The 125,240-nt window shown below is 43.7% G+C and overlaps 3 protein-coding genes across 13 annotated transcripts; 2 read left to right on the forward strand and 1 right to left on the reverse strand.

Annotated features, from left to right (window-relative positions):
* The first annotated feature begins 9,591 nt into the window (after positions 1 to 9,591).
* On the forward strand, positions 9,592 to 33,395 carry SLC25A15 (solute carrier family 25 member 15). Of its 7 annotated transcripts, none has more exons than XM_084617731.1 (8): positions 9,609 to 9,681; positions 10,883 to 11,032; positions 13,307 to 13,435; positions 17,332 to 17,590; positions 23,408 to 23,545; positions 24,456 to 24,625; positions 26,287 to 26,445; positions 27,385 to 33,395. In XM_084617731.1, exons 3-8 carry the CDS (start codon positions 13,381 to 13,383, stop codon positions 27,507 to 27,509), a joined length of 906 nt encoding a protein of 301 aa, XP_084473857.1. In that variant the 5' UTR covers positions 9,609 to 9,681; positions 10,883 to 11,032; positions 13,307 to 13,380; the 3' UTR covers positions 27,510 to 33,395. The 7 variants fall into 7 exon arrangements, with proteins under 7 accessions (XP_084473859.1, XP_084473857.1, XP_084473856.1 ...); XM_084617730.1 differs by lacking the exon at positions 9,609 to 9,681 and adding an exon at positions 9,688 to 9,791; XM_084617729.1 differs by lacking the exon at positions 9,609 to 9,681 and adding an exon at positions 9,798 to 10,162.
* Positions 33,396 to 35,928: 2,533 nt separating this feature from the next.
* LOC311514969 (phosphatidylinositol 3,4,5-trisphosphate 3-phosphatase TPTE2-like) lies at positions 35,929 to 78,940 on the reverse strand. Of its 5 annotated transcripts, none has more exons than XM_084617722.1 (20): positions 78,709 to 78,792; positions 74,978 to 75,067; positions 59,344 to 59,421; positions 57,812 to 57,859; positions 56,615 to 56,776; positions 55,530 to 55,649; positions 52,757 to 52,852; positions 50,106 to 50,205; positions 48,032 to 48,095; positions 46,968 to 47,032; positions 46,234 to 46,294; positions 45,216 to 45,297; positions 45,035 to 45,123; positions 43,270 to 43,331; positions 41,944 to 42,024; positions 40,887 to 40,992; positions 39,878 to 39,975; positions 39,307 to 39,402; positions 38,597 to 38,667; positions 35,933 to 36,233 (listed from the first exon to the last, which is right to left on the reverse strand). In XM_084617722.1, the coding sequence occupies exons 2-20, from the start codon at positions 75,025 to 75,027 to the stop codon at positions 36,131 to 36,133; spliced, it is 1,632 nt and encodes a 543-aa protein (XP_084473848.1). In that variant the 5' UTR covers positions 75,028 to 75,067; positions 78,709 to 78,792; the 3' UTR covers positions 35,933 to 36,130. The 5 variants fall into 5 exon arrangements, with proteins under 5 accessions (XP_084473850.1, XP_084473848.1, XP_084473849.1 ...); XM_084617723.1 differs by lacking the exon at positions 78,709 to 78,792 and adding an exon at positions 78,800 to 78,940 and having other exon boundaries at positions 35,936 to 36,233; positions 52,757 to 52,849; XM_084617721.1 differs by lacking the exon at positions 78,709 to 78,792 and adding an exon at positions 78,800 to 78,940 and having other exon boundaries at positions 35,936 to 36,233.
* A 3,119-nt stretch (positions 78,941 to 82,059) lies between these two features.
* On the forward strand, positions 82,060 to 114,140 carry LOC311514971 (fibrinogen-like protein 1). The gene is made up of 8 exons (XM_084617728.1): positions 82,060 to 82,188; positions 99,695 to 99,779; positions 103,558 to 103,768; positions 104,697 to 104,856; positions 107,916 to 108,013; positions 108,110 to 108,198; positions 112,241 to 112,431; positions 113,023 to 114,140. The coding sequence occupies exons 1-8, from the start codon at positions 82,163 to 82,165 to the stop codon at positions 113,201 to 113,203; spliced, it is 1,041 nt and encodes a 346-aa protein (XP_084473854.1). The 5' UTR covers positions 82,060 to 82,162; the 3' UTR covers positions 113,204 to 114,140.
* Positions 114,141 to 125,240: the final 11,100 nt, after the last annotated feature.

Raw genomic sequence — 125,240 nt, forward strand, 5'->3', positions numbered from 1 at the left:
ATGTTCAGTGAGTTTATGGTTCCAGTTTATATGGTCCAACGGACAGTCGGTCCCTTTCTTGTAGTTGATGCACGATGTCGCTCCGGCTCACGCCTCCAGGTACTGTCGGTGGCCGGTGTACTACCTTATATAGCACCACTTTTGGTGCCACTAGCTGTGGGAAGTAGGAACAGGCTCCAGGGCTTCCACTTCACCATGTCCTTCTCTCTCTCTCTTCCCTTTTCTCTTCTCTCTTTCTTTCCCTGTCTTTCACACACAGGCATATACCATGAAATCAGGGCCATCCCTAGCCATTTTGGTGCCTTACGCAGCCCCCACACACCCTGCAAGGGGGGGCCCAGGCCTCCGTGGGGGGGCAGGAACAGGCTTGGGGGGCAGGGGGGAATCACCCCCCAGCACGAGCCGGTGGAGCGGAGCAGGTTGGAGCTGAGTCGCTCCACTTCCTGTCGCCCAGTGAGTGCAGGGCAGGCCTGACCCCGCACTCATGGGGCAGCGGGAAGTGGAGCAACCCGGCCCCAGCCCACTCTGCTCTGCTCCCTGGGCTCCCTGCCTTGCTCCCTGGGCTGCCCCGCTGCCGGAGCCTCAGGGTAGCAGTGGCAGGGCTCCGGCGGTGATTTAAAGGACCTGGAGCTCCGCTGTGGTAGTGGCGGACGGAACCTGGGGCCCTTTAAATCACCCCTGAGCCCTGGGGCTCCCAGTTGCCTCTGCAGCTGGTAGCTCTGGGGGTGATTTAAAGGCCCCGGCCATGCATCTTCCGGTCAAGGCCATGCCTCTTCCAGTCGAGGCCATGCCCCCTGCTCAGGACTCTGGAGTACCAATAAGTCTTTTAAGTTACTTTTCATCCCTGCACGTAGGTGGGGAAGCGTCAACATAGAAAAAAGAAAAATCATGCCTTACCAATCTATTAGAATTCTTCAAGGGGGACAAAAAGCATGTGGACAAGGGTGATCCAGTTTATAAAGTGAATTTGGATTTTCAGAAAGACTAGGACTGTAAGGGGGAGATACGATAGAAATCTATAAAATCATGAATGGCGTGGAAAAAGTCAATAGGGAAGTGTTATTTACTCCTTTACATAACAATAGAACCTCGGGTTACCTGATGAAATTAATAGGCAGCAGGTTTAAAACAAATATAAAGAAGTACTTCTTCAGCCAATGCATAGTCAACCTCTGGAACTCATTGCCAAGGAATGTTTTGAAGGCCATAACTGGGTTAAAAAAAAATTAAGTAAGTTCATGGAGGATAGGTCCATCAATGGCTATTAGCCAAGCTGGTCAGGGATGCAACCCCATGCCCTGGGCTGCCCCATGTCCCTAAACCTGTATCTGTCAGAAGCTGAGCCTGGACGAAAGGGAATGGATCACTCAGTAATTGCCTTGTTCTGTTCGTTCCCTCTGAAGTATCTGGCACTGGCCACTGTCAGAAGACAGGATATGGGGCTAGGTAGACTATTGGTCTGACCCGATCTGGCCATTCTTATGTTTGTATACAAGTGTATGGACTGAGCAAAGCATTATGCACAATAGTGCAGCTGTTTCTCAAACTTCTCTGCATTGCATATTTTTCTGATCTTTGGTCTAAATCAAGTCTTAATCAAAAACTGTAAAAAAGTTATATTACATGTAAAGAAGCCTTTACTTTCTGAATTTTCATGTGGTTTCATCATGCCTGCTGGAATTATAGACATATGGATCCAATCCCATGATGTGCCAATTGGCTCCTGTAAGGTGTTTAAGGGCTCTCAATTTCCAAAGCTTTTAATGGAAGTTGAGGGTACTCAACACTCTGAAGGGTAAACTCCTTTTCTGGTTTGGCCATATGGCACATACCCCTGAAGAATGTTATTTTAAATATGTATTAATTAAACTAATGTGTCCAGTCAGATGTTTCTCATTATTTCTGTCATCCAATGGCGCCATTAAAATGAGTCAGTTTTAGAGATATTTCCTGTCACAAGGAGAGGAGGACACACCAGGGCTGATTTGGTAATAGTTAAATGGACATTAGTAGCCAACAGTGCCAACTGACGTCTTTGTCAATTTGAATTTCCAAAACATCGTTTCTGTAGACATTCGTAAATATGGGGGCAAAGTGAAAAGCTATAAACATCTGGGATTATATGACTGTATACTTTAAAAACCAGCTGGTAGATACTGGCATGTACCCAATAGTTATATTTTTGGAGGAACAATGCAAAAATAAAGAATATTAAAATAAAAAATAATTGTGAGACGCCTGAGAAAGATTGTCATTGTAGACCGTGCCCATTAAGGTACAGACTGATCTGAATTAAACCTAAACAAGTTTACTCTCATTCTCATCCCAATTTTAGACAGGTACTGGAAAAGCAGGACACAGCACCATCCCTGGTTTCATTTTACTGTAATTGAAATAGCAAGACGTTTTTTAGTTGGAGCATTGACTCTGTTATTTCCACAATAAAAAAAAAAAAGAGAAACAAAAATCTGAAAGGGATATAAGCCCTCATGCTGCAGGGCATAAACCAATCTAATAAAGAGAGTTAAAAGAAACTTCCACTATGGACAGATTATTCCATATATACCCACTTCAGATTTCTTGCACCTTCCTCCAGAGCACGTGGTACTCTTGGGACAGGATACTGGGTTAGATGGAGCACTGTCACTTTCTATGGGATGTAGAATTGCAGTAAAACCTATCTGCAGTCATGCACTATGGAAACACTGTAATTCTTTTGAAGCATAAATCTTACATCCGAGTTTAAATGTTATTTGGGTTGAGGTTCTGTGCTGCACCTCCTAGAGGGGCAACTCAGAAGGTGCAGGCCAGAATAGAGAGCAAAAAGGTAGCTTCTGGTTCACCATTGTGCCTTCAGGATGGGTGGCTCCCATATATTAGAGTAGTCCATAGCTATTCTAATTTACACCAGTGGCCACACTGTCTCCCAGAGCAGCCCAGAATCCTAAGAGCATAAAGGTGGATTAATGCACCTTCTCTCCTCTTCCTAGACTGCATATGGAGTGTGTCACAGCGCAGAAATGCCACAGTGTCCTCTGCCACAGAGTCACCACTAACTCCTGCCTCTTGTGCCAGGTCTTGCAATGAGGCAGTATACTACATCTCTTGTGAGGGATTTCTCCCCCTACTCCCTACAGCACAATTCTGGCTACTGTTACTGTGGCAGAACACAGAATCTGTCCTTTGATCTTTTCTCAGAAACTGCATTTCTCATTTTCACTCACTTCATCCTTTGAGGTTTTGTTAACTCACTCTTTAAAATAGCATTCTAAATAGATACTTCACTGGCTCTGAGCAAACCATATATACTTATTTTAAAGGGTTCCTGAAAATCTATTCAGGTTATATATATATAAAGGATTTAAAGAAACCGGAAAGGATCCAGAGGCAGTGGTGCTGGAACAGTTTTTGGAATGGGGGTGCAGCCCTCTTACCCCTGTCTGCACCCCTAGAGCTGGGGCTGGGAGCAGGGCTGTGGCTCTGTGATGGAAGGACGCGGACTGGGGTAAGATGGTGGAGGCTGGGGTCACAGTTAGGGGCAGGTGCGGAACCCTGGGCATGGGGCTGTGTCCAGGACCCCAGACCCGGTGGCTGGGCAGGACCTGGTGGCCAGCAGCAAAACCACTGGGGCTGGTGGCCAAGTGGGACCCCAGGCTGGCAGCAGAGCCCTCAGATGCAGGGCTAGCAGCCAATCGGGACCCAGGGCCAGTAGCTGAGCGGGACCCAGGGCCAGCAGCAGAGTCCCTGGGCAGCAGAGGGGCAGGTGGCCGGGACTGTGGGTGGCAGGGGCGCAAGGCCAGCAGCCAGAATACCGGGTGTAAAACCTGGGGGTGCCGCAGAACCCCCTGCATACTGACTTCCAGTGCCTATGACCAAAGGGATGGAATGCAAGCCATATGAGCAATGGCTGAAGGAACTGGATATATTAGTTTGTTTGGAAAAGAGGAGATAAGGGGGGACACGTTAGTAGTCTTCAAATGAATGGTTGTCATTAGAAAGATGGAGAAAAAATGTTCACTTTTCTCACAGAGGGCAGGACAAGATGCAATCATATCAGATTTAGATCAAATCTCAGGAAAACCTTCCTAACTGTAAGACCAGTAGGACAATGGAACAGACTGCCTAGGGAAGTTGTGGAATCTCCTTCACTGAAGGTTTCAAAAAGAGGCTGGATAGCCATCTGTCTTGGATGGTTTAGACACAATAAATCCTGCATTAGGGGGTTAGACTAGATGACCTGTGTGGTCTCTTCTAACCCTGTGGTTCTATGATTCTATTACCCTTTTAAGGGACAGGCTGGATGGAGTCTAAAGCCTGCAGCCTGAGGAAAATCGAGGAGGCCCGGCCCTACCAGGAGTCTGTGTTATACCAATAAAATAAAAATCAGCAGGATCTTATTAAAGGGGAAAAGGCAAAATGCCACATTTATTGTGAATACAGAAAGAATCATAGTAAGCAGTTAGTTATAGCTATAACATTCTATTCAATTTCATATTTATTCACACATTCATTCATACACACACATACACAGAGGTTCTGCTAGGCTGTTATCATAGTTACCAGCCTTAGAGTTGCTCATGCCAAGCCACTGGCCAGGTGGCCTGGACATGAGGAGGGAGCAGGGCCTTGTCAGATACTCATCTGATGCTTCTGGAAGTTGGTTAGCAGAATCAGACCCCAACGTTCTCAGCTTCTAGAGTCCATTTTTATAGGAATTTCTTCCTATGCCAATCTATGGGAATTGCTTCATCATGCTGTTGCTGAATCAATCAGCAGATGGCACATTCCTGACGGCTCCGTGTTGCCAGATGTTATCTTGTTCTTTGGTTCTCCCATCCTTGAAGCTGTTGGGTGGATTCCAGTCTGCCCTCCGGGGGTCCTCTGGTTGTTTCCATTTGATGCCTTCTTCTGCCGATGGACACTGGATTCTTAGACTGGCACCTCCCTGATCATTCAGTTATTATCCACACCAAGCATCCATCCACATACATCCTCTATCTCTATTTTAATCACAATTGTTAACAAAGCGAGATAAATACAACAAAAGGGCGGGGTGCTGTTTCTGTTGTTACAGAGTATTGCTCTGAGTCTCTTTTGTTGTGAGTAGTTGTTGTTACAAAGTATTGCTTTGAGAACAGACTCTGTCTTAGGATGTACTAACACAATTAGCAGCTTGCAAGTTTCACACTGAGAGGGAGAGAAACAGTAAAAATAAGAGACCTCTTAATTAGTAAAAAGAAAAGGAGTACTTGTGGCACCTTAGGGACTAACCAATTTATTTGAGCATAAGCTTTTGTGAGCTACAGCTCACTTCATCGGATGCTGTAGCTCACAAAAGCTTATGCTCAAATAAATTGGTTAGTCTCTAAGGTGCCACAAGTACTCCTTTTCTTTTTGTGAATACAGACTAACACGGCTGTTACTCTCAAACCTCTTAATTAGTAATACCCTGGAATTTAAACTATGGAGAATCAAACTCATTTGTGATTTTAATACAGAACTTCTTTAACATGATCCAACATAACGTCTGGGCCATATAAACAGGAACAGAAAATGGAGCAGAGAGAGAGAGAGCTCCTTGTTGTAAGGATTCCTGAACTGAAGACTGATTAAAAGGAGATGGTATTTTTGTTAATGTGTGTCAGCTTCTCCTTGCCTCAGGACAGGTAAGTCTGAAATCTATTGTTGTTCCACTTGGGGAAATTAAGATGGGGTATAGCTCCAGTGTCCAAGAGGGGCATGCAGAGACTGTTCACCCATTCACAGGCTGACTACCCTGTTTTTCCTGGAAGACTCTGTGGACAACTAAAGACCTACCAGGTTTACATCATAGGTACCAAAGAAGTGAAAACTGACTGAGAGGGGAAGCATATTTTTATTCAAAATTGTTGGAAAAAAGCTGTCTTTGTTAATGATTTATCATTTTCGATTAAGGACTAAGGCTTTCCCTCCACTTCTCTGGACCCTTCCAGGGAGACTTCCACTGAAGACAGAGTTGATATTTTTCAGGTTTAAAAAAAATACAGTCCCACTCCTTTTTAATTGTCTAAACCTTTCAGGCATTCATACATTATAAAAAAAACAAAAAAAGGGCATAAGCTCCATGGTTTTTAAAGTTTCCAGGTCACCTTTAATATGCATTTTTTTTTGCATCTCAGAGAGGAGAATGCAAATAATGTCATTAGCTGCACAGTGGCAGCACTGACGTTACAGTATTGCACTACACAAATACATTAACTAACAGCAAACAATTTACTATTCTGTTTCAAGGACAGTATATTTGATTTCTAAATCTTTTGTACATGGTCCAAGCATCTGCAGAGCACACCTTACGGGCTACACAGGGAATGTGACCTCTATGCATTAACATATAATGTATATCCTGCAGTAATCAAGGCATGGTGTTAACATTTGACACAAGACACACGGTGACTGCAGACAGCCTCTAGTTTAATTCTAAGTCACAAGCTTCATTAGCAGCAGAGGCTAGATAATTTTCAATCAACGAATTTTTCTAACAGCACCACCACCCTACAGCAACTCAGAGGGAAACAATCCAAAATAGTTTCTGACTGAATAATAACTCCTACTTTGGAACAATAATTAGCTCATTGGACCTACACTTTAACATTGTCTCAGCAAAATATTCTCAGTTTAAGGACTAAAAATCACTTCATAATTAACAAAGTGTTTAATGGAATTGTTTATATTCTGTTCTGTTTTTCATTAATAGTTTTGATATTTAGAGGAATACTCACATTATTTTAAAGGAATGTTAAGGTAACAATCAATCATCCATAACTATGTTATCAAAGGCATACAATAGATTAACAATGAAGGACAAATAAATGTCTACTTCTCTTTCTGGCATTTATGATGCTAATTTATTACACTTCACTCAACTTGGGCAACGAAATTAGCATTGGTCAGTTTTACTTTTTGGACAAGACTATGGCCTTAAGCCAGCACATGTGGAAGTGCGTGTGCATGCCTGAATGCAAGCACACACCTGGACAGCTTAGGAGGGCTGCAGGCACGTGGCATCTCCCAGGAGCATTAGCCTGTTTAGGTACAATGGCTCATGATGTATTTTGAAGTTCAAACCAGTGCAGCTGCTGCTCTTCCATCTTTCTGTGAGGTATAGGATACCAACGTGAGGTGTTCATTCTGAAGCCTAATGATGTCAGCATAGACATCAATCTTGTTAATTATTTCACTTTTAATTAAAAAGAAAGATAATCACATTATGAATTTTTGCACAGTCTACTGGGAGTGACATCTGAGTGTGATATCTCATAGTGATGTCAAGAGTTGGTGCAGGGTAGGTTATAGATCAGAGGTGGGCAAACTATGGCCTGTGGCCACATCCGGCCCACGGGACCGTCCTACCTGGCCCCTGAGCTCCCGACCAGGGGGGCTAGTCCTAGGCCCCTCCCCCCCAGCCTCAGTGCGCTGCGCTGTCAGCGCTCTGGCCCGCCGCTCATGGGGTACATGGCATTGGCCACTGTTGGAAGACAGGATACTGGGCTAGATGGACCTTTGGTCTGACCCAGTATGACCGTTCTTATGATTTTAAACTCCATCTTGCAACTGGATCTGCACAGGTGGCTCTCTGCACAGAGCCCCACTGACTTCAAAGGGTCTCCCTATAGGTATAATTGAAGGATCAGGCCATTAAAGTTCTGTTTTGATCCATTTGTAAGTACATATTGTAATTTATAATCAAAGGGTATGTAATTTTCTGACTAAATGCCTCCACGAAGTAAAACCACATTTCACTGATGGCAGGGGTCCCAGGCTGTGCCCCGCCACCCCCACCCCCCCACAGCACCAGCAGGGGGCCCAGGCCGCGCACCAACACATCTCCTCAGAGCACCCGCAGCACTCCCCGGCCGCCCTCTGCCCTAGACCTCCCAAGATTTTAGTCAGGGGCATAAAATATAAGTCAGGGACAGGTCACAGGCTGTGAATTTTTGTTTATTGCCCATAATTAGATTCCTTAGCAAGAAAGTGGACTCTGTGCAGAGTGCAGGGAACATTTTTCAGATTAGGTAAAACAGGTGCGGCTTCTTGCGATATGGCAGCAGGGAGATGCTGGCTGCTGCGATGTTCAGACTGCTTATTTGGTCTACCTTTGTCACCAGTCACTGCTCTGAGAAAAAGACCATTGTTCCAGTCCTGCTGTTGGATCAATGCAGGCAGACCCTTGCCCCCATGCAGAGCTCCACTGACTTTTGGCTCTGGGGATCCAGTCTGTTCGTGACGGCACCTTTGATATTCTCCCATTATTTCCATGACACTTGAGTGCTCATAAAAGTGAGCTGGCTATAGCAAGGCCTTTGCCCTTTTAACAAGCAAAGAAACATCCCACTAGCCCACTCTCTTTCCTCCTATATCCATCACACACACTCCATTCCCCCCACTATACCTCCCCATTGCTTCCCTGCAATGCTCTCAACCCTCATGATACATTCATCCCACTTTCCCCATCACATATCCACCTGGCCTCCATCCCACTGCTCCCCCACTATCCCCCCAGAAATCCCCTACCATCCCCCAACAGCCCCATGTTCCCCATCCATCCCAATAACCCACCGCTCACTCCAATGCCCCATCTATCTCCGGAAAAGTCTCTATTCCCCACCAGTGCTACATCCATTCCCCCAACACCTCCCACTCCCCCTACAATGCCCCACCCAACCCTCGCTCTCCCCAAGGCCTAACCTGTCCCCTGCAACAATCCTCCACTCCCTCTGCTATACCCCACTCTCCTCCCCAATAGCCCCCACTCTCTGCAACACCACACCCGACCCTCTGACAGCCCCTGCTCTCCCCGTAACACCCCACCCACCTGCCCTGATAGCTCCCTGCTCTCTCCAACGCCACCCATCCCCCCAACAGCCCCTGCTCTCCCAGCAACACCCTACACATCCTCCTGACAGCCCCCCACTCACCCCAACCCCCACCCGCTCCCAGACAGCCCCCCGCTGCCCCACCCATCCCCCCAAAAACCCCTGCTCTCCTCAACCCCCACAGCCCCCCACTCTCCCTAATCCTCACCCGTCCCCCCGAAAACCCCTGCTCTCCTCAACCCCCACCCGTCCCCCTACGGCCCCCCACTCTCCCTAACCCCCACCCGTCCCCCCGAAACCCCCCGGTCTCCTCAACCCCCACCCGTCCCCCCACAGCCCCCCACTCTCCTCAACCCCCACCCGTCCCCCCGAAACCCCCCGGTCTCCTCAACCACCACCAGTCCCCCCACAGCCCCCCACTCTCCTCAACCCCCACCCGTCCCCCGGAAAACCCCTGCTCTCCTCAACCCCCACCCGTCCCCCCACAGCCCCCCACTCTCCCCATCCCCCACCCGTCCCCCGGACAACCCCCTCCCGTCCCCCCGACAACCGTGCCCCACCCCCGGGAGTCACCCCGTCTCTCTCTCTCTCACGCACACTCCGCGCCTCCGCTTTCTCCCTCCCAGGCCGCGCCGCCGGGGGGGGCCGGGGGGGGCGCAAGGGGGCGCTGCCGCGGCCGCTCGGCAGGGTCCCTGCGGGGGGGGCTCTGACTAGTTCCGCTTCCCTGGTCTGGGGGCGGGGCGCTCCGAGCCGGGCTGGGCCCCGCCTCCCGCGGCCCGGCTATATATTGGCGGCGGGGCCAGGCGGCGCGGCGGGTCTCGGGCGTTGGGTGAGTGGAGGGGGCTGAGCCGGCCGGGGGAGGCGCTGGCAGCCGGCTCCTCCTTTGCGCACGTGTCTGCCGCGGGGCCTCCGGAACCACCAACAACCCCCACTCCCCAGGTGCCGCTGCCGGGGCCCGCAGGGGCGGGCGCGATCCGCCGGTGCGGCTGCAGCGCGGAGCCGCTCGAGCAGCTGCCCGTCACGCGGCGCGAGAGGCGCGGGGAGTCCTCGCTGCGGCGCTCGCTCCCAGGCGCTGTTGTTTCCAGTGCGGGCCATCGCCTCTGGGGCAGTGAGCTGCGCCCGTGAAGTTCATTCAATGGACTTGCCACCGCTCGACCCCGTTAGAGCCGGCCGCTGACTGCCTGGACACGTTTGGCCCTTTCTGTTTGTGACCTGTCGGCAAACCGGCTTGCTTCCCAAAGCCCTTCCTTGTTCCCAGCGGCCTGGCTTCTGCCGGCAGTGCCTGGTCTGGCGCTTACAAGCAGATCGTTGTGTGTATTAGAAATTGGGGGTGTCTGAGTGTCGAAGTCTGAGGGTTTTCAGAGTAGCAGCTGTGTTAGTCTGTATTCGCAAAAAGAAGAGGAGGACTTGTGGCACCTTAGAGACTAACCGGTTTATTTGAGCCTAAGCTTTCGTGAGCTTCATGCATCCGATGAAGTGAGCTGTAGCTCACGAAAGCTTACGCTCAAATAAATTGGTTAGTCTCTAAGGTGCCACAAGTCCTCCTTTTCTTTTTAATTTGAGAGTGTCCCTTAGCATTGTCCTTCTGATGTAAATAGTGGTGATTACAAATGCCCAGTTTGCTTTCAATGTATATTCTACAACATTTGCTTAGAAATGTGTACTGGCTAGAATATTCATGGAAGATAGAGATGTGCCCATAACTAGTAAAAGCTTGTTTTAAAAAAAAAAAAGTAAGCTGACCAAAGTCCCCAGGTAGGCAGTGCTAGGTTGATGGAAGAATTCTTCTGTTGATTTAGCTACCGCCTTTTGGGGAGGTGGATTAACAAGGCTGTTGGGAGAACCTCTCCCCTCACTAAGTGTCAATCCTGAAGTTCTACAGTGGCACAGCTGATCTGGGGTAGCATTTTCAACGCAGACGTAGCCTAACACTCTCCCACCTTCCCTTAGATCACAAGCTCTGAAGGAAGTTTCCTTCCTCTGTTCTATTCATGTAATGTGCATGACTTTAATTTTTTTTAAATTAACAGGTAGTGCAGGAAAGAGCTTGCAGAGACATGGATACAAACTTCTCCTACCTAAATTGAAACAGTAGGACAGCCTCAGGCTTATGCTTCTACTCTTCTCAAAGCTTGCATTTGGACAATGAAAAAACAAGTCCATTCTTATTAGGGTGAAGGGTAAGAGCTCCAGCCAAGAAATGGCACTTTTATGGCCCTTGTATTCAAATTCTACTTTGGTCATTGGCCTGCTGTGTCCTTAAGCAAGTCAAAAGTCATGCCCTGTCTTTCTGGTCTCCGAAGTGGGGCATTAGTCCTTATTTTGCAGGAGGGTCTTGTGGCTTAATCATTCAGTATTTGGAGAGTCCTTTGAGGTCCTTGGCTGGAAGACACTGTTTTAGGTAACAGAATTGTTAAATGTAAATTTCCTGAAAATCTCTTACATGACTCCTGGATTTCTTTGGATTTGTAGTATGAATGAGTGATTGCTATTTTAACAATCATTTGACTTTTAGTCACTTATTTATTACTGTAAATTCAGAGAAATCTACAGGATTATAAATGGTGGTCAATTATTTTTTGTCACGGTCCAAATTTCTCAGTCAAGGTATAGTGAAGGTCCAGAATCCAAAGAAATTTAAAAAAATAAAAAGATTTCAGGGTCTGCTCAAAAGCATCTGGCAGTTTGGATTTGGCCCGCAGTCTGCCTATTGACTACCCGTGCAATAAATGATGGCTTAGATTTAATTATGTAATCTTAAATCTAGTGCTGTGGCTGGGTACTTGTGTGGGTCAGAGTACTTTCTTTGAAAAACTCTTCCCTGTTTTGCCTTCACTTTCCCAGTGTGCGATAAATCTCATCGGCAGGATGGAATAGAAATGAGCATATATTCCGTTTGTGGCTTGGTATGGTTTCCTTTACATTTAGTGCAGTGTAGCAATAATGCAAGTTCCACTGCAATGAGACTCACTACTTCATAGTGATTCCCTTCATTCACAGACTCTTTAGTCTCTTTGATTTTTTTTTTCTTTTGCTCTTCTGTGAGATCAAAGGGGCTAAATCACAAAGTGCTTTGAGGACAGTAATGATATTAATTTCAGGATAATTAAGTATAACAATTTTGGAGCCTTTTTATCTTGAAATAACAGTAGCTAGTTAACTATGCTATTGGGAATAATACCTTTCAAATCTTTAAATATAATTCAGAAATACAGTATGTACTAGTAATGGCTGATTTTTTTTATCCCATTATATTCAGTCTAGTACAAGCCAGACCTTTCTAGAATGGAAAGAGTCAGCACTTTCATAAGTGTAAATAACGATTTGGCACAAAATTTTTCTGCTGTCAAAGTGATAAACAAGCATGTAGGAACAGACCTTTCAAAATGTTTCTTATAAACCCATGTCTGTCCATCACAGAACTTTAGAAAGGATGCAGTACAACTGTTCTTACAACTTCCTTGTCAGAATGTATCCTTCCCTGCATACTGTGAGTTGCTTTCCCTCTCATTTCTTTATCCGTTATCCCCCAAAACACTTTGGATGAAATATTTATACAATACATATTAGGAGTGTTTTAATTCTTCTGTGGATTTCCCCTTTACTTGAAAAAATTAAAAATTAATGTAAGAAAGGGGATACTCTGCTAGTACAACTGCTCACTCTCCTTATCTCATTTTTAAAAAGTACCATGCTGAATATATGGCTGGCATTATCTACCCATACATGTAGATCTTTGAATTTCAAACTAGTTTAAGTCTTTAATATTAGTTTTCTAACTTGGTTCTGTTGCCCAAAACAAAACCTTTCCCCTAATGAAATAGCCTTTGCACTGATCTGCGGATTTATTTTAATGAGTGGTGCTTTATTTGAAAACATTGCCCTTGTAGGGTATTTATTATGCCAACCACCTTCCTGAGAGACAAAACCAAATAAAATCCACACTGGGCGGCATTCTGTAAATTGAACCTGGGGCTTCCATTAAAAAGACTTATATTGGGAATACAAGGCAACCAAACCCCTTTCCAGATATTTCTTACATATTCCTGTCATCCTTTGTGATACTGATATCTGTCTTAGGTATTTGTATGGCTTCCACTCTAGTACCTTAGTTCCTCATGATCTTTAGTGCAGTTATCTTAATGCATCCCTCTGAAGTAGAAAGGTACTATTCTTCCCATTTGTAAAATGGGGAAGTGAGGCACAGAGGGACTAGGTAATGTGCCCAGGGTCACACAGGAAATCTTTGGTAGAGCAGGGAATTGAACCTGGGTTTCCAAGTACAAGTCTAGGGCTCTAACCATTGGACCATCTTTTCTCTGCCATAGAACTCTTGATTTAAGAGAAGATAAATAGAAGTGGATATATGGGCATAATGGGTGGTCTGTAGAAAGTAGTTTAGCTGAAATATGCAGGTTAACAATAGTTTTAACGTTTTTCCTTTTCCACCTTAGGTATACATGTCACAACATCTTACCTGTCATTGGAGATTTCGTATTCCATAGTAAGCAATAAGCAAGTGTGAAACATGAGGACAAATCCCGCCATTCAAGCTGCCATTGACCTCACAGCAGGTGCAGCAGGTAATACTGGAGAAAACTCTGTTTTCAAAGGTTTCAGAGTAGCAGCCGTGTTAATTTGTATTCGCAAAAAGAAAAGGAGTACTTGTGGCACCTTAGAGACTAACAAATTTATTTGAGCATAAGCTTTGGTGAGCTACAGCTCACTTCATTGGATGCTCAAATAAATTTGTTCGTCTCTAAGGTGCCACAAGTACTCCTTTTTTCTGTTTTCAAAGTTTCTGAGACTCTGATGCAAAAAAGCTTGTGCTCTTAAAGTAAGTCTCCTCACAAGTGTAAAGACAGTAATCTGATTGCTAAATGATGATTTGTCATATTGGCACTGTTAATAATTGAAAATCTTTACAAGAGGCACATCTTCCACATTTGAAGTAAGATGTTGAGATGAAGGAGGGAACTAACTGACCTAGCCCAGTGTTGCAAACATCTGATAGGTTAATATAACTCCACTGAAACCAATGCCAACAAGTAAATATGTAACCTCTTTTAGACTAATGATTTTCTAAGAGTAGGTTTGAGTACATCTAATGTGTATTTTCATGCTCACATGAGTTTCAGAATGTCAGTCACAAGTAAAGTTTTGCAATGAAGGCAAACACCATGTGCAAGCAAAGTAGTCGAGATAATGCTTCAGTCCTAAAAACTCTCCCTAATTGAAAGGGGCAGAAAGCTATCTGAAGGGTTATCTCTTTAACCAACATTCAGAAAGCCTCTTTGGAAGATGAGGAAACATTATGGTATTCAGAATAATGTAACATAAGGTCAGCAGTTCACTTAAGTTGTTCCTCCACTTAGCTACAAATGAAAATACCAATTTCTCATATCGCCTAAAATATGGTTGGTAAGGATGAAACATCAGGAGAAATAAATTAACTTTAAGTTGAGTTCTACAAAGAGCATGGAAAATACACATCTATGTACAGTGCCTAACACTGCTGCTGGTGCTCTACTACTAACAAATTCAACACATTAGCCATCTAATCACATCTCTTGCATATTCTAATACTGCTAATTCAGGGTATGTCTACACAGCAAAGAAAAACCCCTACCTAGCCTTGACCTCCAGCCTGAGCCCAGAAGTTTATATAGTAATGAAACAGCCCCACAGTCCAAGTCGGCTGACATGGGCCAACCGTGGGTGTCAAGTTGCTGTGCAGATATACACAGAGTTAGTGTTCTAGGAATGTTCCCTGTATTTGTGCTATGGATCCAAGAATATTAGCCATGACTCAAATGTTACAAGACACCTATGATCCAAGCTCTAAATCCAGAGGTCAGTGTGAAATATGATGGCATGTGGAGGGAAAAGAGGGTGCAGCTACCATTATCCAGGGGTAACACCTATAAGAAGGTTGCCAGAGTTTCTACCAGGCTGCTGTCCCTTGACTCTGCCCAGGTATACTTGTTTTATATTGGCCTGTGGCTATTCAGTATGTGACAGACTTGAAGATTTCCACACAAAGGCCCATTCTGGCTGATGGAAAGGAGAGGGAGCCTTCTATTTATTTCCCCTGTTACCTCATCACCATCCCAGAGCAGCCTATTTCTGCTATTTCTTCTACTTTGCTTTTGGGTCCTTATTGTAGTAATTCACAAGCAAGATCTGCTGCTGTTCCAAACAATAGTACAGTGAAATCACTGGTTTTTTTGGTTTTTTGGTCCGCTTCACCGATGCTCACAGGGTTGAAATAGCAGCAGCAAAAACTAACCTCTAGTCAGTATCACAGCAGTCAATCCTCACAAAGATAACTTTGTCAGTGAAGGCTAGGAAACCTAGTTTTCATTTAAAGAGATGTGCCAAAGCTGATGGCATTTCTCCCCCCCATCTCCCCTCCCACCCCCATTACATCCACTATTCAGGGAAATCTGCCTATTTTCTGTCAGTAAACAGGTTTAAAGGTAGATTATAGTTCTTTGCTCTATTTCCTCTTTTGGTTGCAACTCAAATATTAACTTCAAACAGCATGAAGAAGCGAAAGCCTTTAAACGTCTCTCTCACTTTGATACTTGAAATCCTTTATAAAGAGATTGTTCTTGCTTTGCTTACTCGATTAGCTGTAAAATCCTCCTCCTTTGTTTTAATAGGCTGCTGTTAATCTTCCTTTCTATCCTCATCTTCTAGCATTTTTAAAGGTCTCCTTTATGTTTTCTGTCTCTTGCTGCAAGCTCACTATGTGTGCCTTGCTCTTGTTTTATGTTGGTTCCTACTGCTGTGCTGCATCTGGATCTTTGCCATTCAACAGAAGCTGACTTTACAGCATCCTAGGCTAGCAAACCAATTAACAGAAGATGTTGTAGGGATCCAATTAGCCAGTCCCTTGTTTAGTGTGTGGCCATGCTTCAGATTTCTCTCTGGAGATGTCTTGCCTGGCTGCTGGAGTAACTTGGCCCTCTGGCCAAAACAAGTCATCCTCTTCTGGGGTAAATACATTCTAAACGAAAGTAAACAAGTACTTTTACCTTCAGTAGGCTACAGTCCTGTGTAGGAGGTGTGTGACACACAAGTCCTTCTCCTTGGTTGAATAGGACTTCTTCCCTTATACCAGTGCCTGAGCTATCCATGGCCTCGGCATCTAAGTCTTCCCTGTTGGTAAGTAGGGTTTTCCTAGTTGCCATTAGTTGGCAAGGGTTTCCTAAAGTCTTTCAGCCCTTGGTCAAGAGGGAATTAACTTGGACCTCTGCCCCTTATCTGAGGGCTCACAAATTCATTGCCCCTTGGTCACAGGAGTTCCTACACCACCTCCAACTCTGGGCTCTGGCCCTGGGACCCTGTATCAGCCATCCACCCTCAACTCACAGTTCCTCAGCTTCAGATTCCCAATACCATTTCCTACTTTCACTTCTCTCCAAAGAAGCCTTCTCCCTGGCCTCTTCCAGCAGTCATCAGCCAACCTACTTCCAGACAACATTCCTGGCTCTCTTTCAGTGAGGAGCCACCCCCAGTTTCTCTCCAGACTCTTGGCTGCTCTTTCCCCACCCTCACCCTAGACTGCCTTGCAGGGACTTCAGCAGAGCCCATCACAGGCACCTGCCCCAGCTCTCACAACAGGGAGCCACATCTGCCCCTGCCAGCTTTTGCTGTCCTTAGTTAATCCCTCCCCTAGTGAGTACAGGAAGTGTCATATCCTGCTTCCAAGCCTGGTTAGCTGTGTAGCCTGCAATCACCTGATCTGGGAGGAAAATGAAACAGTGTGGGAGCTCAGATTGGAGTTCCTCTGGCTCACCCCATGACACAAGAGCAGCAGCAGTTTAATACAAAGTGGCTCCACTCAGAGTGTGGGTACTAATGAGAATCACCCCTTCAAAACAAAATGTACCTTCTCCCTGCTTCAGAAACAACTAAAGGTGCTGGATTCACATAGGGTGACCAGATAGCAAGTGTAAAAAATTGGGATGGGGTAGGGCATAATAGGAGCCTATATAAGAAAAAGCCCCCAAAACCGTGACTGTCCATATAAAATTGGGACATCTGGTCACCCTAGATTCACACATTCAGCTTCTTTAGTTTCTTGCATAATCTTTTCACATCATTCGTTCAAATCTACTCATCCTTCATCTGATGAGGTGACGGCCTAATATACAGAGAATGTTAATTCCACTGATAACTCTTATTTCACCATCTAGTCAATGTATGAATTGATTGCCTTGTGTTATGAACGAATGTCTAACTGTTGTAAATCAAGCATTGATCTTTTTCATTTGGTACTTCTGTAACTTAAAAATGTTGCAAGAGCCAGTGTCGTCATTGGTGTCACCAAAGTTGATTGAGGTAGGCCTAATTATGCCAGTGGTGAATTTGTCCCTTTCTCCATATTGCTTGTTTTTTCTTCATTATGTTGAGTTTTTTTTTCACATGATCAGTAAGGGTTTGTTGAATACTGATATTCTTATTTCCTCAGGTGGGACTGCATGTGTGCTAACTGGCCAGCCCTTTGATACCGCTAAGGTGAAGATGCAGACATTTCCCAGCATGTATAAAGGACTCATTGAATGTATTGTGAAGACATATAAACAAGTTGGATTGCGAGGCTTCTACAAAGGGACCACCCCGGCACTTGTAGCCAACATAGCAGAAAACTCAGTCCTATTCATGTGCTATGGGTTTTGCCAGCAGATTGTGAGGGGCATTGTTGGATTAGACAGGAAAGCAAAACTGAGGTTAGTAACAGAAATTGTAATCTCCAGAATATTGTACAACTAGCAGTCAAGAGTAAATACTAATGTGCTGTATTTTAAAATGAAGTGCAGTCTCTTTGCCCTTATCCGGGGTGCTATTTTGTCACTGTGCAAGTGCTAACTTTATTACACAAGACCTTGTCTCGGCAATTATGGTACATTTTTCATAAGAACAGATGGCTGGTCTGTATGGGGTGTGCCCATTGCCAAAAAACCCAGATGTGAAATGTGTTGGTTCTTCCAAACACCATGATTTGTTTTGGGAAGGAGAAGAGAATTCTGTAAGCATCTTTCTTAAATCCCATGCTGTAGTATTTGTGAAGGAAAGGGTATGAAACTACTGGAACATTGGCGGCTGTAACTCGTGCATCATTAAGAGAGGCTGCATCTTCATTGTCTGCACTGCTCCATGGATGGATATCAGTGATGGCTCAGGTGGTTTATGCGGTGACTCAGCACTGTCCCAACTATCGTTCCCTCCAGAGCAATGATGATGCCGAATAACATTCACTTACTTATTATAACTGTGTTCCGGCTTCACTAATTTGCCATCAAAAAGGGGGAAGCTCTTGGTTGTGATTCTGCAAACTAGGTGTTCCCTCTAATACTTACAAGTTATTGAAAGTAAAACGTGAAAAAATCAGTGTTGTGTGTGGGTAAATGGTACCTTTCTTTCCTGTCAGGTTTCAGGAAATGAACCCAGACACTTGTGGATCAAACTTTGGTTTAAGGATATGAGAATGTGCTTAGCTTCAGGCCGTTTAAAAACCAATTTTATTAGCTGCATTCCATCTGTATATACTTATAATTACCAGAATGAGAAGGTGGAGGAAATTTACACTATATCACTAGAGGCTAAAGTATTTTAGAGGTGATCACAATGTTTAAATATTCTAGTCTTACCCCATATCTCATCTCCTCTGAACACCAGGTCAGTTTGCTCTAGGTGATAGTCTGTTTAGTATATAACTAGTCAGAATGGATTTTGAAATAACTAAAGAGAAAACACTAACTATGAAGAAATTATGGGTTAATTGGAGAGCAGATGAATATGTAATGGAACAGGTGACTAGAGCACATAGTGATACCAAAGCCAAGTGCCTCCAACAACAAAGTGCATTTATCAATCTGCTTTTATTCCCTGGGGTGTTGTACTAAATACAGAATGAAAAGGAGGACTTGTGGCACCTTAGAGACTAACCAGTTTATCTGAGCATAAGCTTTCGTGAGCTACAGCTCACTTCATCAGATGCATCTGTGGAAAGTATAGAAGATCTTTAGTTTTATTGCCTTAATTATTGCATGCTACTCAAACTCTGTTCTAAAGACAGAAGGTTATCACAAACATTTCTATTATCTTCTCCCCAAAGTGTTATTGAAGCACTCGCATACTATTTTTAATTAATCTTCACAACACCTCAATGTTGCAAGAGGGTAGTAGTATCCTCATGGCACTGGTGGGGAGCTGAGGCACAGAAGTATGTTCAAAAGTATCTGCTAGTTTTGGGGCCCAATTTGAATCATCTAGGATGTGATTGTTTCCTCAAAGTACCTAGCATTATAATATCCAGAGCTCAGCTCCCCTTGACCTCTGTGCAGCTGTGAACGCTCAGCACTTGTGGAAATCAGACCCCAGGGTCTCAGGTCAGGTACCCGGAAAATGAGAACACAACTAGTGGCCGCTTGAGAGACGCAGCATCACACACACAAACTCTGTGACAAAGCCAAGGATCGAAGCCAGTTCTCCAGAGTTCTGTAGGTTTCAGAGTAGCAGCTGTGTTAGTCTGTATCCGCAAAAACAAAAGGAGGATTTGTGGCACCGTAGAGACTAACAAATTTATTTGAGCATAAACTTTTGTGAGCTACAGCTCACTTCAGCGGATGCATTCTGTAGAACTTCCTTAACGATGAGACAATCAAGTCTCTTCTTGCAATCTCCTGGCTCATTAACCAAACACCTTCCTACATCTGCAACAAATGAAGTAGGGTCCTACATCAAACAGCCTCCTTCACTTGACAGCCCTGAGTCATCTCCAGAACAGGTTGATCCTGTGCATTGAATGAGGCAGGAAACCTCTGGGGCAAAAATAGCACATAATTAGAGACTCTTATAATGCAGAGGTACCAGGGGCACAACACATGCACAAGGAAAGCTAAAACTTTAAAATTCCTTGATAAAATTGTAAGCCTCTCATTCTATAGACTGACTGTGGTATCCTAATCAAGATACTAGGGATTAAGTCACTGTACTCCAAAGCCAGAAAAATCTCCATTTAACTGAATTTAAATAAAAAACAGAGTTTTGGCTCAACTTTGGCAGTGAACTTGCTTCCTTAAATAATTCTCAACTCCGCCATATACTCTCAGCTTAACAGTAAATGAAAAATGATGAATACTACTTAAATACACTTGAATCTAGCATTGTTGGTTTTAAAGACTTTTTTTGTAGCATGTTAAAAATGCTCAGTATTCACCCTAAGTGAAGCCTAGTTTCTTAAACAGATGCCAAAATTAAATGGAAGTAAGACTCCTCAGTATATTTAAAAATCTCATGGTCCATTTAATTTCCCAGTAAGGCACTTCTGCTCTTTTCATAGATTCAGAAAAAACTGCATCAATGCATATTTAGAAAACCGAAAACATTCTGCTTAGACAGCACTCTGGCACTTACTACATAATTTAAGGTACACTAGTTTAAAACATTAATATAGTCAAATTTATACTCTCTCTCTCTCTCTCTCTTCCCCCCCCCCACCACCACTTTCCTAGGATCAAATGTTTTTCCATTCCTGGTTAGGGTGCTGAGTAACCAACACTCGGGTTGCATTCGGTCAACAGGCTCATGGAGTGTCTAATAAAAGCCATAGATGAGCTAAATTATGAAGACTCTGGCTTTCACAGTGTTTAAAAGTATTTGTGAAGATCTTAGATATACCGAACAGAGGTTCCAGCCTTTTAAATAGCTTCAAATGTACAATTTGTCGTCATGAGACAGATGGATTGGGTGGCAGGGAAAACATGGAACTTTCAGATTTCTAAAGAATGTGTGAGGATTTTGCTATTTTTAAAGATCAAAATAAAATCCTTGCAGTAATACACAAAAAATGGGAGATGGTAAACCCCTACTCCAGGACCTTCACACCCAGTAAAAGGACCAGAGCAGCATGATAGGGCCCCAGAACCAAAGGTTGCAATGACAGGAGGATTTCTCCCACTGAAGGCATTGTGGAAGACAGTTGTAAGATTGCCTTCAGAGGACCCCATTGCAAGCCTTGCTGTGGGGGCTGCTGTAAATTACAGAGGGCTGGGAATCTGGGATTGTGTTACTCCAGGGGATTCTCCAGTTCTGGGAGCATCCCAAGATTGGGGACACACAAAGGTGGCTGAAAGCCATCATAAGTCTATCCCCCATGTCCACACCCTGTCCCTGAGTTCTGTACTGCACCCCATTAGAGGCTCGGCAGAGCAGCTCAGCCATGGTCTACATTGTACCTAATTTCTCTGCCATGTTACTCATCCAAACTCTGGAAGGAGGGAAGAGTATCTTGATCATCCTGACAGGTTTCAGAGTAGCAGCCGTGTTAGTCTGTATTCGCAAAAAGAAAAGGAGTACTTGTGGCACCTTAGAGACTAACAAATTTATTTGAGCATAAGCTTTCGTGAGCTACAGCTGATGAAGTGAGCTGTAGCTCACAAAAGCTTATGCTCAAATAAATTTGTTAGTCTCTAAGGTGCCACAAGTACTCCTTTTCTTTTTTTAGATCATCCTACTCATTTTGCTTCACCACAGAACTCCCACTTGAAGACGCCAAAGTCTGAGGCTCTGTAGTGACCTAATTTTAAACAAACAAAAAAACCAAAACAGTTACTAACCTTTCCGTGACTACTGTTCTTTGAGGTGTGTTGCACAGGTCCACTCCACTGCATGCGCTACAATTGTTAGAGTAGGAGCTGTTCTCTGAGTGCATGATCCTTTGTTGATCACAGGGACATGTTGGTATGGTGCCAGCTATCTTTATAGAGGCACTGGCAAAAAAACTGGTAAAGAAGCTGTGGCCTTGTGATACCATGGGTTAGTGAAGCCATACAGTCTTGAATGTCAGGTTTCAGAGTAGCAGCCATGTTAGTCTGTATTCGCAAAAAGAAAAGGAGGACTTGTGGCACCTTAGAGACTAACCAATTTATTTGAGCATAAGCTTTCGTGAGCTACAGCTCACTTCATCGGATGCATGCAGTGGACAATACAGTGGGGAGATTTATATACACAGAGAACATGAAACAATGGGTGTTACCATACACACTGTAACAAGATTGATCAGGTAAGGTGAGCTATTACCAGCAGAAGAGTGTGGGGGGGAAACCTTTTGTAGTGATAATCAAGGTGGGCCATTTCTAGCAGTTGACAAGAACGTCTGAGGAACAGTGGGAGGTGAGGGGGGGTAATAAACATGGGGAAATAGTTTTACTTTGTGTAATGCCCCATCCACTCCCAGTCTCTATTCAAGCCTAAGTTAATTGTATCCAGTTTGCAAATTAATTCCAATTCAGCAGTCTCTCATTGGAGTCTGGTTTTTGAAGGATTTTTGTTGAAGAATTGCAACTTTTAGGTCTGTAATCGAGTGACCAAAGAGATTGAAGTGTTCTCCGACTGGTTTTTGAATGTTATAATTCTTGACGTCTGATTTGTGTCCATTTATTCTTTTACGTAGAGACTGTCCAGTTTGACCAATGTACATGTAATGGGGGGGAGGACTAGACAATTGGTCTGCTAAACCCAGGGTTGTGAGTTCAATCCTTGAGGGGGCCATTTAGAGATCTGTGGCAAAAATTGGGGATTGGCCCTGCATTGAGCAGGGGGTTGGACTAGATGACCTCCTGAGGTCCCTTCCAACCCTGATATTCTATTATTCTATACATGGCAGAGGGGCATTGCTGGTACATGATGGCATATATCACATTGGTAGATGTGCAGGTGAACGAGCCTCTGATAGTGTGGCTGGTGTGATTAGGCCCTATGATGATGTCCCCAGAATAGATATGTGGACACCATTGGCAACGGGCTTTGTTGCAAGGATAGGTTCCTGGGTTAGTGGTTCTGGTGTGTGGTTGCTGGTGAGTATTTGCTTCAGGTTGGGGGGCTGTCTGTAAGCAAGGACTGGCCTGTCTCCCAAGATCTGTGAGAGTGATGGGTTGTCTTTCAGGATAGTTTGTAGATCCTTGATAATGCATTGGAGAGGTTTTAGTTGGGGGCTGAAGGTGATTGCATTCTGTTATTTTCTTTGTTGGGCCTGTCCTGTAGTAGATGACTTCTGGGTACTCTTCTGGCTCTGTCAGTCTGTTTCTTCACTTCAGCAGGTGGGTACTGTAGTTGTAAGAATGCTTGATAGAGATCTTGTAGGTGTTTGTCTCTGTCTGAGGGGTTGAAGCAAATGCGGTTGTATTGTAGAGCTTGGCTGTAGACAATGGATTGTGTGGTGTGGTCTGAATGAAATTCATTTCAGGTCTTATTTGATTCATCGAATTGGTTGTGCTTTTTCATCAGAGAAATGGGAAAGATTATAATATACTTACATTTATGTAGCTGTTGAAGAAGAAGAACTTATTTGAGTTGTATATGAAGATGGCTGGAGCTAGGTGTTAAGTTGGTCACCTCTTTTAAATGATTGCTTTTTCTTTTTTGCACTCTTGTTCAGTTTTTCTTTATTTGATAAAGCTTTTAGGAAATAGCCTACTGCAAGAGTACCCATCTTGTGACTGTAGAGCAGTGCCCAAGTATCAATTGTAGTTTCTTTGTTGCAGTGATCTGCAGAATGCAGCTTCAGGCTCTTTTGCTTCTGCATTTGCTGCCCTGGTCCTATGTCCCACAGAGCTGGTGAAGTGTCGGTTGCAGACCATGCATGAAATGCAGTTATCTGGAAAGATAGCACAAGGACACAAGTAAGTATGTAATTTGCTCAATACCACTGAAATCCGTTGATGTTATACCTATTTTAAAAGTCCATCCTAGCACACTTAAGGTCTAGCTTGTACTGTGCTATTAATTGCACAAAGGGTGTGCTACTGATTGTCAGAATACATTCCTGGGGAATGCTAACTTAGGGTATGTCTTCACTGCAGAGTTAACTCAGGCTGTTACTAAAGTGTTTCCCTTAACTCCCCTACCTCCTTCTCTCCCCGTCCACAGAAACAGCCCTCTGACCTGAGTTTAGTGGTGCTTTCAACCTGGGTTAGCTGGTTCATCTGTGGCTGTAGGCTAAAAGCCAAGCGAGGCTTTCACTCAGGCTAGTAACCTGCTCACTTTGCAGTGACGATATGTGCTAAGTCACTTGAGTGGCAGTAGTCCTCCACGGCATTCTCACAGTTTCTTGTGTGGCACTCAGAAGGACAGACACGTTCTCCCACAATTCACTGGAAAGAATCAGAGCAGTTCAGTTTACTGCAGCACAAAGAACCATGGGATATGCCTCCAGAGGTACTAGCCCCACACAGAGTGCAGCTCCACTGAGGATGCTGTAACCAGAGTAGGGCTTTGTAGTGTGGCTGCTCACACTTGAGCTAAACTAACCCAGGTGCTCATTTCTGGGTGCCAATCACCTGGGTTAACCCTGTAGCGAAGACATACCCTTAATTGCTACCCCTGCTCCTGTCTCAGGTCTGCAGCAAAACCAAATGATTAGAGCCAGAAATTCCTCAATTCTAATTCTTGCCTTGCAATTGATTCATTATTTGGCCTCTATTTCCCCATCTGTAAAATGGGGGTAATGTTTAAGGTATTTACTCATAGGATGTTGCAGATCAATATGTGTTAAGTGCTTCGTATTGTTAATTGTTTCAACCCCTCTATCAGTACAGTTTGGTCAGTAATGAAAAGTGTTATTCAAAAGGATGGCCCACTCGGGTTCTACCATGGTCTGTCAAGCACTTTACTTCGGGAAGTCCCAGGTTATTTCTTCTTCTTTGGAGGCTATGAACTGAGTCGGACATTTTTTGCAGCGGAGAGACCAAAAGATCAACTAGGTATGTGCCAGCTTGTGGGTATGTGGGAAAGGTAGTCTCTCACTACAGAAAGTAGCATACTGCTCCTCTCAAAATCTCTCCGGCAATGCTAATTATACCTTATGCACTTACTGTATCTCTGCACCAAAAAAATGTGGCCCTGTAGAATAGCGATGTGGGAGCAAAACCAACACTATTCCTGTTTATGACTGTAAAGAACTGCTCAGACCAACCATTTTCCGATTTGACATGCATCATCTTGTTTTTGTACACTTATTTAGCTGATGTATGAGTTACCTGATCAGGAGAGGATAATTGTGCAAAAACTGTTTAATGTTCAACACTACATGGTGCACCACCAAACTGTTTATTGCAGCAAAGTTGTTCATAGTTTGGCAAATTATAAGCAACTGAAAACAGAGTCTTATCATGGGAAATGTCGGGCAACCTCATTAATAGGCTGTTTTGTCAGTCCTATTTATAGTACGTAAGGGCTATCTGGTTGTTTAGGATTCAGATGTTAGTACTGCAGAATGTGAAATGTAATTTTCTGTATCATTCCAGTATGAACACACACTCTTGGAACTCTTGCATTCCTTATTTTGGACAATGCTCCTTCCATGCTCTGAAGTGTCAGCCTCTGTTTGCCAGAAGCTGGTAATGGGCGACAGGGGATGGATCACTTGATAATTGCCTGTTCATTCCCTCTGAAGCACCTGGCACTGGCCACTGTCAGAAGACAGGATACTGGGCTAGATGGACCTTTGGTCTGACCCAGTATGGCTGTTTTTATGTTCTAACTTCATATGCACTTTCAGAGGGATATTGAAGATAGGAAACCATTGGGTCTATCCGGCTATTAAAATGCAAGATACCAGCGTTTGAAGGGACTTGCTTTTTGCTTTTAATAGTTTGTTTTTTAGTAGTTAAAGGTTCTTGCTTTTTTTGGCCACTATTGTTACAGAATTTGCATAAAATCTGATCATAAGAGCAAAATGTGGTTGCATTTTGAAAATTGACTGGGTTTGTAACACTGCGGTCTCACTCAATAGACGCTCCCCTGTGTATGTTCAGAGTCATAACTGCTGGCTTTACTCAAGAAGTTTTTACAACCTTCTTACTTGTGCTAGCGCTGCAGAGCCAATCCAGTAATGGCAGCAGGAGTGAGATATTTTGTCTTAAGTATTAATTAAATTCTGACACCCCTCCCCTTTTTTTTCTTTCTTGTCATGACCTGAACCATACATTCCAGGGTGAACTTAAAGGCCTGGCAGGCGAGTTGCACTTCTGAACTAAGAATATGTAAATTTAGAAGGAATTGAGAGAGCATAATGGTATATCTCTCCCTATGTTACAAAATCTTTTAAAGAAACGTGCTTTCGTAAACTTTAGACTTTGTGTTGAAGGTTTGTCTACATAGTAAAACTTTGAAACTCTTATTCTAAATATGCTTGTGGCATTAGGAGGCTGGACTCTTTAGAAATCCACAACCACTTTGTTTAATCTTATACCTATGATACAGTGCACGCTTATCACACAGAAAGATGGCCACTTCTTCATAAACTCTGTGCATTCCTTGTTTTCACATTTGTTCTAAAATAATTTCACATTATTCTAAAATAGAACCATCAGATTTGGGGGGTAGTTTGCACAGTGTATAAAAGCTTATTTCATGTTTTTAGGCCCTATTCCTTTGATGGTGAGTGGTGGTTTTGGAGGCATCTGCTTGTGGATTGCTGTTTATCCTGTGGACTGTGTCAAATCTAGAATTCAGGTTCTTTCCATGTCTGGAAAACAGGCGGGCTTCATGGGAACATTTGCAAATATTTTGCGAAATGAAGGTAAGCATATCCAATACAAACTGAACCTGCAGGCTCATCTGTGAAAACTTTTCACTCCAGTATGAAAAATCTATTCTGAAACCTAGTTTAAGAAGTTAAGGGGAATTAATTACACTATTCCCTTTTCTGTAGACCACAAATTACTATTCTTGTGAAATTCTCCCATCACCACCTTTAGAGACCAGGGAAATGATGCTACTAAAAAAATATTTATGCTAACATAACTAGTTTCACAGATTCAGACTTAATGCATCTACTACACTCAGTTGTACTTTAGAGGGCAATCACTTAGTACTTACTGTAGTATCTTACCTGTTAAAGACAGATGAGTAAATGCACCCTACTGTCCTGCAATGGCTAACTTGTCATTTAAACATTGAAACTCCAAGCAGGTACTAGAAATAGATCAAATTTGTGGTGAATCTATCTATTTTTGAAGAATTTATAAGAAACGGTAATTTGTACATCTATAAAAGATGCTCAGTTGACTAGGAAAGTAGAAATTGCCATACTGGATCAGATCCAAGGTCCATCAGGTCCAGGATGGTGTATAGCACCAGATGCTTCAGAGGAAAGTATGAGAACCCTGAAGCAGGAAGATGTGGAGCTAGCTGCCCCCCCTATTGTGTCTTTTCCGAATCCCTAATAGTTAGATGGTCTGAAGCCCAAGGTTTAATATCCCTTCCAAAATGTTATTAAGATGACTCTGGATATTTATCCATATAGATGTCCAGTCTCTTCTTGAATCTTGAGTTGTTGGCCTCAACAACTTCCTGTCTCAATGAGTTCTACTCTCTGCTTCCTGATTCTTCTAATTAACATAATTGTTTTAAGTTCCTCTGCATGACTTCTAGAGAGTAGAGCATCAGAACTATTGCTGATCAGTCTTTTAAGAGTTTAACATGCATATTTCTAATCTGTTCATGTTTCATTTTGCAGGAGTATTTGCTTTGTATTCTGGACTAAAGCCTACTTTAATTCGTGCATTCCCAGCCAATGGTGCACTATTCCTTGCCTATGAGTACAGCCGCAAGATGATGATGGAACAGGTTGACACATACTGAAATCTTCCAGCAGCAGGTTTAGGTTAACCTTTTTAAAAAGAACTGTAGGGCTTGAATGGATACAAAACCAATAGGGTGACATCATGATTTGAGAAACTCAGTCAATTTAGGATTTTAAAAAATCTTTTTAAAGCAAATGGATTTTGTAGACCTTGTATTTGTGTTTACAGGTTTTTTGTGTTTTTTTTTAAGGGAGGATGGAGACATGTTAATGTTCTTTCCACCTATTGTGCTGCTCAAGAGATATAATTATGTTGCCCTGATGGAAGCGGTACTCAGTGTAAAGGGCAGTGATCTTTCAGTTAAGTGAGTTAATCTCAAATTTTAAAAATCTAGTTCTGTAACATCCATGGTACAAGAAGCCTGAATTTCCCTTTTTCATTGTTAGCAAACACAACTGATTCAAGGCCACACGGCACTGGTGCATTAGTAAAAGTAGTGCTACTCTTTTCATTATCAATTTTAGGGCTTGTCTACTCAGGGAGTTACTCTTGAATAGTTTCATCTGTGGATACTCTTATTCTGGAATAAATCTCATTCCAAATTATTTTAATCCACTTTAGACAGCCTATCAGGAATAGTTAGTCTGCTCTAAATTCACACCGTACGTTATTCTGGATTCACTTTCATGTGTAGGTGAGCCCTTAGTAAGAGTATTCAATGGAAACAGTAAGCTGCTTACATTTTACAGCCATTTCACCTCTTTGTAAGAGACTGTTAGACTACTGTTTCTTCAAGTACTTTAATACACAAGGAAAGGTAGAAGAGGGAGGTTTAGTTTCCTGAAGTGTTTCGTTTAAGCAATGCATGGCTAATACTTACACTATTTTAATAGTGTTAAAATTGTACAAATTCATTAACTCTGCCTTCAGTAGTTTCACCAGTAATGTGAAAACATTAAAGTAACTGGAGCAGAATGGGTCTTGCAAGCCTAATACCTCATTTCTCTCTTTACCACCCCCCTTCCTTTTCTGTTTTAACTGATGTCTCTAGGTAGCCTCCTTCTGTAGGTTTGCAAGCAGGGTATGTCCAGTACTAGCTACCATCTTTGACGCTTTTAGGAAAGGGTCTACTTGTAGATGTCTAATACAGTGGTTCTCAACCAGGGGTACATGTACGCCCTGGAAGACCTCTGCGTATCCCCAGGGGTAATCAGTTCATTTAGATATTTGCCTAGTTTTACAACAGGCTACATAAAAAGCACTAGTGAAGTCAGTACAAACTAAAATCTCATACAATGACTTGTTTATACTACTCTATATACTATACACTGAAATGGAAGTGCAATATTTATATTACAATTGGTTTTTTTATATTGTATGGTAAAAAGGAGAAAGTCAGCAATTTTTCAGTAATAGAGTGACACTGACATTTTTGTATTTTTATGTCTGATTTTGTAAGCAAGTAGTTTTAAGTGAGGTGAAACTTGCGGTACACAAGACAAATCAGACTCCTGCAAGGGGCACAGTAGTCTGGAAAGGTTGAGAGCCACTGGTCTAATATACACATCACAGTATGTAGGCCCAACAGGTTGCCAGCAGGGTGGTGTCTAGTTTACTACTACTCATCTTAGGCAAGGGAACGTCCAGAGATCCAAATGCCTACAGTAATACCACCTACCCCTCGATCCCTTCCATATGTCCGTGGGGCCTGGGTTGCACCCTGTCACCTCAATACCAATTGTTGCTACTACTCATATTGCTTGAACCAAGTAAGAAGAAAGTTCAGGTATTGTGCAATGACCAAGAATAGTCAGTGCAATCTCTACCCATTGGCCTCTTTCTTGGTCATCTTACAAAATAATCTAGGTTAAAGGCTGCCTTCAGTGGTCCCATCCCTGTGTTGAAAAAGCAGGAAGCCAGAAAAGAGTAGAAGGCCAGCATAAATTTTAATTGGTAGATGGATTTAAAAAACACCAAAAAAAACCCCCACCCTTGACCGTCAGGGTGTAGAAACTAGTAGGAAGAGGACCAAAACCGTGGGAGGATATAGTTTGGGACAGGGGTGGGCAAACTTTTTGGCCTGAGGGCAACATCTGGGTGGGGAAATTGTATGCAGGGCCATGAATGTAGGGCTGGGGCTGGGGTGCGGGAAGGAATGTGGGGTGTGGGAGAGGGTGTGGTGTGCAGGAAGGGGCTCAAGGCAGGGGGTTAGGGTGCAGGAAGGGTTTCAGGGCAGGGAGTTGGGGGTTCAGGAGGGGTTTGGTCTCCGGCTCCACTTACCTCAAGTGGCTCCAGGGTGGCAGTGGTGCGCAGCAGGGCTAAGGCAGGCTCCCTGCCTGCCCTGGCCCTGTGCCACTGCCAGAAGGGGCCAGCATGTCTGGCAGTGGCTCTTGGTTGGGGGGCAGGTGGCCCTGCCATGCATTGCTCTTGCCTGTGGGTACCACCCCTGAAGCTCCCATTGGCTGCGGTTCCCAGCCAATAGGATCTGTGGGGGGTGGTACCTGCAGGTGAGGGCAGCGCCCTGAGCCGTCTTCCCCTGCCCCCACCCCCGGGCGCCTCAGTGGAGGACACGTACCAGTCTGGAGCCTGCTCCATACTTTGATCTCAATGATGGTTGGAGGAATGGTAATACTTCAGCCATCATAATCCAAAAGGAACAAGATTTGGGGCCAGATGCAGTGGGTTAGGAAAGGATGTAGATACCCTTAAATATTTGCTACCATTGTGGAAGTCCGAGGTTCTTTGAGGCTATGGCCTTAAAATAGCTGCCAGTCAGCTTTTGTGTTTACCAAAGGGGAATGCTTTCGCCACCTTGTCATTGGAGCCTTTTACAAATGCTCATGGACACTCACGTTTTGGCTAGAATGAGGGTAGCTATAGCCCAGGGGTGGGCAAACTATGTCCCATGGGCCAGATCCAGCCCACAAACCATTTTAAGCTGGGCCTGCGAGCTGCACCATGTGGCTCGGCCCTGCTCTGGAGCTCTGCCTGAGGCGCTGCGTTGGGGGGCCGCACCAGTAGCTTGGCCCCACTCCAGCCGGGGTGCTGGTTGGGGGGGCTGGACTATGCAGCTCAGCCCTGCTCTGGGTCAGGGGGGTCACACCACGCAGCTTGGCCCCGCTCCAGCTGGGGTGCTGGGTTGGAGGGGGCCATACCATGTGGCTCCTGGAAGCTGTGGCATGGCCCTGCTCCAGCTTCTATGCACTCCAATAAGAGCTGCAGGGGAGTCGCTTGAGGTAAGTGCCGCTCGGAGCCTACACCCCCTGAGAGTCTCCCCTTGCCCCAGCCCTGATTCTCCTCCCACTCTCCAAACCCCTTGAGCCAAGCCCGGAGGGCCCTCCTCCACCTCAAACCTCTCAGCCCCACCCCATAGCCTGCTGTAGCCTATCTTGGTGATAGTGCTGCTTCTTAGGGGAGGGGATGAGTGTTTGTTTACCAGTGCAAGGCATTCCTTCCTCTTCTCTGGCCCCAGTCACATTCTGGCCAAGTCTTCCCTTTGCACCCTCACAGGAAAGAGCACCATGGGAAGTAAACTGAAGCTGCCTTTTTTTGTTTTTTAATACTGTTCTGCTCTGCTGTAATGTAAGATAGTTCAGTGCTAGTTGGAGTCACTTTTGTTAAGCTCTTGCATAGTGTATATAGGAATAATGTCAAACCATAAAAATGGTATGCAAGTTACAAGGTAATTGTTAAATCTTGTACATTTTCATTTGAAAAAAATAGTAATAGTACTGAAAGTCAGGTGCTGAAAGCTGGGTTGGTAGCATCTAGGTTAATTGTATAGCAGGTGGAAGAGTGAAAATAGGATTTAATTCAGTCAGTAATAATTGTCCTGTATGGTGTAGTATTGCCCTTTTTAAAAATAACTTCAGCTGTATTTGCAATAGTTGATGTAAATCAAGCCATAGGTGTAGCAGAAGCAGGATTTTCAAAGACTTTTTACTACAGTCAAGTTACTGAAGCTGACACTAAGCTATTTCAAAGCATGTTTTCAGTTGGACTAATACAAAATCAGTGTGTGAACTATGTACTACCACTTCCATCTAGCAGTATGAATACTGCAGCTGTTTCAACTCTGTACCTGTATTTAGTCATAATTCCTTTGGTCTTCATCTTCCTGAATATTCTAGCAGTAGTGTTGCCAACTATTCATGGAAATAAAATGTTGGATTTAATTTACAAATGCTCATACTGGAGCCCCAATTAAATTATTTATGCAGTCAGTGAAACTAAAATATACTCAGAGCCCTGTGTCTAATGCTTACAGCTCAAATTAAAAACTTAAATGACAGATCCTTTAATCTAACTGAGCTGTGGGTTTCTAGTTAATAATTGAGAAATGTTTTCTAGGATAAATTTAAGTAGAGGCAAAGACTTGTAAATTTTCCCAGCTCTTCTACAATTCAGTTAAACTAATAAGGCAGAAAAACCTTAAACATTGGTGCAGTGCTCATGCTTAGTCTAATTTGGGTGAACATGATACAAGAGAATGTACACTGGCTGGTAAGGAAAGAGTCCTTTATACCTGGAAGTTAGTTGTCCCCTTATTACAAGTAGGCCTTGTGCCCCTAGCACTAGGGACAAGGTTGATTTCACTTTAAAAGTGAATTACAAGTTTGTCAAAATAGTCAGGCAGTTTGAGTTAAAGTAGATTTTAAAATATTAAGAGCTGAGATTAGTAAAATATACTGCAGCTAGGTTAAATTTTAGTTATATATCAGGCAGTTTTACTTTCAAAGTGGCCAACAGGTGTTTTAGTTCTATTTAATGTTAATGTTTTCAGGAGAAGAACCTGTTCCAAAAAAGTTGGTCTCTTCTGGGCAGGAAAGATTCAGAATCCATTGGGCATTCTACAAGGCATTTTGAGCTGTGAATGAAACCAGATTCTGAAGCTTTGGTAAAGTGAAAAAGACTGTCAGTAGTACAAGCCAAGAGGAGACTGCTGCTCTTCCCTTCCTTTCTCCCCCACTTCACACATTCCTCTTAAAAGCACCTCTAACACTGACAATTATTTGCACATTTTGGGTCTCAGGCATGGATGCGGGGTACTTAAGTGTGTCTTCCAGGTGGTGGTAGTGTTTGACAATTCTACTTGCTACTTCCATCTTCAGTAAGTATTAAAATCTGCTTTTCCAATTGAAAAAATATGATCTACTGTTTTGGTCAAACAGTAGTTGCCTACCCTAAGTGTGGCTTACCTGGCCTCTAGACAAGCTGTAGCCTTACCTGTAGCAAATTAAGTCAAGTAATTTAAATAGCCATTATACTACATAGCTTCCTGTAGCACCCATCGCTGCAGCCTGATTTGAGAGAGCTCATTTAATCCTCAACTTTAAGTACTAGAAATGGCATCACTGAACACTGTGTGCATCTGACTGCCAGGTCAAGTTTGCTTTGTAAGTAAAGATGGCTTACTGCAATAGCCAGCGTGGGAAAGTCAGTTGAGATTAGAAGTCAGGTGGGTTTGGCTCCTGCACCACTGAGGAGATTCTGCAGGCTAACTTGTCTACTCACCCCTCTGGGAGCCTTCAGTGTACTTGTACAGGAAAAAGGGCTATACCCTTCCTCAAATAAATAGAGCTCAACTCACTTTCCAATCACACTAGGGGTTCTGCAGTTATGACAGCAAGTATTAAGCTACTGTAATCACTGTTCAAAAGTGAACTACCCTTCAAGGGGAACAGTGGAGTTAACAGACCTACATCCTTAGTACAGATGTAGCTCCCAATAACTAGATCTAGTACTACATTTTCTATATTAAGGCTTTATATTTGGGTGTCTGCAGCTAACTTCTGAAAGTGTTTGATATTTCCCTTTCTCAAAAAAAAACCTGTCACCATTTAACATGTAGAAGCTACAGCTACCTCATTGCCTACAAGGTCCAATCAGTGGCTGAATGTGACTTTTGGGAATTATAAATTTGAATAAAGTTTTTTGAAGTTAATTGCACTGTCATGAGTTATTACTTAAGGGTACAGGAAAGTACTGGAGAACACAAATGATTCCTTTTACTCCTACATATAGAAAGGACCAAGTTTAGCATAAACTGTGATCACAAGTCAGAATAGAAGATAATCCATTTAGCTGGCTAAGTGTCAGACTACTAAGAATCTGAACTATATTAGTTCTAGAGTTTTACTATTATGAAAGCAGATTTATCCCCTAGATTGCTGTAATGTCTAGTGTTCTCACACTAAATATCCCAGTGAAGGCTCCTGCCTTGAATTTGTAGGAATTCAGCTGCTGTAGGCCTTCCATAAACCTTGTCTTTCAACACTTACCAAATAGTTCACATCTCATCTTCTGGGCACTTCAGGGGTTAGGCTGAGAGAAGTGGCCCTTGCTGAGTCTACCTTCACACCTGTCTTTCTAAAACTTCTGTAGCTGTGTCCAGCCCTGCTGCTTGAGTCATGGTATCAAAGACTTCTGCCATGCAAAAGGATCAGTACTAACATTAAGTCTCTTAAACTTCCATTTCTGTACCATATACAGAAATTTAAAAGCCAGATTAACTGATGTCCAGGAAATATGAGGCTGCCATAGCCTTACTTCCACTTAGAAAAATGCAAGAAAGGGCTGCTTGCTGTCTAGAGACAACCTAAACTTTTTCTCTTAGTGGTCATTTCTTTACATGAGTGTGTCCTTCACCTCCACCAGCCCCTATACTTTAAAGCATCACTGGTGGAAAGCACACCACAAGATTAGGTTCCAGGGCTAGCCTTAAGGAAAGGTGCCCTGGATGAACTTGTATTTTGGTGCTGCCCCTCCCATTGCCCCAGGCCCCTTTGGGCTCCCCAGGTTCCACCTTCACCCCTAACTCCAGCACTGTACCCCTTTGTCCCTAACTCCTTCACCCCATCCTGCCCTCCTACACCCCCATGGGGAAACTGACCTGGATGCAGACACTGCTGCTCACTCCTTCCCCCTGGAACTGATCCTCCCTATCCCCCTTGAATGGGGGAGCAAGGAGCAACATCAGTGCTCTCTGCAGCCAGGTCACTTTCCCCACCTGGGTTGAATAAGGGCAGGGCAGTAGCTCCTAGTGCTTGTTTCATAGCACAGCCCACGTGGGGAAAGTGATCTGGTTACAGAGCCCTTGCTGTTGCTCTTTGTTCCATCCCCCAGAACACAGAGAATTGTTGGGGTGGTGGTGTCCCATGTTCCTGCAGTAGGAGGAAGCAGGGAAAAATCTGGGTGCTTCCCTGCCAGCCAGGAGCAGTTTTGACTCTATACCAGCATCGTATGCACCTCTGTGCTGCCACATGGTACCCCCTTGACCATGTCACCCACCCTACGGCAGACCCTGTCAGGTTCTAATCCTGACTGACAGCAGTAGCCTTTGACAGCTTACTCAACCTCTGCTTCAGTTTTCCCATCAAAAGGGATATTTGCATCACACTGTTAGTACCTATGGGCACTTTAAATCTCAAACTGAGGATACTATCAAAAGCTTTCCTCAGATTTCAGCTCCAATGGCATGTTTAAAAAAAAAAAACGCTTCACCTACAGGGCCCATATTGCCATGGCACTAACCCTAACCCTAGATACAATCAGCATAAAGGCTTATGTGATGCTTAAGACTGGTTTTCATGAGCTCAGAGAGCATAAAGCTGACACTCAAATGAAGTGAGGACTGATGCAGCAAGCTTTGTAGAGGCACATTCTCCTGTTCAAGAGCTGCTTCTGAGAATGTGTTTAGTTAAAGAATTAGCTAAAAATGAAAGCAGGGAGTGTCTCAAACTTGAAAAGGATGGAAGCTTTTTGAACACTTCAAACTCCAAAACCATCAGAAACATGTAAGTTACTATCCAAGACAGTAGGACATACCTCCCTGTCAGAGAGGGGAAGTGAGGTGTTTGTAAGAGCTTGGTCTCTAGTTACATCTGGCCAGCACAGCCAGAGTTGACATATCTAGCCTGTCTTTGCCCTACCAGCTCCTTGGGGCCTGTGCCAGATAGACCACCTTGCTCTGGGTATTGAGTTGGCCTGAGAAAATTCAGATTTAGTTTTTCTATCAGCACATAGTGCACTAGTTGCTAGCTCATTTGGTGGGAAAGAATGTATTTGAGATCCAATGTCACCCTCGCCCCCTTAAGTTGTGAGGGCCCTTGTTTATTTTGTCATGTGTTTAGTTAAAACCCTGCAGAGATCAGTTCAAGAGCTTTGGGTTTTCCTTTATTACAAAGGCTGTTTTCCAGACATTTGTAGGGGATAAATGTCATGTTTTTGCAGGGTTCCTCAGCTATCAGGATAACACTGATATTTTATATCTATTTTGTGTAAGACTGATTGTAAAGCAGTATGCATGCTTAGGGTAGTGTAGAGTTTGAACTCTGGATTTTGTTTTTAATTCATAAATGTGGATACTGTAAAAAAAATTGAGCATTGGAATGTGCTCAGATCAAGAAATTCAGTTTTGGCATTATGCATAGTACAAATGTGTTGAACACGTTAAATTCTTCAGAGAATGCCACTCTAAGAAACTATACATGACAGTGCATACAAGAGGTATTTTTCCTTGTTTCAACATTTAATTTTGAGATACTGTATCTCCATACAAATACACCAAGAATTACATGAAGGAGACTCAGAAAATGCCTCTATATTGGTGAAGACCAACCATGATTCTTTGAGGGAAAGAACATCAATTCTTTTTAAACAAATGCTGACAACTTCTCATTATGGTTCTACAAAGTTCAACTCCACAGCAAACTTCTCCCTGTAGATTTTCCACATTTTTGATTTATGGGGATTATCCAACTCATTTCTAGGAAGGTAAAGCCTGGAAAATAGAATGGTCATCTGTTTAGTTATTCTACAGTTCAAACATGCTGCCCTCTTATGTATGGTATGAAAGTAGGCTTGAAAAGGAAGTGAAACATGAGAGCTAAGAATTTGTTTCAAGTTTTGAATATTTTTGGTTTACTTCCACACACTAAAGAGTTGGCTAACCAAATGCATTACACCATTTAGACAAACATTCCATGGTTAAGACAGGCGAGAGAAAACCAAGTTCAGCCATAAAATGAACTATACAAACAATCCTATTAGCAAGGTGACTATTAGCTTTATGGCTGGTGCTTTATGACAAGCACCAGCCATATTTGGGAATAAATGGGTATCAGTTGCAAGTTCAGGGTCAAAATTTTTGCCCAAGTATCATTTTGCTTTTTGGTGATCACTAAAAAATTAATACAATAAAATTTAACTCCTCCAATGTCACAAGAAAAAAAGCAGCTGCAGATATGTGATTTATCCCAAATTTGGAAGAGCTCTGTGGGACAGTGACTTAGATATTTGAGGATTTGAACCTCATTTGAAAGAGCATGAGTGCTTCTCTTACCTCATCCCTGTGGTGATAAATCCAAATTAAGTTTTCAGCTCTGTTTCTGCAGCCATGATCATTTTTAGCTTTTCATTTAAATCGAACCATGAAAGGGTTTAAAAATATCCTTTTAACCAGGATCACCTATCCTTATATCAACTCTCTTCATGGCTGATAATCCCTCAAGGACGCATCTTAGGCTTCCTTCCCACTGTTGTGTTTTATTAGACATTTTACTGAAGAGTGCCAAACAAGCATTTGTTTAGCTGGACAGTAGACATTACACTGTAGTGCAAGTGCAATCTTTACTGCCAGAAATCCCTGATTAGTGACAGCACTAAGATTTAAGCACACACAAGCATTTCACACCAGAGTGCCAGAGGGACAGGTGGGTCTTCCCCCAGCCAAGAGAAAGGTGTTCTGGTAGGTGTCTAAATCATCTCAAGTAGTTCAGGTAGCTCAAGACATAACCAACTCCTCAGTGGGTTTTATGGTGTCTAATGTAGAGACAATACAAAGGACAGATTTACCCTTACCCTGCCATTGTCCATGAAATATTTAGGTTGTGTAATGGTAAGGAAAGGACATTTCAGTTCACCTCACTTCACAAAAGGAAGAGCACCATTATTAAATACTTCTAAAAATCTGTTAACAGTAATTATTGCCTATTGAGGGTAATAAGCCTTAGTGCAGCTATTGTTTAAATCATATCTGTCAGGTTTAAGAATCACTAGTGTATATACGGCCCAGATGACCACCAGCTTCCACATGCAGGGAATGGTGACAAGAGAGTTTTCCCCACAGCCTTCACTCCCAAGTTTGCCACCATGGTGGCAAATTGTAAGTTACCTTAAGCCTCTGATAGTGCTCACTAGAGACCTTGCTTAAGTTAGAAGCATTTGCCAAGAGCATGCTAAGGCTCCAATATTTGTGTGGAAAGCACCCAAATACTGATGCTATACAAGTATGAAGACAAGGTTCCCACTATCACATTTGAGATAATTAAGGAAAGCAGCACACAAAAGGAGTTAGTTTATTTTAAACTAAACATTCAGTTTCAATACTTAGTCATGTGGAATGCTACAAAGATCAGTTTCCTGGATTTGCATGAGACTTAGACGATGCTATTTAAGGTAAGGATCTCTTCAGATCTGTCTAGTACACCTTGCTTTATGCCAACAAAATGCTGAGAGTTTGTTCCCAAATCATGGCTTAAGGCCAAAACACTGCATGTTTCCAACTTATTGCACTGTTATTACCTATCAAAGGGTTAAACTCCAAGGCAGCGGTCCCCAAACTTTTGAAGATTGCACCCCCCCTTACCCATCTGTGGGCCCCTGGGGGCTGGGAGCAGGGCCACAGCTCAGATTTGGAGGGGGGGGTGCAGCTAAGGGTAAGGGAGCTGGGCCGTGGCCAGGGACCAAGGCTGGCAGTGGGGCCAACAGCCAGGCCTGTGACCAGGTGTGGCTCCACTCCCAGCCTTGCCCCTGGGCTGGGAATGGAGCCACAGCTGAGGCTAGGGGCTGGCACGGAGCCGGGGACAGGACCAGAGCAGGGCTGGGGGATGCGCCTTCCTTGCCTTCTGTGCGGGCTGGCCCAGGCCCTGCCACATTCTCCTCCCCCCGCTGGATGTTCCTCCACACACCCCTGGGGGGGCACACCCCACAGTTTGGGGACCTCTTCTTGAAGGTTTTGAAGTAGACGTTTTATTCTTCTGGATGTTTAAGATTCTCCATAAATCTATTAAGATTTGTTCACACACTGAAAATAGTAGCATTATGGACTTGCCACTCTGATTGTCCTGGTGTATTACATCTTACCTGTTATTTTCTATAAAAGAGGTGTTGAACCAGAAGAAGAATGGGCAGTCGTCATAGCCTTTTGGAAGATCCTAAAGATAAGCAAAATTGTGTTTAGGATATTTTATATATTTGCTTTTAAAACAAAGTTTAAGAATCAATCTGTGCTGTACTAAACTATGCTTGTTCCTTGGCAGAACAGACAGGAACACACAACCCTGAAAACTTGATGAGGGGCTGTTGCTGATCATCCACATCAAAACAGTCTCACATAATTAACTTTAGCTGGAATTTTACAGTCAGGTCAATGAAAGAGGATGCAGGTCTGTGTGTTGCCTTCATTACACTGTGAAGAAGAAAGCAACAAATGAGATCGCCAAAGCAAGTTACAACAAGAGCAGGAATTGCCTGTGTGCCTCCTGGTCTTGAGAGTAGACTTAGGAGCTACAGTACATAGTCTGAAGTTACTAGATGTGTCACAGCACAAGGTCATGGAGAGAGAAGCAGTCACATAAGTGCTGAACACTTGTACTCGCACATTTGCGATTACTTGCTATGAAGGGTCTACCTTCATCAGAAGAAATACTTTTGAATCAAGGCGAGACTTGTCCTACACAGGGAGTTTTCACATGGATGCCAATTATGTATGTATCTGTTGGTATTGTAAATATCTTACATCTCAAAGTTGGAAGTGTACCAGAAATATGCAGTTTTTATTCCACTATACTTACAGTTTGTGATTCAAATCTGACTTTCACATCACCGCTTATTACAGGACAGTCTTCCAAGCCAACTACTGCAAGGTCATTTTCAGCATCAAAAAATAACTGAAGAAAAAACAGAACTGTTTGGAGTAACTGTTTTCAAACTGAAAATAAAATGCACACAAATCTAGCAGGGCCAATTAACAGTGTTCCACTACTAAGTTACAGTGGCTTATATGACAATACCCAATTACTTATGGTTAAAGGCTCTACAGTGAAGATAAGGAAAATGATTGACTGTTGCCAAGGAACTCAGTTTTACAAACTGATCTAATCATCCCATTAGTTTCCTGGGAAATCCACATTCCTTTTGTCCTGTGAAAAACTTGTGAGCTCCAAGTCACAGGAAGACGTGCAGGAAATAAAACCGAGTGTTCTATTGCTAGGATTGGTAAATTTCCTTATCAGAAAGTGAGAGAAATTTCTTACATCCAATATTTTCCCACGAAAACCAACAGATGTAATGGATTTAGTAAAGTGTGCTCAAGTTCAGTATTGTGAAGAAATTTTAGTCAGACACCTGCATTAGAGTTCTTACCCTACAGTTTTCTTGAGTGGCACAAACACAATGGAATACAACTTTCCTTTTCATAATTATCTGTACTTTAAGATCACTTCCATTGCCTTTTCCAACTCCTAGAAGGAATCAAAGTTGTATTATGCTAGGCTTTGATCTTTAAATTATAGAGCTGGAACAATAAGTAGTTAAATAGAACAGGATACAATCAACCCCATGAACTGTCCTATAACGATAATAAATTCGCTGTCTTCAGTGTTAAAGTAGTTTTTATGTGGAACTTTCTGGAAGACAGTAGAAAAAAGGCAACCAAAATAAGTCTTCCTTAGTAGGCATAAGAGAATCATGCTTTGAAAAGTATCTATAGGAATTTGTTGAACAAACCACCCTGGAAATCAATTCTTCTAGCCACAGAATACACATGGAGCAACAGCAGTATAAGGTTCCTCAGGGGTGAGCACCTGAACTTCAGTTCTTGGCTTCTCTGCAAAGGCTGTTCAGATATCAGACTCAGAAGCACACTTGAAAGCATTTGATCCATGCCAGATATATCATGGTCACTTATCGGCTGAAGAATTCTAGTCCCTAAATGCATGCATCTCACAGTCCCCCTCCCCGTTCTAATGCCAGTTGGAGGGAATAAACCATCACTGAAAACAAACAGCCAGGCAGAAAGAATCCACTTTAAAAGGGCACGGTCACAGAAGGTGTTCATTTTGCTTGCAACTGAGTTACAAAGAACTTGAGTTTACATTTATATAGAATTTCATTACGTTTTATCTGGCTTCATGAAACAGCAAGGCACATCTCACCACTCAAGGGTTTTGTGTTTTTGGTTTTTTTTTAACCACACACTTATTCTAGTAATTCTGACCCCAGTAAGGTGTCTGTAGTGCACTCAATATATAGATGTAGGAATACAGAATTGAAGTAAAAGTGACCTGGAAAATATGCCAAAACCAGGGCAGCAAAAAAAAAAAAAAAAAAAAAAGAATACTGAAGTGTCTATATAATTTGTATTAATTCTTACCATTAATAGAGTAGATTTTGATGTTCTTTATTTTGAGTCGTCTCTCCGGTGGGAGTTTCAAGTTATACTTGTTCTTCAGGATTTCATAATACCCAACATACCTACTCTGCAATGCAAAATAAAGCTGCCTATGTTAAATATGGTCCTTGCCACATCTGGCACAGAGACCCTGTTGCTTTCAGTGACCGATAAGGGAGAAGTGGCAAAGTAAGCTAACAGACAGAAATTTCCACAATTTCAATCCCATTTTTGCCATAGTTTGCTCTGCATGGCCTTGGAGAAGTAACAATCTGTGCCAGTTTCCCCCACTCCCATCTGTAAAATAGTATTAACACTTGTCCAACAAAAGCCTTAAGTGTGTGTTGAGTAGTTGGTCAGCAGTCTTCTGATGGACAGTGCCCTCTTCTCAGAACAGCAGCTTACTGTCTGGCCTTCTAGAAGGCCCTTGTCAACTTCATTTACTTTGAGTCAGGCAAAAAGTGAATGAAATTGATAAGGGCCTTACTTCCAGGTGGGAAGCTGGAAGGCAAAAAAACCTTTCATTTCCATTCTTCCAAAATGGTATTTTTCCCTTAAATCCCTTCCCACTTTTTTTTTTTAAAATGCTGTTTTGACTTTGTCCTGTTGAGCACAAAAAATTAGAAACAAATTTTTTTTGCAGAAAAAGTGATTTCTGTTTTCCAGCTAGCTCTAGTTCTGAGCATCATTTGTTCAACAAATGGTTAACATTAAGTGCTAGGTATTGAACTTCTATTTAAGTCTCTGTGCCTCTTTTCTCCTCCCCCCACCCCCGCCAAGCACATTTGTTAGAGCTACAGGAGAAGGCCCTCTTCTTTGGGGAACTTCCCAACTAGTCGAGGGAAGTCATTAAGTTCCTAAAAAGCACATTACGCAGACATACGGCACAGAAGTTTGGAAGTTCTCAACTGAACTGTGGAAAGTACTTCCATTCTGGTTCTTCCATCCATTACATTTAAACAATTACACAGTGGATTTTTAATGTGCTTTTTGATCTAACTCACCCTCCACAATCCTCTCACTTTGTTTAGGCTCTTACCTGGGATGGTGTTTCAACTCCTTGAAATTTGGAACTTGTACTTTTATCAGTTCGCCTCTCCCCAAAATAGTCCAAGCTCTCCTACATATAAGAGTCAGTTTCAAATGAAGCAACAGGACAAATTTTGCAGCTGGCTCACAATGAAGTTTGTGCTATTATACAGTTATAACTGAAGACTAAAACCCAAAAGTATCAGATGTGAACAGTGGTAAAAGGCTTGAAAGAGTCCAAACCAATGTTGGAGAACAGCTGCTTTGGAAGCTAGAGTGAGTTGGTACTAGAAACACAAGGACTAGTCAATCCCTATTGTGACAGAACATTTCAAGGTGGACAAGAATTTGCTAGTCAGAAAATGACAGTATTTAAGTGGTTTTACTAAAGCAAACATCAGAAATTTAGAGAACCCAGACCTTGTTAAAAACCCTCCTTTTTACTCCCAATCTGTCTCAATCACCCTCAAATAAAAACCTCACACTCCAGAAAAATACCACAGATGGGTTCCAGGGACCAAGCTCAATCAGCACACAGTTTTTGAAGGGGGGGGGGGGGGGAAGAGACAACAACAAAAAACCCCCACAATTTGCAGACATTCAAACTAATATTGGAGAGAAGTCTGTAAAACTACCTTGTACAAGAGAAGCTTATCCCAGTACATCAATTTTGATGATCCTCATACAGATGCAGGTGATTCATACACATGGCATATTTTTGCCATCCATGCACTAGGGCCACAAATCCAGCGATGCTGCATTACAGCAGCAGAGGACCTGCTTTTAATTATGAACTATACCTCTAAGTGGCAAGTCTCCTCTTCAAGAATAGGAAGTTCTAAAGGGAGGCGCGCTTCCACCCTCCACACAGGTGCATGATAAATATGCTGGGATATTTATAGGGATAAATAGTATCAAATCTTAAAATGACCCAAACTTTGAGCAGGCCTTGCTTTAGAGTAAGATATTAAACTTAAATTCCTAGTTATCAATGGTTTTAAAGTGGAGTTGTTTTTTTTTAAAAAAGTCATTTTGACAGCCCAATCAAATGCTTCCATGGCTGGTATCATCTCAACATAATCCAGTCAGTCTCTTCCCATTCTTCCTCACTGCCATTTTCCATTCCCTCAAACCATGAACATTTAACCATATGAACCATCATCACATTTGGCAACGCCTTTTAAAAGTGGCTTACGCTCTCCATGGAGAATGAGGCATGTGTTTTGTAAAGGGCCTCTCCCTAGTCAATACACATGGTCAGAAGAGGACTCATCTTTCCGGAGCCTAACATAAGAGCAAATCTAAGAAACTGCTAATATCGATTTTTCCCTCATACCTTTGCACTCTCAAACTGGTCACTGTCAATGAGCCAAGTACAAACCATTGTTCCAGTCCTGCCTGTATTAGAAAGGAGAAAAAACAAACACTACTAGTATATCACAGTATTTTGGGACATACATGATAGTCAACATGTAAGATTTAAATTTAAACTCTCGACAAAAGCCACATACATATATAGAGTAGAAACTAGAGTACGATCTTAGACAGGATTCAACACGGAGTTAAAATAAGATGTGCTTTTGCAAAGTAGTTTCTACAGATTTGTATTTTCCTAGTTCTGCTAATTCCTCCTTTAAGAATGTCCCCCAGTAATTCCTCTCTGCAGCTTTACTATGAACTACAGCAAGATGGCCAGTACTTTTCAGATCTCTGTTTAATTTGAGATGCCAAATATACCTCAAAACCCCAGGATCATGCTACCAGCCATTCTACAGTGTTACTGAGGGTTACTTCTCCACAGGGATGTCCTGACAAGGGGAGAACTGCCACATGAAGGCACACAGGTCAAAATATTGAAGCCAGCATTTTCAAAAGCAGATGTCTGATTTTCAGAGTGCCAAGCACCCCGCAGCTCACTGATTTCAATGAGAGCTGTTAGGTGCTCAGTTATTTTGACAAGTTTATCCTCTTAGATGCCTAATTTTAGGCACATGCTTTTGAACGAGTTTTAGCCTAAAGTTGTACAAGAGAAATTCAAATACAAGATGCCAGTAAACCTTCAATATGCAAACTTATTAAAGCAAACAATTGGATATAGGAAGCATGTGGCTAGCAGCAGACTGGGAACTGGTACAGGGGGAAGATCTGGGTTCTATACCCAGTGACTCTAGACTGCAGCAAGCCTCTCTGCGCCACTCTTCCCTTCTGAAGAAAATTGATGGTCTTAGTGTTGTGAGCCATACGATAAAGTTTTCAAAGTGCCTTAACTGCTTAGGTCACTTCTGAAAATAGGACTTATGTGCTGGAACTAGGGGTGCTGCCAATCTCCTGGCTTGAAGTGGATTTCATTACATACAGGGTTTACAGTTTGGTTCAATAGCTCTCAGCACCCCCACTATACAAATTGTTCCCGCATCCCTGACTGGGAGCAAAGGCATATTTAGGTCTCACAGAAGCCTGCTGTGGATTTTAAGAGCCTGGCCTAACATTTAACAGCATAAGCAGAACTTCTTATGTTTAAGGAATTGCAGAATCATATCTGTGAAAAGAAAAGAGTAACCCTAAAGCTTGGGAGGGTGGGGGGAGAGACTGGTTTGAACTACTGATTGGGGAGGAGAGGTAACACGGAAGTGGGAGACTAACACAGGTATAGGATAACTATGTTATTTATAAGTTTGTGTTACAAAGGCAGGTTGAAGCTGTATTGTCCAGCACTAAAGGTGACAGATGAGATTGTCCTAATGAGCTTTCCACTTGTAGGTAATCACTCACTTGCTGAGCGTTTTGCCTTAATAAATATTTGTTAGACCCATCTGTTGAGTAAATAAATCTCAATCCCACATTAGGTGTTTTTGAAAATTATCCTTTGTAAAGGGTTTTTGAGAGTCTCTGATGAAAGGTATATGAAGTGCAGAGTAGTTATTAACATGCCTGTTATTTGACTGGATGGAAATCTAAGCTATCCCATGATCAAATACTTGCAGTGGAAATTTAGGCAAGAAAGAAATGAATGCGTTTTAAACTTTAAGCTTCACACCATTTTAATTAGGATACTCCTATGTTTTCCAATCCCTTCTTTGCTACAGTACTTGTTCTCTTACCCTTGCCTCCTTTACAGTGAATTGCTATGATGTTCTTTTCATCCTGTTTCATCCACGCACGCACATTGGCAGTAAATTTCAGCATGTCCCTAGATAAAAGCAGCATATGAATTTCAGCGTAGTCAGAACTTGTTTTATGCCTAGTATTGTTGGGCTGCAGAAACACTAGCATATGACTTACTCTAGGCTGGGGACATTGTGGTCATCAATAAAGACTCTCTCCACCCTGTAATGGAAGTACACAGGGTCATAACCTTTTTCACCTACAAAAAAAAAAAATCAAACACTCCAGATTAAAACTAGTTTAGAGTTCTGGTAAGTTACCTCTACAATTTTAGTTATTTAAAGTCAAGCTATTTTCTCTGCCTGTGTTTTAAAGATGGTGGAATAGCAGCTGAGACTATCTACTGGAGTCTTTTTCGGACAGTGCTACTGAATGAATAGATTCACAATTCAATTTAAGTAGATCTGGATCAGGCCTAACTTCGAAGGCCAGCTTCCTATTTTGCATCTGCAATTTTGCACCCTCAGTTCATGGAGGGCCCAAAGGACTCCCACCAACTGCTATCAGTTGCAACAGTGATTTGTGGTGGTAAAAAGTGAGAGGCCAGTTTTCAAAGTCATGACCCTTTTAGCTTGATCTTCTCTATTCTAACTGGTTGGCTGAACTGATGTTGGTTCTCATGATCTGATTGTCTGTAACCCCCCTTTGGCCAAGTGGCTAGCCAATTTCCATTTCTTTTGGATGCAATCCTTGGATGCAATTTCTTTTGGATGCAAAAAATGTACAAAGTCCTGTTTCCCTGAACACAGGAGGATCCAACAATGGGAGGCAGTTGCCTCTCACAAGTCCAAGCATGCCCTTCTAGCCAGCACTCTACCCAAAAATGCTCTCACAGCCACCCTACCCATGCTTTTTGATACTGTCTCCTAGTTTCATGCTTTTTGGCTGCTTCTGACTTAGTGCTGTAAACTGAGACAAGCCCTCAGATACATAGCTGCAGCAGTTAATCCCCAGCTGCCACTTTGTCAGTCCATAGTGTTTTCCACTGCTTTGGCTATCACTAATGAAGGAGCATTTAATTGTTCCTTCATTTAGCCTGAAGAAGGCTATTACACCAATCAGCTTCAGTGACATCTATGAAGCACTTTGTGGGAACCACCCAACCTCCAGCATGCCAGGAGCTACATATACTTACTGCAAAGGTTATAGATTGTATAGTGGTCTTTATGTTTTGTATCCAAGAATCTTGCAACTTCCTTAAGAAAATAAGATAAGAAATAGATATTTAACTCCAAACATCTGCTTTTTTTTTTAAACTATACACACACTAGTCAGTCTTCATTTCCACTGCCACTTAAACAGTATACCGCCTTACTGGAGAAGCTGGCTATATTCACAATAGACCATGAGACCAGAAGAAATGAGTAGTTCAGGTTCTCATCTAGCTACTAAGCCAGTCTACCACCAGTTTTTATACATAGTTCCTAAAATGATTAATTCAGTAAAGTTTAAGTGATCATTTAGTCTTATTCTGTATTTGAGAGAGAAAACGGCCTCTTCTATAAATCACCATTTAACATAGCCTGGATAGCAAAGAGTGACCTTCTCAGGAAGGCTTTAAATGGATAATAGAAAATTAGGGTAACCTCAAGACACTTATGTAGCAAATCATGCAGCTAGAGTACAACCCCTAAGGACAAGATGGGCAGACTGCACCCTTAATTTTTATGCTCGTGATTCAGGACAGAAGCCCACTAAGTACTGGCCTCAGACTACAAGTTGGTTTCCTGGAGACCATCAGAGGCTAGTTTAGTCATTCCCAATCTGATCCATATTCAACCTAGTGAAAAGGGATTGGAAGTGGAACACAAATTTAGTGCTGTTAAGTTTTGAAGTCACGTGCAGGAGGGATTTTAGGAGATATTTTACCTTTATAGGATTCCTATAGAAAGACTGCTTCCCAGATGATGGAAATGACATTGCAATAATACGATCTATGGAGGAAAAATGTATATGTTAAGTCCACAAGAATTGGAAATAGGCAGTGGAGGATGAATCTGAAAGAACTACTATGCACTATTAAAAGACAAAAAGCTATCCAAAAAAAAAAGTGTGGCTTTGAGAGTGGAAGTACCATTAGTGTTATGAATTAGTTACACAGTATGACTACTTGTTTGTGGTGTGGCCTGTATCACCAGCAGTAGCCCAGATTTTAAAATTTGAATTTTTAATTACAAAGAAGTACATTTTCTGCCAGTGTACTGTCTGTATTTATTATAGGATATTTATCAAATTAACAGCCCTGCAATAATGAATATTCCACCTAGAGGAAATCCTAGTTATCAATCACTATTCTCTACACAACAAGAGCTGCTTAAGACAATGGATTAGTTTTGCACCTTCCCCTCACCCCCAAACTGGCACTTATAGGATGTCTGCAAATAAGTTATTGAAAAAAAAAAGTTTTTTTTTTAATTTTGGTTCAAGTCAACCAAGTGAGGACATTTCAGCAAATCAAAGAAATTGGAAAGAATTGTTTGAGCTGAAACAAAATGGTTTGGGCATTTTTAAAACGAAAGCAACAAGTTAAGGGATAGATTCACAAGAACTGCGGTGGGGGCAGGGTGACAACTACGGCTTGTGGTCAGGGCACTTTCCTGGGATGTGGGTGACCCAGGTTCAAGTCCTTGCTCCACAGCAGGTCTCCCACATCCCAGGAAAGCGCCCTAACTAACTATACAATAGGTGTAAGGGAGGGGCAACACAACAACCTCCTCTTCAGTCTTTTTATAAGACCAGCACCCAAATCTGTTGTGCCTTTACCCGTAACACCTGAAATTTCCATTTTCTTCCTTTCAACCAAAACAATTTGCCAACAGACAAACTTATGAACTGTGTTGACCCAAATATGCATTTTGGTGAAAAGTCTCAGCTGAAAAATTTCAGCCAGCTCTAACTTTGGAGTAACCAATAGTTCCCTAAATTGTACAAACCAGTAACATAGGTAAGGTCCAGGTCAAAGCCATCTTTTGTATAGCGCCTTTTGTTTTCCGAGACCTGTCAGTCAAAAAGACAAATGAAGGAGTTAGAAAGGAGAGTCAAGGGAACCATAAAGATTAGGGAGTGTCTAGAAGGGTGAATAGTGAAGTAGTCCAGATGGTTACTGTTTCTCCTTGTAACCAAGCACGAGTGGCAGAGCCTCAATCTTTCCCTATCCACTCCAGGTGGAAGTGTACATAGTTAGGCCACGTACACACACTGTAGAACTTATGTCGACATAGCCAGCATAACTCCCTCTTGTAGAAGCAGCATACATCAACAGGAGGAGTTTTTCTGCTGGTGCATCTGATGAAGTGGGTTCTAGCCTATGAAAGCTTATGCCCAAATAAATCTGTTAGTCCTTAAGGTGCCATCAGCCTCCTTGTTTCTGCTGGTGTAGGAACACACACCCCCAAAAGGCCATTAGCTATGCCACCACACATTTCTGTTGGCATAGTTGTGTCTACACTGGGGGCTTTGTCAGCCTATTTATGTCACAAGGGTGTCCCCCCACCCCCAGCCCCTGACCAACAACTACACTAGTATAAGTTTTAAGTGTAGATCAAGCTTAAGACTAGCAAGTGGCTCACATTAATAACTCAGCGGCAGCATTCACACAAATTCAGAAAAGAAACTGCATTTTAGTCAGGCTTTGTGCTCAGGAATTATTTCAATCCAGTAATCAGTAGCCAGCAATAGCTGTACTGGGGCTGCTGACCTTATCAAGGCCTTATTCTAGTTAGTGGGACAATGCACGATGAGACTGTCTACATGGATCACACTGTTGTATGCTGCATCATATTACTGATTTGTTAAAAAAAGTAGCATTTAACCCATGATTCAATTCTCTACTGGGAGGGGGGAACAGGGGGGATGAAGATCAGCTTTGTTGCATCTTCACCAATTGCTTAATCAGGGCTACACTCCCATGTGCAAGTGAGGCCTTAGAGGGAGAAGCACTAGGCAGATCACAAGGGTTACTCTTATTTTATGAAAGGATGCCAGGGAATCCTTTGAACTCCTAGTAGGATGCAATACCTCACTTAAGATGTTAAAGTGAAGTTGAGCTGTAAGGGACAGCATCTCTCTCACACACACACAAAAAAGTCTTGGAGATTTTTTTTCCAGAAAAAGTTTTGATGCCTCAGGGTAAACTCTAGCTATCTAAATATCTTGGAAATTTCTCAGTCTACATTTGACAAGCAAGATGCTGATGGAGTATTGATTTTGTTCCCTGAAAAATGCACATGGAAGTTGGGTTAAAATTGACACTACATTAAGAGTCCTGCGGGAGGGGAGAAGAGAAGAAAAGGAATACTTTTTATTCAAAGCTATGTCTAAACATTTTGAAATGGAGTTTTAATATCAGATGCTACCAGGAAGCTAAAACTTAAGGTACAGTTTCTATTCTGTTTATACCTGCAGAAGATGCACTATAATAAAAGTTTTTGCCTCTGATTTTAATTGTAACCACTCATTCCTATATTCATGGGATACAGCAGATTTTCTTCTCTCTGCCCTGCCATGCAAGTGTGTTCAATATAAAAAAGTCAAGACAGAATTGGCTATTTGCATCAGGTAAGTCATGGCATCACATCAGTGCCACCACACTGCTGTAGTGGGACAATGGTGTTTTGAAGGTGTGACCCTATATTGAGAGTGGAAACACTGCTGGAGTGCAAAAATGGTTCTCAACTACCTAATGCTGTAATTCAATACCTGCTCCTATCACTAGAACAAATTGCTTTAGTGGATGAGGCAGAATCCTGTTACTAGTCTGCTGGCCTGCAATTCTGACTGTTTTAGAATGAGAACTGTGTAGTGTTAGGTATGAGGGGAGGGAAATCAGAGTGCAGAATAAGACAGAAATAAATGGAGGGGAGGGAAGCAGGCAGAGATGGGAACAAAAATTAAAGTTCTTATTACTACCCTTCACTGCTGAAGAACTCTGTTATTGCTTTAAGAATATGAGGAGAGTTTGAAAACCATAATAGCACATTCAGACAAACAGTTATGAAGCTAACTTACCATCCTCCTGGTCACCTTTTCTAGTTGTTTCTTTTGCGAGGCCAGGCGAAATATTCTTATCAGAATGATAATTCTCAAAGCTCGAAGGATGATAACCATTCTAGCAAAGAGGAAAAAGTTAGCTTTGCAATGGAATAGAGCTGGGCAGAAGATGTAAATTATGTTTTGCCAGAAAGATTGAAATTTGTTTTGTTCCAAATGAGGATAAAAAGCCAACGTAACTGTTTTTGAAAAAACAAAGTTAAAATTGTTTTGGGTCAACACATTTTGATTTCATAACTTCAAGGTATTTTATTTTGATTTCAACCTTCCATTTAGAGTTGTTTTTTAATTCAAACAAAAAGTTGGAATTTTCTATTCCAGAAAGTGTCAAAACAGGATTTTTAAATAGTCAAAATGCTTTTCTATGCCCCCACCCAGTGAAATTGTGTCGAAGTACAAAATGTTGCAAAATCATGTGGTTACAACAAAATTGCATTTTTCTGATGGCAAACTGTTTAGCTGCAAGTTTTCTAACTGGCCCTTACAATGAAAGCAGCCAGGAATTCACCTACAGAGATAAAGAGTTTTCATTGCTTCACCGCTGTGCATAATGATGCCAGCAAGTAGTCTCACCCTACCTATCCCCCTTAGCAATAGTAAGAGCTCCACAATATTAGCCAAGCCATAACACTGTGGATCTTCCAGTTTCCCAGTTTAGATCCATGGTATACAAGGTCACTGTACTCATTTGAGTATGTTAATGGCTCTTGGTATTGAGAAGACATCAAGATAATCAAATGTGCACCTTTGGCTCCTTACTCCATGGACATGTAGCGTTTTATGCAAGAGGTTCAGGAAAACTGAGCAGTCCCAGAGTCCCAAACGTAATCACTCATCCATTTCAGTTAGAGAGATAATGGACATTCTTAGAAGTTAAAAGTTTTGAAGTGGAAAGAGAATTTTCTGCTGACTTAAGTGGTTTAGAGAAGCATATTACTGTTTAGAAGGCTTCCCAAAACTTGGTTCGCAGCTTGTTCAGGGTAAGCTCCTGGCAGCCCATGAGACACTTCGTTTACCTGAGCGTCCGCAGGTACAACCGCTTGCAGCTCCCACTGGCCACGGTTTGCTGTTCCCAGCCACTGGGAGTTGTGGGGAAGTGGTGTGGGCCAGGCTACCTCTTCCCGCAGCTCCCATTGGCCAGGAACGGCGAACCACGGCCAGTGGGAGTTGCGAGTGGCCGTACCTGCGGACGCTCAGGTAAACGAAGTGTCTCATGGGCTGCCAGGAGCTTACCCTGAACAAGCTGCAAACCAAGTTTTGGGAACCCCTGCCTTAAGGTATGCCTATTCTCCAATCATTCTAGCCCATGTAGCTGTACCCAAGCTAGCCTTCCTTGAGCTAGCTTGCTAAAAACAGCAGTGTAGCCAAGGTAGCATAGGCTAGCTGCCTGGGTATGTACCTGGGGTCCCAGACAGGATTGTAGCCAGACCCTTAGCACAGGCAGTGGCATGGGCTACACTGCCATTTTTAGTGAGCGAGTTCAGTCAAGGCTAACTCAGGTATGCCCACATGTGCTGCACTCACACCTCCCGAGTGCTGGGTAGACATACCTGAAACGCCATCCCAGAAAATGCCTTGTCCTATACGGGATGAGATTACCTAGAGCATAACCAAAGTACTCAGTTGTGTGAAGGACATGGGACTGCTCTGTATTAATTTATCATTGTCCAGTTACAGTAAGGGATGTTCTCTATTTGACCATGTGCAGTTAAGTCAAGAGGCGCTGTTAGGAAAAACAAGCAGGAAATAAAACAGTGACTAGAGATAAGGCACCTGGAGGAGTGGGAAAGGAGACAGAACATTGCAGGGTAATTAAGAGAAGGACTATCAACTGGAAGAGTCTACCTCCCTTGGCTCCAGCATAGTCATAAGACTTTTTGGCCAGGGATGGGAGCCTAAAAATCAGAAGGACATCCTGAGGCCTTGTCTACAGGAGAAAAGTTTTGCTGGGATAGCTATGTCAGCAAACCCTCTAGTGTAGATGCAGTTTATATCAGTATACAACTGGTTTTGCTGGAATAGCTTATACTACTATTTCCCCAAGAGACATAAGCTATACCAGCAAAAGGTCTTTATGCCACTATAAGCCCTAGTGTAGATATAGCTTATGTTGACACAGTTATGTCCATTTAAAAAAAAAAACAAAACAAACAAACCCATACTCTTAACTGACAGATATGTCAGAGACACAAGGTGGGTGAGGTAATATCTTTTATTGGACCACCTTCTGGTGGTGAGAAGCTTTTGAGCCACACAGAGCTCTCACCACCAGAGCTCTCACCACCAGAAGGTGGTCCAATAAAAGATATTACCTCACCCACCTTGTCTTGCTCAGATCCTGGGACCAACACAGCTATAGCTAACTGACATAGCTATATGTAGTGTAAGTTTTAGGTAAAGAGTCTTTCTGGAAGTGGGAGGGTCAGTTGTCCAGGACTGATGGGAAAAACAGGTTGACAGAAAGGTTCCGCAAAGAGACTGAAGATGGGCCTACCTGGCTAACATGTTGGGTTGGGGGAGAGAAATAGTAGCTGTCTCCCTAGAGCTTATAGATTGTTTTAAAATCCTTATTCTTACACTATGCAGTGTTCCTACTGTTAAAACAATACCTGGTTTTAGAAAAGGCTGCATGGTCATTCTGTATATACCACTGGTCACAGCTCCCGAAGGTCAGAACTGCAGATAATGAACTTATGTTGGGCCTGCTGAAGTAATCACTGTTAGTACATAGGGGTCTACAACCCAAGATCCTGGTCTTGGGTTGTCTACAGCACAGAGCCCATGTTGGCATAACTATGCTGGTATAGCCCCCAGGGGACAGGGTAAAAACTTCACATAGGCTATGTCTACACTACAGAGCCTACGCTAGCCAATAGCCCAATAGTTAGGGCACTCATCTGAGATGTGTGGGATCCATGTTCAAGTCCCTGCTCTGCCTGAGGTGAACAAGACTCGAACCTGAATTTCCCACATCAGAGGCAAATCCTTAAACTACCAGGCTACCAAGTCAATTTCTCTGGCCCAGTGAGTATTTATTGTATACAAAGTAGAACAGCTCCAACAGGAGAGTAACAATCATTTTCTTCCCCTTTCCCACTGAACTTGAGAAACCTTCTCAACAAATGGTTCATTGAAACAGACCCCTTTCCCACAAATTTGATTTCTACAAATTGTTTGACAATTGTTCAACAAAATTCCCCTGCCAGCTGTAGCTGGCAGTGCTCCGTTTTTTGATGCTGAAGTTTTCAAATCTGCCAAGTATGATATCACACACACATTATTCTAACACTTTTAACTTGCTTTAGTTTTTAAAGAAGCAGGAGTTAATCCTTCCTCCAATCAGTTGTAAGTAAGGTTTCTAGTTTACTACTAGCTCTGATTTCTGTTTACTTTTAAGACAAGTTTTGCCGAGTAAGGCTATGTCTACACTTACAGTGTGTCAAGTACAGGCACTGTACGTGTAGCCACATGCCATGGTGAAAGGCTCCACTGCCTTGCCACTACCAGAGCCTTTCACCACTACTGAGCATTTCAAAAAAAAAACAAACAAAAAACACAGCAATGTAGACCTGGAAGGCACTGCTTGGTTGTGTAGAGCAGTGGTCTCCAAACTTTTTGGATCGCGTACCCCCAGGGCCAGCTCTAGGGAAGCAAAAATGAAGAATAGCTGCCGCCGAAGACAGAGCAAGGAGAGCCGAGCTGCTGCCGAAGATGGAGCAGGGAGAGCCTTCAGCGGCACTCCTCCTGCTGTGCACCCCCAGGGAGGGTCTTGCATACCCCCTGGGGTGTGTGACCCCCACTTTGGAGACCACTGGTGTAGAGAGCCATGAAGGTGTGATGGGTTGGGTCACAGAAACTCCTTTGGGAATGCCACCTGATGTGCCTAGACTACCTCTGAGCCAGTTTTCCCTGTCAGCTTGGGACTTCAGTATCTTGCCTTGTTTGAGCCAGACACTTGCCTGCTGCAAACACAGATCCAAGTCTAAACCATCACAAGCTGCAGGCTTAAGTGGGGGAAAAAAAGCTTAAGAAGTGTTCCTGTCTCCAGCACTCAGACACCCAGCTCCCAAAAGGGTCTAAACCCCAAATAAAATCTGTTTTACACTGTATAAAGCTTATATAGGGTAAACTCAAATTGTTTGCCCTCTCTAACATGGATAGAGATATGCACAGCTGTTTGCTGCCCCAAGGCATTATTAATTAACTCAGAGTAAGTAAAAAGTGCTTTTAAATACAAAAAGTAGGATTTAAGTGATTCTAAGTAATGACAGACAGAACAAATTACCAAGCCAAAAAACCCACATGCAAATGTAAGCCTAATACAGTGAGGAGCTGAATACAGATAAAATCTCACTCTCAGATGTTTCAATAAGCTTCTTTCACCGACTAGACACCTCCCTAGTCTGGGCTCAATCCTTTCCCCTGGTACAGTCCTTGCTCCAGCTCAGGTGGTAGCTAGGGGATTTCTCATGACTGCAGCCCCCTTTGTTCTGTTCCACCCCCTTATATATGTCTTCTGCACAGGGCAGGAATCCTTTGTCCCTCTCTGGGTTCCCACCCCTCCTTCTCAATGGAAAAGGACCAGGTTAAAGATGGATTCCAGTTCAGACTACATGATCACATGTCACTGTAAGACTTCATTACCCACTTGCCAGCACACACTTATACAGGAAGACTTACAAGTGTCCTGGTTAATGGGAACCATCAAGATTCCAAGCCACCATTAATGGCTCACACTTTGCATAAATTACAATAGGACCTCAGAGTTATATTTCATATTTCCAGTTTCAGATACATTTATACAAATAGGATGAACACACTCCGTAGATTATAAGCTTTGTAATGATACAAGAGACCTTTTGCATGAAGCATTTTCCAGATACATTACATTCACACTCATTAGCATATTTTCATAAAAGCATATAGAGTGCACCATCATAGGGTATATACCCTGAGGGTTCAGGTATACACGGCACTCTACCTCATCTCTAACAGGTTTTTTGCAGTGTTGGAAAACTCTGTGAGTGGACCCCGTAAAGCTTTCTTTGCTGGGAGCCAGAGTGCTTTGGAGATCACAGGTGTTGCATAACACCAGAGAGAAGTCATTTTTAACACACACTACTTTCATTTACAGTGGCATGTGGAGTACATACTACTCCACATGCCGCTGCTAGCATGTGTGTACAGCAGTGTAGACAGACACAGCTTAGGTGGGTAATTTGGGTATAACATTTTATAAACAAACATTCAGGTGTTCGGGGTTCTTCCCTATACTCCCTTCAAAAACCAGACGTGCCAGACACTAGCAAGTTTTAGAAGGATTTATAAAGAGATGATAATAAGAGATAACATTTCTAAGCAATTAGATCACACACTTCTTACCTTGGGATTTTGTCTGCACCACTGAAGTCGGAGAAAGAATACACCATATTAATCAACAGGGTGCCCACGACAATCACCGCATCTAAAACATTCAGTTTGGACTTGAAATAATTGTTGAAGCTGAAATACAAAAGAAGGGAAGCAGAGACAAAGTTAGGGGGGAGGAATATCTAAAAGTACTATGAGAAGTGTATTAGAGTGTATATTCCATATTGCTACAAAACATTGCTCATGGATGAATTGGTCCTCAATAGCCTGTTTGTTACTTCAATAGGAGTAAAACAGGGTTTTTTTATCAATCCTTTACAAACCGCTGACTACTTAACACCAAGTCACATATACCAGTTTAAGTTGGGATTTGAATGAAGAGGGTAGGAGGGAATTCTTTTCAATTTTCCTTTTAAACACTCTTCCTATGAAGCCTACCAAAACTAGCCAACCCACATACCATGCTGCTGTACCACTCGGTATGCTACAATTGCAATGCTTTAAATCTCTTCTGGACAGCCAGGGCAGTTTGTATTTGTACTATTTCTGACCATTTAGGACTATCTTCCGTTATCCTCGTGCAGAGGAGTACCAGAGTAATGCCTTTAGAATTAATGGGCCTATATAAGAACTCTGGTACTACCGCATTTTGCTCTCTACACAGACTGCATTTATTATTTTACCGCAGTAGCACCTAGAAGCCCTAGTCATTGTGCTATGCTCCACTGTGCTACTAACTGTTCAAACGGAACAAAGACAGTCCCAGCCCCAGAGAGCTTAAAGTCATGCTAAGAGTATTCATGAACCGTGCTTCCCAGTTACCTGAACAAACCAATGAATAAGAGTGCTAGTCACTGCACATAATGAATGACTTGCCAGTGTTAGGGACCAGCACTGGGAACTTCACAGGACTGATTCTGGCCTCACACTGGTGAGTCAGGAGTAACTGCACTGGTGGTTACCCCAGCGTAAGTGAATTCAGAATCAGCCACCACGTATCCACTGTGCAGATTCTTTAGAAGTCAGTGTACATTTTTAAGGTGTCCCTATACAAAGATGTCTTGCTGAATTTTCAGGCCCTTGGGCATTAACCTTACCCCTCAACAAACACTCGCAGGAGAACATCCACGAGAAAGAAGAGCGCTATTGCCAAGGAAACGCCTTCCAGGGTCTCTCTTATGCTCTTTTCCTTGTCACTAATAGCTAGGTCCACAATCACAAGAGCAATGTCCACAAAGATGAGTACAACACCAAATACTCTACAAAACAAAAAAACAAAAAAGGCATCTCTCAAGAGGGAAAGTACGAAAGGATTACACTTCTCATTGCTTGATGTGCACAGTCAGTTGCTCACAATTTTCAAAATGAAAGCCACTTTTGTAAAGAAGTCTAGTATTCCCTTATTTTATGCCTGTTCTGAATTCTTCATGTTCCCCAGATATATGTTTTAGTAACTACTTTTCCTCGTAAAAAGAGAGGGAGACATATTTGCTAAGCCTGTTGGGAAATGCAGCACCCTCTGAAGGCTGCACAAGCCTTCATTCACACTGTAGCTGCCAAGAGAGCATGGCCAACCACGCTGTGGCAATTTAACCCATGCCAGGATGCAAGGATAACCTGTGGGACCATACTAGCGGGTGGTGTTAGGCTAAGAGCCAAGAGAAACACAAGTTCTGTGTCCAGCAACCTCAAAGCTGCTTCATATTCCTGTCAATATGCCAGCTTTAAACATGTATTCTGTAAAGACTGCTTAAACTGTCACAGCATGCACCACCTTCCCTCTCAATCAGGCCGAGTAATGTCCTTGTAGTAACTACAGCAGTTGCTCTAACATAGTATATTTTGCTATATCAATACAGTTTAGCTGTTAGAAACAAGCAGAGCCACTACCATGTGACCAGCTAGCTCTCCAAGGACCACCTCTAGTCCAGGTGATGAATTAGGAGCCTCTGCACCATACCAATAACAAAGCAATAGAACGTTATATTTTGCTTACATTTCAGTCATCTACAATGATACCTAGAATTGTCTCTATAAATCCTAAAGAGATCTGAAGTTGCTGTGCATTAGATTTCCCTTCACAATGCAAAGGGAGTTTGCTTTATAAAAGCTCCTCAATGTATTCTGTAGAGCCAAATGATTTTCAAAGGAACAAAACCAAAAAAAGATAGTTTGGAAGTTACTACTTTGTAGCAAACTGACTAGAACATATTTAACTAAAAACTTTCTACTTTATTTATATCTCCTATCAAAATCCGTGGCTGCATACAGGTTATGTATATATCCACACATACCTGAATCCAAATGACATCACAAATGGAGAAATCTTTTTCTTAATAGTACTGTTAAAAGAGGAATAGAGTCTAAAGTCAGTGACTACCAGATGCAATGGTAGACTTAAGCATTGATTAAAAATTACATTTAAGATTTGTTATTGCAAACTTGCCTGCACCTTTGCTGAATTTTAAGAGATACTTACAGATTCACTTGGAGAATGGGTATGAAAATATGATAGCATAGAGTCCTAGATAAACATGTAATCTTTGCATCTGAAGTGGGTTTTTTTTAAATGCACAAAAGCTTATGCCCAAAATACATCTGTTAGTCTTTAAGGCGCCACCAGACTCCTTGTTTTTATGTAATCTTTCTGTCAACTGGTGACAAGTAACAAAGGTGTCAAAGAGGATGACACCTCTTGGACCATAAAACCTAAGTGTGTGAACACACTCAGAAATGCAGCTTTATCCCCTTCTATTTTGCTTGAATGTTCTATACACTTTCCTTTCATGCTAGGTTTTGAAAGATGTATACACACACTAGTGATTGAGATTAACAGTTGGTACAAAAATTGTTAGAAGCCTTTAATTGCAGATTGTAAAGTTATTACAGATAGTAAATTGTAATTGAGCTGAAGATGCTACTAAGGCCATCCCATGTACACATTGAGCCAAAGTGACAGCAACTGATATTTGAATCTAGCCAAACCTCAGCCTGAAAGAAGGGCCTTCTACCTTTAGTGCCATTGTACAAAGATATCAACATTGCATTCAGCTCAACTTGTTCCTCTCCAAACAAAAGTTCATGTATTCAAATGGTACAAGTAATTTTTAATCTTTGACTAAAAGTGGAAAAATTAGTAAGCAAATTTTAGTTTTCCTTCCCCCATAACTCACTACAACTGTAAGGTCCCGATTCTGTTGCATTACTCTGGTGTTATGAATGGAGTTACATTGGAAGCATCAGACTTGCAATGCATACTTCTGCTATTAAAAGCCATTAAAGTGATCAAGGAGTTTAAATGAATTCAGGATCCACTGTCATACTTAATAGATTTTTCACTTTTCTGAATTGCCACATTGGACAAAGCTCTAGCTGAATAAGCTTTGCTTTGTTCTTTCTACTGTACATTCTCCAAGACTGAATGCAGAATCTGTCCAGATCAGAGTATTTTATGTTCACAATGCACATTTTTGAAACTCTAGAGTCGTTGATAATATTGTAAATCTCAGACATGGTTTGTCAGTAGGTATTTGTACTTTATATATTTCAGACCAATTAGCTTGCCAGAAGGAATATTTTTGATTTCTCTCTATCAAGTGGACTCTGAGCCAGACAAGCTACATGCTTTATAAAAACAAATAAGATTGAAAGCAAATACATAGCAAAGTCTTCTGAATCTATGACATTAGGTTTCCTTACTAAGCAATGACCTACTGAGCTCCTTTTTGACATTTCAGCAAGCCATGCTTCCTTCTCAATTTTGGCTTGGGAAACTGCACTAGACAGTTTATTTTGCCCAGCAAAGATTAGAACAACTTTAACTTACCGGGAGCAAGTGTCTGGTTCATTATCCTCAATGCAGCCATCATCAATCTTTATGCTTGGCTCCCCGGTCTTTTGAAAGCTGCCAAAAAATGACAAATCAGACTAGGTCATAGATGGCTGCCCTGCACGTTCAGCTCCTGTGCACTAAAAGGGATGCTCCACTCAGGTCAAGTAAGAGCTGGGACACCACCAGGGGCTAGAGCAGGGGTTCTTAAACTGGAGGTTGTGACCCCTCAGGGGGTTATGAGGTTATTACGGGGAGGAGAGGGTCTATGAGCTGTCAGCCTCTACCCCAAGCCCTGCTTTGCTGCCAGCATTTATAATAGCGTAAAATATATTTTAAAAATGTGTTTAGGAGGGGGTTTCACACAGGAAGTTTGAGTGTAAGAGGTCACCAATACAAAAGTTTAAGAATCACTGGGTTAGAGTGTGCACAAAACTCAGTAAGGAAGGGGCAATGCTCCAGAAGCAGGAGATTTCCTGGGAAAGGCAGCCCTGAAAAGTAGTGCTCAGAGCACAAAAGAATCCTGCCATAAGTCCTGAAGCAGGAACAACTGAGAAAGGCAAAGGGGAAATCTCCTGGGATCTGTAGGCCAGGGTGGTCTTTAAAATGGTCTTTTTTTTTTTTTTTAAGGGTAGTCTTAAGTGTGGCAGTCAGTCTTGTGTGCTGGAACCAGCACCACCTCACACACACTTTTCCCCCCAAACAAGGATATTAGGACTACACCTGCTTGAGTGCTGCTCACAGCAAGAGACAAAATGAGAGGGGCTGGCACTGGCATTTGGTGAGATCTTACCTCTTCACTGAGCATCACTTCAGCCAAAGGGACTTTACTAGGCTAAGTTAGCAGTTAAGCACATGTGGCTAAGACAACATTAGAGGCAGAGTTGTTCCATAGGATCCTTCACTATTTCAGAATTGAAAAATAGAGAAGGATCCTATAAAACATGCATTAAGAGATCAAAATAGTCTCCCTCCTCCCCACTGAATACTTCAATTTTATTTTAATCTAGTTTGATGATACAGAGTCTCAGGGAAGGTCACTAAAGACTGAGATAATGCTGCTAGATGGTGATCACTTGCTAGTATTTCAAGTGAGCAGCTTTCAAAATCTATTCCCTAGAACAGGGGTCGGCAACCTTTCAGAAGTGTGCGCTGAGTCTTCATTTATTCACTTTAATTTAAGGTTTTGTGTGCCAGTAATACATGTTAACATTTTTAGACGGTCTCTCTCTATAAGTCTATTATTATATAACTAAACTATTGTTGTATGTAAACAAGGTTTTCAAAATGTTTAAGAAGCTTCATTTAAAAATTAAATTAAAATGCTGATCTTACGCCCCGGCCCGCTCAGCCCGCTGCCAGCCTGGGGTTCTGTTCACCTAGGCTGGCAGCAGGCTGAGCAGGGCCTGTGCCTGGGACCCCAGCTGGCAAGGGGCTAGCAGCCAGAACCTCAGACCAGCAGCAGGCTGAGTGGGGCTGGTGGCCAGGACCCCAGACCAGCAGTGGGCTGAGCGGCTCAGCCCGCTGCTGGTCTGGGGTTCTGTCCGCTGGCTCCTGCCAGCCAGGGTCCCGGCTGCTGGCTCTGCTCAGCCTGCTGCCGGTCTGGGATCCTGGCCCTGCCCACATAGAGTGGGTACCTACCTTCTCCCTGGTTCTAACCCATTCTCTTCCTCTGTCTGCACTTAGCTAAGAGTGGGAATGCATGGAGCACAGTGCTGGGGGTGAAGGAGCAGGCTGGGGGCTGGGGTGTAGGGTGTGGCCAGGAGCTAAAATGAGGGAGGGGGCTCAGGGTTAGGGCACGAGGTTTGGGTGTGGAGTACTGTCATAAATATAAAGGGAAGGGTAAACCCCTTTAAAATCCCTCCTGGCCAGAGGAAAGCTCCTCTCACCTGTAAAGGGTTAAGAAGCTAAAAGTAACCTCGCTGGCACCTGACCAAAATGACCAATGAGGAGACAAGATACTTTCAAAAGCTGGGAGGAGAGAGAGAGAGAAACAAAGGGTCTGTATGTCTGTCTATATGCTGCTGTTGCTGGGGATAGACCAGGAATGGAGTCTTAGAACTTTTAGTAAGTAATCTAGCTAGGTATGTGTTAGATTATGATTTCTTTAAATGGCTGAGAAAAGAATTGTGCTGAATAGAATAACTATTTCTGTCTGTGTATCTTTTTGTAACTTAAGGTTATGCCTAAAGGGATTTTCTATGTTTTGAATCTAATTACCCTGTAAGGTATCTACCATCCTGATTTTACAGAGGGGATTTCTTTACTTCTATTTCTATTAAAAGTCTTCTTGTAAGAAAACAATGCTTTTTCATTGTTCTTAGATCCAAGGGTTTGGGTCTGTAGTCACCTAGGCAAATTGGTGAGGCTTTTTACCAAACCCTGTCCAGGAAGTGGGGTACAAGGTTTTGGGAAGTATTTTGGGGGGAAAGACGTTTCCAAACAGCTCTTCCCCAGTAACCAGTATTTGTTTGGTGGTGGTAGCGGCCAATTCAAGGAAAAAGGGTGGAATATTTTGTACCTTGGGGGAGTTTTTGACCGAAGCTGGTAAAGATAAACTTAAGAGGTTTTCATGCAGGTCCCCACATCTGTACCCTAGCATTCAGAGTGGGGAAGGAACCTTGACAAGTACTTACCTGAGCAGCTCCCATTTGGTGTGAGGGGTGCAGGTAGGAATGTGGGGGGGTGCAGGAGTTCCCATTTGGTGCTCAGGGTGGGGGTGAGAGGTATATGTGGAGGTGCAGGAGTCAAGGCAGGGGGGCTGGGTACGTGTGGGGGTGCTGGCGTCAAGGCTGGGGATGGTGTGAGGGGGGTGCCAGAGACAGGGCAGAGGGCTGTGGTTGTGGGCATGCTCCCAGCTTCCTGCCCTGAGCAGCTCATGGCAGGGGGCTGGAGGGAATATGCCCTGATTCCACCTGCCCTTGCCCACCTCTTCTCCGCCTCCTCCCCAGAGCAGCGAGCATGCTGCCCCTCTGCTTCTCCCCATCCTGCTCAAGGGCCATCAGCTGATCAGTGGCAGGGAGGGAGAGGAGGAGGGGCAGGAACCCAGCATGCTGGGGGAAGAGGCAGGGGAGGGGGAAGCTTGCCTGTCCTGCAGCAGCAGCAGGCAGGACCAAGCTTCTTCTCTCCCCACTGCTGCCGCAGGGGCAGGGTGAAGAGTGGGCGAGGGCAGGAACGATTTTTAATGGCATGCTGCTGCCTGCTGGGATCCTGGCCTGGGTTTGGCAGTGGGCTGAGCAGGGCTGGTGGCTGGGACCCAGCAGGCAGCAGCATGCCATTAAAATCAGCTCGCATGCCATCTTTGGCACGTGTGCCATAAGTTGCTGACCCCTGCCCTAGCATATATGTATCACAGGGAACAAGTACTAAATGGCTGTGCAGACCAAGCTAACTTCTGAACCCTAGAAGTGAGGTCTACTGCTTCTGTTTTGATATCTGAGGAATCTTGCACTATTGTATAATTTGACCCCACATCTCTGTAATATTAAGTCAACTACTGTAAAAGCAGCTTCAGCTAAAGAGTGCAGGAAATTACTCCATCCAAACTCATTCAGCTATGCCTACATATTAATAGGACAAGCCTACATATCTCTACAAGTCACATGCATAGCATAGCAGACTCTGGCCTTGTTTGCAGGAGAAACTTACTGGTTTAATATAACCAAACCAATTTAAGAACTGATGTTAAACCAGTGAGACTCAGGTAGGCAAAGCCTTAACCCTGAATTTCCAAGTTCCTGCCAGTTTAAGGTTGGCCCTTATGTACAATTTGAGTTGCTTTTTATTTTATGTGCACAAAGCAGGTTAGATCCTCAGCCCAGGAGTATTACAGAAGCAATCTACTCAACCTGTAGAGGTACGCGTTCATACGTTCACTGAGAAGTACCCTAAAAGGAGCAGTACTAAGATGATTTCCCTACATCAGCAGAAAATGGTGACCATGATGCTAAGTCTCAAGAGAGTGTATGGATGTCAAGGTTCCTCCCCCACTCTGAACTCTAGGGTACAGATGTGGGGACCTGCATGAAAAACCTCCTAAGCTTATCTTTACCAGCTTAGGTCAAAACTTCCCCAAGGTACAAAATATTCCACCCGTTGTCCTTGGACTGGCCGCTACCACCACCAAACTAATACTGGTCACTGGGGAAGAGCTGTTTGGACGCGTCCTTCCCCCCAAAATATTTCCCAAAACCTTGCACCCCACTTCCTGGACAAGGTTTGGGGAAAAGCCTCACCAATTTGCCTAGGTGACTACAGACCCAAACCCTTGGATCTAAGAACAATGAAAAAGCATTCAGTTTCTTACAAGAAGACTTTTAATAAAAATAGAAGTAAATAGAAATGAAGAAATCCCCTCTGTAAAATCAGGATGGTAGATACCTTACAGGGTAATTAGATTCAAAACATAGAGAACCCCTCTAGGCAAAACCTTAAGTTACAAAAAAGATACAGACAAATAATTATTCTATTCAGCACAATTCTTTTCTCAGCCATTTAAAGAAATCATAATCTAACACATACCTAGCTAGATTACTTACTAAAAGTTCTAAGACTCCATTCCTGGTCTATCCCCGGTAAAGACCAGCATGTAGACAGACACACAGACCCTTTGTTTCTCTCCCTCCTCCCAGCTTTTGAAAGTATCTTGTCTCCTCATTGGTCATTTTGGTCAGGTGCCAGCGAGGTTACCTTTAGCTTCTTAACCCTTTACAGGTGAGAGGAGCTTTCCCCTGGCCAGGAGGGATTTCAAAGGGGTTTACCCTTCCCTTTATATTTATGACAATGGAGTTACTTAAGGATGACAGAGAATTCTAGGGTACAATCCATGAACATAGTTAGGCACCTAAGTCCATTTGTCCAGGTGCCATTGCAATCCCTAGGCACCTAAATTCAATTAGTGCCTAAATTTTTTACAGTTGAAGTTCCCTAGGCATCTATGTTCCTGCTGCTGGGTGGCTGAACTGCTGCCTCCTGCTAGGCGCCTGCATGCCGAAGGGCAAATAATGAACTAGGGAAAGTAGGTGTTTGACTGTTTGCATGCGGAACCCAATTCAGTAGCTGTGCTCAGAGGCTGCCTGCTGGATCAGTCCCCTCAGGAAAGTTCACACAAAACAGCTGGGGGTGAGATGAGACGCCTAGGAGATAAGGTACTTGGGTGGGAGTCCCCCAGTTCAAGCTGTCCTCCTGCCACCTGAAGGGGAGAAGGGATCAGAACAGGATCTGCCACCTTGCAGGTGAGTGCCGTAACCACTAAGTCAGAGTAATTCTAGCTTTTGTGGCCCAATTAATATTTAAAGTAGAACAGCTTCAACAGGAGAGATTGAGACCCACATCAGAATAGTCTATAGCTTATTAGGTAGGGCACTCACCTGAGAGGTGGCTGGTCCCTGTTCCAATCCCTCCCTCTTCTTAGGGGGCTGGGACTTGAACTAGGGTCTCCCAGATTCTGGTGAGTACCCTAACCACTGCACTACAGGTTAAAAGGGCTGATTCCTCCTTCCCTTCCCCACTCTGCCCCAGCCTGGCTGTTTTACATGAATTCACCTGAGGTGCCTGATCCATTAGGTGGTCTCTGAATACACCGCCTACACACAGCTTAGGTATCCCAACACCTATATACCCTGGGTTTGTGAATCACAAGCAGAGACAAGTCTGAGCTGCAGGGAGGCCCCTGTGTGAGAGGGGCAGGACTTAGGACACAACCTGTCACAATACCACCATGAGATCAAATGTCATGAGTCAGACCCCTCCCCAGAATCAGGAGATCTAAAAAACCACACTAATCTTTTTTAGATCAGTCTTGATTTTTTAACTTCCTCAGCCCATCCCCAGGGTGTGGGCATGTGACAATTAGTGGTACCCACTCTCCAACATGTATTGGATAAGGTGATTTTGGACCCTGCTGCAGGAGCTCTCACCCAGATCCCCCTCAATTCAGCCCCTGCCAGTTCAGTCCCCCAGCCCTATCTTCCCCTACTGCACTCAGTTTACCCTCCCAGCATTCACCCCATCTGCTCAGAATCCACCATCAATACAGCCCCTCCACCCCATCAACCCTCCCCATCCTCACTTCAGCCCCCCAGCAGCCTCCAGGCCAGAGTACAGCCCTCCCAGCCTCACCTCGGCTGCTCTTAGGGCTCTGGCTGTCAGCCTGACACTGGACGGACAGTGAGTACTATGTAAAATTAAGCCTCACTCATGATCTCAGGATAGAGCTCTCAAACACCATGGCTAGGGGAAAAAATCCTGATGCTTGAGAGTTCTATTGCAAGGTCATGAGTGAGGCTTAATTTTACTTAGTAAGTGTCTCTCCTGATAGGCCAACTCATGGAAAATTGTCTCATCTCCCACTGGATAGCTTAGGTGGCTCCCCATCCAGCATGCTGGCTTTGTGGACTGCATTCTCAGGTGCCTCTCTCTCCCCTGAAGTGCTGTGTACAGGAGCTTAGGTGGCTAACTCAAGCTTTGTGGATCACAATGTTGTTCTTGTGATTTTCTAGGTGCCTAAAACGTAGGCATTGCAATACTGAGTGTCATGACACTTAAGTCCCTTTGGGGATGCCACCCCAAGAGAACCATTGTGAGAAGAAGGGTGAAGATAGATATTTCCATAGGCAAAGGAAAAAGCATCTGCATACTGAAGGAACCACTTGTGTATAAGATACAATAATGTACCCATTACCATTTTACTGGGTCAGCATTGTTTGCAGTAAAGATTTCAAGTGTCCATCAGCCATGAAACCACTCAAAGTTAGCAAAATAAGTTCTTGTATATCAGTACATGTCAGGGACTAAGGGCCTTGTAAATCAATCACTCCATTGACTACAAAAGAATCTGGGGAGTTAGTTTGTTGAATTCAAGTTATTTTATCCTGGTACTTTTCCTTCACAGCCCACCGCTAAGAAAAGGATATGCTGCCCAATAATGCCAGCTCACAGAGTTGTTCCAAAAGGCCCAAAACAGGAGTTAGGCAGAGTGGAAAGCAGATGGCTTATTCTCACTTTAGGTTGCTTTATCTTGATCAACCCTGTCCCCCCCTTCAGTGGTCCCCACAAGTGGAGCTGGAGAGGGGAGAAGAACCACTACATGCATAGATCTGTTTTATGTTTATTTATACTAGGTCTCTGCAATTTCTTACCTGAAATGCAGGTAAGAGACACTATTTGGCATTTTTATTTTATTTTTTTTATTTCTTTTAAAAAGGGATTCACATCAGAGTGCACTCCCAGGCCCCACAAGAGGGGCAGCTATAGGACAAGAGTTGAAGTAGTAATTTACTGCAAAGACCACACATTTAATTGCTGCCCCAATGCCTAAGGAACAGGCTGCTCTGAAAAGCTTAGAATCAAGAGTGTTTAGAAGAAATGAGAATTAAGATCAGATCATTTACTAAAATTTCAGCCACAGATTGTGTGTTTAGACAATAGTAAGTGTCTACAAGTAATTTTGGAACTAAGCATATTAAAGGGATGGCCAGACCTGGTAAGAAAATAAATGGTTGTGAAATTTCACCAAAAAAATTGATAACGTTTTCAGCCAGTTCCAGAAAGGGCACTACAACATCCACACAGTTCTCTAATATATCACTATTTTAACACTTTACATAGTAATTAGTGTTATGGAGATATTAAGGGATAACTCACCTATACATTGTTGCAGCTGCTCATTTTACTTATAACACTTGATTATTAATGCCTCACAGCAAAGGGAAGCCACCATTAATCTTCAGAAGTAGCATTCCAAACAGACTCCATAAAGTGAATTCAAATTAATGTTTTTAGCTTACTGGAGAATATGCATTTGCAAGCAATCCAGGAACCAGTTTAGAACCATTTTAGTACAGAGTACATGCTCAGAAAGCGCTGGCATTGCCTAGGTGCAGAACTATTTCGTCCAGTCAAAATGCCTAGTTCTTGTTACAGGAAGGAACTGTGGAGAGTGCATGAGCGCTTGCATCAGAAAAATTGTAGCACAGGAATGTTTCTGTGCAGAACAGGATACCAAACAGGAAAGGGAAAGACAGGAAGAACACTAATCAAACTAGTGCTAGAGTAGCACTTTTTAACCTCCCTAAAGATCTTTTCTGAATGGTCCATTTTATTACTTACTTCTGAACAGAAACTTTAATAAAACAGACAAAGACAGAATAGCCTTAACATTTTATGCTCAAGTCAGGAATTTCAAAGGTTAAGAAATGCATAACTTTATGCAGAACCCAGTTTTGCCATTGTATAGTACAGTCATGCAATTTTCAATCTCTGCTTAACTCTACATCTTTGTATAGTAAGTTGTCAGACCAGGGTGCTTTGCAGCAGCATTGCGTGGAATGCAGCATTTTAAAAAACCAGCCACCAATCAAGTTTACGTTTGTAGTGTATAAACACACAATGTGTTGCGGCAAACGTATTTTTGGATTGTTTGTTGTTAATTCATTGGAGTTAGGATTAAGTCAGTTTAAGGTAGTGCACTTTCTGGCTAGACCCAGATCCAAGTATCTGTTTTGTTTAAGCAGTTTTTCCAATGCCTATGATTTTATTACAAGTCTAGCTGTTTCTGGCACTGTTCTCAAAGCCCCAGTTCCTGCATCATGTCATTAAACAGTCTCCGCATTTATTTTAAGTACTTTGTACCCCTCACAGTTGTGAAGACTGAAGATGTGAACCTCAGTGATCAAAAGACAAAGGCAAAAAACCCTCCAATTTATTTAAAAGTTTGATTTAAGAGACAAGGTGGGTCCAATAAAAGATATTTTCTCACCAACTTCTGTTGGTGATAGAGAGCTTTTGAGCTTACACAGAGCTCTTCTTCAGGGTCATGATTTCTGGACTCCTAACACCTCAGCATGAAATGGGAAGATTTGGAGAGACAGGTAGTTGATAGGCAAGGATGGCAAATGTGGGTAGCCCAATGTGGAGCAAAGCACAGGATGGACTAAGATCTAAGGGGTTAGCAGTACTGTTTAAGTTACTGCCATTTTCCCATTAATAAAATGATGGTAAAATAGACATGAAAGAGCTGACAATCAGAACACATTCTATCCAGTCAGGAATAGGTAATTTAGTTTTATTTGTGGGGGTTTAAAATTGTTTAGAGTTTTCCATTTATGAGCATTTGTGCTGTTCATTTAAAGTTGGTATAGGGGCTGTTTGTACCCCATTGTGGAAAGTTCGATGCATGTCTTGTGCCTATACATTTACATATATGCCATATGCTTAAATATCACAGCAAAGGATGGACAAAGTTTTAAAAAATATTGTCTAATACTGTGACAAGATACCTCTGGTAGGCCATTAATCTTGCTACATGCCTTATTTATGTAGGTCCCAAATCAAGTTGATTAAGCATAGGGTTGCCAACTTTCTAACCCCAGAAAACTGAACACCCTTGCCCCCACCCTTTCCCCAAGCCCCTCCCGCCCCCATCCCCTCTCCCCCACCCTCTCTCACATGCTTATTTTCACTGCAAGGCCCAAGCAGGCATATTTATTGCTTTGACAGATGTATTCTGCTACGTTCAGGTTTTATTGGTTATAGGATGCTAGAGCTGGCAGCAAAATAGTCAAGGGTAATTTTAAAAAAAAATTTAAAAAAATTCAAAGGTTTTCATGATTCTTTCCCTTCCCTCTTCCCATTTTTCTTAATCAGCTCCGTGGTTTTTGCTCACTAAAGTTATTGTGTGGTCCTAATTCCACACACCATTACATTATCACAGCTGCAATGGGTCCATTAAAGGCCCACTCCCAAAGTCCAAATTCAAATCCAGAGCACAACTGCAGAAATGCACACCCGTCCAGATACCTATAAAAATAATCTGTAGAACAGGGGCTGGCAACCTTTATCATGCAGCCCATCAGGGTAATCCACTGGCAGGCTGCGAGGCATTTTGTTTATGTTGACCGTCCGCAAGCACGACCCCCCGCAGCTCCCAGTTCCCTTTTCTTTTAAAGGCTTATGAAATGAATACATACATTTCATGTCCTCAATTTGTGAGGATGCAAGCCAGCAAAAGGAATACAAGTCAGAGTTAGGCTGCAAATTTTATTCACACAAAGGTATACACACATGCAGCAATACACCCACCTTCCTACACAAAGGCACAGTCTTACACGCATACAATGCACACACGCACACTTGCCTATGCAGAGACTTTCATACATTTTTCCAGGGGCTGCCTAAATCCTCCCTTCCTGGATGGGCTGGAGGGGAAAGATGGGGGATGGGGTGGAGGAGAGAGGGTGGGGAGGGAAAAAACAAGGACAAGAGCAGGGTGGGGGTTAGGAGGTATGTGAGGCAGATGGGGATGCAGAAGGCTACAAGTGCATGAGATGTGGGGGACACAAGGGTGTCTAGGGACATAATGGAAGTGCAGCAGTGTATGGAGGTGAATGGGGTACAGGGGGTGGGGGTAGCAGCTCTGGGAGGAGAAGAGGAAGGGTGGGAGAGTGCTGTAAGGAGTACAGGGCTGGGATGAGTAGATGTGGGGGGCAAGATGGGATAGGGGAGGGATGCAAGGATGGGGGTGCAGGGGGATTGGGACATGGAGGGATGCAATGATGCAGGTGCAGCCCCGTTCCCAGCAATCTGAGATGGGGATACACATACCTCCAACTCCTGGGTGCCAGCAATAGGGCAACAGCCCACGGTTCGCAGTAGGACACATGCCACAGCTCATGCCCAGCCACACGAGAAGCACAAGGAGAAGAGGACCGGGCAGCAGTAGGAGAGGTGCAGGCCACACAAGCCCTCAACAGCTGCCTGCTGAGCTCTCACAGCACTAGTTCCTCCCCTGCCCTGACCCAGCCAATGGGAGCTGCGCCCACAGGCAGGGCAGCACACAGACCCCCTCAACCCCCCAGCAGCCCCTAAAGCTAGGAGCTGAACATGCCAGCTGCTTCTGGATTCAGGAGCTGCACGGCACTAGCAGTGAGCCTGCCAGCCCCGCTGTGGTGCTGCAAACTGGACATTCAAAGCCTGGTCAGCGGTGCAGACTGGAGCTGTCAGGATTTCTTTTCCACCAGGTGTCTTGGTCCAAAACTGGACACCTGATCACCCTACTTAAATATATGCATAGCTCAAGATCCACAAAGGCACTTAGGTGCCTAAGCTCCAGATGTAGGCACCTAAATCCCAGTTTTGGATCCACAAAACTCCTGCTGAACCCTATAGATGCATAAACTTGCTCAGCATCTAAAGTTTTGCAGTAAAAGTCCCTCAGGAACCTGTGTTTCTGCCTCTGAGCGTGTGCCCAGCTGCCTCACTCCAGGCATCCAGGTGCCTACCTCCTGCCTAAACCACAGAGCAACTTACAAACCAAATCAGAGAATACAGGCATTTACCTACCTAACTCATGTGCGGGGCCCAATCTGGTAGGTGTGCTCAGGGACTTGCCTAGACTGGTATGTTTCCCCTGTGATCACCATCTTCGCAATATTTCAACAAAGTGAGAGGGAGGCTACATGGAGTCTCTGCCAAAAGCTATTAACACAGGTTGTCATGGTTATTGTGGGATGTCTAGACAAGGTGCGGGCGTTGGCCTTCACACAGCACAAAAGGACGCAGAGAAAGACCCTGAAGGAGGGAACCATTGGGGTGAACTGAAGGTAACAAAACACCCTGGTTATTAAATGAGAGTCTGGAACTGCAAAATTGGAGAAAGGGGCATATGGGGGGGGGGGGGAGAAAAGGGGATGCAGGGAGGAAATATAGTTGCTTATATAAGACCAAAAAAACTTAATATCGGGATGTCTGGCCACCCTACACATGAAAGATGTATCCCAGCTCTCTCGACTGGAGAAGTGCTGTATGGATTGACGCTGGGTGAGAAATACCTTATTAATTGGTTAGTATAGGCTCTAGAGTGCATTTTATGTTTGCCTTATCTGTAACCATATGTTTCCAGTCCTTACACTTGCTTCTATTTGAATCTTTTATCTTAAGCTTTGTCAAATAAACTTCTATTTAGTTTTATTATAAAACACATCTAAGTGCTGCGTGCTAAGGACAGCATTGAACGGAGGTGAAGCTAGTGAACGAGGGGCACTGCTTCCACAGAGGCAGCCAATCTGTGTGCATTGTGAGGGTCCAGAAGTTGAGGGACTGGGCACTTGAGTGGGATGTAGAGACAGGTTGGAGGGATCTGTCCCTGGAGCCAAAGCAGAACACTGGGAGTTAACTATTGCCATAGATTTAGAATCATAGAATATCAGGGTTGGAAGGGACCTCAGGAGGTCATCTAGTCCAACCCCCTGCTCAAAGCAGGACCAATCCCCAACTAAATCATCCCAGCCAGGGCTTTCTCAAGCCTGACCTTAAAAATATCTAAGGAAGGAGATTCCACCACCTCCCTAGGTAACGTATTCCAGTGTTTCACCACCCTCCTAGTGAAGAAGTTTTTCCTAATATCCAACCTAAACCTCCCCCACTGCAACCTAAGACCATTACTCCTGGTTCTGTCATCTGCTACCACGGAGATGAGTCTAGATCCATCCTCTTTGGAACCCCCTTTCAGGTAGTTGAAAGCAGCTATCAAATTCCCCCTCATTCTTCTCTTCCACAGACTAAACAATCCCAGTTCCCTCAGCCTCTCCTCATAAGTCATGTGTTCCAGTCCCCTAATCATTTTTGTTGCCCTCCGCTGGACTCTTTCCAATTTATCCACATCCTTCTTGTAGTGTGGGGCCCAAAACTGGACACAGTACTCCAGAGGAGGCCTCACCAATGTTGAATAGAGGGGAACGATCACATCCCTCGATCTGCCGGCAATGCCCCTACTTATACATCCCAAAATGCCATTAGCCTTCTTGGCAACAAGGGCACACTGTTGACTCATATCTAGCTTCTCGACCACTGTAACCCCTAGGTCCTTTTCTGCAAAACTGCTGCCTAGCCATTTGGTCCCTAGTCTGTAGCAGTGCATGGGATTCTTCCGTCCTAAGTGCAGGACTCTGCACTTGTCCTTGTTGAACTTCAGATTTCTTTTGGCCCAATCCTATTCCTACCCTCCAGCGTATCTACCTCTCCTCCCAGTTTAGGGTCATCTGCAAACTTGCAGAGGGTGCAATCCACACCATCCTCCAGATCATTTATGAAGATATTGAACAAAACCGGCCCCAGGACCGACCCTTGGGGCACTCCACTTGATACCGGTTGCCAACTGGACATGGAGCCATTGATCACTACCTGTTGAGCCTGACAATCTAGCCAACTTTCTATCCACCTTATAGTCAATTCATCCAGCCCATATGTCTTTAACTTGCTGGCAAGAATACTGTGGGAGACCGTCAAAAGCTTTGCTAAAGTCAAGGAACAACAGGTCCACCGCTTTCCCCTCATCCACAGAGCCAGTTATCTCGTCATAGAAGGCAATTAGATTAGTCAGGCATGACTTGCCCTTGATGAATCCATGCTGACTGCTCCTTATCACTTTCCTCTCCAAGTGCTTCAGAATTGATTCCTTGAGGACCTGCTCCATGATTTTTCCAGGGACTGGATTTTTAGCTTTAGGGTCTCTTGGCTAGGCCCCAAAGGGCTCACAGAGGGAGCTTAAGTGCTGGGGCATGCAAGTTGCTAGCTTGTAGATGGAAACAGCAGGCCTTGCAGAGTCCAGAGTGGGGCATTGGTGTTGCTGGTAGTGTTGAGCAAGTTTCCCCCCCCCCCCACCGAGGGCACAGGCAAGGCTCCTCTGGGTAACCCCAAAAGGGTCAAAGTGCTCTAACCTCTGAACCATAGGATATTCTGATGTGGGGCTCCTGCATCTCTCCTGTTGAAGCTCTTCAATAATGGATAAATAATGAAAGTGATTGAGTAGGGGGCCTGGACCCAGGGTCTCCTACATGCCAGACAGATGCCCCAACCACTGGATTGTGGAGTCATTGCCACACCCTCTTGCCCAGTGACTATTTCCACACACTGGAACCCCTTCAACAGGAGAGACTGATTAGTGGTTAGAGCACAGTCCTGAGAGGTGGGAAACACCATTCAAGTCCTCTCCCTTTCTGGCAGAGAGGTGGGACCAAACCTGGGACTCCCACATCCCAGGTGGGTGCCCTAACCACTGGGCTAAACATTACAATGTTAAGAGTGGCATCTGCACCACCTCCTCCCTGCTCCAAATCCACTGTTCTGTGCGGAGCCAGGCAAGCACCTAACTCATTCCCAAAAGAAATGCTCTTCAGGTGGCTGGTTCCCATTCATCCATCACTAAGCAGAGATGGAACAAGGAGTCCTTGTGGCACCTTAGAGACTAACAATTTATTTGGGCATAAGCTTTTGTGGGATATAACCCATTTCATCAGATGCATCTGATGAAGTGGGTTTTAGCCAACGAAAGCTTATGCCCAAATAAATGGTGTTAGTCTCTAAGGTACCACAAGGACTCGTTGTTTTTGCTGATACAGACGAACACAGCTACCACTCTGAAACCTAAGTAGAGATAGGTATCTATCTCAAGAAAGGCAAGGCTTCACACACCCTTCAGCCGCATTTCCCCATTGGCTAGCTTAGGAAGCTCCATGCCTAGCATGCTGGCTGTTGTGGATCATCTCTACCACATTGTATAGAGAGCCTAGGTGCCTAACTCAGCTTTGTGGATTGCAGTGCTGTTCTTGTGATTTTTCTAGGCACCTAGAAGTTGCCACACCCAAGTCTTTTTGTGGATCCCCTCCAAGGTTTAATGCTTTGCTAAAATCAGGGCTATAGTGCCACGGGTATGCAAGAGAGCATATAGTCTTCCCATGTATTTACAAGTGTAGTGGAAGCAACCTTTTCACTGGTCACACAATGGGCCTTGTTTTAGCCTACAGAGCAACTCTTAAAAGTTGAAGTAGAACTGGCTGCTTCTGAAAAGCTCCCTTTACAGTTTTGTTTAAACTCCATCAGGGACAGGAACATCTTTGGGAATGGAAGGGTAAGGAGCAAGACCATCTCCAATGTAGTGAAGCATGGAAGTTCAGAGTTAAGCTGGCTGCCAGTCCTAATTTACTATGCAGTAAAGTAGAAATTCCAGATCAACTGCTATCATAGCTTTAGTAAATGGCATCAGTGTTACTGGATGAGAGTTTAGTCTTTTCACATCTAATAGACTTAATTTCTCCGTAGTTTTTTAGTTCAGTAGCTAGACAAATGCAAGAAAGCCACCTAAGATAGAATTAGTCTGTGGCAGGCATGGGGATCTTGCTATACTATATCCTTCCCAACAGAATCTCTTCTTATACTCATATGAATATGTTTCAGTTCTGATTCTTAAATCTTTATGTACTTCTATACTTCTTATAATACTTAGTCCTGCCACGAGTGCAGGAGACTGGACTAGATGACCTCTTGAGGTCCCTTCCAGTTCTATGATTCTATGTGTTATGTAAATTGGCAATTTTAAGTATGTTTTCCCTAAACTCTCCACTCTACTCCTCATGAAAACACACACTTTGTATAGTAAAATTATATACTGTACATATAACTGCAGCAGCCTCCCCTTAAATTCAGAGATTTCAAATACAAACTTATTTCCACTTGGAAGTGCTTACATACCATATTGATGAGCATTAAGAAAACCCTAAAATGGAGAGACAAGAGGTTATATACTGTTATTAAGTTCTGTAATTACTACTGGTTACGTTTCTGGTGGACTACTCACCCATCAGCTTCTGGCAGTTCCGACCCCTGTTCATATCTCACAGTTGTCATTTTGCTCTTTCTAGTTCTGTTGCTCTTAAAGAGAATGCATCTAGTAAAAGGAAAACAGGTTATTTCTTCAAAATGTTTTAGATTAAGACATTTGAAGTAGTACAACAGATATGCACTAGTATCCATTAGAGGAGTTTCACATACAAGGTTAATTAATCTAAACATTCAGAAAAAGCTCCTACTTCATTCCTGAATTTACATAGGTTTACACCCCTAATTCAGAAAGTACTCAGCGCCTGCCTAACTAAGCATGAGTACCTCCCCTGATGTGCTTAGAGAATTACCCACACGCACAAGTACCTTGCTGAACCGGGGTCCAATACAGTAGAACCTCAGCGTTACGAGCACCTCGGGAATGGAGGTTGTTCATAACCCTGAACAAAACATTACGATTGTTCTTTGAAAAGTTCAAAAGTGAACATTGACTTAATACAGCTTCGAAACTTTACTATGCAGAAGAAAAATGCTGCTTTTAGCCATCTTAATTTAAGTGAAACAAGCACAGAAAGTTTCCTTGCCTTGTCACTTTAAATCTAAACTTTACTAAAGATTTTTTTTAACACAGTACTGTGCTTGCTTTTTGTTGTCTGTGCTGCCTGATTGTGTACTGTACTTCATGTTCCAAATGAGATGTGGTTAGCTAATCAGTTCATAATTCTGGTGTTTGTAACTGAGGTTCTGCTGTATACCAAAGTTAAGTAATTTTAAAGCATTCCATCGGGCTTATATCTACCCCAAATGGCAGATGTTTTATCCATCTTTTCCTTTAAACCATATAGTGCAGGGGTGGCCAACCTGAGCCTGAGAAGGAGCCAGAATTTACCAATATACATTGCCAAGCAGCCCCCCAGCAGCTCCCACCACCCGCTTCCAGCTTCTCCCACCCCACCAGCAGCCCTGCCAATCGTTCCTCTCCCTCCCTGCACCTCCTGATCAGCTGTTTTGTGGCGTTCAGGAGGCTCTGGGCAAGGAGTGAGGACATGGCAGGCTCAGGGGACGGGGAAGGAAGAGGTGGAGTGGGGGCAGGGCCTGTGGCAGAGCCAGGGGTTGAGCAGTGAGCACCCTTGGCACATTGGAAAGTTGGCGCCTGTAGCCGGTGCCTCTACAAGGAGCCGCATATTAACGTCTGAAGAGCCGCATGTGGCTCCAGAGCCACAGGTTGACTATCCCAGATATAGTGCATGGAAAAAGCTAGTACAGACTTAAGTGTTTCTCATCTCAAAGTGACCCAGAAATCCTAAAAATAAAGGTCAAATATATTCCAAAAGCACCCAATTTATATTAGAATTTCTGGTTTACTCCTTAAATCCATCATGGACTACTGCCCAAGTACAACCTAAGAAAACTAGAGACCATGTTTTACATTAATGATGTTAATATCTATGAAGTGTGGAGCTACTTCAGAGCATGTTTAAAGCAATATTAAATTGAGCATTTGTATTTCAAGGGAATTGAGATGTAGTTTCAAAGTGGACCACTGTGAGGACTTTGGCTCAGATCCACAAAGGGACTTAGCCATTGTGATGCTGAGCATCATGGCCCCTAGCTTTTAGGTGCCTAGGGGGAAAAGAAAAAAAAAAAAAAACAGCCACCAATCACAGGAACAACACTGATCCATAAAGCCTGAGTTAGGCACTTAATTTCCTATACAATGAATGGGGAGAGATTGGTACCAGAGACTGTGATCCACAAAACCAGCATGCTAGGTGGGAAGCCACCTAAGCTAGCCAATGTGTTAAGCCACACCCCTCTCACAGAGACAGGCACCAGGGGAAGATATGCATCCGGAGCCTGAAACAGCAACAGCAGTGGGAGGCCTCCCTTATAACCTTGAGCCTAGTGCATAGGGGGACTCACCCACGATTTGGGAGATCCCCGCTTAAGTCCCCTCTCCTCCTGAGGGGGAAGGGATTAGACCAGGCACCTGCCACCTTTCAGGTCACTGCCTCAACCTCTGGGACACAGTCACTCACTTTCACTGGCCTAATTGAATAACGAAATATTAATTATTTAATTACAGTGGAACACCTTCAGTAGGACAGATAGCGAGAGCCCCACATCAGAATCTTCCATAGCGTAGGGGAGTATCCTATGTCAAAAGTTAAAAAAGAAGGTCCTTCTCCTCTGCCTCCTCTTCCTTCCCACCACCAGCTGTTTTGTATGAACTTTTCTGAGGGGGTCTGATCTGGTAGGTGGCCTCTGAGCACACCTACTAGATCAGGCCCCAGACACAACCTAGGTGGCTGTACATCTGCCTTCTCCAGTTTGCAGATCGCTCAGGCATGATCAGGCAGGAGACAGGTGCCTAAAGAGAGACTGCAATGCACCTAGCGAAAGGTAAAAATATAGGCACCTCCATAAGCAGAAGTTTTGTGGATCACAGTGGGGCCTAAAAATGGGACAGGCTCCTAAGCCCCTTCCTGAATTGCACCCTTTGTCACTACTTCAGACCACATAGCACAACTTTGGCAAATGAGAATGGATGGGGACAGACAAGCTGGCCTTGGAAGAAAGAGAAAAGGAGACAGATCCAGGAGTTAATGAGGGCATAGGAAGATTAATAGCTACTTCAACACAACTGGAGCACTTTCCCCCACTTGATTGAGCAAACGGGCAGTCAGAGGTGCCCAGTGCAAAAGGGGTGTAAAGCAAATCAAGGACGGTGAGATTTCGGTATAGATGGAAGAGTCCATTTTAGAAAGTTTAAGCAGCACCAGGCAATGTTGGTGGGATGGTTTTAGTCTGCTTGAACTACAGCTCTGTTTAGCTTCTTAAGCAAGTGCATGTCTCCTCTCAACCCTCCCTTCACAGAATATCAGGGTTGGAAGGGACCTCATGAGGTCATCTAGTCCAACCCCCTGCTCAAAGCAGGGCCAATCCCCAAATTTTGCCCCAAGCAGGCCAATGCTCAAGCCACTGAGCTATCCCTCCCCCAATGCAATGTAGTCTCTTTCCTAGACTGCAATGAAAGATCATGACATTTGTGTGCGCTAACAATGCTGTGCCTTGTGTCTGACATATTAGCAAGGGAAATGTCCTGTCCACGTGAGAGAGCCTAGCGGTCTCTTCCCTCACTTGCAAATGGCATTTGGATTTGGTTACTGGAAGCCCAGAGTCCAGCACATCAGCGATTTATTGACGTGAGCAGTGTGTGTTACTTCACAGAAGCTGGCCTAACCAGGAGAGTGTAATGCTTGGGCGATGCATCAACAGAAGCGCAGGTAAGACAAGTCCTCTGGAAGAGATTTAGGGGTTAGTTCTCCATTCCTCCCGGTCAAGAACGAGAGAAGAAAGAGGTCAAGGGAGATTTTAAATCAATCAGCATATTCCCCAAATTCTCACTATACCAGGGGCCTACTCCATCCCCAGCGGGAATGAAAGGAGCCCCAGGGCTGTCCTGCACAGCTCATTGACATCCTGCACCCCCAGAGCAGGCAGGCAGCAGTCTGTGCCTGTAACGCCACAGCTGTGTGCCTGGGACACTAGACAAGCCAAGAGAGCAGAGAACGGAGGAAGTGATGCACGTAGCAAGGGGAGGAATGCGGGTTTCGCCACACAAGCAGATCCCGCGGCAGGCACATCTGCAGCGGCTGCAGATCATTAACTCCCGCAGCAGCAGGCTGGGTCAGGAACAACCCAAGAGGAAATCGCTTTGATTTCCCCCATCAGACGGCGTCTCACCTCCCCCCAAGGCCGCTGGGGGCCAGGGGCTCAAAGCCTCTTGCGCCTGCTGGCTCTGGGGAAGCCCCTCTCCCGCACGTGTCCCCCTTACCGGTCCTCTGCAGGCGGGGCTCTGTGCGGCTGGCTCCCGGGGCGACTCAGGCGAGGAACCCGACCCCCCCCTTTCCCGCGGCCAGAGAGCTGGGAAGTCTTGTGACTGGCTCAAAGTTTAGCTCAGGCACAGGCTCCCCTCCCTGGCCCTCTCCGCGCTTTGCAGACTCAGCAGGGTGGGTTTGTGTTTAAACTTCCTACGCTTTCCCCAAACAAAACAAAAAAAAGTCCCTCGCGGCTGTCGCTCCAGCTCTGTCCCTTTAGTGCAGCTCAGCAGCAGCGGCTTCGCCCTCGCGGCTTTATGGCATTACCGCGGGCAGCAGGCGGCGCTGATTGATCCTTGTGCTGCGGGGGGGGGCAAAGCCACCCGCTCCAGCTCCACACCTGATCCCCATCATTGCTGCTCACGCCCTGCCGGCGGCTCAGGGGAGGTCGGCGAACTGCTGGCCGGTCGCAAGCCCAGGCAGGAGCTGAGCGGCCACTGGGGCAGCACAGAAGTCTCCTTGAGGGGAGCGCCATGGCCGCGTGGCAACAGGCAGGTCCCTCACCCCTCAGAGCAGAAGAGTGACAGGTTTCAGAGGAACAGCGTGTTAGTCTGTATTCCCAAAAAGAAAAGGAGGACTTCTGGCACCTTAGAGACTAACCAGTTTAGTTGAGCATAAGCTTTCGTGAGCTACAGCTCACCTCATCGGATGCATACTGGGTGAGAAAACCTGGATTTGTGCTGGAAATGGCCCAACTTGATTATCATACACATTGTAAGGAGAGTGATCACTTTAGATAAGCTATTGCCAGCAGGAGAGTGGGGTGGGGGGAGGTATTTTTTCACGCTTTGCCTGTATAAAAGATCTTCTACACTCTCCACAGTATGCATCCGATGAAGTGAGCTGTAGCTCACGAAAGCTCATGCTCAAATAAATTGGTTAGTCTCTAAGGTGCCACAAGTCCTCCTTTTCTTTTAGCAGAAGAATGAGTAGTTCATGCGTCGCATTCGTCACGCTTGGATCTCAGCGTGCTTAGTACAGTGCCAATGAGTGCTGTGTCCCTTCCCATCTTAATTGTGTCACAGTTCATTTATAACAACAACTCCAGGCTCTAGCAGGACCCTGCTCCCGCAAACACTCATGAAACCTTATTTACTCAACTAGCCCTTCGAAGTCTTTTCAATGTAAAGGCTCCTTTGGAGGGATTATAGTCACCTGGATAAAACTGTGTACATGCATAAACCTTTGCAGCATGAGGGCCTAGGTAAAGGGCTAGCAGTTTTCACCCCTCAGCTACTCCAGTTGGACAGTAAGGGCCAGGAAATGCCCAGCCTGGAAATCACTATTGCTTAAGGACCTGATCCAGCTGCCACTGGCTTTAATGAGGGTGAACATGTCAGGAAAACTAAGCACATGGGTACTTCCAGGATCTTGTCCTAAGTCAATAATGATTGCGATAAATTCATACCTATCACATTCAGGTTGCGGCCTTCTTCTAAACTATTGGCTTATTATAGGATTCGTTAATTAATATGGCACAGCAGTTTGAAAATGTGAAGTGCTCTATAAGGCCCCAGTCCTGTAATGTGATGCATGCAGGCAAACCCCTCCACCTGCGTGAAGCCCTATTGAAGTCAATGGGGCTTGTGGGCACACAGGGGTCCATCCACATGCATAACAGTGCAAAATAAGGGTCCACGTGCCAAGGACCTATCTTCTTTTATGGTTCCTGTCACCTTGCCATCTAAGATGATTTTGAATCGCTTTGGATGCATTATTACAAGCTATCATTATGTAAGCCCTTCACTGCTAATACACATCTGTAAAAATGCTGTCATTCTCTCTCTAATTTGTTTCTGTAAATCTATGCGCTGTATATATCTGCTCTTTGGCCATCCCAGTGCACTTTCTGTCCAGTTTGTGGTGTTTGTCTATATAGGCCTCGATCCTGAAAAGCCTTATGCAGATACTTAGGGGTGGCATTGACACAGCTATATCAGGGGTGTGAAAAATCCACACAATGGAATTCATCCATTGACCTTACTGCCGCTTGGTGAGGGGGACTAACTATAGGGATGGAGGAACCCCACCTGTTGCTATAGCGAGTGTCTACACACTGAAGAGCTGCAGTGTGCTGTTGTGCCGCTATAATGTTTTAAATGTAGACATACCCTTAACTTTCTGCACTGTGAGTGTGAGTCATCCCACTGAAGCCAATGCAATGACTCGCAGTGTGTACATGGGACTGATTGCTCACAATATATAACACATAGTGTGTAAGGTTAAGCACACACATACATCTTTGCGGGTGTTGGGCCTTTGATTGTAAACTCTGAGGTAAGGTGTTTTGGGTTATTTTGTGCCTCAACAGTACCAAGCACAATATCACCATTTAAGATTAAGCTTAATTAACAATATTCTAATTTGAGTAGTTCAATATTTACCTCCTAGTTAAGAAAAACAACTACTTTTTTGATGATCTTAAGGCCTTATCTATATGGGAAAGCTTTACCAGTTATACTGGTAAAACTCCCATGTGGACACTCTTGCTCCAGTATAGGATTGCCTTTTTTCAGTTTATCTTAAATCCCTTCCCAAGTGACATAAAATAAACAAACAAAAAAAGGGCAATCTTATACCAGAATAGGACTGTTCACATGGATCTTATACAGGTATAACTATTCTGGTTTAAATTCACATCTTAGATTATACTGAAAAATATATCTGTGTAGACAAAGCCTTAGCATTTTTAATCAGATGGGCCTGGGTGATTAGCCTTGTTAATTTGTCACTGCTTATTTTAGTTGGTACCTTTCACTATAAGAACACCCTTGATTATATTTTTGTAGATTTTGTTCTTGTTTTCCACAGACTGTAAGGGTATCTGGCTCAGATCCCCAAAGGTATTTAGGGATCTGGGCCTCTGACACTTGAAACGTTTTCTCTACTGATTCAGCCCTTTTCCACTGGGCAACTTCTGCCTTGTTTTTAGAGGGAGATTTTCAAAGAAGGAGTTTGGCACCCAACTGTCATTTGAAAATGTCTTTATTACAAAGAGAGCTGAAATTAGCAACACTGTGTGGGTTTTTTCCACAACTGTAACTTTTGCAATGATTTGTCATTAAAAAATAGCCTTCCTTTTGTGTCTCAACATCACTCATGATTTCAGCACAACTCCCAAAGCAGTGTTCACTGCAGCTGCATGGCCCAGCAGAGGGAGCTCCAAGTGTGCTTTAGTAGGTCTTGTCCAAGAGGTGGTCACAGTGTTTGAGTTTGTTTGTTTAGTTGTAAATTTCTCAATGATGAAATGGCAGGAATCATTGTTTTCTAAAAACGAAACAAAACCCCTTTGATGAATACTCAGAATTTGGAGCACTTTTATGCATGAAACTGAAACAAATGGAAGGTAAGGTATATTTTACACCTATAACCCATAATGGTATCTTTTAAAATGTTTTTCCCCCTTTCTCAGTCAGTTTTCCTTTTGCTTAGTCCTAGTAAATGATCTTCCTATGAAAGCTGGCTCTCTGCATTATAGTTACTATATTTATACCAGATAACATAAATTCCTTAAACTTTTAATAAATTCCAGTACTAACCAAACAACAAAACCGTGGTTCTGTTGGGTTTCATTTGGTTTGATACATTGGATTAGGATTACTGCAGCCAAGAGTTAAAGCAGAGAGGTACCTATGAGACTGCATTGGGGAGGAAAACAGACCACATCCAGGCTAAGTGTAATGAACGTATGGAATAAGCCACAATTAAGATCAATAAGTAGTAAATTGTAACTTATGTAAGGTCAATAAAACAAATGAATTAAATAAATAAGTAAATGTGTTTAAGAAACAGCTAGACATTTTTGGAAACTAGCAAGATGAGGATGAGAAGATGAGGATGAGCTTTTACATTTACCCTTTTGATGATAAACGCTTTTACATGTGCTAGGGTTTTTTTTCCTGAAATGAATCCTGCAGTCCTTGTGGGACACACAATATGGATTCATTTCAGCAGGGGATTATGTGTGTGGAATGTATTCAGGATCAGAAGGAAACTGTTTAGAGGACAGTGTGTAAATGCAGTAGCTTGACTTCCCGTTCTGTATTCCTTGTGTAACAAAGTAGGAATGTGATATTTTGCGATGCATGGTTCAATTGAGATGCTGACTTTTCCCACGAATCATTGTGCTCAGAATATACAAGTAGCAAGGGTGAGGGAACAACTTGAAAGGCCTGTGGATCTGATTCTCTGTTGTCTTTTACACCAGTTCTGCAGGCATAAAGGAGCCGTAAACCAACCAGATATGCTTCTTACATAATAGAAGTGGACTTGAACCAAAATCTGAGATCAGAACACCTCTGACTTTTCATTGTTCAGAATATGTATCCAGGGCTGACTTTTGTGCCTTGGGCCTAATTCTAATTACTAGTACTTTTATTATTATTAACTGTACAGCACTGTCTATGCTTTACCAGTGTTGCCAGCTCTCATGGTTTATCATGAGACTCAAGAGACTTGGTGTATTTTCTTAAAGCCCTGTCATAAAAATAAAGGGAAGGGTAAACACCTTTAAATCCCTCCTGGCCAGAGGAAAAACCCTTTCACCTGTAAAGGGTTAAGAAGCTGAGACAACGTCACTGGCACCTGACCAAAATGACCAATGAGGAGACAAGATACTTTCAAAGCTGAGGGGGGGGAACAAAGGATTCTCTCTCTCAGTCTGGTTTTTTTTTTTTTCTTTTTCCGGGACCAGAGCAGGAATGCAGATCAGAACTCCTGTAAAGGGTTAATAAGCAATCTAGTTAGATATGTGTTAGATTCTGTTTTGTTTAAATGGCTGATAAAATAAGTTGTGCTGGATGAAATGTATATTCCTGTTTTTGTGTCTTTTTGTGACTTAAGGTTTCGCCTAGAGGGATTCTCTATGTTTTAAATCTGATTACCCTGTAAGGTATATACCATCCTGATTTTACAGAGGTGATTCTTTTACTTTTTCTTCAATTAAAATTATTCTTCTAAGAACCTGATTGCTTTTTCATTGTTCTTAAGATCCAAGGGTTTGGGTCTGTATTCACCTGTGCAAATTGGTGAGGATTTTTAATCAAGCCTTCCCCAGGAAAGGGGGTGTAGGGCTTGGGGAGATTTTTGGGGAAAGACATTTCCAAGTGGGCTTTTTCCCTGTTATATTTGTTCAACGCTTGGTGGTGGCAGCAATAAAGTCCAGGGACAAAAGATAAAATAGTTTGTACCTTGGGGAAGTTTTAACCTAAGCTGGTAAAAATAAGCTTAGGGGTTTTTTCATGCAGGTCCCCATATCTGTACCCTAGAGTTCAGAGTGGGGAAGGAGCCTTGACAAGCCCCAGCTCCTGAAGGCAAGTGATTATATTAGAATCTTAGCTTTCATTTTTTAAATAAAAGTACGTATCTAATCTTCACGTTTGTGGAGGAAGGCTTGAAACCATGACCCAAGTGTATCCTAAAGTGTCAGAACGTAGAAGGCAAATAAATAGAACCATAAATGCTTAACTTTGAGGGTTCTAAATGAGATTTTTATGCTGATCTTATAATTTTTGGAAGTCCAATTCATCCTGAGGTTGGCAGTACTGTTTTACAGACATTTAAAAAGACATGAGTGTAGTTCTGATCTCAAAGCTGTTTTCAGCAGTGTGAATTGACAGTGGTATATTACTAGACAGAAATGATCATGCAGAAAAGGCAGAAACATTTAAGAAATATTTCTGTTCTGTACTTGGGAAAAAGTGGGATGGTGTATTCATATTAGATGATGATGATAAAACACTTTCCATAGGTGTAGTTTCACTTCTATATTTGGGAAGGCAGTTTCAATCAGCCCAGTGGAATTGGGGTGGGGAGGAGCAGCCTACCTGAGGCTTGCAGTTTGGGGGGACAATGCCCCCTGTTCCCCAGATTTACACACATGATTCCAACAGTAACTCAGGTGACTGTTAAAAAACAGCTATGAATAGTCTACATTTTAAAATCATCAGGTCAGGATAATTTGTATCTGAGAGTTTTAAAAAAACTGGCCAAGGACCTCACTGTATCATTATTGTTAATTTTCAATGTTTTGAAACAGTGGGGAAGTTCCACAGGACTGGAAGAAAGCTAATGTTGTGCCAAGATATAAAAAGGGTAAATGGGATGACCTGGGTAATTATAGGCATGTCATCCTGATGTTGATCTCAAGCAGAATGGTGGAATAGTTGATACAATAACTTTATTATTAAATAATTAAATTAATATAATTAATGCTAATCAACATGGATTTATGGAAAACAGATTTTGTCAAACTAATTCAGTATCTTTTTTTCCTGAGATTACAAGTTTGGTTGATAAAGGCAATATGTTGATGTAATATATTTAGACATCTGTAAGGCATTTATCTTGGTACCACACAACTAAGAAACTAGCAAGGCTGGCACGCAATAAATAGATTAGAAGCTGGCTAACGGATAAGTGCAGTGTTTAGCTGTAATGGTGCAAGTGGCACCGTTGTGCCATGGCCCACAGGACTGTGGGGGTACTCTTTACCTGCTGTGATACCACTCATTCAGTGCGACTCACTCCTATTTGGCCCTCCCACCTCTCTGCCAGATGGAGGGGGGCTGAGCCAAACCTGAGCAGTGCTGCAACCCCATGTGCCAGGTTGCAATACCATTCTCCACTTGAATTTGGCCCACTCCTTGTGCACACAGGATGGGCGATGGGAGCGAGCGGAGCCTCTGAGCAGTGAGGATCAGGCAGAGCCATCCTAGCTGGGGATGGGAGTGGAGCAGTTAGCCAGGGGGCTGCCAGTGAGTGGCCAGGAAGGTCTGGAGGTCAGTGGGTGAGGGGCTGGGAGCAAGTTGTTGGTGGGCTATGGGGTGAGTAGGGAGTGTTGGGGGGAATGTGGGGGTAAGCAGTTGGGGTAAGTGGGGGATTTTGAAGCTGGTGGGGTGAGTTGTGGGGTTTATGAAGGAATGGGGAATATTGTGGGGGAGGGTAGGTTGGAGCTAGCATGTTGGACATAAGCAAAATTTTAGGTTCTGGGATTAGAAAGGGGCCCTTAACCTATTCTTGCACCAAGGCCCTCTATGGCCTTGTTACATCACTGGATAGATCTCAAAATGAAACTGTAAGTGGCAAATCATCATCAAGCAGGTGTGTTTCCAATGGGGTCCCACAGGGATCAGTTCTTAGCCCTACACTGTTTAACATTTTTATCAGTGGCCTGGAGTAAAACATAAAATCAGCACTGATCAAGTTTGCAGATGATACAAAGTTGGGGGGAATGGTAAATAGGGAGCAGAAATTTGATAATTGAGAACTCTTCAATGTAGACACAAAGGTATAATACAACCCAATTGCTGGAAGTTGAAGGTAGGCAAATTCAGACTCTAAATAAGGTGTACATTTTTAACAGTGAAGGTCGTTAACCATAGGAACAACTTACCAAGGGTTTTAGTGGATTCTACATCACTGGGAATTTTTAAATCAAGATTGGATGTTTTTCTAAAATATATGCTCTAGTTCCAAGTCCTATGGCCTGGAGGTTAGACTATATGAACACAATGGTCCCTTATAAGCTATGAATCTATTATTTCAATGCAGCTACTCCTGATTTTCCCTGATGTAAGTGAGATCTGAACCAGGTCCATGATCCTTGCCGTGAGATACTTACACTGTAATTAAATTTGTAAGAGTCCCATATGCTACATACACAGTTCCTAAACTGTCAGAGTGACCTGCGTTTACTCTTCTGAACATTATTGAAATATTGTAACCTAGCACCTTTCTCCTACCACTGCTTTTCCTTTGTGCCTAAATTATTCTGGCTATTCCTTTTTAGCAAACTGTGGGCCTCTAATGCATACATTTTGGTTTTTAATGCTTAAAATCACAGTTTCCAATTTTACCTGATTTTTATCTTTTTTTTTTTTTTAAATCAAGGGCAGAATTAAAAATGGGTTCACCAGGACTTGCTGCTGAAGCTAATTTCTCTGAAGCCTCAAATGAGGTTCTCCAGTACATGCCTCAAAGTGCTTTGTGAAGCCTTGGCTATATACTCCTCTGCAAATTCAGGGACCATTTGAAGTGAATCGGTCCTAATTGCAGTGTGACCCCCTGGCACCCCCTTATTCATTACTGTCACTGTCAAGGTTCCTCCCCCACTCTGAACTCTAGGGTACAGATGTGGGGACCTGCATGAAAAACCTCCTAAGCTTATCTTTACCAGCTTAGGTCAAAACTTCCCCAAGGTAACAAATATTACCCCCGTTATCCTTGGAATGGCCGCTACCACCACCAAACTAATACTGGTTACTGGGGAAGAGCTGTTTGGACGCGTCCTTCCCCCCAAAATACTTCCCAAAACCTTGCACCCCACTTCCTGGACAAGGTTTGGTAAAAAGCCTCACCAATTTGCCTAGGTGACTACAGACCCAAACCCTTGGATCTGAGAACAATGAAAAAGCATTCAGTGTTTTACAAGAAGACTTTTAATAAAAAATAGAAGTAAATAGAAATAAAGAAATCCCCCCTGTAAAATCAGGATGGTAGATATCTTACAGGGTAATTAGATTCAAAAACATAGAGAACCCCTCTAGGCAAAACCTTAAGTTACAAAAAAGATACACAGACAGAAATAGTTATTCTATTCAGCACAATTCTTTTCTCAGCCATTTAAAGAAATCATAATCTAACACATACCTAGCTAGATTACTTACTAAAAGTTCTAAGGCTCCATTCCTGTTCTGTCCCTGGCCAAGACGACTACAGACAGACACAGACCCTTTGTTTCTCTCCCTCCTCCCAGCTTTTGAAAGTATCTTGTCTCCTCATTGGTCATTTTGGTCAGGTGCCAGCGAGGTTACCTTTAGCTTCTTAACCCTTTACAGGTGAGAGGAGCTTTCCCCTGGCCAGGAGGGATTTCAAAGGGGTTTACCCTTCCCTTTATATTTATGACACGCCCCCCAAATCTCAGCTAGGGTGAAACACTGGCTGGGATTTCTTCCTGGAGCTCTAGGAAAACAGAGTTAATAAGACACATGCATCTCTAAATATACTACCAAGTACATAAAGACTAACAATATTTTCCACATCTCAAGGACGATTTTAACCAGTTGATTCTGGGAAACTTTCACGGGAGAGTGCATCAGCCACTTTGTTAGAAGCTCCTGAGATGTGTTGGATGTCGAAATCAAAATCTTGGAGAGCTAAACTCCACCGAAGAAGTTTTTTGTTAGTTTCTTTGACGGTGTGAAGCCACTTTAGTGCAGCATGGTCGGTTTGCAGGTGGAAACGCCGTCCCCAAACATATGGGCGTAGCTTTTCCAGAGCGTAGACAATGGCATAACATTCTTTTTCAGTGACTGACCAGTTGCTTTCCCTCTCAGACAGTTTTTTGCTGAGAAACACTACAGGGTGGAATTCTTGATCAGGTCCTTTCTGCATTAAAACTGCTCCCACACCACGCTCGGATGCATCTGTGGTTACTAGGAACGGTTTGTCAAAGTCTGGGGCCCTTAGTACAGGGTCAGACATGAGTGTCGCTTTAAGCTTGTTAAAGGCCTTCTGACACTTTCCGGTCCACTGAACAGCATTTGGCTGTTTCTTTTTGGTTAGGTCTGTCAGTGGGGCAGCGATTTGGCTGTAGTGCGGTACAAATCGTCTGTAATAACCGGCCAAGCCTAAGAAGGATTGAACCTGTTTCTTTGACTTTGGGACAGGCCACTTTTGGATAGCATCCACTTTGGCCTGTAGGGGGCTGATAGTTCCTTGACCCACCTGGTGTCCAAGGTAAGTCACTCTGTTTAGGCCTATTTGACACTTCTTAGCCTTAACAGTTAGTCCTGCCTCCCTTATGCGCTCAAGGACTTTTTGTAGATGTTCCAGGTGGTCTGCCCAGGAATCCGAAAATATGGCCACATCGTCAAGGTAGGCGACTGCATATTCTCCTAATCCCGCTAGGAGACCATCTACAAGTCTTTGGAAAGTGGCGGGTGCATTTCGCAGCCCGAAAGGGAGTACATTAAATTCATACAGCCCGAGATGTGTGATGAAGGCTGACCTTTCCTTGGCAGATTCATCTAGCGGTACCTGCCAGTACCCCTTGGTTAAGTCCAAGGTAGAGATGAACTGGGCCCGTCCCAGTTTCTCTAATAGTTCATCTGTGCGTGGCATGGGATAGTTGTCTGGGCGAGTTACAGCATTTAGCTTACGGTAGTCCACGCAAAAACGTATTTCCCCATCTGGTTTGGGAACTAGAACCACTGGAGATGCCCATGCACTTTCAGAGGGGCGGATTACACCCATCTGTAACATATCCTGGATCTCCCGTTCTATAGCAGTTTTAGCTTGAGGAGACACCCGGTAAGGTTGGACCCTAATTGGGTGAGCATTACCTGTGTCAATGGAGTGGTATGCCCGTTCAGTCAGTCCTGGGGTGGCTGAGAACGTTGGCGCGTAGCTAGTGCACAGCTCCTGGATCTGCTGTCGCTGCATACGCCCAAGGGTCATGGAGAGGTTCACCTCTTCCACACCACCAGCACATTTCCCTTCGTAGTAGACACCTTCAGGCCACTCAGCGTCGTCTCCTCCCTGGGCTGTAAACTGACAAACCTTTAATTCTCTGGAATAAAAGGGCTTTAGAGAATTAATATGATACACCTTAGGCTTTCGGTTGGAGGTGGGGAATGCTATGAGATAATTAACAGCTCCCAGGCGCTCCTGGACCACGAATGGCCCTTCCCACGATGCTTCCATTTTATGGGCCTGGAGCGCCTTTAAGACCATGACCTGGTCTCCTACTTTGAAGGAACGCTCTCTGGCATGTTTATCATACCAGGCTTTTTGCTCTTTTTGAGCATCCTGTAAGTTTTCTCTAGCAAGGGCTAAAGAGGTTCGGAGGGTGTTTTGTAGGTTGGTTACAAAGTCCAGAATGTTAGTTCCTGGAGAAGGTGTAAATCCCTCCCATTGCTGCTTCACCAACTGCAATGGCCCCTTAACCTCACGGCCATATACAAGTTCAAATGGGGAAAACCCTAAACTGGGATGTGGTACAGCTCTGTAGGCAAAGAGCAACTGCTGCAATACTAGGTCCCAATCATTGGAGTGCTCATTTACGAATTTACGTATCATGGCCCCCAAAGTTCCATTAAACTTCTCCACCATGCCATTTGTTTGATGATGGTAAGGAGTGGCAACCAAGTGATTTACCCCATGAGCTTCCCAAAGGTTTTTCATAGTTCCTGCCAGGAAATTAGTCCCTGCATCTGTGAGGATGTCGGAGGGCCAACCTACCCTGGCAAAAATGTCTGCTAGTGCCTGGCACACACTTTTAGCCCTGGTGTTGCTTAGAGCTACTGCTTCCGGCCATCGGGTGGCAAAATCCATGAAAGTCAGTATGTACTGCTTTCCTCTGGGTGTCTTTTTCGGAAAGGGACCCAGAATATCCACAGCTACTCGCTGAAATGGAACTTCAATGATGGGGAGTGGCTGGAGAGGGGCTTTGACCTGGTCTTGGGGTTTTCCCACTCTTTGGCACACCTCACAAGACTGGACATAGGTAGAAACATCCTTGCCCATTCCCTCCCAGTGGAATGACCCCCCCAAACGGTCTTTGGCCCTGTTCACCCCAGCATGGCCACTAGGGTGATCATGGGCTAAGCTCAAGAGCTTGGCCCGGTATTTAGTTGGAACTACCAACTGTCTCTGAGGATGCCAGTCTTCCTGGTGTCCCCCAGAAAGAGTTTCCTTGTATAAAAGTCCTCTTTCTACAACAAACCTGGATCGATTAGAAGAGCTGAGAGGCGGTGGGTTGCTCCGTGCCGCCGTCCAAGCTCTCTGGAGGCTTTCATCTGCTTCCTGTTCGGTCTGGAACTGTTCCCTTGATGCTGGAGACATCAGTTCCTCATGGGATTGTGGACCTAGGCTTGGTCCCTCTGGAAGCGATATAGGGGATGGAGCTGTTTCTGTTGACTGTGAACCGCTCTCCGCTGGTGCACTATGTTGGGATTCAGGCTCCGGCTGAGCCTCTTGTGTAGGGTTATCGGCTGCTGCCAGTTCAGGTTCGGTGGGGCCCTCTGGTGTTGAGGTTGCAAGTACTGGATTCAGTGCTGACACGGGGTCTGGTGTTGGTTGTTTGGCTGGTTCCGGTTCTGGGACTGGTTCCGTCTGGGTCTCTGGGACTGGATCCACTACTGCTGTTGCAGACATTGGCCTGGGGTCCAGGTCCATCACCTCTGACTGGGTCCTGATAGAAGTTTCCGGAACAGAGCTAGGCCTCACGGCTTGTTTAGCCTGGTTGCGGGTGACCATTCCCACCCTCTTGGCCTGCTTCACATGATTGGCCAAGTCTTCCCCCAACAGCATGGGGATGGGATAATCATCATAGACTGCAAAAGTCCACATTCCTGACCAGCCCTTGTACTGGACAGGCAACTTGGCTGTAGGCAAATTGAAAGAGTTGGACTTGAAGGGTTGAATCGTCACTTGGATCTCTGGGTTGATTAAATTGGGGTCCACTAAGGAAGCATGGATAGCTGACACTTGTGCTCCGGTGTCCCTCCACGCGGTGACCTTCTTCCCACCCACACTCACAGTTTCCCTCCGCTCCAAGGGTATCTGGGAGGTATCTGGGCCTGTGGACCTCTGGTGTGATTCCGGTGCAATGAACTGTAATCTGTTGGGGTTCTTGGGGCAGTTGGCCTTTACATGCCCCAGCTCGTTACACTTAAAACATCGTCCAGCTGACGGGTCACTGGGGCGAGGAGGGTTGCTGGAGAACGGGGTGGTGGGACGATAAGGGGTCTGGAGGGTTCTTTGGGAGGTAGGTGGGGCTTTGGGCGGCCCCCGGTAATAGGGTGTGGTCTGGGGTGGTCCCTTCTGGTCTCCGCTCCAACTGCGACCAGTTTTCTTCTTCTCTGCCACCTCCACCCATCTGGCTCCAATCTCTCCTGCCTCAATTACAGTTTTGGGTTTCCCATCTAGGATGTATCTTTCTATTTCCTCAGGAACACCCTCTAAGAATTGTTCCATTTGCATTAGGAAGGGCAAATTTACTGGAGATTCAACACTTGCTCCTGATATCCAGGCATCCCAATGTTTTACAATGTGGTAGGCATGTCGGGTAAATGACATGTCTGGTTTCCACCTTAGGGCTCTGAACCTCCGACGAGACTGCTCGGGTGTTATCCCCATTCTGACTCTCGCCTTGGATTTAAACAGTTCATACTTGTTCATGTGTTCTTTAGGCATTTCAGCTGCCACCTCAGCTAAGGGTCCACTGAGCTGCGGCCTCAGCTCTACCATGTATTGGTCAGTAGAGATGTTGTACCCAAGGCAGGCCCTTTCGAAGTTTTCTAAGAAGGCCTCAGTATCATCACCTGCCTTGTAGGTGGGGAACCTTCTGGGATGGGAAGTGGTACCTGGAGAAGGATTGCTAGGGTTTGTTGGTATATTCTGCTGGGCCTTTATCCTCTCCATCTCCTCCACATGCTTCCTCTCTTTTTCCTTCTCCTCCTCCTTCAGCCGCATGAGTTCTATCTGTCTTTCATGTTCCCTTTGTTTTTCCTCAGCCTGAAATTTGGCTAATTCCAGCTGTAGTCGAGCTGAGGATTTGGCCATTCTAACCTCTCTGTTTTTAACTAACTTTACACCCGAGGTTTAGAAATAAACAAACAAAACTTGGCTGTAAAATTTTGCTGTGCTGGAATAGAATACCTATTCTCTGATAGTGATTGTCAGCCTACAGAAAAAGACAATTCCCTTGTCTCTGCTCTGGGCCCAAATTAAAGCAAAAAACCTCCAACTACTTGGAAACCTGCTTACCCAGCCCAAAGAAGAAAAAAAATTTCTTCTCAAACCTGTGCTCCTTGTAAAACAAAAAAAAAAAATCAAAATCCTAAAAAAAAAACCCTGCCACTTTTGTCTCCAGGCAAATGGGTAGAGCACACACCCCCTATTTACTTTTAGGAAGAAAAGAAAAAAAAAAAAAAACCTCTGGGTTGGAAGACTGTGAATTTCCCTGCAGGAGTTAAGTACCCTGCCTCCAGGCAAAGAAAATCTGCAATTCACAAGATAATCCCCTTTTGTCTCTGCTTGGCCACAAAGCAGAGAGAAACCAAGCTGCTTTCAGTTTCAAAGCTGCCTTCTGGACTTCCTAAAAATTCCTTTTTAAAATCTGTATTTCTAGTTCAAAAAATCTCAACTGGGTCTCAAAATGATTTCAGGTTAATCCCACCGCTGTGCCACCATGTCAAGGTTCCTCCCCCACTCTGAACTCTAGGGTACAGATGTGGGGACCTGCATGAAAAACCTCCTAAGCTTATCTTTACCAGCTTAGGTCAAAACTTCCCCAAGGTAACAAATATTACCCCCGTTATCCTTGGAATGGCCGCTACCACCACCAAACTAATACTGGTTACTGGGGAAGAGCTGTTTGGACGCGTCCTTCCCCCCAAAATACTTCCCAAAACCTTGCACCCCACTTCCTGGACAAGGTTTGGTAAAAAGCCTCACCAATTTGCCTAGGTGACTACAGACCCAAACCCTTGGATCTGAGAACAATGAAAAAGCATTCAGTGTTTTACAAGAAGACTTTTAATAAAAAATAGAAGTAAATAGAAATAAAGAAATCCCCCCTGTAAAATCAGGATGGTAGATATCTTACAGGGTAATTAGATTCAAAAACATAGAGAACCCCTCTAGGCAAAACCTTAAGTTACAAAAAAGATACACAGACAGAAATAGTTATTCTATTCAGCACAATTCTTTTCTCAGCCATTTAAAGAAATCATAATCTAACACATACCTAGCTAGATTACTTACTAAAAGTTCTAAGGCTCCATTCCTGTTCTGTCCCTGGCCAAGACGACTACAGACAGACACAGACCCTTTGTTTCTCTCCCTCCTCCCAGCTTTTGAAAGTATCTTGTCTCCTCATTGGTCATTTTGGTCAGGTGCCAGCGAGGTTACCTTTAGCTTCTTAACCCTTTACAGGTGAGAGGAGCTTTCCCCTGGCCAGGAGGGATTTCAAAGGGGTTTACCCTTCCCTTTATATTTATGACAGTCACGTAATTAGGATATGTTTTGTAGGAAGTGTAGCTTGTGAGGTATCACTGTAAAAATCTTGATCAGCTAGATATCAATATCTCGTTGGATTGTATGTGCTACCATTGTAGGTGAAGCTATGAGGTTTGGCTGTGTATGTGCTACTGAAACATGTTGTGAGGTTGAGAACAATCACAAGCCGCTGTTCAGGTACAACAATAGGAAGGCCAAACAATGTTAATGGCTTGTTGAGGAAATGCACACAAGCATAAGGATTACCCCAGGAACAGTGTACAATAGAAACCACTCAGAGATAGCACTACACAATGGAGGCTGCTTGACCCAGGTCACAGCAAAAGAACTTTCCAGCAAGTTGGAAGAAGAAGATATAAAAGGGAGAAATGACATCATGAGGGGACCTTACTCTGTCTACAATGACACACTAGAGGAAAAGGACTGAACTGGGGGGGAAATGAAGTGCTGGTCCCAGGCTAAAGGGATTTCTAGCCTGTGCATGGAAACTTGGTGGGCTGCTTGTATGATCAGTCAGGGTGAGAGACCATGATTCATCCTATCTAATATTATAGGCTTAGTTTACGTTTTGTTTTATTTCTTTCAGTAATCTACTTTGATCTGTTTGCTATCACTTATAATCACTTAAAAGCTATCCTTCTGTAGCTAATAAATCTATTTAATATTTTACCTAAAACACTGTGTATTGCATGCAGTGCAAAGGGGATAAATCTACGCTCATGAGCAAGAGTTGGTGCTCGTCCACTTTCCTTTGTAGAAGCGGCGGACTGGGTAATAAATTCATACTGGTTGGATTTTGACCAGGGCAGGGTGGTACAGCTCTGGGGTCTTAGGCTGGGGAGCTGGCAGGCCTGTCTCTAGGATTTTTGCCGCCCCAAGCAAAAAAAATTTTGGCCGCCCCAACTCTGCCCCTTCCCCTAATGCCCGGCCCCACCTCCTCCCCCGGGCGTGCTGCATTCCCCCCCCCACCTCTGCATTGCTTCCTGTGGCTCCCCGCCCTAGCTCATCACTGCTCCACTTCTCCCCCCTCCCTCTCAGGCGAGGGAGAGGCAGCGCGTTCAGGGGAGCAGACGGAGCGGAGGTGAGCAAGGGGGTCGGGGGAGCACAGGAAGTAACGGGGGGGTAGAGGAACCGCTCTCCGCCCCAGCTCGCCTCTGCTCCACCACCGCCACCTCCCCCAAGGGCGCCACCGCGTGGCTTCTCCTCCCTCCCTCCCTGGCTTAACAGCTGTTTTCTGTGCGGCAAGCCTGGGAGGGAGGGGGGAGAAGCGTAGTGGTGGTAGCACGCTCAGGGGAGCAGGCAGAGGCGAGCTGGGGCACATTTCTAGGGGCGGTATGGCCAGCGCCCGAATGCTGCCCCTAGAAATGTGCCGCCCCAAGCACCTGCTTGTTTTGCTGGGGCCTAGAGCCAGCCCTGGGAGCTGGGAGTATTTTGGCTGTAGCTTCTCTATTATGGGCTCATGAGTGGCTAGCCAGAGCATTCATGAACACAGCTGGGTGTGGTCCCTGCCAGTGGATGTTGGTGTCAGCGTAAGCCTGGAGGGCTTCGCAGCTTGTCACAACATCACAGTGCAAGAGGGAACCAGAGTGAGACAGAGGGCTCAGCTGTACCTCACTTCCAGGGGGCACCCTGCGGGGGGAACCAGTCACATGCAGTTCATGAAAATCCAGTTTACTAGCAACAAATCAAGCATGCAAGATACTGTGCATATATTTACAAGTACCAATAATAACACATACCTCCAAAAAAAAGTGTGCAGTGCTTTACGCAGCACTTTTCAGGTGTAGATCACAAAGCACTGTACTAAAGAGGGCAGTATCATTATCCCCATTTCACAGAGGGTGAAACTGAGGCCTAGAGAGGTGAAGTGACTTTTCCATGGTCACCCAGAACATGAGTGGCAGAGGTAGGAACACCTGGTTCTTCTGAGTCCTCCTGGAAGTGATGTAAAAATGGGGGCAATGTGTAAAACAGTTAATATTTGCAGACAATATGACTGTAGGGCCAAACATTTTACAAAGAGTGAATCTGACCTCGTTCTAAAAAGCTGAATGGGAATTAATATTGCAGTTCATGTATCTGCCATACATATTCCTGGAAAAGAAAATGCTTTTGCTAACGTGCTGTCAAGGGATTTCAACATCTGTGAGAAGGTATCATTAGAGAAAACGCAATGTTCATATTTGCTTAAGATGACTCAATTATTTTTAAGTAGAAGCCAAATGGAGCTGTACACAGACACACTCTTCTGGTACATCTGCTTCACATGATCTCCACACCAGGTCCTATCCCTAGGTCCCTATCCTACACTGCTATCCCTAAGGTATTGTCTAAACTGGGAAAATAAGTCATGTCTGAAAATGTCTAAACAAATATCTTTTAACTAATATGATTATAAACATGACTTGGGCCCAGATGGTACTTAGGTGCTTAACTCCCATTGATTTCAATGAGAGAGAGATTCATAAACCCCTTTGAGATTCTGAGCCTTGGAACCTAGTGTAGACAGAGCAGGTCATGTTTAAAAGCCTATTAGCTGGTCGTGATCAACCCTAGACTCCTGCATAGGGAAGAGTTAACATGTTTTCAAACATGACTTATCTACCTAGTCTAGACTAGTCTCACACTTCCGCTTGAGTTTTGCCTCAATAAGGAGGGGGTTAAAAGTCAACAAGGAGGTCACGATTTGTCCCAGGGCTAATAAATGGCAGCTTTTAAAAACCTACTTTAGAGACCAAACCAAGAGTCTGGTGGAAGCACACTAAGATCCTCTGTGGGAGCATCTGACTGTGGGTCTCAAGCCAATTGTCAGGCTAGCAGAGGTGGGAGCCCTGTGCAGACAGGGGAGTAGAGAAGGGGAGAAAGTACAAAGATCAGAGACTTTTGGATTCTGTGAAGGGTTTGGAGTGTCCTTCAGGAAGGAATAGGATATTAAACCCTGATCCTGCAAGCACTTATGCACATACTGAACTTTATACACAGGAATAGTTTCATTGGCTCCAAAGGCCCTATTCACACATGTAAAGTTAAGCATGTGCTTACGTACCTGCAAGATGGTGGCCTTTATTTGTGTGTATGTTTTTAAAAGGAGTTGGGTCATGTGTGACTCTTAAGATTGTGCTCTCGGTTACACCCAGGCAGCCCCATTGACATCAACAAGCGATAGGCGAGAACAGCAATTGTAAGTATTGGCTGACTAGATCTAACTAAAAAGAGGGATTGTTAACAGATGAAAAGTCAGGAATGCTAATAATTCAACATCTGGGAACCATTAGCTTAGCCTCTTTGGCCAGATTCACAAAGGTATTTAGGCACTTAACTTCCACTGATTTCAATGGAAGTTAGGAGTCTAAATACCTTTGAAGAGCTGGGCTTTTTGAAGTCAGTGAGGGCTGGGGAAGGAAGTGAAGCACTCTGCAGGGTAGAACCCTGAACGCGAAAAGAGAGGAGGAGAAGAAGTTTCGTTCATTTAATTTCAAAGTTTAAAAAACTGGCTATTAAAACAGGGCTACCTCCAAAGCGGAAGGAAAAGCATTAATTTGATAATAAATAATATTTGTGGCTGAGAAATGGGTGCAGAGTGCTGATCTGTTAGAGGAGAAAGGGGAACGATATTTTTATTAATAAAATGGTATTATTGCACTTTCGTAACAGAATTTTTTTCAGTAATAATATGGGGGCTATGCAGAGACTGAATGACTTGTCATTTGGCCTCATTAGCTATCCTCTCGAGTGACCAAACAATTGCCTTGTAAAATGGAGAATTCCTCCTATTCTCCTGAAAATAAATATTAATCATTTGGCCATAATGCAAAGGGAGTGGCCTGTCTCTATTATTTTTTGCTCCATTCATCACAAACCTTCTTGTTTTTGTTAACTAGAAACCCGATCTTCCCATTTTGAGGTCAGTTACACAACCACAACCCTTCTGAGGCTTCAGTGTAATAGAGTCTTGCTTAATATCCTCATTTTCTACTCTCCAGTTAAGATTTCCTGTCCTTTGGCATTTGAATTTCTGTTTTCTATTTTTTTAGACATAAACCAAATTAAACAACAATGCAAATAAACACTGAGTCCAAAAGTCTGTCTTCATACTATCTTATGGAATTTATTGTAATTAGCATGGCTGTATTAAATTTGTAGGGCAGTGTTTTCCAAACTTTTTTGGCCACGGAACACTTTTTAGCCTATTACGGAACACTTAGTAATATTATTTTGTAGTCGTTTGGTTTTCAAATAAAAAATTGCGTTATTTATGCTCAAATATATTTTATTTTATAAAACAAAGCAAAAATACAAATATAAAATAACTTGAACTAACAATTTCTAACTGGAAAGCGCATATAAAGTAGTACAAAAATCAAGTGCAAGAGTTAAAATTAAATTCTAGATTCTTTCGCGGAACACCTATTCACATCGTGTAGAACACCAGTGTTCCGCGGAACACAAGTTTGGGAAACGCTGTTGTAGGGGAACACCCATGGGGAAAGTTAGCTTCAGTGATTCATTTAAATGCTTAAACAAATCATTCTTTATTGCATTTCACAGTTAAATAATGTGAATAATGATGCATGGAAATGGAACCTTTCCCTTTTAAGGAACACCACTGATATAAACATGATTTTAGTCTCCTCATACTCAGAACAAGTAGAATTAACATTAGGTAACAATCAAGCAAAATGATTAGGATTTGAGCAACTGTTTAATGCAAGTTTCAGAGTAGCAGCCGTGTTAGTCTGTATCCGCAAAAAGAAAAGGAGGACTTGCGGCACCTTGGAGACTAATAAATGTATTTGAGCATAAGCTTTCGTGAGCTACAGCTCACTTCATCGGATATATTTTTAGATTTGGCAGAATTTTATTGTTATGTTTTTATAATTTCAATGAATAATATTGATGTTTATTTTTAAGCATTTATTTTATTTTTTTAACTTTTCACAATTGTGCAAAATTATGGGTGTTAAGCATTTCCCCCCCCCCCAATTTTTATCAATTTAAATTTCCACAGTTGTGGAAAACTATGGGGTTTAAGATGTTGGGGGAGGGGTTGGGTTCTTTGTTGTTTTTGCATTTGCTTTTTTATTTATACAAAATGTTGTTATGCAAAACATTGTGGACAGTTTTGCCATTTGACTCATGTTCATTTCCATGTGCTTGACTTTAATCTCATTTATTTCAGATGAGACTTTAGTTACCACACTGTCTTGTCTGCTCAGTGTGGTAACTGAACAGCCTTGGCACAATTTGTCAGAGCTGAGGCTTCACCCTGGGGCCCTGCCCAAATGTATCCCTCCCTGAACCCTTTGGCAGGAAGGTGCACCAGTTGCTTGTCTGACTGCTGTCCCTCACCTCAGAGCTGAACTGCATTTCAGTGGTGGGTGAAGTGTATACGGAATATAAGGCCAAATCTTGCCATCTTTACTCCAGCAAAACCCAGTGAAGTTAATTAAAGTTTTGCCTGACTACAAGATTTCAGCCAACTAGTTTGTAAGGAACTCTATAAAGAGTTGTTTCCAGTAAAATGACGTGTACTGTAAATGGTGCATGTGCTTGTCTGTGGGAGCCAGAGGGGCTTGCTAGCATGTCACTCATCCCATCAGGGAAGTACTGAGCTTGGAACCCAAACTTAGGTCTCCCCATGGCACTGCGTCTGTACCAGTGAGTCCCAACCCTTTCTAAGATGCATCTTCTTTTCATTTTGTACTCCATGTCATTTCATATACCTTCTTTAATAAGTCCTGTCACACTTATATGAGGACTTAATTGTGGTTGTGTTTTTGGTGGAGTTAAAAAAGCACGTAGTACAGTAAATTCATTATTCTCCCCAGGCTACATGAAATGAATACAATGAGATCCTGGTTGCTGTTGCTACTTCTGCTTGTGAACTTGTGTTCACCTGCACCTCGACTTTCGGTATGTATCACTTGACTGTAGTTTGTATCATCCCTGTTAGCTGATTACTACTGATTGTTTCCAGGAGCATCCACAGTGTGCTAGGTATGGCAAATACACAAAAAAAGACATGGCCTTTCTCCTAAATAACTCACTCCCTAAAAAGCTAAATCAGACAGAGGGATATAGGAGTGGAGGAGGAGGTATTACAGCATGCAGGCAAAACAGTCAGGTGAGAATTGGCTGCATTCGGATAATAGAGTGTTTACATAATATAGGGGGTTGGGTTTCATTGTGGTCGGTTGGTGTGTGCGGGGACATTATATTGTAAGATTTATAGACTATGCCCACAACCGTGCCAGAAATCAGTCAGTTAGTTTCTTGCAGGCATCACTAGTGGAAGATGGTCTTCAGGATATATTTGAAAGCAGAGAGAGGAATAGTTTTGTAGATGAGATCCAAAAATAGCTCTTTTGGGGCCCAGTCGTGAGAGGTGCGAAGCACCTGCAACTCCCATTTAGTGATGTATTTGTAGTGTTTTTCTCAGAGTGCCAAGCATTCAAATTCCATAAAGGTAGCTGGAGAGGAAGGATGGCCATAAGGTTACAGAAAAGCATTGCCAGATCTGCATTTTCTTCATGCCTGTATTCTCCGTGTGACCTCAGGCAAATCACTTCACCTCTTTGTGGCTCAATTTCACGGAGTGTAAAATTGGGATAACAATATCCCCTTACCTCACAGATAGAGGGCGAGTGAAGCTAACTCTTTGGAAACTGCTTTGAGATGGAAGGTGCTTTGAATGGGAAGCATTATCTGATACCAGAGCATTTCCGCTAACAAAGTGCTCAGTCCTATGAGTTGCCATAACTCCCATTGACTTTGATTTTTCCACAATAAAGACGAATGCATGTTATTTACATAGAATGTACTTTCTAACCTAGTTTGTTATGATACGAATGTTTGGCCATTAATATTTTAAATGTGTTTTCTTAGCTCAAGAAAGGCTCCTCTAACTTTCCATAACATTTAGGGTCAGATTCAGAATCCCTTACTCGGGCAGAATGATATTGTATTACATGGGCAGCCTCAATGGCCCTGCGTCTGGAGACAAATACTATTCAACCTGACTAAAGCTATCAGAATTGATCCTGGAAGGTGGTATGAATCGTAGCTCCAGAAAAACATCAGGCCTAGTCCTGCATGCCCTTACTCGCTTGAGTAGTCTTTACACACATAGGGAAAACAAATGCATTTAAAATAATAACTGTCAAAATTGCCATTTTTATGATAATATGAGAGAAAAATCTAAATAAGTAACACATTGTGTCTCTGTCATGCTGCCTTTCCATGTGGACTCTATTGGCTCTAACTCATCCTTAAATCCCTGTTTTGGAACGGAGGCCTGTTGGAATAGGCACAAGTAACCACAGCTTGTTTTCATAAACTAAGTTGACTTGATGTTCCTGAGGATACTGTGAAAATAGCCTTTTGAAGAGTAAACAACAGCTCTGTGGTCAGGGAAGAAACAGAAAACCAACTGGAACAAACTGATTACTTCTTTTTTTTCCCCACTGGGGGTAAAAAGGCAGCAGGAGGAAACATAGCTACAGGTAGCCCAGGCAGTCTCTGGGTAAGTGTAAGCGGCAAGTTACATTCCTACAGACCACAGTAAGGAATGACTGTATTGTGGAAATAACCCAAGGGCTTTCCTTCCAAATGTGGCATGGGAACCTTAAGTACTCACAACCTGCTTTCAATAAACCACAGAAAGGCTGTCCTAGACTAGCACTAAACACATGACGCCGCCTGCATTACATACTTAAGACTGGCACAAAAAAACTATTAGCTGGCAAATTAAAAACTGCTTGTGTCCTTTATCTTCCTAGACTGTTCACGGTTTGGGCCAGGCCCTTTGCCTGCTTCTGTGTTTGGATGGCACCTCTCCCCTGGTGGGTGCAACTGCAATGTGAATAATAAGGAAAACAAGAAAGGACCTGAGTGTAGCCAGCCTCTACATTTGACCTTTGTGTACAGTAAATTTTCCTTACAAAATAATAAATGTCACCTCACAGACGGTCCCGGAACAATTTGCTGTCTCTTACTCAAGGCAACGTCAACAGGGGGCGCATATTACTCTGTCGTCCAGCCCATAGTCCAAATTCACATGCCTGGAATTCTCTGAAAGGACAGTTGGCCAGCAACTGTCGGTTATTCCCTCTTGACTGGCCACTGGCTCCTCCAGTGGCAGGAGTGAGAATTTACATAGGAAACAGGAATAGCCAGACTGGATCAGGACCCTGTCTCAGATAGTAACCAGTGCAGATGCTTCAGAGGAAAGTGTAAGAACCCTGCAGCAGGCAGATGTGGGGTGATCTGCCCGCCCACACACACACTAGGTCTTATCCTGATCTCAAATTGTTAGAGATTGGTTTACGCCCTGAAGCGTGAGGTTTAATATCCCTTCCATAATGTTGTTAGCACTAACACTGAATCGTCTTAACACTCATATCAATGTCCAGTCCCTTTTTTAATCTTGTTAAATTCTTGGGCCCAATGACTTCCTGTGGCAGTGAGTTCTGTAATCTAATTACAGGAGAAAAAGAATTTCCTTTTATCAGTTCTGAATTCGTCATCTTTTAATTTCATTGAAGGTCCCCTTGTTCTTGTGTTATGGGACAAAGAGAGCAGAAGCTCCTGATCTACCTTCTTTAGACCATTTGTTTTTTTCATAAACTTTTGTGATATCTAGAAGGCACATCAAAAACTTAGAGGGTATTCATGTCACTGGAGGCTTAAACCCTCTGTTTGGGCACCCAGTGGGTAGGATAAACTTCCCCACTCTGCCTCAGCCCTGACTTGAAGCAACCATTTTTGGTAGTGGTAGGAAGGTAGTTCTGTCATCAACAATATCAACAGGTTTCTCTGGTGGTTTCTGTGACATGAGTCTGTGTCAAGATTTTAGCCCACCTAAATCAATGTACGGTTTCAGGTGAAATCTAAAGACTTGGCATAGCTTTGAAACAAAACTAGACTCAGTTTCACTTGGTATTTTTCAAGTCATTCAAGCCCACTACTCCACACGAACTTCAGGCTATACCAATCCACGTAATAAGACTCCGTTGCCACTTTAGTTGGCTAAGACTTCTTCTTAAGGAATATAGCAATATGAGCTTCTGGTTTGATTCTGACCAAAAATGTTTTTCCTAGTGAGTTTCTGCTTTCGGGGATGCCAGTGTAAATCTGGAGTAACTCCACTGATATCTGTGGAACTACTGATTTCAATGGCGCGACTGCAGATTTATACCAGAGTAACTGTGAGCGGATTCTTTCCCTTTATCTTTCACTTTTACAATAAGAGGTCTGAGAATTCTGCATCCTTACAGGACCTTTGTAAGATCCAGATTTTGCCACTCAGTACCTTCCTCTGCAAATAAGTCCACTGATTTCATCAAAAGATAGCAGAGTTGAGCACAAGTCGTCCAAAGTCACTTTCTGATGGGCCAGTTAAAAAGTTAATGCTGCACTGCTGGAATCTCTTTGCCAAAATCAGCACAAAAAACTCTTCCCATTGGCCTCAATTCATCTGCCAGACTGTGCTGTAGACTGTAGACCATCTGTAGACTGTGCTGTAATGATTTAGAGATAAAAAATAATAGCCCTCTTTACCCAGTTAGATGTTTTAAATTTGAATCCTCTTGCCTCCTCAACATAGATGTATGTGTTTGGATCATTAAGAGCTACAGACGTTCTCCCTGTTGTTACCACTTTAATTACATCATACCTCTTTTTTCCCCCTTAGGATAAGGACATCTGCCTGTTAGACAACACTAAATTACAACGGAGGCTAAAACTGCTCCAAGACTTGCTTCAGTTGTGTGAATTACAGCTGAAGGACATCTTAGGGAACAACTATCATGGAGCAAAGAGCAAGTTCTTCTCAGGCAGGAGGAGCATACAGCCTGAAATACTTTTACCCACAACTAGTGGAAACTTGATAGTCTACGATCAAGGTAGGATGTTGCAGAAGGATATAATAGACACTGTCACTTCAGCATATCAAAATATTTATTTCTTGCTGCAACATTCCATTTATAAACAGATAGGCATATTTATATCTTATCCAATTACCTTAACAAAATCAACACAGGAAGTTTATATCTTTAAAAATGCTTAATCTAGAATATGTACTATTTATTATATGCGTAGGAGGGTTAAGGGTAGATCCATGGCCCAAGGCCACTGACCTAGTGCGTCATCTCAGGTAAGTCACTTTATTTCCCTGCACCTCTCTTCCTCACCTACACTCTTCCCATCTCATCCACTTAGCTCTTTGGGGCAAGGACTGTCTTTCACTATGTTTTTGTACAGCACCTGGCACAATGGTCCATGGGCATGGTTCCTGTTGTGCAACAGTTCAATAGTGCAGAAGCACGCTATGACAGAATGATATTGCTTTGCAATTGTCACAACATCAAATCTTTTCACCCTACACTAAAATTTTCAAAACTAGGGGGCCTTAAATTAGAGTCTGAAATCCTGATTTCAATTCTTAAATCAGTGGCCTGATTTCAAGGACTTCAGTGGGAAGAATCTAAGTTAATGCTGTCTTAGGTTGAGATGACGGTGGTAAATTCTTCTGAGTCCTTTCTGCACTACAGCTTCTACTGCTGTTACCATTGGTGGGGCTGCAAAAGATGGGTCCCGAATTTGCTCATCTAGATGCATCCTGGCTGGCCAAACTGTGTTACAATTTTTGCTAGAACCATATTTAAACATTGTTTTACAAATACAACCCCCAGCTCAGCCAGGGTGGGACCATACAGAAGAGCCAGAAATCATTGTCCTAAGACAAACTTCTATGGATGTTTTCTCTTGACTACAGTCAGCTATTTGCTCTTCCATGACCACTGTTTTATGAAGCAATACTATTCTGCTCAGATTGCTCTGCAGTGTTTAACAGCAGAAAAATCGAAAATGGATACTACCGAATCAGGCCCAGAGCAGACCGAGAACCTTTCCTGGTGTACTGTGACATGTCTGATGGAGGGGGATGGACTGTAATACAGCGACGCAGTAATGGCAAAGAAAATTTTGACAGGTATGTGCTGTGGTTAATATTTCAGTGGGGATTTAAACGATTCCTTTAAGGATTGCTGTGATGTTTAAATTCCATTCAATCTCTGATGGCACCTTACTATCAAAGGCTGCTATTTTAGGCTACAGTCCTACAAATGTGCACTCATGTGTTTAGTCATTCATAGAGATGAGGGAACAATGAGTTTTTCTGTTCCGGGGCTGAACCGAAAAATCTGGAAAAAAAAATTCTGGTTCAATTCAAACCAAAAAAAAAATTTTTCAAATTTTTTCATCCAATTGAAGAACACAAAAAATATGATTTTGAATTGACAAACATTTCAACTCAACTCAGAATTATTGTTTTCCAATTTTTCAATTTGTTTTGAGTCAATCGAAACATTGGGGCTGTCTCCACGTGAATTTTTTTCCTAGTTTTTGTTTTGATTCTGCTGTTTCCGGTGCACTTCACCCTTTTTATTGTGTTATATTTTGTTTTTGAAATTGGCCAAATTTGAAATCAAAATGCTGTTTGGACTCTAAACGTTAAAACAGAACATTTCAACTCATTAAAAAAAGGTGTTTTCAACCAAATCTATTTGTCGAATTCAACCCAAATTCAATTAATAGTTTCAGGGACCAAAAATTTCACTTTTCAATAGAAAAACAATTTGTTGAAAAAAATTCGTTCAGTTCTAGTCCTTACTGATTAGAAGTATTTGCACAAATAAGGACAACTCCTGGGAGTAAGGGCTGGCAGGATCGGGCCCTTTTTAATAGTTTAGACTGAAGTTAGAATGCACTTGTGATACTTTTTCACTGGTTGGTCTTTGTCTGTTTAAGTCTTTTTGGTTATTATGATAGGAGACATTTCATTATCTGGTAATGATTTTGATTCTGCCACCATCTGCTATCAACCAATTAAATGATATATCCTCTCTCATATCATGAAAACTATCACAGTGTACTATTTACTCCCTCTTCCAGAATGTTAATGAAGATGCAAAATAAGACTGGTCCAGATTGTCTTGGCTTAAAGCCATGGGAAGGTGGCTTTTACATGGAGATTTCTACCCAAAAAGCTTCCTCCTGCCACTTTCAACCTGGCAAACTGGTCCATTGATTGGTGTTTTGATCAGTCTTATTTAACGTCCTCATTCATGATGTGGAAGAGGAAATAAACACTAGAGCTAGAGGGGTAACTGAGGGTTTGGTTCAATGCCTGAACCAAAATATCTGAAAATATTTTCATTCCGGGTTGACCCAAATCACAATTTTTTGTTTTTTTCTTGACAAACGAAAAACTAATTTTCGGGGGGGAGGAGAGAGGGGCATGAATGAATGGTTATTTTGTCCTAAAACAAAATATTTTGTTTAGGTTTGGGATTTTTTTTACCCATGCCCTTTTAAGATAAATCTAGTTAAATTTCAATTAAATGTCATTTGAAAAATGAAAAGTCAGAATGTTTCGTATTGATAATGTAGAAATGAAACTTTGACTTTTTCAGAATTTTTTCCCCTCCATTTTTATTCTGCTGAAATTATTCACCAAATTCGACCCAAAACTGCATTTTTCAGAGAACAAATTATTGGCTGAAAAAAAATTGCCCAGCTCTACTTAGCAGTATGTTAATGAAATCTGAAAGGAATACTAAATTGGAAGGATCTTTGAATACGGATGGGGATATAGAAACAACACAGAGGAGTCTAGAGGGAGAAAAAACAGGGGCAGAAAGTAACAGAAAGAGATTCATCTTGAAAAAATGCAGTCTACATAATCTGATGAAAAATAATTAAAAACACATATATTTGAAGGGAGGGACAGGCCAGGCAAGCAGTGATGCTGCAAGACATATAGGGGTGACAGTGGACAGAAAATTACACATGGGTTTGAAATCGGATACGGATACAAAACAGGCCAATGTATTCCACCCATACCTCCACCAAAGCAGAGAATGCACTTTGGGGGAGGGGGGTAAAATGAGGCCCAGCCAGGGCCACCTTTCCCTCCAGCCAGTTCCCCCTCCAGAGCAAGAACTGTGCAGGGATACACCCCCACATATACACACGCTTGGGGTACTAGGATCCAGGCAGTGCTTCCCCTCCTCCTTGTCAAGTGGCCAGAGACTCTCACTGGTGGGACCAGAAGCAGCCAAAGCTGGGACCTTTGGACACTCCATTTAAAACTGGAATGTACGCCAACTTTCTCTGCCCTGTGCTGATTGGCTGTTGGCTCCAACATTCCCCTTTCCCCCTCAATCTCCTCACCTGCCTCTCTTACCCTCTTCTCCCCTGCCCTTTTTCTTTCCACTTAGGTGATCCACTCCTAACTCAGCCCACTCACCCCCCCGCCAAAAGTGGGATTAACATGCCATTTGCCACCTTCACACTGATCACCCCATTTGTGTGTTCTACTTCTTCCCCTACCCTGTGTCTGTCTTGTCTATTTAGATTATAAACTCTTCAGGGAAGGGCCTGTCTACTACTTTCTTTGTATGGTGCCTAGCACAATGGGGACCCAATTTTGATTGGCCCTGAGGCACTGCCATAATAAATGTGATTGATTCATAACTTGAGACATCACTACCTTTTGTTTGCAGCTTTTTGCCAGTTTTCAATTCATTATTATATTGCATAGTAGCCCTGAGTTTGCAGGGTGCTTGAGAGTGCAAGGCAGAATTCTTGTAACGTGTAAGGAGACAATTTGAATTAATTACTTAATTAAGATTTTGCGAGGCTCAGTGTCAGCTGCTTTACTAAAAGACTAATCTAGGATATCTACTTCATTCCATTTGTCCAGTACCGTTTGTCCTGATTCTGAAAGTACTACACCTGGCAGCGTTAGCAGGATTGAACCCACTGCGAGCGAGTGAGAGAGAGTAATATGTAAAGCAGTCAACATTGTTTAGTATTTATTTGTAATGAGCTGCTATAAATCTGTCGTCTCTTATGCTTTGAATAGGATACGTAGAAAAAATGTTTCTTTAGATAAAGCCAAAGATTTACTTGTCAAGAGATTTCACAATAATAGGGCGACTGAGATTGTCAGATACAAACTCCGTAATTTCAGCAATCTCGCTTCAGGAAATGGGCTGATTACAAACAAGGATTTGGACAGTTCCAGGGCAAGAATGATGAATACTGGCTGGGCAATGACCACATTTATGATCTGCTGGTTAGAGGTAAGGGTATTATTTCATCTGCACAATTTCTTACGAGTTGCATTGTATGGTTCACTGTGAAATACTAATCTAACAAGATACTGCATTATAATCCAGAGAAAAACTCACTAAAAATTGACCTGATGGACTGGCAAGGAGAAAGACGATATGCAATCTATGAAAACTTCCAGATCAAGAATGAGCAGGTAAGAAATGAAGACAGTAGTGATTTGTTTGTTATTGCAGGGAGAGGGTTCTCTTTGACTTTTAGTACTTCTGCTTGAGTCCTGCTGAGATCTTAATAATAAAGTTCTGAAAAACTCATCCATTTTGTTCACCGGGATCCATATCAACTAGAGACAGGACCAAGCCACAAAGAGCCTAAATGAGAACTTTTGAAAAGTTCAGTTGCAGTTAGATTCGGTATTTTGGTTTGGCCCATTATAGAGAGAAGGGATGGCAGAGAAGCTTGATAGCAGATCAGAAGCTGAAATTTTCCAAAGCTTGGAGGTATTCAGATGTGGGGCATTGATTCATCTCAACTGTGCATCTTTCTTTAAGATTAATTTCATATAGGTTTGTACCCTGTGAGTTTTGTTTGGGCTTCAGATTTGAATGATTGCAGAAACTCAAAGCAAAATTCAACCAAAACTGCCAAGTTTTGTCTGGTTTGGGGTCACAATATGAAAACATAACATTTCACATGGTTCACACCTGAAAACCTGAAATAGGCCAACGTTCACTCCAAATTTGGTTCAGTTTTGTTGGAGTTTGATATAGGTTTGCTTGTAACTTGGCCCAAGTTCACCAAAAGTTTTGCCAATCTCACTAGACATTCTGGAGAACCTGTCCACATTTCAAGTTTTGTTATGAAAGTTTTGGACAACTCCATTTCAATCAGTGAAAAAAGCAAATGTTATGAAAGAGAGAACCTACAATTATTACACATCTATTATCAGTCTCGTTCCGGATCTACTGTGTTCATCACTGTAGTATCTGAGCACTTTCCAGTGGTACATTAAGCGACGTGGCCACACATATATCATGGGTTGTTTGTTTTCCCATCCTCTCCCTAGAGGGAGAAGCATGTTCAGTGGAGTGATTTGTTTTGGTGGGATGTGGTTGTTGAGTATTTTTGGGTTCTGTTTATTTTTTTACATAAATATACCTGGTTTTGTGCGTTATGTTAGAGAAGGCAAGATCAAAAAGATGTGCCTGGCAGTTGGAATGAATGGTGGTGAGTTTGTGATGCTCCATAGTTCCTAGGGGAGTTCATTCCACAGTCTTGGACTGGCCCATGGAGAAGGCTCTGTCTCCCACACAGACAAGATTTACTCTTATTATTGAGAGTTCTGTTGCGCCAAAGGAGCATAGCCGCAGACCACAGTTTTTGTCCTGGAGCATTATATGATCTTTTAAGTATACTGGGCCCACACCTTGGAGCACTTTGAACATAAGGATCAAGACCTTCAACTTAATTTGAACTCCTGTTAGCAGCCAGGGTAGAGAATGAAGGACAGGTTTGCTATGATCTTGGTAGTTGGTGTGCCGAGGAGATGCACTGCAGTGTTCTGAATTAATTGAAGTTTCCAAATGCTGAAGTCTTCATGAACAAGTATATTGCATTGCTGTAATCCAGCCAAGAGGTGGTGAAGGTATGAACAACTGAGGCCAGGTCTTTATCTGGCAGGATGGGATGGAGTTTCTACCCAAGTGGAGATGGTAGAAAGCATTATTAATGGATTTTGCTAAACTCCTAGACTATAGACTGAATTGAACAGTTGTGGGTGTCTATCTTTGACCAGTGGAGATTGCATCAAGGCTCAAAACTCTTCAGAATGCTTTATTCTGCCCACCAGCATCACCTCTGTCTTGCATGGGTTCAGCTTCAGCCAACTGTTTTTCATCCAAGAGCTGATCTCATCCAACCACTGGGGCATCTTGGTGGTGTGGTCGTTTGTGGTGAAAGATAGAGCTGTGTGTCATATGCATATTGCTGGCACTTGAGTCCATATCGTATGACTGCATGTAGATGTTGAATACGACTGGAGAGAGAACTGATCCTTGTGGGTTTCTACAAGTGAGTGGTCTAGTGATGGAGGTGCAGTAAAATGTTGAGCATACTATCAGCATAACACAAATCAATAAAGTGCAGTTTCCCATCACTACTCTTTGGTGTGTCCTCTCAGGAAAGACTCAAACCATTTTAGCACATTACCCTGGACCCCGGCCACCTCTCGCAGGCAAGTCAGCAGAATCTCATGTGTTGAATGCTGCGCACAGGTCCAGAAGGATGGGAATGGATATATCTTCTATCAATCGACAGCAGGAGATTATCCATCTGTGCCACTAAGGCGGTTTTGGTTCCAGGTCCTGGCCTGAATTCAGATTGTGCTGGATGTAGAATGTTAGCTTCCGTTAGATGAGCTTGTAGTTGGCCTTTTGCTAGTTTAAGAGAATAAGAATGGCCATACAGGATCAGACCAGTGGTCCATCTATCCTATCTTCTGACAGTGGCCAGTGACAGATGCTTCAGAGGGAATGATCACAACATGGCAATTACTGAGTGCATCAATCCCCTGTCTTCCAGTCCCAGTTTCTGTCAGTCAGTGGTTTAGGACACTCTGAGCACCTCTGACCATCTTGGCTAATAGTCATTGATGGACCTATGCTCCATGAAATTATCTAATTCTTTTTTGAACCCTTCTCTGTGAGCTTGCTCAGGAATGGGAGCTTTGACACATTTGACTGAAGTATCTGGGGTGAGTTTCTTCAGTGTTGGTTAGACTATTGTGTGTTTGAAGGAGGAAGAGAAGATTCTTTCTCTAAATGATACATTGACTATTTCGTTCAGGAGTGGCACCAATTGTTCATGATTTTCTTTCACAAGCCAGAAGGGGCATGGGTCAAGACTACTTTAGGTGTCCATAACTTCTTCAGGAGTGAATGTACTGAACTCTGGGAATGCAGGAGGGCTGTTGGTTAGTGGGTATAGGCAGAGTAGATCCATACTGTTTAAGAAGCCTTCCTGAATGTGTATGATCTTTTCAGAGAAGTAGGATGATAGATTTTTGCTATACTTGGTGCTCTGTTTTGATGCAGGCTATAGGCACTCAGGACTAACTAAGAGGTTTCTCACCCTGGATGACTCCTTGGGACAGGATTTGGCAGACTCAATAGAGACTGATAGGAACATTCTCTTGACCTGTTCTTCTTCTTAGCATATGCGCAACATGCCTCGGGTGGCACGTCATCAGGATTCATCACCGAATTTGGTCTGCTGGTTGGATCATTAGCTTCCTTGGACCGGGTACTGATGGGGAGCACAACATGTCTTAGTACAGGCTTTGAGGAATTTGTTATTTCATCCTGTCTGAATCAGCCTTTGTTTTCCATCACTGGCACTCAAGTTTCTGCCCCTCTTCAACCACTGCAAGGTATCAGAAAATTAAGGAGATCTGTGTGGGCAATGGGAAGGAAGGTGCTGCATAGAAGCCAGCATAACAGTGGCCAAGGCCAGTGTAGAATGGTAATGGTTCACCAGGTCCTTGACGCCTCATGCCGTGCGTGAGGTGCTGTTGTCCTTCAGCAAACTCTGCAATTTGTTGGAGTCCATGATTTTTTATGGTCAAATCAGACTCACTGGTCTTTCTTGTTGCCTAGATGCTGGAAGGTTCTCTGGCCACTGCCCTAATGAGGTGATGGGTTGTCCAAAACAGTGGCTGGGTTGTGATGTCCTCTATCATGACATCTAGGCTGCAAATCAGGTCCAGAGCGTGACTGGCTGTGAGGTTGGACCAGAGATGATCTGTGAAAGTCCTAGGGAGGCAAGAGAGGAGATGAATTTTTAGACTTTTGCATCTGCAACCTTTGTCAGTGTGTATGTTGAAATCTTCCAAGATGAGAAATCTGGGGTATTTCACAACCATTGCCCCTGGAGCCACTCTTCTAGTGTCTAGGCATTCCTGCCAGGATCAGCCAATTTGTATCATGTGGGTGTTGAAAGAGAATAATACTTGTAGCCTTTAGTAGCAGGAGAACAACTTGGCAGTATATTTGGTATATTAGATGGGGTTTTGGCCCAGGGCTAATATCAAAAAGCATAAGGCCAAAATCATCTTTGACTTCAGTGGAGTTATACCAGGGATTAATTTGGCCCACAGTATATTGCAGAAAACAATTATGAGCTTTCAAAAAGAAATAAAAGGCTGCTAATAACAGAGAAATGTTTACATTTAACTCTTGCAGGACAATTACAGGTTATGGGTTGGCACCTATTCTGGTAATGCTGGTGATGCTCTGTCTGGCGGGAGTAACTTTGAAGAGCAGTGGTCAGCATCTCTCAGTGGAATGCCATTCTCCACATCAGACAAGGATCATGATAGATTCCTAGCAGGCAACTGTGCACAAGAGAACAAGTGTGGCTGGTGGTTTAACAGGTATGGGAAGAAGTTGACTGTATCCATTACATAAAGAGTGACGCACATGGGACTAGGGCTGTGGATGGGTGTGCAGCAACAGTGTTTTTTCATTACCATTCAAGACAGAGAAGTTTAAATAGCTTTCATGATGACTTTCAGAATAAAAGCATAAGAGAAGTGTCCTGTGTACCAACGGCCTGAGGCTCTAACTTGGCAGTTAGAGTGTATGTTAAGGGCATTTCTCTAGTTTGGGGTGATTAATTTTTGAGCTTTCTATCACAGTTGGCCATAATTATATTTCACTGATGTTATATTTCATTGGTGGGTATTACCGGTATGTTAGCAATTACTGGGTCTGGTCTCACAGGCCCTCTGTGCAGGGAATGCACACTGAAGTCAATAGTTCTGCATGTGGACAGTTTGTAAGACTAAGCCCTTTGTTTCATATTAAGCCTTTATAAGCCAGGTCCTCATCAGGTGTAAACTGGCATAGATCCATTGAATTCAAATGTGTATCAATAAAAATACTTCGTATTTTGCTGTAATGATGCAATGCCGTCTCACGTTAAACTGAGTCTCCTTTTTTCCACCCCCTTTTGTCCCTACAAGATGCCACGCAGCAAATCTCAATGGACAATATTATAAAACAGGAAACTACACAGGACGCCATGACAATGGAGTGGTTTGGTCAACGTGGCGTGGGTTGTGGTACTCCCTGAAATACACAGCCATGAAAATCAGGCTTCCATCTTTTGTTGACATAGGGAGTGGACATGGTGAAAGCAGCTAGGACAGCTAGAATCCGCATCATTGGAGACAGAGAGAGTACAGGATAGAAAGGATTTTAGAAATCAAGGGCCAAACCCTCAGCTGGTGTAAATTAGCACAGTTGCACTGTAGTAATTGGCATTTGATCAGTTTATATTAGTTGAGGATCCATCCCCAGGGTAGAGTACTAGAATACTCCTATCGTATGGTCTAATGGAGGATGTAAGGGTCTCTCATTCTTGCTAAAACCAATGGAAACGCCACAAGTTTGTTTTCCAATGATCTTTAGTGGAGAGGAGAGTACTGAGCAGTTCACAGGAAACTCTCTGCACCTTACAAAATCAGGCCCTTACTCCTCTTAGCCATTTGTACCTTATAATGGCCAAATTCTTCTCACTTTGATTTCAATGGTCAGTGAATGTGGTAAGCAATGTAAGAACACAGAAATAGAACAAACAGGGGAATAAGGATTTGGCCCTTAAAGCTGTCAGCTAGATCTAGGTCTCAGATTTAGATTTTGTTTTGAAGTGGACTTTGCAAAGCCTAATATGAAGGTTCAATATTCTGGAGAATTCTTTATTTCAGTTGCTATTTGTTTATTTATATGTTCTTGTCAGTGTTCTGCAACAGACAACTTTGTGCTAGTGAATGAGAACTAGAAAGTTCTTTTCTAGTTCACTGTTCACTTCCACTTCATTATATTAGCCAAGTGAAATGAGAAAAGTATACAGCACAAATGAATGAGTATAGAATAAAAACAAGAAATGTAATGCCAACAATTAATTCTCTTAAGTTGTTAGTAACAAAAGACTTGGGCTTGACATAAATCCTTTAACCTCCATGCTGCAAAATGAGTCTACACTTTGTATATTATAAATATGCTCTTTTAAATTAGTCGTTCTTTTCAATTTATTTTACTTTTCCTTTACATAAATACACATTGTAATTTGTATTATATATTCGTACACATGTGAATTAAAAATCATTTGAATGGAAATTTACATTGTTTTTGTTCTTAAACAATACTGGGAGATGGACAAAGATTTGGTTGGAAAATCAGAAATGGTTTGGGAGAGAAGATGCTCCAAGACATTTTACTCACACTTTTATCACTGGTTCTAGTCACATTTTCACGGCCTGTAAGGCAAGCTTAATTTTCTTGAATCAAGCAACACTGGGGAAGCTGGATGTTCAGTGTGAAATTTTACATGCTCTGCTTCCTGATGGCTCATCTGCCTAGAGACACAAGGATCAAATCCTGCCCTCCATTACACCTCTTTTGAGTGTAGACAACATGTCAGTTAAAATGCTGACCAATGTCCGCTTTTGCTCCCACGGTGCTAGTTCACCAGTGAGACACAGCCTCAAGGGCTGCAGCCCAGGAAGAATGCATGGATGCCCTCAGTCCAAGAGGTAACACGTGCCCACGAGAAATGAGAACTACACCTATGTCTTTGGAACGAGAGTCATGCTTGTCACCAAAGGGAGTGGAGTGGAGTCCAACACCAGAACTTCCTCTCATCTAACTCACTTTATTTGTACTACACAACCAGTAAGCCTTACCGCGGGGGTCATAATTATGTATCTAGAGCATTTTATTAAATGAAAAGTTGCCAGAAGAAATCAGTGCTAACCTGGTGGCACCTACCAACCCTGATTTACCATATAGTACAACCCTATAACAGTGTAGCCCTTGGCACAAAATCCAGTAGCAATAAGGAAACTTCTGTCAATGTATAGGCATGGAGACTAGTTAAGGTGGAACAATTGCTTCCAATCTACTCAGGCTGATGCTGGCACTTCTTATAAACATTATTGCTTTGGCAACATCCTGCTGGGGACATGCTCCAGGACAAAGCTACCAGCAGGTGCTTGCACACATCAAGAAGCTGAAAATCAATTTCAGTGCCAAAAAGCCAGTGCTGTCCTGGCCCAGAAAGTCACGGGACACCCAACAGCCACTCTCTGACACTAGAACATTTAAATAAGAGTTTAAAATAATGTAATCAAAAGTATAAACCAGATATTTGCTTTAGAAGATGACCTTGCACAGGAGGGGATGCGGGAAGATGTACCTGATCACAGAGAGAGAGGGCGCTAGATGGAACCCTGTAGTACTTTGTGGTGTTCCCTGCAAAATCTTGTACAAGTCCCAGAAAGGGTTTCAGAATATGTCTACACAGCAATAAAAAAACCAAACCCAGGGCAGCACATTTCAGAGCCCAGGTCAACTGACTTGGGCTTGCAGGGCTTGCACGGCAGGGCTAAAAATCACAGTGTACACTTTCCCGCTCAGGCTGCATCCCAAGCTCTGACACCCTCCCGCCCTTACTGGGTTTCAGAGCCAAGGCTCCAGCCCAACCCACCATGAACAGCTACACTGCTAGTTTTTAGCCCCGCAGGGCAAGTCTGAGTCAGTTGACCTAGCCTCTGCAACTCGCTGCTGTGGGTCTTTTTTTGCAGTGTAGCCATACCCTCAGTATAGACACATTTTTCTTAATACAAGTTGAAAAGTCCCACTGGTCAGGTACCTATTTGCTCTGAGCTAGACAGCTGGACTCAGGCACTTCCCAGGGTAAGTTATGCAAATTGTTGCCACAGGGTGTCAGACTGCTGTTCACAGTGGAGCTTTGTTGCATCACCTGCAGCATTTTCTCTGGTGCCACAGGAGCACCTGCTTTGGGAGGCTCAATGAGCCAAATGCAGGCCTTCAAGTAGCTATTTCAGCACTGCAAGTTCTAAAATCCACAGATCGCACCACTGCAGGGACAATGATTTACATTGACACACAACTGGTAAATAGCTGAAGCAGTAAACACTCTAAAAGCCTGATCTCGAGCCCAGTGAAGTCTGTAGAAAGCCTTTCATTATTAATGTTAATGAGCTTTGGATTGGGCCCGAATATTGGGTGTGTTTTAAAAATCTAGGCTGGCCGTTTACAGTGGCTAGTTCAAAGGTGGCAGGTTTGTATAATTTTTGGTGGTGCCCAGAACCCACCCCTGCCCAAACTCTGCCTCCCCCAAACTCCGCCCCCGCCCCCCGCCCAAGGCTCTGGGAGGGATTTTTGGGTGGGGGAGGTCTGGAGTGCAGGCCCTAGGGTGGGGCAGGGGATTGGGGTGCAAGGTGCAGGTTCTGGGAGGGAGTTTGGGGATGGGAGTGGGTGCAGTGGGAGGAGGTACAGGGGTGTGGGGTGTGGCTGCAGATGAGGGGTTTGGGGTGTGGGAGGGGGGCTCAGGGTGAGAGTAGGAGTGTGGGGGGTGAGGGCTCTGGGACTAGGGGGTTTGGGGTGTTAGAGAGGCTCAGAGCTGGGACAGAGGGTTGGAGTGCAGGGGGATGAGGGCTCTGAATGAGACTGGGGATAAGGTGTTTGGGGTGCTGGAGGGGCTCAGGGCTAGGGTAGAGGGTTGAGGATGTGTGGGGGGGGGGTGAAAGCTCTGGCTGGGGGTGTGGGCTCTGGGGTGGGGCAGGGCTGGGGAGGAGTATGGGGTGCAGGCAGGCTGCTCCAGGACAGGGGCCAGAGAGGAGGACTCCCCCCAGCCCTTTCCCTGCCAGCAGCAGCGAGCGCTGGGGGAGGAGTCCCCCTTTCCCGCCCCCTGAGCAGCACACTCACCCCCACCACTGTCACTGCATGTGCTCCTAGGGCCCCTCTCAGGTCCAGGAATCTCCCTTGCCCCCCCGCCCCCCGTGGTGGGGGCCAGGGGGTGCTGCGTGCGCCTCCTCCTCTCCTGCTGCGCCTCACTGTAGCCTCAGTGGGGGTGAGAGATGGGGGTCCTGAGCTGGTGGAGGGTCCCGCCGGAAAAGGGAAGGGTCTGAGGTGGAAAGGCAGGGTCAGTCAGTCTGCCCTGACAATGAAGTGGGGGGGGGCACTAGGACTTGGAGGCAGCATGGAGCTGCTCGGAAGAGGCCGAGGCAGGGATGTTCTGCTGCGGGGCCCGGGTAGGTGCGTGGGGGTAGCAAGCAGGGGCCGGCATAGGTGCCGCGTGTGGGGGACACCCAGCCCCAAATATTGGTGGAGCTGGGCCCCTGGGCTCTGAATATTGCTGGTGCCAAGGCACCACGTGGAGATACAACTCGCCGCCCCTGGGCTAGTTAATATAAAAACTGGTCCTGACGCTCTGCTACACAGATTAACTCACCAAAGCCCACTCCTGAAACGGGCCGAACATTCCCAACACAGCATGCTGGAACAGGCTCTGAGCAAACAGTGACTCACCTCACATAAGTCAGACCTGCCCTCACTGCAGCAGCTGGGCAGAGGTAACACAGCCAAATGATGCTATTTGAGTAAGCAGGGAAAGTTTAACCACCTACAACTAAATCCTGAACAACTCACTCACTATACTATAGCAATGAGCCACACCAGGCTGTCCGTTAGCAGGCTATCTGTGCATGCCATGGGTGTGTCCGCCTCATGCCTTCGGCAACCCACTGCCCTACTAATGCACATCTGATGACATTATTGCGCTATCCTTTTAAATTGTTTTCTCTTAAAGAAAATACCAATGCCTTAAAACATTATGTCTCCTTGCATGCTGAAAAGTAGCTCCTAGTAAAAGGCTCCGCCAAACTAGGCTGGAGAAGGATATAAATATAATTTCTCCCTTCTAATCGGAACATACTGATTGTGAGTTCATTTTCTCTCACTCTCTCATTCTCTCTCTCTCTAGCCCTAGTTCAGAGAAGACTCTCTGAACTCTTTGGACCCTTGTCCCTCCTCCTGCCCCCGATTCTCCGGATCCTGGCTGACACTTCCTCAGCAATTTGTTGCCACGCAATCCCTTTATAACTCATATTTTACTGTACAAATGGTGGTCCTGATTCTGCAATGCACAAAGCCTGGACAATCCCATGTGCCTGTGCAGGGCCCCACTGAAGTCAGTGGGGCTCTATGAAAGTGTAGGGATCTGCCTGCACATTGTAAATTGCAGGATCTGAGCCTATATTTGGAATATTGAGCATTTCCGAATTTAGCTTTTCACTGGAATGTGGATTACAGGTTACCAGGGGATGAGCTGCTGAAAGGGAAGCCTGGTACTATGAGGACAGGGTAGTTTAAAATTGTCAGGTCTCACTCCCCTACCCCAAACCCTCCCTTTTCAGCCCCCATCTGAGGCTTCTTTTATTTTCTTTGTTTCCTCCATTAATGTTGTCATAAATATAAAGGGAAGGGTAAACCCCTTTGAAATCCCTCCTGGCCAGGGGAAAGCTCCTCTCACCTGTAAAGGGTTAAGAAGCTAAAGGTAACCTCGCTGGCACCTGACCAAAATGACCAATGAGGAGACAAGATACTTTCAAAAGCTGGGAGGAGGGAGAGAAACAAAGGGTCTGTGTCTGTCTGTAGTCGTCTTGGCCAGGGACAGAACAGGAATGGAGTCTTAGAACTTTTAGTAAGTAATCTAGCTAGGTATGTGTTAGATTATGATTTCTTTAAATGGCTGAGAAAAGAATTGTGCTGAATAGAATAACTATTTCTGTCTGTGTATCTTTTTTGTAACTTAAGGTTTTGCCTAGAGGGGTTCTCTATGTTTTTGAATCTAATTACCCTGTAAGATATCTACCATCCTGATTTTACAGGGGGGATTTCTTTATTTCTATTTACTTCTATTTTTTATTAAAAGTCTTCTTGTAAAACACTGAATGCTTTTTCATTGTTCTCAGATCCAAGGGTCTGGGTCTGTAGTCACCTAGGCAAATTGGTGAGGCTTTTTACCAAACCTTGTCCAGGAAGTGGGGCGCAAGGTTTTGGGAAGTATTTTGGGGGGAAGGACGTGTCCAAACAGCTCTTCCCCAGTAACCAGTATTAGTTTGGTGGTGGTAGCGGCCAGTCCAAGGATAACGGGGGTAATATTTTGTACCTTGGGGAAGTTTTGACCTAAGCTGGTAAAGATAAGCTTAGGAGGTTTTTCATGCAGGTCCCCACATCTGTACCCTAGAGTTCAGAGTGGGGGAGGAACCGTGACATGGTGGCACAGTGGTGGGATTAACCTGAAATCATTTTGAGATCCAGTTGAGATTTTTTGAACTAGAAATACAGATTTTAAAAAGGAATTTTTAGGAAGTCCAGAAAGCAGCTTTGAAACTGAAAGCAGCTTGGTTTCTCTCTGCTTTGTGGCCAAGCAGAGACAAAAGGGGATTATCTTGTGAATTGCAGGTTTTCTTTGCCTGGAGGCAGGGTACTTAACTCCTGCAGGGAAATTCACAGTCTTCCAACCCAGAGGTTTTTTTTTTCTTTTCTTCCTAAAAGTAAATAGGGGGTGTGTGCTCTACCCATTTGCCTGGAGACAAAAGTGGCAGGGTTTTTTTTTAGGATTTTGATTTTTTTTTTATTTTACAAGGAGCACAGGTTTGAAAAGAAATTTTTTTTTTCTTTGGGCTGGGTAAGCAGGTTTCCAAGTAGTTGGAGGTTTTTTGCTTTAATTTGGGCCCAGAGCAGAGACAAGGGAATTGTCTTTTTCTGTAGGCTGACAATCACTATCAGAGAATAGGTATTCTATTCCAGCACAGCAAAATTTTACAGCCAAGTTTTGTTTGTTTATTTCTAAACCTCGGGTGTAAAGTTAGTTAAAAACAGAGAGGTTAGAATGGCCAAATCCTCGGCTCGACTACAGCTGGAATTAGCCAAATTTCAGGCTGAGGAAAAACAAAGGGAACATGAAAGACAGATAGAACTCATGCGGCTGGAGAAGGAGGTACAGGAGGCTGCCCACAAGAGGGAAATGGAGGCAAGGAAGCATGTGGAGGAGATGGAGAGGATAAAGGCCCAGCAGAATATACCAACAAACCCTAGCAATCCTTCTCCAGGTACCACTTCCCATCCCAGAAAGTTCCCCACCTACAAGGCAGGTGATGATACTGAGGCCTTCTTAGAAAACTTCGAAAGGGCCTGCCTTGGGTACAACATCTCTACTGACCAATACATGGTAGAGCTGAGGCCGCAGCTCAGTGGACCCTTAGCTGAGGTGGCAGCTGAAATGCCTAAAGAACATATGAACAAGTATGAACTGTTTAAATCCAAGGCGAGAGTCAGAATGGGGATAACACACGAGCGGTCTCGTCGGAGGTTCCGAGCCCTAAGGTGGAAACCAGACATGTCATTTACCCGACATGCCTACCACATTGTGAAACATTGGGATGCCTGGATATCAGGAGCAAGTGTTGAATCTCCAGTAAATTTGCCCTTCCTAATGCAAATGGAACAATTCTTAGAGGGTGTTCCTGAGGAAATAGAAAGATACATCCTAGATGGGAAACCCAAAACTGTAATCGAGGCAGGAGAGATTGGAGCCAGATGGGTGGAGGTGGCAGAGAAGAAGAAAACTGGTCGCAGTTGGAGCGGAGACCAGAAGGGACCACCCCAGACCACACCCTATTACCTGGGGCCGTCCAAAGCCCCACCTACCTCCCAAAGAACCCTCCAGACCCCTTATCGTCCCACCACCCCGTTCTCCAGCAACCCACCTCGCCCCGGTGACCCGTCAGCTGGACGATGTTTTAAATGTAACGACCTGGGGCATGTAAAGGCCAACTGCCCCAAGAACCCCAACAGATTACAGTTCATTGCACCGGAATCACACCAGAGGTCCACAGGCCCAGATACCTCCCAGATACCCTTGGAGCGGAGGGAAACTGTGAGTGTGGGTGGGAAGAAGGTCACCGCGTGGAGGGACACCGGAGCACAAGTGTCAGCTATCCATGCTTCCTTAGTGGACCCCAATTTAATCAACCCAGAGATCCAAGTGACGATTCAACCCTTCAAGTCCAACTCTTTCAATTTGCCTACAGCCAAGTTGCCTGTCCAGTACAAGGGCTGGTCAGGAATGTGGACTTTTGCAGTCTATGATGATTATCCCATCCCCATGCTGTTGGGGGAAGACTTGGCCAATCACGTGAAGCAGGCCAAGAGGGTGGGAACGGTCATCCGCAGCCAGGCTAAACAAGCCGTGAGGCCTAGCTCTGTTCCGGAAACTTCTATCAGGGCCCGGTCAGAGGTGATGGACCCGGACCCCAGGCCAATGTCTGCAACAGCAGTAGTGGATCCAGTCCCAGAGACCCAGACGGAACCAGTCCCAGAACCGGAACCAGCCAAACAACCAACACCAGACCCCATGCCAGCACTGAATCCAGTACTTGCAACCTCAACACCAGAGGGCCCCACCGAACCTGAACTGGCAGCAGCCGATAACCCTACACAAGAGGCTCAGCCGGAGCCTGAATCCCAACATAGTGCACCAGCGGAGAGCGGTTCACAGTCAACAGAAACAGCTCCATCCCCTATATCGCTTCCAGAGGGACCAAGCCTATGTCCCCAATCCAATGAGGAACTGATGTCTCCAGCATCAAGGGAACAGTTCCAGACCGAACAGGAAGCAGATGAAAGCCTCCAGAGAGCGTGGACGGCGGCACGGAGCAACCCACCGCCTCTCAGCTCTTCTAATCGATCCAGGTTTGTGGTAGAAAGAGGACTTTTATACAAGGAAACTCTTTCTGGGGGACACCAGGAAGACTGGCATCCTCAGAGACAGTTGGTAGTTCCAACTAAATACCGGGCCAAGCTCTTGAGCTTAGCCCATGATCACCCTAGTGGCCATGCTGGGGTGAACAGGACCAAAGACCGTTTAGGGGGGTCATTCCACTGGGAGGGAATGGGCAAGGATGTTTCTACCTATGTCCAGTCTTGTGAGGTGTGCCAAAGAGTGGGAAAACCCCAAGACCAGGTCAAAGCCCCTCTACAACCACTCCCCATCATTGAAGTTCCATTTCAGCGAGTAGCTGTGGATATTCTGGGTCCTTTTCCGAAAAAGACACCCAGAGGAAAGCAGTACATACTGACTTTCATGGATTTTGCCACCCGATGGCCGGAAGCAGTAGCTCTAAGCAACACCAGGGCTAAAAGTGTGTGTCAGGCACTAGCAGACATTTTTGCCAGGGTAGGTTGGCCCTCCGACATCCTCACAGATGCAGGGACTAATTTCCTGGCAGGAACTATGAAAAACCTTTGGGAAGCTCATGGGGTAAATCACTTGGTTGCCACTCCTTACCACCATCAAACAAATGGCATGGTGGAGAAGTTTAATGGAACTTTGGGGGCCATGATACGTAAATTCGTAAATGAGCACTCCAATGATTGGGACCTAGTGTTGCAGCAGTTGCTCTTTGCCTACAGAGCTGTACCACATCCCAGTTTAGGGTTTTCCCCATTTGAACTTGTATATGGCCGTGAGGTTAAGGGGCCATTGCAGTTGGTGAAGCAGCAATGGGAGGGATTTACACCTTCTCCAGGAACTAACATTCTGGACTTTGTAACCAACCTACAAAACACCCTCCGAACCTCTTTAGCCCTTGCTAGAGAAAACTTACAGGATGCTCAAAAAGAGCAAAAAGCCTGGTATGATAAACATGCCAGAGAGCGTTCCTTCAAAGTAGGAGACCAGGTCATGGTCTTAAAGGCGCTCCAGGCCCATAAAATGGAAGCATCGTGGGAAGGGCCATTCGTGGTCCAGGAGCGCCTGGGAGCTGTTAATTATCTCATAGCATTCCCCACCTCCAACCGAAAGCCTAAGGTGTATCATATTAATTCTCTAAAGCCCTTTTATTCCAGAGAATTAAAGGTTTGTCAGTTTACAGCCCAGGGAGGAGACGACGCTGAGTGGCCTGAAGGTGTCTATTACGAAGGGAAATGTGCTGGTGGTGTGGAAGAGGTGAACCTCTCCATGACCCTTGGGCGTATGCAGCGACAGCAGATCCAGGAGCTGTGCACTAGCTACGCGCCAACGTTCTCAGCCACCCCAGGACTGACTGAACGGGCATACCACTCCATTGACACAGGTAATGCTCACCCAATTAGGGTCCACCCTTACCGGGTGTCTCCTCAAGCTAAAACTGCTATAGAACGGGAGATCCAGGATATGTTACAGATGGGTGTAATCCTCCCCTCTGAAAGTGCATGGGCATCTCCAGTGGTTCTAGTTCCCAAACCAGATGGGGAAATACGTTTTTGCGTGGACTACCGTAAGCTAAATGCTGTAACTCGCCCAGACAACTATCCCATGCCACGCACAGATGAACTATTAGAGAAACTGGGACGGGCCCAGTTCATCTCTACCTTGGACTTAACCAAGGGGTACTGGCAGGTACCGCTAGATGAATCTGCCAAGGAAAGGTCAGCCTTCATCACACATCTCGGGCTGTATGAATTTAATGTACTCCCTTTCGGGCTGCGAAATGCACCCGCCACTTTCCAAAGACTTGTAGATGGTCTCCTAGTGGGATTAGGAAAATATGCAGTCGCCTACCTTGACGATGTGGCCATATTTTCGGATTCCTGGGCAGACCACCTGGAACATCTACAAAAAGTCCTTGAGCGCATAAGGGAGGCAGGACTAACTGTTAAGGCTAAGAAGTGTCAAATAGGCCTAAACAGAGTGACTTACCTTGGACACCAGGTGGGTCAAGGAACTATCAGCCCCCTACAGGCCAAAGTGGATGCTATCCAAAAGTGGCCTGTCCCAAAGTCAAAGAAACAGGTTCAATCCTTCTTAGGCTTGGCCGGTTATTACAGACGATTTGTACCGCACTACAGCCAAATCGCTGCCCCACTGACAGACCTAACCAAAAAGAAACAGCCAAATGCTGTTCAGTGGACCGGAAAGTGTCAGAAGGCCTTTAACAAGCTTAAAGCGACACTCATGTCTGACCCTGTACTAAGGGCCCCAGACTTTGACAAACCGTTCCTAGTAACCACAGATGCATCCGAGCGTGGTGTGGGAGCAGTTTTAATGCAGAAAGGACCTGATCAAGAATTCCACCCTGTAGTGTTTCTCAGCAAAAAACTGTCTGAGAGGGAAAGCAACTGGTCAGTCACTGAAAAAGAATGTTACGCCATTGTCTACGCTCTGGAAAAGCTATGCCCATATGTTTGGGGACGGCGTTTCCACCTGCAAACCGACCATGCTGCACTGAAGTGGCTTCACACCGTCAAGGAAACTAACAAAAAACTTCTTCGGTGGAGTTTAGCTCTCCAAGATTTTGATTTCGACATCCAACACATCTCAGGAGCTTCTAACAAAGGGGCTGATGCACTCTCCCGTGAAAGTTTCCCAGAATCAACTGGTTAAAATCGTCCTTGAGATGTGGAAAATATTGTTAGTCTTTATGTACTTGGTAGTATATTTAGAGATGCATGTGTCTTATTAACTCTGTTTTTCCTAGAGCTCCAGGAAGAAATCCCAGCCAGTGTTTCACCCTAGCTGAGATTTGGGGGGCGTGTCATAAATATAAAGGGAAGGGTAAACCCCTTTGAAATCCCTCCTGGCCAGGGGAAAGCTCCTCTCACCTGTAAAGGGTTAAGAAGCTAAAGGTAACCTCGCTGGCACCTGACCAAAATGACCAATGAGGAGACAAGATACTTTCAAAAGCTGGGAGGAGGGAGAGAAACAAAGGGTCTGTGTCTGTCTGTAGTCGTCTTGGCCAGGGACAGAACAGGAATGGAGTCTTAGAACTTTTAGTAAGTAATCTAGCTAGGTATGTGTTAGATTATGATTTCTTTAAATGGCTGAGAAAAGAATTGTGCTGAATAGAATAACTATTTCTGTCTGTGTATCTTTTTTGTAACTTAAGGTTTTGCCTAGAGGGGTTCTCTATGTTTTTGAATCTAATTACCCTGTAAGATATCTACCATCCTGATTTTACAGGGGGGATTTCTTTATTTCTATTTACTTCTATTTTTTATTAAAAGTCTTCTTGTAAAACACTGAATGCTTTTTCATTGTTCTCAGATCCAAGGGTCTGGGTCTGTGGTCACCTATGCAAATTGGTGAGGCTTTTTATCCAACATTTCCCAGGAAAGGGGGAGTGCAAGTGTTGGGAGGATTGTTCATTGTTCTTAAGATCCAAGGGTCTGGGTCTGTAGTCACCTAGGCAAATTGGTGAGGCTTTTTACCAAACCTTGTCCAGGAAGTGGGGTGCAAGGTTTTGGGAAGTATTTTGGGGGGAAGGACGCGTCCAAACAGCTCTTCCCCAGTAACCAGTATTAGTTTGGTGGTGGTAGCGGCCAGTCCAAG

The sequence above is a fragment of the Lepidochelys olivacea genome (assembly GCF_965140295.1).
Source record: "Lepidochelys olivacea isolate rLepOli2 genome assembly, chromosome: 1".
Classification (NCBI taxonomy): domain Eukaryota; kingdom Metazoa; phylum Chordata; order Testudines; family Cheloniidae; genus Lepidochelys; species Lepidochelys olivacea.

What these genes read in the sequence shown, in the direction of transcription:
- SLC25A15 (XM_084617733.1), top strand. Translation starts at nt 13,381, where the DNA reads ATGAGGACAAATCCCGCCATTCAAGCTGCCATTGACCTCACAGCAGGT. An exon ending in CCTCACAGCAGGTGCAGCAG is followed by an intron (nt 13,436 to 17,331) that starts GTAATACTGGAG and finishes TTATTTCCTCAG; the next exon opens with GTGGGACTGCATGTGTGCTA. An exon ending in AAATATTTTGCGAAATGAAG is followed by an intron (nt 26,446 to 27,384) that starts GTAAGCATATCC and finishes TTCATTTTGCAG; the next exon opens with GAGTATTTGCTTTGTATTCT.
- LOC311514969 (XM_084617722.1), bottom strand. Translation starts at nt 75,027, where the DNA reads ATGACAACTGTGAGATATGAACAGGGGTCGGAACTGCCAGAAGCTGAT. An exon ending in GAACTGCCAGAAGCTGATGG is followed by an intron (nt 59,422 to 74,977) that starts GTGAGTAGTCCA and finishes ATTTTTTGGCAG; the next exon opens with CTTTCAAAAGACCGGGGAGC. An exon ending in GGTGCAGACAAAATCCCAAG is followed by an intron (nt 52,853 to 55,529) that starts GTAAGAAGTGTG and finishes TGATTACTTCAG; the next exon opens with CAGGCCCAACATAAGTTCAT.
- LOC311514971 (XM_084617728.1), top strand. Translation starts at nt 82,163, where the DNA reads ATGCATGAAACTGAAACAAATGGAAG. An exon ending in CACCTGCACCTCGACTTTCG is followed by an intron (nt 99,780 to 103,557) that starts GTATGTATCACT and finishes TTTCCCCCTTAG; the next exon opens with GATAAGGACATCTGCCTGTT. An exon ending in GGCAAAGAAAATTTTGACAG is followed by an intron (nt 104,857 to 107,915) that starts GTATGTGCTGTG and finishes ATCTCGCTTCAG; the next exon opens with GAAATGGGCTGATTACAAAC.